This window comes from Marmota flaviventris, chromosome 4 (genome assembly GCF_047511675.1).
Source record: "Marmota flaviventris isolate mMarFla1 chromosome 4, mMarFla1.hap1, whole genome shotgun sequence".
In the NCBI taxonomy this organism is placed as follows: domain Eukaryota; kingdom Metazoa; phylum Chordata; class Mammalia; order Rodentia; family Sciuridae; genus Marmota; species Marmota flaviventris.
Genome location: NC_092501.1, coordinates 76,637,937 through 76,782,115, shown reverse-complemented (window position 1 = coordinate 76,782,115; position 144,179 = coordinate 76,637,937). Strand labels below are relative to the sequence as shown.

The window sequence follows — 144,179 nt, the reverse complement described above, 5'->3', positions numbered from 1 at the left end:
TTGGATCTATTTGAGTTGATTTTTGTGCAGGATGACAGACAAGATTCTAGTTTCATTCTTCTACATCTGGACAACCAGTTGTCCCAGCACCATTTGTTTAAAAGCTGTCTTTTCTCCAAAGTATGTTTTTGGGACCTTTGTCAAGGATCAGATGACTGTGTATGTGTGGGTTTGTCTCAGTGTCTTCAGTATGGTTGGTCAATGTGTCTGTTTTTATGCCAGTAGCATGCACGTAGTTTTTGTTACTCTAGCTCTGTTAAATAATTTGAAGATAAGTACTTTGATGCCTCTAGCATTGCTTTTTTTGGCTTAATATTGCTTTAGTATTCTGTGCTTTTATTCTTACAAATGAATTTTAGGTCAGTTTTTTTCCTACTTCTCTGAAGAATGTTATTTATATTTTTTACAAGGATTGCATTTAATCCAAAATTTGCTTTTAGTAGTATGACCATTTAAAAATATTAATTTTGCCTATTTATGAACATCATGAACATGGGTGGTCTTTTCATTGTCTGAAGTTTTTTTTCAGTGATCTTTAGTTTGCATTGTATAGACCTTTCATCTCCTTAGTTAAATTTATTCTCAAGTATTTTATTCATTTTCTTTTTGAAGTTATTGTGAATGGAAGTGTTTTTCTGATTTTTTTTTTTCTCAGATTTGTTGTTGGTATATAGGAGAGCTATTGATTTTGGTGTATTGATTTTGTAACATGATACTTGACCAAATTTGTTTATTAACTTTATCAGTCTTTTGAATTTTCTAAGTATAGGAACAATAATAGTTTGACTTCTTACTTTCCAATTTTTATCCCTTTTATTTCCTTCTCTTGCCTAATTTCTTGCACTAGAATTTCTAGCACTATATTAAGCAGCAGTGGTGAGAGTGGTTTCTCGTGTCTTGTCTCAAAAACTATTTCAATCTATTTGTTCTTATGTTAATTTTGTAAGTTGTATATTTGAAGGCAATAGTCCAATAGTCCAATTTTAAAAGTTTTGTTGAGGTCTCCTTGGTAAATAATGATCTCTACTTATCTGTTATATTTTGAAATCTTTGAGGCCCAATTTTCTAGGAGACTAGATTTAAACCCCTGTGAAATTACCACCATAATAAATGTAATGAAAATATATGTCAACCCCCAAATTCATTAGTGTATCATTGAGATGATTCAATTTTTTTGGTGGTTCTCTGTCTATAACAAACCACATTTGTCACTCAAATTTGCTTCTTCTACAGAGACAGAGTTTTTCTAAATTGCATTACTAGGCACCAGATATTGTCCTTCATCTTTAAGTCTTCAAGTACTGAAAGCAGTTTTGTAAAAACAACAAAGTCAATGGGAACTTTCAATTCTACTTAGAGATATTTATATGCTTTCATCACTTGGGAAATGGAACTGTGATAATTTCTATGTATATACAGAATAGTCAGTATTATTAAAAACAATTGTGTGAATATTTTATGTAATTTATTGCTAGCACTCCAGCTATGTAGATGTAAATTTCCTTCAAAATCCATGTTACATCTGTCCTTGAATCATTTCGATAACTTAATACTAATGAATTTCCTTCTGTCCACTTATTCTTACCATAATTACATACTTGAAACCACATCTTTCCACTTTTAAGATTTCTCATGCAACAAATATTCATGTATAAGTGGTTGTCCATTAAAACTCTTTAGGTTCTATTGATTTAAAACTAATAAAAAGGTCCAGGAAGATACTGTCATTTCAATGTAAGGACTATTAGAGCTTTCAGACTGGATTTTTGGATAAATTAGCCCTTATTTTTAAAATAAAAAATTAGAACCTAAAAAACTTACATAATTGCAGATTTGTATAGAAGATATAAATTAGACTTTATATCAGAATTATAATCTCCTCCTCTGAGATTGTGGTTCTATTTCTGCAATTTCACCCTGGACAGAGTATCTCTCAGAGCTTGGTGGACCTGCTTGTTGCGCAGGGTATAAATCACAGGGTTCAGTAATGGGGTCACCACTGTGTTCACAAGAGCAGCCTCCCTGTTGGAGTCCAGCGTACTTTCTTGGTTCTGTTTCACATATATGAAGACTCAACTGCTGTATGTCAGTGAAAGGACCAAGAGGTGAGAAGAGCAGGTGGAGAAAGCTCTTTGTCGCTCCTTGGCTGATGGAAGACGCATGATTGTGACTACTATGTTGCTGTATGCAATGATGGTTATAACCAGGGATGAGCCAAGGACGAAAAAAGCAAGGTTGAAGAACAATATTTCAATAGATCTGGTGTCAGAACAGGAGAGATTTGTCAGAGGTCCAAAATCACAGAAAAAGTGAGGGATGACATTGGGGCCACAGAAGGTTAACTGGGAAAGCATTCCAACTGGGACCACCATGAAGAAGAACCCCAAAGCTAAGCAGGAAGCGACCAGAAGGTAACACATCCTTGGGTTCATGATAGTGGGATAATGCAAAGGTTTGCAAATGGCCAGGTATCGGTCCAGGGATAACACAGACAGAAGGAAGAATACAGTTGCTCCCAGGAAAAGAAAGATGAAGTCTTGTGTGAAGCAGGCAGCAAAGGAAATTGTTTGTCTCCCTGACAGAAAGATGGTCAGCAATTTTGGAATAACTGTGGTTATAAAGCAGCACTCTATAAAGGAGAAATTGCTGAGGAAGAAGTACATAGGTGTCTGGAGACGATGGTCTGCCCAGATTATTGTGATTATGAGCATGTTTCCCATGATGGAGGTCAGATACGCAAGCAAGTGCACCATGTAGAAGATGTGACCCAGGTGCTGCACTGCAGGAAACCCCTCCAGAATGAACTCATGCACTGTTGTCCTGTTCCTTAGTTCCCCCTCCACCAGATTTTCCATTTCTTCACTCACCTGTTGTTGAGCTATTTTGCAGTGTCATGACTGAAGAATGAAGAACAAGTAAAATAACCAGGCATGGCAACTGGGCTTATTAATTCTTTTAAAACATTGATTTTAATATGGTGATGTTTGCCCTCTGTTAAGTAAAAATAAGTTATTTTAATCTCTTACTATCTTTATATACATGCATCCTTCCTGGACAAGTTAGAACCTTTCATGTAGCTCCCCATTTTCATAAAGAATAGTGTGCTTCTAATAGTATTTGTATTTTTCTACATAGTTTATAGCTGAGTGGGAAAAAGTACATCTCTTTAGTTATATACGTAATCATGCAAAATATTTCTGGTAAGATAGCACATCATGTAGCCACAAAAATCAACATTGTAAAAGGAAAATTATAATTTAAAATGAACTGAGGCAAGAGTGTAGTTTTATGGTAGATGGTTTTTCTAGCATGTGTGAAGCCCTGGGTTTGATGTCCAGCACCACAGCAAGCAAACATTATGCACTCATGGTCATGGAAGTCTGCCATCACCCTAAAATATAGCTTTATCCTATCTTACTGTTTATTTTCGTATTAGGGCCCATGATATTGTTAGTAGGACAACTTTCTGAGATTCCAACTGTAGTCCTCTGGAGTAATTTAGTTTAAAGGAGTCATATACCTTCTTTAATAAGATTGTTGAGGATTCAACCCAGGTCATTTTGATTTAGATCCTTCAGTCTAAATCAAATTAAATCCTTGTCAGTCTACAGGAGAATTTCTATCTTCTGATTTTTCCAGTTCATATATTTATGGAATACCTACCCCCCAAATAATTAAATAAATAAATAAGCCACAAAGAAGGCATGACTCGACTTCAGCAATTATTTTCTGACTCATTCTTCCTCCTGGTATTTACAAAGTACAATAAATATCCCCCTCTCTTAAAAAAGTATATATATTTTAGTTGTAGTTGGAAACAATAGCTTTATATAATTTATAGGTAGTGCTAGTGCTGAGGATCAAACTGAGGGAATCATGTTAAGCGTGCTGTCTGTCGCTGAGCCACAATCCCAGCCCCTATTTTTTCCCCTTTAAAATTCATAAAATTCTCTTTTGTGAGCCTTTGTCATTCTGGTCAACTAGTATTGTCAAACAACAGAACTAGCTGTCTGATTTAACTAAATGAAATACTTCCACATCTTTAGTGAAAGAACCTACTTCAGTTAACAAGGAATGAATGTCAAGATTCTCCAATCACACCAAATCTACATACTCACCCACAGGAAGCTCACGGTAAACAAACCTATATTCTGCTCTTTTATTCTTCCAAAGAAACTAAAATGCTGATCTCAGCAGATGAAATGTAAGTGAATAAACACTTGAATTTTACATGTCCTTAATTTGCCTCAGTGAAAATTCAACATGTGGATCACCTCTGCTGATCAACTTTCAATGACTTCACTTTCCAAGACTGGGATCAACCAAAGTGATAGCTCAGGAGAAATCTTGCCTGATGAGATCCTGAAGAGGAAAGAAAAACACATATTTCCTAAATGCTCTGCTGGAACTTGGGAGCGAGTTCGTTTGGAAATCCAAAAGCTTTCATACCCTCCTTGCATCCTCAGTTCCCCAGCCTTCCATCCTGTTCCTGCTCTTGCATCAGTTTCCCAGGCAGGACATCCTACTTTGGGGGCATATGAATACTCAAGGACAGGATGGCCACACAGATTCCTCATATAGTGTTTCTCTAACATGCATTCCAGGGCACTAGGTTTACCAATCCTCCACTTCTCCAGACTGGGGAGGATACCTGCACACACTGGGAGCAGAATGAAAGGGGTAGGAATTCACCCCAACATATGTGTAGCCTTGTACTGTCTCTTGACACCAGTCAGGATCCACTAGGAACAGTGGGCAGTGCCAAGACACAACAGACATCATTAGGAGAAGATGGAACAAACACACCTAGAGACCAATGTCCCTGGAAGATCCCTGGTGGGTGGGAGAGATCCCTAACAGGCATGTTGTGAATAGTCCATTATTACTACTACTCTCTCATCATTTCGCATGAAATTAATATGGACCAAATATTTGTCTGAGTTGATCTTTATGAAAATCTTTAAAAGTGGGATACATCTAATCTCCCCAGGGTTTATACTGCACCATGTTGCTAAGGTGAGGATGAAAGTTCAAGTGTGGAAACTGGACCCCTGCACAGCACTAATGAAGTGGAGTTCCCCCTACTCTGACAAAGCAATGTCAAAGAAAACATGAGGTTTAAATGGGTGTCAGAGTGTCAGAATACCCCAAATGCCCATTATCAGTTGAAAATCATTTGCAATACCAAGAACCTGGAGGATCTCATATTTAATTTTAAAAGACAATCAATAGACATCAACATGGCTATGACAGAGGAATTAGAATTATATTGAAGTATTTGAAGCAGCCATCGTAAAAATGCCTCATTGAATTACAAACATAATGAAACACTTTTTAAAATAGAAAGTCTCAGGAAAAAATAGTTTCAATCAAGGAATAGAAGAAATAAAGAAGGATCAAATAAAAATTCTAAAACTGAAAAATATAATAAATGAGAGTTTAATACTCAATTGATAGGCTCAATAATGGAATGGTGGAAATGGGAAAATAAATGATCTAGAAGGCAGAACAATAGAAACTGCACTCTGCAAATGGAAGATAGGACACTAAAAAAAGTAAATAATCTCATGGATCTAGGGACAATATGTTTAACATTCATGTTGCTGGAATTTGGTGTTCAGAACATAGGAGAAATAGGTCAGAGGTGTTCTCAAATTTTGCATATGACATAACCCATTCAAGGAAGTAGATGAACCCCAAATAGAATAAGACCAAAGTATCCAAACTAAGACAAAATGCAAACATTTGATAATCAAAGACAAAAACATTTTAATGCTACAAAAGGGAAACAGCGTACTTCCTAAGTGGAAAAGAAATTCAAAGGATTTCTCATCAACAATCACGGAGTTCAAAAAGAAATATCATAATATTGCTCAACTGCTGAAGAAAGAACTGTCAGTATATAGAATTCTGTGTCTAGAATCCTATACTACATAAAAACATTCTCCAGGAATGAAGTATACATTCCGACATTCCCAGATAAAGGAAAAATAAGAATCTGTCATCAGTATGCTTAACCAAAATGAATGGCCTAGGAAGTTCTCTAAACAAAAATAAATATTTTTTTAAAAATCACTAAACTCGCTATACAATGTGATACACTCAAAAGTGATATAGAGAAATAAAATTGGAAACCTAGGAAAAAACAAAGAAAACAGGGAAATTCCCAGGCATGGTGGCACACATCTGTAATCCCAGTGGTTGGGGAGGCTTAGGCATGAGGTTCATGTGTTCAAAGTCAATATCAGGAAAAGCAAAATAGGGCTGGGGATGTGGCTCAGTGGTCAAGTGTCCCTGAGTTCAATCCCTAGTACCCTCCCCTTAAAACAAGAAAACAGGGAAATTAATAACTGAAAAATAGAAAAGAAGAAAAAAATGGCAAACTAAGCCCTAAGTCATCAAAAATTATATGATAATACTAAAGGTGAATGGTCTTGATATACGTATTATAAAGATTGGTAGAATAGATTAAAAATCTCTGTGATGTCAAAACACAATGTGTATTAAAATATAGGGAATTTGATAGTAAGAGTATGAAAAAATATGTAAAGAAAAATGAGTGTGGTTATAAAATGGCAACATGAAGCATCCTCAATGGTAATGGAAATGTTCTGTACTGGACTCATATTAATGTGATAAGGTACTGTAGGTTTGCAAGATGTTACTCTTTGAGGAAACTAGATACAGCGTACATGAGATCACTCTATTGTTTTTTACAATTGCATGTGAATCTACAAATACAAATTTCATCTCAAATTTTTAATGAGAAAATTGTAATTATAATTAGATGATATATTTGTAACGTGTTTATCTGCATTTTCTCCTACTCTTTCTTTTATACTGAAATAAAAGTAAATTTATTCCTCCAGCCCATTATCCAAATAGTCCTGAAATTATACTTCTACAAGGTATCAATTAGCATCTGTGCTTCCTGAAAAACTGACTCAAACTTAAATGGTATAAAACATTTTTTTTATGATTTTTATTTCTTATGTTTCTGAGAGTTGACTGGGCTCAATCACGTGGTTGCCACTTACGGTTTCTTGTGCAGTTGCAAATAATGGCCAAGGTTAGAGTTACTCCAAAGCTTCCTCATTTACATATTTGGTGTCTAGGCTAGAATGATTCAAAGAATTGGGGTTCTGCTAGCATATTAATGATTTTTGCACCAAATTCATCAAGGCTATGGTCTATAGTTTTATTTCCTTGGATAATATACTTTTGGAGGATAAATGGGTCATCAAAAAAAATCAGGGTGGGCATTTAAAAAATTTTTAGAATCAAGCAAAAACGGAAACACAACACACCAAAATCTGTGGGATACAATGAAGGCAGTTATAATAGGGAAGTTATAGCTATATAAACTTGATGGATGCCTACATGAAAAAAAGCAGATAGACTAAATTATGTTATGTGCACATATGAACATAATATATGGACCTCACTATTAGGAACAGTTTTTATAATGCACAAATAAAAATTTTTAAAAAGTGAGATATCAAACAACCAAATAATGAACCTCAAGAAAAATAAGAACAAATAAATTCTAGAGTTTATAAAAAGAAATAATAAAGATTAGAGCAGTAATTAATGAAATAGAAAGTAAAAGAACAATGCAAAAGATCAATCCAACCAAGAGTTGATTCTTTGAAATATAAAAAAGACTATTAACCCTTAAGCAACCTAACTAAAAGGAGAGAAAAGATGCAGATTAAAATAATTAGAGATGAAAATGTAATATTAAAATAGACACAACTGAAATCAGGAATGATAGGGACTATTTTGAAAACTTACACTCGAGTAAATTTAAAAATTAAAAAGAAATTATTGAACTTCAAGACAAACAAAACCAACTCTGAAGATATCAATACCAACAGGATATTAAAAATCTAAACAGATCAATAACAAGTAATGAGAATGAAGCAGTAACAAAAAGCTTCTGACAAAGAAAGCTCAGGACTAGTCAGATTCAAAGCTGAATCTTACCAGATATTTAAGCAAGAACTAATGGCAATGACCCTTGAAATTTTCCATGAAAAGGAAAGGGAGGGAATGCTTCTGAATACATTCTACAAAGATAGTATCACCCAGATACCAAAACCAGGTAAGAACATGGTCAAAGAAAGAAAACTACAGAGCAATATTCTTGATGAACATAGATGCAAAAATCTTTAATAAAATGTTAGCAAATAGAATTTACACTACAATCAAGTTGGTTTCATTTCAGGAATTCAAGTATGGTTCAACTTATGCAAATTAATAGACATATCACATAGAATAAAGAACAAAAATTATGTAATCTGAATGGATGCAGAAAAAGCCTTTGACAAAATTCAACACCTCTCCAGGGTAAAGAACTCCAAAGCAACTATGGATAAAAAGAATTTACTTCAACATAGAAAAGATTATATATGATAATTCCAAAGCACGTCATACTGAATGGGGAAGAAATGAAAGCATTTCCTCTAAAATCAGAAACACAACAAGGCTTTCCACTTTCACTACTCCTATTCAATGTAGTACTTGATACTGTAGCCAGAACAATTAGGCAAGAGAAGGGAATAAAAGAAATAGGGATAGGAAAGGAAGAAGTCAAATTATTTGCAGATGACATGAGCCTATACTTTTGATCAAAGATTTCATCAGAATACTTCTAGAGTGGATAAACAAATTTAGCCAAGTAGCAGGATATATTTTCAATATACAAATATCAATCACTTTCTATGCACCAATAATAAATAACTGAGAAGGAAATCAGTAATATAATGCAATTTACAAAACCTTAAAAAAAAACTCTAGGAATAAATCTAACGAAGCAGGTCAAAGATTTCTACAAGGAAAAATGGAGAATGTTGAAAAAAAATTTGAAGAGGATGAAAAGATCTCCCACGCTCATACATAAGCATAATTACTATTTTTAAGTGGACTCATTACCAAAAGTGATGTACACATTCAATGCATTCCTCACCAAAATCCCAATGGATACTCCTCACAGCATTAAAAAATAACCCTAAAATTCCATATGAAGAACAAAAGGCCCAGAATAACCAAAGAAATCCTGAGCAAAGAAAATAAAGTAGGCATCGCAATACCTGATTTCAAATTATGCTACAGAGAAATAGTAACAAAAATAGCATGGTCCTAGAATAGAAACAGACGTTTAGACCACAGAAAAACTCACAAAGCTACAGTCATCTAATTTTTGACAAAGGTGCAAAAATGATACATTGGAGGAAAAAATACCACTTTCTTTAACAAAGAGTGCTGGGGAAATCAGATATTCATTTAGGGAAGAATAAAAATTAGACTCCTACTTCTTGAAGTCTACAAAAGTCAACTCAAAATGGATTAAAATTTTAGTCATAAGACTAAACTTTACAAGTTCTAGAAGAAAATATAGAGGAATCACTTCCACATACAGGCACAAAAATTGACTTCCTGAATAGGATTCCTATAGCTCGAGAAATAATAATAAAAATCAATAAATGGGATATTTTTAAATTAAAAATCTTCTGCATAGCAAAGGAAATGATCAACAATGTGAAGAGCCTTCAGAATGAGACATAAAAAAGTTCTGGTGAGAAGGTGAGTTAGCATCAAGTACAGCTAAAGTGGATGGTGTATTGCAATTTGAGCTCTGAGTTTTTCTACTATCTAATAGAGTATATATAGGTGAAAGCTCCATTTTGGAAGGCAAACTTTTATAGTACCACCTCATCACATATGTTGATTATAAATCAGAAAAAAAATAAGCTTTCTGATTTGTCTCATTCTTTTGATTCATCTCTCATAGTCTAAGTGTTAAAGGGGGAAAAGACAGAATATGGGAACACACAACTCAGTACCAAGAAGTTTAGACTCAGATATACATGGTAAATCCTGGTCTGCCAAAGACATGGGGCTGGCTCACTCCCAAACAGGACAAATCAAGACCTAGTCACACTTTAAGAGTGCTGATATTTTTATTTTTTCAAATAATAACAATTAGAATACAAGATGCCATGATATACTGTTATGACTTTGTATAAGAGTTCACTCTAAATATAAGATTTTTATAGGCTGCAAATGAGGTTTCATTTGTTGTTGTTAGTTTGTTTGTTTTTGTGGTTCTGGGGATCCAATCCATAGCCTTACGCAGGTGATATATATACACAATGGAATATTAGTCAGCCATAAAGAAGACTGAAGTTATACATTTGCTGGTAAATAATTGGAACTGGAGAATTATCAGGCTAAGTGAAATAAGCCAATCCCCCAAAACCAAAGGCTGAATGTTCTCTCTGATATATGGATGATGCTAACATACAATAATGGAGGTGGGGTGGGAAGAATAGAAGCTCATTGGATTAGACAAAGGAGAATGAATGAAGGGCAGGGGAAGAGTAATAGGAAAGACAGTGAATGAATTGGACAGAACTTTCCTATGTTCATATATAAATACAAAACCAGTAAACTCCACAGCATGTCAACCACAAGAATGGGAAGTTATAGACCATGTATGTATAAAATGTCAAATTACAATGTACTGTCATATATATCTAAAAATAACAACAAAAAAGAAAGGGTTGGGGCATGTAGCTCAGTGGTAAGGTGCTTGCCTAGTCACACTTTGATTCTTGAATGTGTCATGGAGTCAGCATAAGGACATATTGCCTTCAAGAGTCCAGACCCTTTTCTCATTCCATGCTTAGAGACAGGGAGCTGGGTACACTGCAGACCATATCCTGTCTGCATCAGCCAGGCCCATCACTGTGTGGTTGCTGGTTCTGGAAAACCAATCTTATTTCCACCACTTGGAGACGTCTGCTGGTGAGGAAGACCAAAACAAGGTTTGTGGTTGGGGATTCTTTCCAAGAAAGGATGTGCTTTCCTTGACTGATATGTATTTATCAAAGACAAAAAGTATAGATATGGGTGAAATGGAAGTTCTGTCACCTCCTTTATGTGCCTTTTGAAGACTTGATAATATGAAGTCACTGACAACCAGTCACGAGAAGTGCTGCCTTTGGGTCATGAGTTTGTCTGCGTTGTCACAGGACAAGTTTTAAGAAGTAATATTATAGAAAAGGAAGAGCTCATTTCTGTCTCAGTTAAAGGAAGTTTGTATCTCGGGTGGGTTATTGGAGCCAGTTCCTAGAAAAGGATGTGTAAAAAAAATTGGTCTTAGTTGTTACATCCATTGGAGGAAAAGGACACACATATTTCTAAGAAGCAGACATTGAGCAAAACAGCAATCCAGTGGTGAGGGATATACCTGTACAAAGATAGCTTACAGAGACTGCCTGCTGTTCATATAGGGCTCGAAAGAACAAGAGAAGCAGAGCAAAGCGGGGGTAATCTAAAGACTCAAATGAACCTATTTGGAGAGGTGAGGGAAAAAAAAGTGTTGGGTCTGAAAGAAGGTGGGCTTTGGGGAACCAGTAGAGCACTCAGGATGAAAGGTTGACGATCCATCTCTGCAGGGGAACTCTGAGTAGAGATGGTGTCATTTGGACTCTGAGTAGAGATGGTGTCATTCATCAGCCCAACGATTCCTAAGATAAATAAGATCTACTTTTTACAGTTACTAGAATGTGTTTTCTCCTTTACCCACCCTAATGTCTTCTCACCAATGGATCATTTTTCGAGAGCCAAGTCTATAGCTGTCAACATCCTCTATCTGTAAGGTCCCTTACCCTTCCCAGCCAGCCACTGTAGACACTCTGAGTCAGAAGGGCACAGAGCTTGTGACACTGAGGCTTCCTTAGCCACTCCCACCTTCAGTGATCATTCACCAACAGTAATGTCTTAATAACACTTTAAATCTTTTTCTTCAGGTAGCATTAGTTGGTTTTTGTCATCAAACTTATAAGGAAACTAGGGCTCAAAAGGGCTGAGTCTGGACTCCAACACAGATCTTCCTCCTTCCATATCAGGACTCTTTCCACACTCATACTTCCTCTCTGAGCATCTAGAACACCATTGCTCCATGACTGAAATGCAGTACTCTCTCTGTGTTTTCTTTGTATACTTGATAATGTGGGTGCTGGTATCTATTTAACTGGGCAAACCGCTTTCTAAGAATATAGATCAAATCTCATATTTCTGTTTTGTCATATTTTTATTTATCTCTCTTAAACTCTCAGTATTTATCCAAGTACTTCTTACTTTTAAAAATCAATAGTTCAATGTAGAAACCATAAAAATTGTAAGAAACTTAGAGGAATAAAACAACAAATATTCCTTGTGGCATGTTGAAAATCTATTAGTAATGTATTAGTAAGTGAATCCTTGCTGATATTTTTCAAAGCTATGGTAATTGGAAATTCTTTAAGACAACTGAGGGCTTCATCATGTAATTGGGGAAATCCCACAATGAGGTTGAATGAACTATTCATCAGTCACAGTTCATTAAATTCTTGAATTTCATTCCCGCTATCAATATGCTTCTAATAAAAGATAATGAGAATACTGGTTGAAGGATCAAAGACAACTTATCCTTTCCAAATCAAATAAGTAACTTTTCTCTCAGCTTCAACCTAAAACAGCCAACAGTATGTTTTTGTTCAATCCCAGAGATACAGCTTAACATTCACATCTTGCTTCTGTCATCATAATAAAAAGGATAGATTTTTAGGAAAGTTTTTTTTTTTTTAAATAGCACAGAGCACAGAGAATTTGTCCACTCAGTTTTATTGAGAAATGATTTGAGGAAAACAGTGCCTTCTTACAATGTTCCTATTACAGCTGAATCATATCTGCTGTCTGTACTCAAGGTCAATGAAGTAGATCAGATCCTCAAGGTCTGAGAACAAAGTCAAGGGGTGAGAAATCTTGGGCAATTTTCCAGTTATATAAACCACACATCAGTTATTAAAATTGGAATTTTTACATTGAAGGCAAAGTTCTGATCTTACAAATCAGTTTTACCTTGAGTCTCAGTGAGAAAAAAAGAGAAAAGAGAAATAAAAGTTCATGTTACAGTAAGAAACTAATTCTTTTTTTTTTTTAAGTTGAAGGGTCTCCAAAGGAAGCAGTTGATGTAAGATAGTAGAAGTTTTCTTAGAGATTGGTGGTCACTCTAAAGCAATTCTTCTGTCTGACAGTTTTGCTGTGGACTTTTTATTTCCTGCTTAACTCTGCTTAGGCACATACACCTAAATCCTAGGTGTGATTTCAGAATTTATACTTTGAACATAGTACATTTGAAAGAAAAGAAAAAAAGAAGATTTTCATACTCTATAAACCTAAAACACTAGGAGCATTTTTCCTCTCCCAGGAAGCTTTGTTTCCCTGCAAACTAAGCACCTTGGAGTCAGACTATGAGACCCCAAGTCTCACAAATTTTGGGTCACAAACCCAGCCAGTCTTCCATCAGCCAATCCAGGGACAAAGAATTCTGAGCCCATCTATGCAGACATTCTGCAGGGGTGAAAGAGACAGGCTTACTTACCTTCAGTCCAGAAACTTGCTCATCAGACACCCCCCCCCCCCCACATACACACACAGGAAGGTCAATTCTCACTAAAACTATAGCCTCCATGAAAAAGAACTTCTGAAAACACAAATTAACATCTGAAGAAGGGGAAGAACTTCGCAAGAGCTGCTTTGACCTCCTTGTTTCTCAAAGTATAGATGAGGGGGTTGAGGGTAGGACTCAACATGGTGTATAGCACCCCAGCCACCTTGCTTTTCTCTGCACTGTAGCTGGAGACAGGGCTTATGTAGGCATAAAAGACAGCAGTGTAGTACATGCACACCACAATGAGGTGGGATGAACAGGTGGAGAAGGCTTTCTGCTTCCCTTCTGAAGTCCTCATCTTCAGGATGCTAGAAATGATGAACCCATATGACACAATGGTCATCAGGAAGTTTACTATGCCATAAAAGGCATCAGCCAGGACAATCATGACACTGTTCGCATAGGTGGAGCTGCAGGAGAGAAGCAGCAGTGGAGGAACCTCACAGAAGAAATGGGTAATGATATTAGGGCCACAGAAACTCAAACGCATCATCAGCCCTGTGTGGATGGCAGTGTTGAAGGCACAGAGCACCCACACTCCAGTGGCCAGCATGCTGCAGAATGCCTTGCTCATCATGGTGCTGTAATGCAGTGGGTGGCAGATGGCTGCATACCGGTCATAGGCCATGACTGTGAGGAGCAGCAGCTCTGAGGATGCAGACCATGTGAGGAAATAAAGCTGTGCCATGCAGCCTCCAAAGGATATGAAGTTCTTCTCTGACACCAGACCCTTCAGTGCCTTGGGCATGATGGAGGAGGTACAGATAATGTCCATAGTAGCCAAGTTGAACAGGAAAAAGTACATGGGGGTGTGGAGCCCAGGGTTGAAGGTGATGGCCAAGATGATGAGGACATTCCCTGTGAGGGCCACTGAGTAGAGGGAGAGGAAACAACTGAATAAGAGTACGTGGTATTGTGGGTGCTCCGAAAAGCCCTGCAGGATAAACTCTGTTACCATTGTCTTGTTGCTCATGGTCCCCTGGGTTGAGAGGGTTTTCCGGGACTTTCAGGAGAATCTTCATCCACAGTTTCATGTGATTTCAGGACTAGAGAAAGACAGAGAGATGCGAGAGATCTTAATGAAGTTTACTCATAAAGCATCATTCTACCTGAAAGAGATGCATATTAAAGCAATGATCCAACTCTTATCATCTATGAATTCACAAAGTTAGAAAAGGAAGACACTGACTAGCATGTAAGGGTGCAAGACAAAGGCCTTTAAAATGAAATTATAGCATTCGCAAGAAAATGGATGGAACTAGAAACCATCATGTTAAGTGAAATAAACTCAGAAGGTTAAGGGCTGTATGTTTTCTATCATATGCAGAAGCTAGAGAGCAAAAAGAAAACAACAGTGGGGGTAGATCTCCTAAAAATCAAAGGGAGATCAGTAGAGGAAAGGGATCAAGGGGTGGGAGGCGGGGAGAGAAAGAGGAAATGCTTGGGAGTGATATTGGCCAAATTATATTGTTATATTGTGTGCATGTATGAATGTGTATCAACAAATCCCATGAATATGTACAACTATAATGCACCAATAAAAATGAGGAAATAAAAAAATAATTCCAATGACACAATTCAGAATAAAAAAGACTGTATTTCATTAGTAACATACAAAAATACAAGTTCCATTTGAATCAAAATTTTTCTTTCTGAAAATTTATCCTAGGGAAGTAATTTAAAACACCTTCAAGCTGTGAGAGCAGCACTGTTTATGATCGAAAATTTGAAAGCAATCTATACTCTTAAAGGCAAGTTTATTATGATATATTGATACAATATAATGCTCTGCAGTTATAAAATGGCACTTAAGAAGTGTTTTACTGATACTTTTAAAAACAGAGTGAAAAAATTTGCACAATGGGATTGCATTTGGGGTTTAAGAATAATATATATGTAAAATATATATCATATATAACTTTCTTGCATGTATATTATTAAAATGATTACACACACAAAACACACACACACACACACACACATACACAAATCAATTGAGTGATAGACCAGAGCTTGATTCATAGGAATGGACTATGATTGACCTTCCTTGCTTTTGTCGATTTGTTTTCTTATTTTTCTATTAATGACCGTTCTAAAAAGCAGGTGTATCATTTAAGTCTTCACAATTCTTCTGAGACTACTCAGTGCTGACAGAGTAAATGCTCCCATCAGGTCCTTTTGGAGATACCTCCCTCTCAGCCTCTCTTCCCACCTGTCTTTAACCCCGCAAAACCACAGCTGACAGCACTTAGCCACAGTAGGCTTTCTTGGATCTGTTCTTGTAGTCTCTTAATCAGAAATGTCCTCCTTCTCATTAACCAGGTGGATCATAGGTCCCTTCCTTTAAAAGCATTCCTTCCTGGGGAGAAAGGACTTTTCCCTCCTTTGTGTCCTCTCAGAATTCTAGACTGACTTGTCTCCTAGGATGCATTAAACTGCACTGCTTGGTCAAGTTACCCAGCTCTTTCTCTCAGGTTGTTGGGTGTGTCCATCTGTCTCTTAGCAGTCTTCATGGTCCCCAAAACTGTGCCTGGCATTCAAATATGTTTGCTGAAATAATGCTAAAGAACAGTGTATTTCTATTCTATGAGTTCTATTCTCAAGACAGTGCACACTTTGTGTTAAGATAAAATCAGCATGGTACCACATCTGCTTTCCCCTTTTCAACTCTACTCATTAAGAGTCAAGAACATTTTCATTTTAAATTCAGAATTCCGATTTTGGTCAAACTTCAAAAAATGCTTTTACTGCTAAAACATTAAGAGGCTTATAGAAACATCACCTACAATTTGGGTCACATCACTTTTTATAAGATATAAATTGTTCTTTCAATAGAAAAGCATAGAATTATTATGACCTAGAACAACTGTTGGAAACACCAGGGTTCCATCTGTGTGTCTTCCCAGGAGCACGGTGTCAGGACAGCTCAAAAATTTTGTTGAATAAAAATAAACACAAAATGCTTTAGCTGATTTCATTTTTGTTTGGCAAAACAGACACACACACACACACACACACAAACCTGAATAATTACTTTTGCTCAGTTTGAGTTTTGGATCTAGAGAAATAACTTTTTTTTTGCTCTTTACCAAAGACCCAGGGTGTGATTCCTGTTTATCACCAGGGACCACCGTGAGGCCAAACAGCTGAGTTCAGCTAGAAAGGAAGACTTGGCTTGACTCCATTGATGTTTCTCCACTTCCCACTAATATCCTCTGTAGGATGTTAAGCATCTGACTCCCCCAGTTACCATGGTGCACTCCCACAACACATATCACGGACAAACCAGAGTTGTAGTGCGAAAGTTGTTCCTGTAGAAGACAAATGCCTCCAACCTAAACCTAAAGAGCATTCATGGGCCAAGTCTGCCACATGCCATCACTGGGCACAGAAGACCTATTATATACAGAAAACTTTAAACCAAGTGTTTTCTTTTAACTCAGTTCTAGAGTGAGCTTAGAAAAAAAAAAACTAAATGAATCTGCTACATAAATGAAGGCTTTTAACAGGTGTTGGGCACAAGGAAATTTCAAACACCCATTCACATTCAGGAAACAAACTAGCCCTCAGATAATTACCCACTCACTGTGATTTCTAGGATAGGTAGACGGTCTCCTCCTCCAGTTGGTCAATAGGGAGGTCAAAGAATCAGGAGACCGAGACTCCTTCCATGAGAATGACCATGAAGTCTCTGCTGACCTCAGACAGTCATTCCTTCTTCTGAAAATAACAAAGACTTTCTCCCTTGAGGTTCCATTCACATTGGCTTTAATTCTCATCAAGTATCACTAAGTTATTACCAAGAATCTGAAGGGAAAGAAAAATAATTTAGAAAACAATCAACAAGTATATGTTCAAATCAAAAAAACACAATGACTCCCCAGAGTCAAGGCAACAGAATATTTAAACAGTGGTTATTTTCTATACTTATCAAACATTTTGGGGTCGAGCTTCCTAGAAAATAAAAATATATTATAGATGATTTTCTATCACGTCAGAAAAATAATAGGTGCCCTCAAAATCCCTGAATTTAAAATGTTTACTTAATTGAGTTTTTCCTAAAAATAGATTGAATTTTACATGGAATAAAATTTATTTTCATGGAATTTTATCTTAGTTCCAATTTATTTTCCATGGTTCCACAACTAGAGACTTATTACTGTTACAATGTACTTAATTAATGAAGAAAAATTGATTACTTCATTATTTTTATCTCTAAAAGGATTCAAAGATTTCCACAAACACCATGTAAAATCCAGTGCCTTTTTATTATATAATGAAGATAGATATTTCCATTGTAAACATATTCCAGAAGCAGAAAATTGAAATTCAGAATATGCAAAACTTTCAAATGTGCATCTTGAGATCTAAAAGATATTTTGAAGCTGAACTTATGCAACCTATTTACTAGAAAGTCAAAGCAAATCAAAGTGACTTAACCCTGGTCACACAGAGTATTTGTGATGAAGCTAGTATCTAATCCCAAGCCTTTGGGATTCCAGGCCAAAAATTATTTGTTGTATAATTTGTCCATTGCCCCTCTAAAACCAACTCTATCAAAATAAATAATAATAATAATAAAAGCTAAGAAAAAGAAATAGCAAACAAAATATGATAATTATTATAGTGGATTATTCTTATATGGATTGAAAACCCTAAATTCTCAGCCAGTTTTAGCATCTCATTGGCTCTTGTTACTTCCTTAATCAAACAGTAATGATAACCATAGAAAAGTATTCAAATATTCCTGGCTCTAGGTTAGCAAAATAAAACCAGCAGTTCTTTTATACAGTTAAGAGCCTATACTAAGCAGACACAGTTACTAGTAGAACTTTTTCTATTTTTTGAAACACCAAATAAAATGAGCCATCTTCAGAACATTCATAACTATCTTGAAAAAAATAATTTCACCTTTGTGGAGCTAAATAAGATTTTGTATATGGCTTTCCTCTCTCTGTCATCCACAATGGGGTTTTCAGTGTGTACGATCTGGGACACAGTCTAGACAGATATAGCTTTCCTTCTCATATTTAAGCTGATCTTGCCATGAAATTTTGACTTATCTTTAGCAACATCTTTCCCTGTCTGTGGGTGACACTTGGGAGAGATATTCACAGCTATTACTCTAAGTGGACCCTGAAGGGGTAATTAAAAACTTAGTCCCTTTTTCCTGGGGAGTTGGCTGTCTTTGATGTTCACCCAAAGGCCAGTTCAAACTTTGATCCAACGTGGGGGGAAAGGGTATAAGCTGCAGTGGGGAGACACAGGATACACACTTGTCCCAACTCAGCGTAACCAGAGCAGGGCTGGTGCTCAGAGGAATGTGTTCACACTAAGGGCCTGGGGAGAGAGTGGTGGATCAGAAGCTAGGATTCCTGGCTGCCTTCCATGGAAGATGAGGGGCAAGGTGCAAACAACCCTGAGCTCCTCAGCAAAACCCACCCCTGATCATAGAGCTGCCCTCTCGCTGGACCTCACTCACACCTTGGCTTCCTTACCTCCTGACTTCTTCTTTTTCCCTATCTTAGTATCTTTTCCTCCTGTGCAGATTCCACCCAGACCTAACACCATCTCCTCAGCCACACCACCCCTGATTCTCTGAGGAAAATGGGTACTCTGCCTGCTGAGCCTCTGTCACATTCAGGAGTCCCCACCAAGCTTTGGAGGCAACGTGAGCTTCAGAGTCTTTACAAACCCAGAGTCAAATCTCAACTTTAAAGCTAATGGCTCTTGTGATTTCCTTAATCAAACAGTAATGATAGCCATAGAAAAGTATTCAAATATTCCTGGCTCTAGATTAGCAAAATAAAACCAGCAGTTCTTTTATACAGTTAAGAGCCTATACTAGAGTTTAAGAGCCTATACTGGATGAGTCTCTCAACCTCTACAGAACTAAATAATAAGAATTATTAGTTTCTTATTGTAACATGAACTTTTGTTTCTGTTTTCCCTTTTTTCCTGAGACTCAAGGTAAAACTGCTTTTAAAGATCAGAACAACTTTGCCTTCAATGTAAACATTCCAACTATAATAATAATAATAATAGTAATATCACGATGTCTAATACATGAAAAGAGCTGGTCAATGTTCTAACACACACATGCATGTGCATAAAACATACACACGTATGTAATATATAAGTGAGTGAATATATATGTGCATAAAACATACACACATATGTAATATATAAGTGAGTGAATATATATATTAGCCAGCAGAGAAAAGGCTAAATATCTATTACCTATCATCCTAGGAAAGAGGCTAAACATAACTAGAACTTAACACATAATTTTAACATATAATTGTGGATTCACTAGCTGATTTGTTTGGCTGGAGCATTAAGTGGATTTGATATTAATATGCATTTCAAGCTGTTTAATTTTACTGAGATGATATCCTCAGAACAAGAGTTAAACTAAATACTTCACTAATGGCTTTGACTCTTGTTATGTAATAACTGTATAAATTTGTACAAGTCTCATAATCTCTTCCTATACCAATTGTTGTTTTCACTTGGTAGAATTAGAATAATAATACCTATCTTTATGATTTTTATTTTGAGTAGGATAATGTATATGAATCCATTTTAGAAACTGTGCTAGTTGTCATTGTAGGCAGGTCATTAGAAGAAAGAATTACACAGAAAAATTCTACTTGTAGTTGTGAAACCCAAACAAAATACCTCTTTTTTCAACAAAATAAAATATATGTAAACAAGGAATTTCCTTCCTGAAATGTTGACAATATGTTGCCATTCAAGAATAAATGTGGGGCTGGAGATGTGGCTCAAGTGGTAGCGCGCTCGCCTAGCATGCACGAGGCGCTGGGTTCAATCTTCAGCACCACATAAAAATAAAATAAAAGATTAGGTTAAAGGCCAGACTGTTATAACAAAGAGACCCAGATATATAGTTTCTTATTTTTTTTCTCTCACCCAGCAATCTAAAGTGCTCATGAATGAAGGGAATATTTCCAGACCCATGGGGTAGCCTTGATCCTTTAAGTCATTAAGGGTCCTGGGTTCCTTCCAAGATGATGATTCTTGATTTCCTAAGTTGTTGTTATGTTTGTCATAATAAAGTTGCCACAAGCTGTACATTTCAGCTTGTAAAAGAAGTGAAGATACAGAAAGCTCAAGAAAAGCAATTTATTTTATGCAAGTGAGACGGATATTATACACAGAACTCTGTCTACATTTGATTGGCAAAAATGTAGTTATGTTGCCTTACTTAGCAACATAACTGGGAGGCTGGTAGATGTAGCCAATCTGGGAAGATACATATACAGAAAAAAAGGGGAAATTAATTTTTGGAAAAAATTAATAATTGCTACAAACATGGAAGAGGAAATTAGAGATATTGGATTAGGAAAAAAAAGCATGGGTGTAAAAGTGAACTTTTAATGCTGTTCTTAAGCATTGAACTTCAAAAGAGAAAAAAAGGAGCAATGATTATAATGTAAGGAAGGGGAAAATGAAGAAAAAAGTGAAAGAAGTAGAAAGTTGATAAATGATCAACACCTCAAGTTAAGAATGAAAATCAAGGAAATGAATGTAAGAGTTCTAATCTCCTTAAGCAATATTCAGAAAGAGTTCCAAAGCAAAAGGACTCTGAGAAGTTACATAGAACCTCAATTGGTGCCATCCGATGAAGAGTGCTAAGCAAAAGTGTGGCTTGACTGAACAAGAGAGGAGGATCTGAGCTGCCAGACTCAGGTGACAGGGAGACTTCTGGCCAAAGACATGATTGGAAACTTGGGGAAATAAGGATATAGAGAATGATGATAAGAAATCCTGACTAGACAGTTTCAATGCCCACTTTTCCTAGGCCTCATGGAGGCCAGCTCTTAAACATGACCTTCAAAACTTTTAAGCTGATTTCTCATTACCCAGCCATAGCCCTGAGTACCTTTCAAATTCTTCAAGTCTCCTTTTTCCTCCCCCACACCCACATAACTATTGGCTTTGCCTCCTACTTTCTTGAGAAGAGAAATACCATCCTATCAGATTCTCAACTTGATTGTTCCCACCTCAGTCTTCGTACATCTTTTTTCTATGATTTTGTGAAACCCTGAGAAATCATCAGGAGATCTAGGAGAGACTCATTTTTCCCCCAAAATAAAAGTGGTGAGCATTGTTACTTTCTTTACATTTCCACGTCACCTCAGAATCTTATCATCATTTCCAACCCTGGCATAATTTGCCCCAAATAAGAAAAATGAATCAAAATCAACCGAGAATGACAAAAATAATGAGATGAGTGGACAAGGATGTTGAAATAGTTATAACTATATTCTATATGTTAGATTGACCACATTAAAGAGAGGCAAAGAAGATACAAAAAGATATTGAATCTCAGGGCTGGTGTTGTAACTTAGTGGCTGAGAGCTTGACTTGAATGGGTGAGGCACTGGGTTCGATCCCAGCACCACATAAAACAAATAAATAAATAAAACAAAAATATTGTGTTCACCTACAACTAAAAAGAAATTTTTTAAAAAAAGATATTGAATCTCTCAAGATGTGATCTACAAAGTATGACATTAATAATAATATGCTGGATGAGACTAATAACATATTAGACATTGCAGAAAAAAGATAAGTAAATTTGAATTTAAAAACAACAAAACTGCCCAAACAAAACACAGGTTGGAAAAAAAAACCAAAAACCCAAGAACAGTGCATTAATGAGCTGTAAGGCACCTTCAAATAGCCTGATTTATATGTAATTAGACTTTACTCAGAGTAAAAAATAAAAACAATATTTGAGTGAATAATGGCTAACACTTTTCATTAAAAGAACAATATATATCTATAAGATTAATAAGTTCTACAAACACTGAACACTATAAGCGTAAAGAAATAAGACTAAGACACATCCTTTAAAATCATCAATAAAAAAAAATCTTGGAAATAAAATGAAAAAGAAAACACTAAAAATAAAGAGACCAAGAAAGGCCTTACAGAATTCTATAAAATCAATGCAGACAAGAACAGTGGGAAAACATCCTTAAACAACTGAAAGAAAAATGTCAATGTAAAATTTTATACCCAGTAAAAGTAATTATCAAAAATAAAGATAAAAATATTTTGGAAACATAAACTAAAGAAATCCATCACCAGAATACATACAAAACAAGAAATATTACCCTTTAGCAAGAAGGAAAGTTGTATCATAGAAATCTGGATTTTCTAAAAGAATTGAAAAAATGGATAAAAACTTGTAACTCTGGGCCCATTTTAGTCAGTTTTTTTTTTTTTTTTTTTTTTTTTTTGCTGTTGTGACCAAAAGACCTGGCAAGAACAATTTTAAAAAAGAAAAAGTTTATTTTGGGACTCAGAGTTTCAGAGGTCTCAGTTCATAGTGGTCTGACTCCATTCCTCAGGGCCTAAGGAGAGGCAGAACATCATGGTGGAAGTATGTGGTAGAAGAAAGAAGCTGGGGACATGGCAACAGAAATCAGGGTGAGAACAAATGGGGGGGCAGGTGCTGCACTCTCCAGGGACATAATCTACACCCCCAAACACACCCCCAATGACCCACCTCCTCCAGCCACACCCTAACTGCCTATAATTACCACCTGATAGTTAATTCCTGACTGGGGATTGATGCACTGATTAAGTTAAGGCTCTCATAACCCAGTGATTTTACCTCCAGACTTTCTTACATTATTTCACACATGAGCTTTTGGGGGATGCCTCATATCTAAACTATAACAGGAGTTAAATGTATTGTTTTATTTTTTATTATTTAAATATCCTGAAAAAATTCCAACTACTTATAGAAAAATAGTAACAAGCTATATCCCCAGCCCCATAGATAATCAATTTTGATTTAGGAAGAGAGCTTGTAAAATCTAGAGGAAAAAATGGTTAGCACATTCCTTTGAACCATCATATCAATCAGGATTTGGGCAAGGGTTTGTCATCAGCCAATTAATTAAAAAACAACTTCTGGTGAATATCTGGATTGTAGGAATTCTGTGATGTTGATTGACAGCAGACCCTTATATGCTTTAAAACACAAAAGGTGGCAATGCCTATGACATCTCTACATGGAATGGAACAACATAATGAAGGCAGGACTAAAGCTATCTTTAAAAATTAATCTTAGCGGGGCATGGCGGCACACGCCTGCATTTGGAGGTAAATGGATGGCATTGGAGAAGATAATGCTAAGTGAAGTTAGCCAATCCCCCCAAAAATAAATGCCGAATGTTTTCTCTCATATAAGGAGGCTGACTCATAGAGGGGTAGGGAGGGGGAGCATGGGAGGAATAGATGAACTCTAGCAGGGTGGGAGGGGAAGGAAAGGGGCAGGGGATTAGCAAGGGCAGTGGAATGTGATGGACATCATTTTCCAAAGTACATGTATAAAGACTCAAATTGGATGTCAACATACTTTATATATATATATATATATATATATATATATATATATATATATATATATATATATATATATTCAGAGATATGAAAAATTGTGATATATATGTGTAATAAGAATTGTAATGCAAAAAAACAAAGTACATGTATAAAGGCATGAATTGGTTTGAATATACTCTATATACAAAGATATGAAAAATTGTGCTCTATATGTGTAATAAGAATCATAATGCATTCTGCTGTCGTGTATTTAAAAAAATAAAATCAATAAAACTAAAAAAAAAAGAAAAATAGTAACAAAGTATGGTAGGGTTTAATACCATATGAAAAAGTAAAATGAATGATAATGACCTCTGAAGAAGTGAAATTATTCTGTTGTAATGTTCTTATTCTATATATTAAATGTTATGGTACCACCTGAGTTAATCTATGACAAATTAAAGATGAATACTATAAACCCTAAAGTAATCACTAAGATACCTTAAACATACAGTTATAATTAAGAAGCCCAAATTGGAAATCATATGTGTTATGGTTTGTATATAAGGTCCAAAAGATCCCCGCAAAGATCCTTGTTAATGCAGAAATATCAGAAGTAAAATGATTGGATTGTGAGACCTGTAACCTACTAAGTCTATCCCTTAAATGGACCTTGTGCTAAGCAGAGGGGCATGGCTAGAGGATGTGGGTCACTGGGGTTGTGCCCTAGAAGGGGATTAACTTCCCTCTGGCCCCCTCCCCCCGTTTCCTGACCCCACCATGTGCTGAGCAGCTTTACTACACTGGGCCCTTCTCCCATGTTATGCTGCTTCACCTTCAGTCCAGTGGAATGGAGTCTGCCATACGTGGATTAAGACCTCTGAAACCATCAGCCCCAGGTAAAATTTTGCTCCTTTAAGTTGTTTTTGTCAGGTATTTTGGTTACAGCAACAACAATGCTGACGGAAACAAAATGAAATCACAAAAATACACTAGTAGTGGAAAAGAAAGCAGAAAATAAAAATAATAAAGAATAGATGAGACAAAGAGAATGTAAATAACAAGATGGTGTATTTGAGTATGATCATTTTGAATATGATTATTCAATAATAGGGATATGTCTGAGAAATATATCATTAGGTGATTTTCTTGTTGTGTGAACATTATAACATACTGAAATTAAGATATCTACCATGTCACTAGGCTGTAAAGTCTTATAGGATGACTGTTGTGGTCACTGTCACTAACTGAAATATTGTTATGCATCATGTGATCAAATTTAAGGCTTCAAACACTACCAGGAATACTAGATGTGGTGGCAAAAGACAATTGGAAAAAGATTCATTTTATACCAGCTAGTTCTAAGGAAACACATAGGCTGAAGAAGGAAGAATATAAAAATATATCTTATGCAAATGGCAAAGACAAGGGAGCCGTGGTGGCTATACTAACATCAGACAAATAAACTGTGAAACTGTGAGCCCCAAATAAACTTTTCAGTCACAAGAGACAAGGATATCATGTATAAAAATGTCAGTTCAACAGAAAATTAGAAAATTTTAAATATATATGAAGCCAATATCAGAGAACCTAAATATCTGAAGCAAACATTGACAGATCTGAAAGGAAAAACAGCAACACAATCATGATAGTGACTTCTGTATCTCTCCTTGAATAACAGATGAACAAGGCAGAAGATCAATAAGGAAACAGAAGATGTGAACAACATTATAGACCAGTTGGACCTAGGAGACAATACATTCTAGTCAACACAATCAGATTAGAATATGCATTCTTCTTAAGTATACATGGAACATTCTCAAGAACATATCACATGTAAGGTCACAAAACAAGTCTTAAAAATTTCAAAAGTTTGAAATCATCCAAAAGTATCTTTTGTGATTGCAATGAAATAGAACTAGACACCAACAGCAGCAGGAACACACACACACACACACACACACACACACACACCACAACCAACCAATGAAGTAAAAAAGTAAATGACATGGAAAATAGAAACTATCTTGAGGTGAATGAAAATGAAAATGCAACATACCCCAAAGCACAAGATGCACAAAAGCAGTGCTAAGAGGGAAGTTTGTAGCTATAGTATATATATTTTAAAAGAAAAAGGTCTCATATAAAATCTAAATTTGTACTTCAGGAAATTAGGAAAAGAAGAACCATACTCAAGATTAGCAGAAAGAAGAAAATGCTAATGATTAAAGATAAATAAAATATGAAGAGAAAAACATCAGAAAAAATCAGCAGAAATAAGAGTTAAATTTTTTAAAGTAACACCAAAATTGACAAAAACTTAAAGGAACTGGCTAACTTAAATCAGAAATTAAAAGGAGTATATTATAACCTATACCACAAAAATTAAAAGGAAATATCTGAAGCAAACATTGACAGATCTGAAAGGAAAAACAGCAACAGTCATGATAGTGATTTCTGTATCTCCCCTTGAATAACAGATGAACAAGACAGAAGATCAATAAGAAAACAGAAGATCTCAAAAACATTATAGACCAGTTGGACCTGTGAGAAGATACTGAACAACTGTATGCCAACCAATTTGATGACCTAGAAGAAGTGGACAGATTCCTAAAATCAACAAACCTGCTAAGACTGAATCATAAAGAAATACAAAATGTGAACAGACTGATAACTGCAAAGGAAATTTAATTGGCATCAAGAACTTCCTAACAAAGATCAGCCCAGAACCAGAAAACTTACATAGGAGAATTCTAACAAACATTTAAAGAATTAAACCCAATGTCTGCAAATTCGTCACCCCAAAATGAAGATAAGGCAATGCTTTAAAACTCATTTTAGCTGCAGATATAGCTCAGTGGTAAGGCACTTGACTGCATGTGCAGAACCTGGGTTGGACCCCTGCCATTGAAAAAAATATTGTCTAACATTCATTCTATGAGGTCAACTTACTCTTATACTGAAGACAGATAATATATGCAAAGAACACTACAAATCACTATCCCTAATGACCAAGTGGGATTTATTCCTGGAATACAAGAATGGTTCAACCTACAAAAAACAATCAGTGTAACACACCACATTCATAGAATGAAAGGACAAAAATCACATGATCATTTCTATTGGTGCAGAAAAAGCCCTTGACACATTTTCATCATAAAATCTTTACTCAACTAACTGGGGGTAGAATTCACACATAAACATAAGGGTCATACATGAAAAACTCACAGCTAGTATCGTAAAAAATAGTGAAAGAACCAGGCTAGGATGTTTATTTCTACCACTGCCACTCAACATTTTACTAGAAGTTCCAGCCAAACCACATAGGCAAGAAAAAGACCTTAGAAGACATATATGTTTGAAAGGAAGAAGTTAAATTATCTCTATTTGTAGAATATATGATTCCATATAGAGGAAATCCCCCCAAAAAATCCACCAAAAAAAACCAACTAGATTTAATAAAAGAATTCAGTAAAACTACAAGTAAAATATCAGCACATGAAAAACAGTTGTGTTCTTAACACTAGCAGTGATGGGTATGGAAATTTGCTTCACTTACTATGTAAGTGTGTATCAAGATAAGCATATTAGACATCATGTTAAACATCATGTTAAAATGCCTTAAATATGCACAATAAAAAATTTTAGCCCTACATGACAGCAAATGGTAGCTATTTAAGATAGAACCAAAATGAAGAACTCAGAAGAAAGCAGCTGTGGTTAACAAAAATATTGCTAATAAGCACTAAATCCATCTGAATCTAGAGCTATCATTAAGAAACTGTAAAATTTGTGGTTTCAGGACAGAAAAAACATAGTAGTGTAAAATAATGTCTAGGACTGAAATTACTGTGGCAAGGGATCCTGTTAGATATTGCATAACTGCAAACCAAGAAAATGTTTTCTATGATGACATCCATCTATATTGGTATTTCATTTCTAGGTACGAAATACTATGATCTTGTTTCATATATTTATTCAATTAATGAGAGGTTGGACAATTTGTCACACATTAAATTTGCATGGTTGTTGTTTTTCACACGTTCTTGCATGGGCTCTTGCTATATTAAGAAATTATTTGTTCACCTACCACACATTACAAATAGCTTTAGCTTGGTTTGTGTATATATGTGTGTGAGCCTATGTGAAAACTTTCTGTTTTTTATGTAGTCTAATTCATAGCTCTTTCCTCTCATGGATTTTCATTTTTCTTTCTTGGTGAAAAATGCCAAGATATTAAAAATATTAATTTTTACTTGGTTTTTTAAAAGGTCTAGTAATTTATAACTAAAACTATGAGGCATCAGTTCCTCAAAAAGTTGACACATAATTGCTACATAATTCATGGATCCCTCTTCTGGGAACATACCTGCTGTACTTTGGGTGTGTGATCTTGAAAGGCCCATATATTAAAGGCTTGCTTGATTCCCAGGCTGGTTCAATTGAGAATAAAAATAATTGAAAACAGGAACTCAAACAGATATTTGCACATCCATGTTCAGAGCAGCACTATTCACAACAGCTAAAATATTAAAGCAACCCAAGTGTTGATCAATGAATGGATAGATAAAAAGTAAAATATGGTATACAGTAGATCTCAACCTTAAAATAGAGAAATTCTGACACACCCTACAGTATGGATAAACCCGAAAGACATTATGCTTGCTAAAATAAGTCACCTTGAAAGGATAAATATAATGTGACAGAACTGGCCAAGGGTCTAAGTTCATTTAGACATGGATTTATGTTTAAATGACAGTTAAAATTCAAAATGAAATTGTGATAATTCTTGATGAGACTATTTCATAATTAAAGTGGTATAATAAACTGACTCAAAAATGCAAGAATATATCCAGAGAAATAAAGCCATGGGTTATGGAATGTGTGAGGTTTGTTAGATAATGTTGCTAATTTCTTCATCTTTATGAGGTGTAATCAATAGATAAAGCTCTTGACGTTGATATAATGAAAATTATAGGAAGAAATATTCAGACAGGAGCCTAAAGATCTGAGTAGTGTTAACTGGGTAGAATGATAATATAGAAAAGACTGTTGTAGGCATAGAGAATGCTCTGAGTCAGAAAACAAACAATAATTTGAGAAACTGAAAAATATGTGGCTAGAATATAGGTCATTAGAAAGAGTGACATGAAACAACACTAGATACACAGACAGAGAACAGATCATTGTCTAGTAAAATCATTCTAAATATTTTGAACTTTATCCTAAATGAATGATGGAAGCATCTAGAATTTTAAGTAGGCAAACTTTAATAAAAGCATTCATTATACCAAAAGAATGATGGAAATTTGAAGTCTTTCAAGTGGTAATAATGGGAAAATATCATGATTATCTTCTTTTCTAGAAAGCCAATCTAGCTGCAGTTGGAATAATGAATTAGAAGGGGTCAAGAGATATCCAGGTAAAAATAACAAAAATTTCATATTGGACATATTCACTTACACACTAACAGATATGAATGCAAAAAAAAAACAATAAAAATTAACAAAAAGAGTTTCATTACAAGATTACAAGAAAACTTAAAATAAGACTATTAATAAGATTAATAATTTAAAAATTCATATTTATCAGCTAAAGAAAAATGTAATCTTATTACATTTTCAAAATATATTTAGTAATAGTTAATATTCAGTCCTGACATAAATATTTCTAAACTGAAAGTGTGTGTGTGTGTGTTATGTATACTATATGCCAATGATATATTATAAAATTATATAACTTCTATAATATTTGGTGATACCATGTGTGTCTGCCATAACTTTTTTCACAGGCACATTTGTGGTCCTGATAAAGGCTGCCCCTACAGTCTATTTCCAAAGCAAAAAGAATGTAGAGTCCAAAAGTAGCCAATATGTTGTCAATGTGTAAAATGAGTGAGAAATAGTACTTTACTACATGCCATTGAGATTTTAGGCTTGTCTGTTACTGCAGCATAACAAACCAAAGCTGACTAGTATTGAAATTCTTACCTGGAAAGAGAATTCTGATTTAACAACAATAAGAAGTCATTGACCTATAAGAGGTCATCTCTGGGGAGGATAGTGAGGAAACTGGAGTGATAACATCCTCTGATATGTAATAGTAAAGCACTAGTAAAAATGTCACCTGTGATAATTGGAAGGCAAATAATGTACTTAAGGGCTTTGTGTTTTCAAGTGAAGAATTGGTAAAATAGAATATTAAGAATGTGCTTTGATAGCTAAGATGAGTTTTGCCATGAAACAAAGGCACTCAGGAAGTAATTGACTGGAAGCAGTCGAGGGAATCTAGAAATTGCAGGACTTATAGTATGTAAAGTTGCAACAATTTCTCTTCTGCAACCACCAAAAGTTGAAATTCAGAAGAACTGCAAACAGCAAAGTCTTGTTAAAACCCAGTATCATGTGAAGTGCCAAATCAAGCAGTGGCTGTAACCGATTAATGAAGCTCTACATTAAGGCATCACACAATAAATCCTTTCAGCTGGACAAAATAACTCAGAGAAAAGAAACCAAGGAGAGAAATTTGATTATCTCAAGACACTATTAAGTTTAAATTGGAGGTCCAGAAAAGTGTAATAGCTATAAGCATGAATATGGCATTTCAAATAAATTAAAAATTGACAAAAGTTTTGAGAGATTCATATTGTGTGTACGTGTTTATAGTCATATATAGTCATGAGTTGCATAATATTATTGCACAATAATATTTTGGTCAATGATGCACCACATATAAGATGGTTGTCCCATATGATGATATTGTCTAGTGATGTTTGAGCCATCTTGGTTTGTGTATGCACATTCTATGATATTTGTGCAACAAAATCACCTAATGATGCATTTCTCAGAACATATTCTCATCACTAATGCACTAATGACTCTGTGTGTGTATGTGTGTGTGTGTATGCATATATGTGTGTGCATGCATGTGTGTTTATGCTCAGGATTTTTTTCAGCCATTGAAAATAAAGGTCTTATGAACATTTGTGTATTATCTTTGTATGAATTAATGTTTTCATTTCTCTTGACTAAATAAATACTTAGAATGGGTGGAGTAGATGGGTTCAGTTAAGAAACTGGTGAACTGCCTTCCAAAGTGATTGTCTAATTTTATCTTCCTGACAGCAGCATAGATGTTCCAGTTGTTTCACGGGCTTGCCAATACTTGGTATGGTTTATCTTTTTCTTTACGCCATTCCAGTAATTCTGAGGTGGTATCTCATTATGGTTTTAAAATGCCCTTCTATAGTTACTTATGGTACTGAGAATCTTTGCATGATCTTATCCACATACCATGTTGGTGAGGTGTCTGTTCAAGTTGTATCTTTTTTAAAAAAATTGTGATTGTTTATTTTCTTATTAAGGTTTACATATTTATAAAAGTTCTGTTTTCACATATGATTTGCAAATAATGTTATATTTCAGTCCATGGCTTGTCTTTTCATTCTTTTAATAATTTCCTGTGCACAACCAATATTTTTGATTTGACAATGTCCAATTTTGTTTCTCTATGTATTATGCTTTTGGTGTCATACATAAAAAAACTTGGCCTAATCTTTGTGTCACCTAGGTTGCTGTTGCCTCCTTTTCTTTATCCTTTTCCTTTTTCTTCTTTCTCCTTCTTTGGAAAAAGAGACTATATAACTATATATATTACAGATTTGGCATGACCTATCAACGAGAAAAGGAAGACTCTATTGCACATATTATAATGAAATAGCTGACATCCATATGGATGGAAATTAAATTGGATCCTTATTCACACCATATAAAAATCAATTTCAATTTAAAATTTTGAAATAATCAAAACTATTATGTTTTTAAGACAATGTAGGATAGTATCTTTATGTGGTAGCAGAGGATATCTGAAACAAAATAAAAATAGTCAAAATCATAGAAAAAAAGATTGATGAAACTAATGACAATAAAACTGAGAAATTATCTTACCGAAGAAACAAAATACCACATACAGAGTAAAAATATAAAGTCTCAAACAGGAAGAATCTCTTTAAAGTACATATTGCCATCAGAGCATTTGTATCTGGAATGAATTTATAAACCCTAAAAATTATTTTTTAAAGAAAAGAAAGCAGAAATATCAGTAAAAAGAATTGATTAGGTACAACTTCAAGGAGGAAATTAAAATTACCACCAAATGTACAGTTTCTCAGTTTCATTAGTATTAATGAAATGAAAATTCACACCAAAGTGTGATATCATTTTATACTCACTAGATTGAGGGGAGGATTAAATCTGACAATCTAATATTATTGAAAATGTGGAACAATCAGACTCACACACTACTGTTGTGTCACAATTATCAACATCCCATGAAGTTAAAGGCACACATAATCTTTGACCCTGCAAGTCACTTCCAGATGTATGCCTTCAGGATTTCTTGCATGCATGTACCAGGAGACTTGGACAAAAATATTCACAGCAGTACTAATCAAAATAGCAATAATAAAAACAATCAAATGGGGAAGGAACACTATCTTGGTGTGTAGTCATTCAAAGCAATATTATGAAAGCAATATTATCATAAATGATTGATTTTTCTCATAACCTGGGAGATAAATATCCGCTAGCACACATTTTAAACATGTTCAATAAATCCAGAACAGCTTGCCTCAGTGAACACACTATTGCAATTAATCAGGGTCAGCCTCTCACTTCTGAAAGTCAGTCAATCAGGAACTAATGAGTTAGTAATACACATGAGTGCCAAGCAATCAGCAGCAGTCTCACGATCTGTGAATGACATCAACCTGTAAATACCTCTAAAAGTCCACCAATCCCTGGTTTATTGGACAAGATTAAGAAAGAGGGAATAGAATGAAAAATAATCAAAGTACAGAGTGATTTTTCATGATTACAAAAATCAAAATTCAAGCAAGAAGCAAACTCATTGGTTCTACATTTATTAAGCATCTACCAAGTACGAATCCCTATGCTAAGCACTGAGGAGTTGGTGATGAAGTCAGCCTCTTCTCAAAACCAGGAAGCCTCAAAGACCTTTGTGACACCTCACAAAAAGACCTGGGTTAGTGAGGAGATCTCGTGGATCATAACAAAGACAGCCACACCTACCTTCGTCTTCCATGTTCGGCCCCTTTTGTTACCATCATTTGAGAGACTACTGTTGAGATAAAAACAAGAAAGACTGGTAATCTCCCCTTGCCCTATTTCCTTGAGAGCATCTCTTGATTGCTATCAGTCCAGCACCTTAGTGCCCCACTCATACCAACCTTCCAAGTCCAAAGACGTAAAGTACTGGTTCCCACAGCTATGTCAATTCTTAATCTACTTCAGGCATGCCTCTTTACCCTTCCTAAGCAGGACTTCAGGTTCTAAACATGGGCCCTGGGAGCTGTCAGCTTATGGAAAAATCCTATCAGTCTACAATCCTGAATAGGTGAACCTCAGGAATAGACTGCTGTGTGAATATTGGCCGAGTTGTGTTGCCCTTCTGAGTTTCTCTTTCCCAAATGTCAACTGAGAATAAAAACTAATACTCATCTCCTATCTCAAAATCATTGTGATGCTTTGCAATGTACAAGGTGCTATGCAAATGTTAGTGGATACTATTATCATTAGTCTCATGGATCAAAAATTCTTCATATCTAAATATAACTCCTGTAAGAAGATTGTTCTTTTTCATTCATTTTACAAATGTCACCTCCCTTCTTGCCCACAGTTTTGGGTAAGAAGTAGACCCTGAAGTTAGACTACCAGTATTCAAATCCCTGTTCCATCACTTAACTGCCTATGTAAACTTGGGAAAGTTACTTTATATATAACAAGGGATTCCTTGTTATATATAAAGTGCTATACTTTAGATCCTGAATGTCCCACAAAGGCATGTATAAAAGACTTAGCCCCCATGGTGGTGCTATCAGAAGATGGTGGAACTTTTAAGAGGTGGTAGGTCCTAGGTGATTTTGGGCATGCCTTTGAAGGGAATGCTGGACCCCAGTCCTCATCTTATTCTCTTTTGCTTCCTGGATGTGAGATGAGCAGTTTTGCTCTACCATACATTCTAGCCATAATGTGCTAACTCACTACAGACCCAAGGCTGCTAATCTGTGGCTTATTGTCCTGTGGTCTCTTCGCTTTTTTTCTCTTTTTTTTTAACCGGCTATCTTAATTCTCTACTTCTGAATATGATTAGTTTTCTGTGCTTAATGCTGTGTTTTAGGGGGTTACTTTCCCACTGAACCACGTTCTCAGAACCTACACTTGAGTTTTGTGGGGTTTTTAAGAACAATATTATTCCATTTGGGCTTTTCCCACCATTTTTATTGAGATACCCTAAAAAAAGGTTATCTGTATTCTAAAACTTTGAGTAAAAATAAACTTTTTCTATTTATAACTTGATTTTCTCAGGTATTTCACCATAGTGATGTGAAAGCTGACTACCACATACAGTATTCCTATTTATAAGATGGAAATACTTAATAGAATGATACCTAACCCAATAGAATGCCCAATATGGTGTTTGGCAGCATGAAGTCCAGTAAAGGTTGGTTAACCCCACATCCATCTTCATAGAGATAATCCATTGTGATATTTAATCTTGGAATGAACATAGTCTTGGTATGAGAAGTGTTCTACCTTCTGAAAAAAAATAAATAGGAATCACAGTCACATTAAACTCAGATATATCCATTTAAGTATAGGGTTGAAAGATATCTTTAGTCAAAAAGTTCCAAAGAGGAACATTTATTAATTTTGTAACACTAAATAAAACAGAGTGGCTGAGTTGAGTCATTGATGGTAATCTTACTTGGGTCTTAGGAGAGCAGAAGCTGAGGTAAGGTAGTGGCGGGGGTGGGGGGGGGTGGGGGGGGTGGCCCACCCACTCCTATGACACAGCCTTGAGGAAAGGAAAGGGACCAATGGATGAAAAAATGGTCTTGTTAATGAAAGTCACAAAGGTGAAGAAGACTGGGGCATGCTCACCTAAAAATGATTGAGCTCTGACCTCAAAATAAAGAATCTGCAACAGGCCTTTTGTTATTGTCCTCCCAACATTGTCTTTATAAAGCTACAGATACATCTTAGAATTTATCCCTCTCTCTGATCCTTCCTGGGATAGAATAAATAAGCAATGGTCTGTGAGAAGCTGCTAACCACCATCTTAAAAGAAAGTCTTCCAGGATAGTGAGTAACCTTCATTCTAGGGCAGGGGTGGGAGATGGGGTCTGGGTTATTTAAAGGTCTTAAGAATAGACCTGAGGTTTCTCTGAGGATCAAGAAATTCATCCTGTGCATAGTAGCATGAGCTCCTGCCTAAGAATTTCCAGGTTGCCCTTCTGGGCGGTTTTCCTTACAGATTTCAGACTTGCCTAGCCCCAGAATCACATAAGCTAAGTCCCTACAATAAATTGCTTACTGGGTGCATATATCTTTGGGGTTCTGCTCCTCTGATGGAATTCTGACTGATCCTCATGGGATTGGGATCAGGGAGTTGATGATTTTCTTTCTGTAAATCTCAAATGAGTTTGCTTTCTTTATAATGCTCAGTATTAAACAGATCTTAACTATGTCAATGGGCCATGAGAAATTAAAATAGGCTATAAATGTTTAGAGTGGACCCAAAGAAGGTGTGTTCTATAACATAACTTCCAGAGAAGAGTGACTACTTATACAGGCAGGTTCCTGATCACTTCTCTGACCAGGGCAGAGAAGAGAGAAAGGGCCATTTTGTCCTGCTGGAGGGTCACTTGTTCTGTTGCAATTACAGATGCAGTGGCTTCCTGTGGCAATGCCACAATTTCCACTCCATGAGTCAGGGGATCACAAGACCAGCTAGGGGGAAGTTAGAGCCTTAGGCTGCCCGTCTCTTTTGCCAATCACAAAATCCATGGCTCTCCAAAAATTCAACCTACTAGGATTTACTTAGAGATTTTTTTGCACCTGGCATCTTGCTGGAGATCAAGAAATGAATAAAACTCAGACCCAGTCCTTGGGCACCTCAGAGGATAATGGGAGAGCTGGAGACAGAAGCAAATGCTGGTGGAGAAGAGTAAAAATGTGCTAAAATATGAGTTTGAGCAAAGTCTGCAGGAGCTCAGTGGAGAAGCAACTTTTTTTTCCTGGGAGGGTTGCCCTGGAGAAGCAATGTTTATGCAAGTATGGGAGAAGTTCAGGAGACAGAGAAAGAAGATTGTAGGAGTACTCCAGCCTGAAGGAAGGAAATGTGTAAAGACTGCATGGAAACGAGAAGATGCAAACTGCTCAGGAGAAAGCACAGTCGAAACATGGTCTGTTTTAGAGGTCAACATGGCCACCCTAGAGTACATAATTATTTAATCAAACACCGATTTAGATGTTGCCATGAAGGTACTTTTTAGATGCTATTAATTACACACCATCTCAGAATATCTAGGTGGGCCTGACCCCATAAATGAAAGGTGGTAAAATTAGAACTGAGGTCTCTCTGGGGAGGGAGATATTCATCCTGTGCACTGCAGCACTGACTCCTGCCTGAGAAGTTCCAGTTTGTCCTTCTGGATGGTTTGGCTCACAGATTTCAAACTTGACTAGCCAGCTCCCACAATCACATACGACAGTTCCTCAGGATACGTGTATCTTTACATTTATCCTGTGTACACACATCCATTTCCAACGGAACCCGGACTGATACACATGGGAAGGTTGGAGCAGCAAGTGGATAAGAACATGCAGGGCGAGAGTGTGAAGAGCCAGCAATGGATTGGGTGCTTCATCCTAAGGGCAAATGATTCTCCCAGAGAGTCTCCACCTACATCAAGGGCATGGAGAATGGGGAGGAAGGGGTGCCGCATGGAAAAAGAAAAGAGCCAACCAATCAGAACTTCCAACCCTTTTATTAGTTCACTTTATTTTTAACCAGAGCTTCTCCATTTTCATTTACTTCGTTGTAGGATTTCATTTCGATTAGCTTGGTATTGTGGTAACAAAGACCTGAGATAATCAATTTATTTTAAAAAAGTGTTTGTTTTGACTGAGTTTGAAAGTTTTCATTCCATGATCTGTTGGCCTGTTTTATTTTAAGATTGTGGTGAGAAAGCACATCATGGCAGAACCAGTCATCTAAAGCCCAGGGAGTGAAAAAGAGCAAGGAGGGGGCCAGGGTCCTATTCTCCCCTTCAAGAGCATACCCCCAATGATTTAAATGACTGCATCTAGACCCCAAATTTTAAAGGTTACACCATCTCTCTATATTGCTGACATGGGGAGTAAGCCTCTAGTATGTGGACATTCAAGGAACACTTGATATCCAAACTGCAGCATTAGTTCACTTTATGTTCAACCAGAACATCTCCATTTTTATCTGATTCCTTATAGGATGTCATTGAAGGGGGATTTTTTTTCTTCAGGAGTTAGAGATCAATGATAGGAGAAGCACTTCCAGAATGACATGGAAGGAGGAGTTCTACAGACATAATCCAAATGATACAACTACAATTGGTGAAAATTAAAAACAAACAAATCAAAAAATGTTAAATATTTGGAAATCATACTAATGACATACTTCAAGTGAAGAAACACTCAACCCAAAGAATCTACCACCCTCAGAGAGAACAGTGAGAATCTGCAAGTGTGTAAACCATGATCCATTCCCTGTCTCCATTGCAGTCAGCTCAGTTAGACGAGACACTATAGAGATGTGCAAACAAAGAGAATATCCTTTTCCTCCACCTCCCAGTGTAGAAGCAGATCACCAGCACTTCTTATTCCCTCCCTGACTTCATGCTACAGAAGGTTTAGGAAAGCTGGATCAGGAGACCCAAAGCTTTCTTTATCTATTCAAGTTCTATTCTTATGACACAAGATCTATCCAAAATATATCAGGCCAAGAATACTGGACTCTGAATGAGCTCACCCATGTTACTCATAGGGCAGAGATTCCTTGATAGAAAAGGAGGTTTCTGGAAAGGCAGAAATAGGGAACACTTCCTCTCCCAGTACTAAACCCTGCAGAAAGGAAGATGTCTGATAAAACAAGACACCCAGCTGTGCAAAGCAGTGGCACAGAGAATCTTCCTAGGGGAAAAGACAGGTCATAAAAATGAGTCTATAGGTGACCTTACGGAAGAAAGAGAGAATTACCAATATGACCATATGATCCAACAATTACACTTGTGGGTTTATGCCCCAAATCAGAGTCTCAAAGAGATATTTATATACTCATTTTCTTAATGTCATCACTCACACCAGCCAAGAGACAGAAAAAACCCAAGTGTTTATCAATAGATGGATGACCTTAAAATGGGTGGAAATTCTGCCACATGCTACAAGGGCGAACTTAGAGGGCATTATGCTAGGTGAAATAGGCCAAGAACAAAAGAACAAACATTGTATGGTTCATTTGTAGGAGATGCCTGGAGGAGTCAAATAAGAGACAGTATATAATATTCAGGGAGATAGTTTTAATGGGTACATAATTTCAGTTTGGAAAAATAAGATCGTTCTGGAGACGAATAATGATGTTGGTAACACAACACTACAAATGTACTTAATGCCACTGAGCTATACATATAAACCTGCTGAAATGGTAAATTTCATATAATGTATATTTTACACATTATAAAAAGTGATAAAATAGAATTACTAGAAACATGAAAGAAATAAGAAATAAAGGGAAATATAAAGTTACAGGTATTTTATCACAATAAAAAAGGAATCTATTTTCATTGGTTCTTTTTAGTTGTGCATAACATTAGTATTCATTTTGACATAATTTTATAAAAGTATGGCATGTAATTTGCTCTATTTCAGACCCCAGAACTTCCTCTTTCCTTCCTGTCCTTCCTCTCCTGTTCCCTTCCTCCTACTGTGCTGGTCTTTCTGCTATTTATTTATAGTTTTTAAAAATTAGTGTCTTATAGATGTATATTATGGTGAGATTCATGTGGCTTACTCATATATGTACATAGGAAAGTTAGATCAAATTTATTCCACAGTTCTTCCCTTATCCTGTCCCTCCTTACCTTTCAATGCCCTTTCTCTACTCCACTGATCTTTCTCCTATTTTGATGAAATATACATCCTCTTGCTTTTCTTAAAAAAGAAACCTTATGTCTAGCAAACCCAGATTTTAAACATGATGATAACAATCCCAGATAACAAACAAAATCGAGATAATTCATTGCTAGTAGACTCGTCTTAAAAGAAATACTAAAGGAACTTCTTTAGACTGAAAACAAGTAATACGAGACAATAATTTTGAACCTTCTCTAATAAACAAAAATAGTTGTAGAGGTAATTATGCATATAATTACAAAAGGCATTATACTTCAATATTTTTCTTCCTTCTCTTAAATAATCAAAAAAAATTGTATAAAACAATATGTATATAATTGTATCACTGAATCTATCACATACAGAAATATAACATACTTTAAGGGCACAAAGGAGCTAAGAGAGAGCAAAGTACTATTGGATTAAGGAAATGTCATAAAATGGAGAAAGAAATGAAAATAACAAGAAATAACAAGTGAAAGATCAAGATAACAAATTTTATAAATATACATTTTTTTTCTCTCAGTTTCTTTAAAAGGCAAAATTAAATTAAGCAATAATTATGTTACTCTATTTTTGTGTTTATATATGTATACTGTAACAATAATAGTATAGAATAAAGAGAACAGGGATAGACCTATGTCAGGGTAACATTTTTATACCTCACTGGAATTAAGTTTAGTATAAATCCAAGGTAGATTGTGATATTATAGGTCCTAGGGCATCCACTAAGAAAATAATTAAAATTCTACCCAAAAAGCATTAAAAAAAATTAAATCATACTTTAAAAATTCATTTAATGAAAAAAAAAGTAAAGAAGCAACAGAGGAACATGTAACTTACAGAAAACAAATATCAAAAATGGCAGAAATAAATCCAACCACATCAGTGATGACATTGAAGATTAATGAATTAGGTGGCTATGGTGGTACACACATGCAATAGCAGCTAGTTGGGAGGGTGAAGCAAGAAGATCACAAATTTGAGACCATCCTGGGCATTGGACAAAACCCTGTCTCAGAATAAAAATAAAAAGGGCTGGCTGAGGATGTAGCTCAAAGCACAAGTTCCTGTTTTACTTCTAGTATAAAAAAAATAGTGATTGAAACTTCAAAGTGAAGAAATTATCAGACTGGATAAAATAAGATCAAATTTGTAGAAATAAGCTTTCCATAAAATACAAAATTTACATTAAAAATACAAATAGATTGAAAGTAAAAAGATGGAAGTAGCAACCATATGGCAGATAAAATAATGATGCTATCAAACAAAATAGACTCTGGAAGAGAAATATGTTATTAAAGATAAACATGGATATTTTATGATACGTTCAATCCATTAGGAAGATATAACAATTATAAGCATGTATACATCCAGCCACAGAATCCCCAAATATATGAAGCAAGATCTGAAATCATTAAAGAGAGAAATCAGTAATTAACAGCAAAATTTGGAAATTACACCACTTTCAATAATGAATAGAACACCTAGGGAATAGACCAACAAATACATAAAAACTGGAAAATGGTACAAAACAACTAAACCTAACAACACAGCATACAAATTATTCTAAGAGCACGTGAAATAGTCTCCAAGATAGACCATATTCTAGGCCTTAAACTTTACCTTACTTAATTTAAGTGGATGAGACCATACAAAGTATGTTCTCCAGGTTTGGAACGTAACTCAGTGGTAGAGTACTTGCCTGGCATGTGCCAGGTCATGGATTCAACCCTCAGAACTGTGAGGGAGGGAGGGAGGGAGAGTATGATCTCCAATCAAAATGGAATGAATTAGGAATTAATAATAATTAGAAAATTGGATAATTCACAACTATGTGAAAATAAAAAAATATACTCCCAAATAATCAATGAGTTAAAGATGAAATCACAAGAGAAATTAGAAGCTACTCTGAGCTTAATTAAAATGATACAACATACAAAAACTTAGAAGATATAGCTAAATTAGCACTTACCATTTTTATTTTATGAATTATTAGTGCATTATATTTATAAATAATATTGGAATTCACTTTGACATAATCATACATGCATGGAATATAATTTGTTCCACTTCAGTCACCAGTACTTGCCCTTTCCCTCCAGACCTCCCTCCCCCTGTTATCCTTCCTCTGGCCTTCTATGTATGTATATATATATTTTTAAATTAGTGCTTTATGTATATACATTAGGTGGTATTTACTAAGGTACATTCATATATGTACACAGCATAATTTGTTCAATTTCATTCTACAATTTCTCCCTTTCCCCCTTTCCTCCTCCCTCCTCTTCCTGTGTGTCTTTGATCTCTCTACAATTTTCATGAGATTCCTCCAACCTCCTGGTTACTCCTTGGTCTAGCTTCTGCTTATGAGAGAAAGCATTTAACCTTTGACTTTCTGATTTTGGCTTATTTTGCTTAGCATGATGTTCTCCAGTCCCATCCATTTGCCAGCAAATGCCATCATTCTATTCTTCTTTATGGCTGAGTACAACTCCATTGTATATATACCACATTTTCTTGATCCGTTCATCTGCTGACAGGCACCTGGACTAGTTCTATATCTCGGCTATTGTGAATGGCACTAAAAACAGCACTAATTTTATAAATAAATTTATATCTGCAAATGACTCCACTAAAAAAAAGAAGAGCTCAAATAAATTATTTATCCTAGAGAGAACTAAGCCTAAACAACAGAAAGAAGGACATAAGGGTCAAAGTGGAAATGAACAGAGGACAAAATTGATAAAATCTATGAAACCCAAAGTTGATCTTTGAAATATGTTATCACATTTAACATTACTGGGTTTGTGATTACTGAATCATGCCCAGACAGACCCAGGGCTGAAGACTAGGCTGGAGGATAAGGGGACTGATGGAGGGAGTGGGGTGGGGATACATTTCAGGTAGGGCTATAGACCTGGAAAACTTCCTTTCAGTGTACAAAGCCTTCTACTACACCTCTTGTGGGGCTCTGCGCAGCACAATTTAGGACCCATTACCCCCACAAGGCAGCGCTTCCCCCTAACTCCTGGAACATTCTTGATGTAGAATTTACTTTCTCTAGACTGTCCTTCCAGTCATTTGTCCACTCCACTCCCTGAACTACCTTAAATAAAGACTATCTCCTTTCCCACCACAAGCCCCTGCCTCCCCAAAGCGAGTCGACCTCCTCCAGACAGCCCCTAGAGTAACAGATTAGGGCTTTCCTGTCCTGGCTGCCCCTATCCTCCCGCTATTCACTGACAGTGGTGGTCGGCTTCCCTGCATGCCTGTGGGTGCCAGGTACAGCGAAACGCTCATTCCACAATACGAAGAAGTCACGGCTGACAGAAATCTCTATGACATAAATTCTACCCTCAGTATCAGCTCAGGGAGCCTTCCTAACTCATCAGGTGGGTTCCTCTTTCCCCTGGGGACTTGCAGAGCGCCTCTGATCTAAGTCACCACTGCATGAGTAACAGCCTCTGTCGGGACGCCCCCGACTCACACTGGGAACTTGATAAGGGGAGGGACTATGGCTCGTTCTCTAGGGATCCTGGGAGCCCAACTCCATTGATTTAAGGGACCGTGGCACGAAGGGAAGCAGAGGCAGGGAAGGAAGGGTGAAGCGTGGAAACGATAAGAAACTGAATGAATGAGCTGGTGGCACCTAATAGTCTCCCTTCCTTAGCTGTTAGAACATGCGTCTACCTTGCGGAGGCGAGTAGTAGGAATGGATGACCCCTCTCCAGTTAGAAACTAGCAATCAGACACCACCAGAACCACAGGACCGCACAGTGGGGTAATAAGTGGGGGAACGCGGGGGCTATTGTTAGAGGCGGGGCTGGGACCAGGGGGCGGGACCCGGCGACTGCTGCTCTCTGCGAACGGAAGCCACAGACGTGGCACTGCCAGGTACAGACGGGCACCGACAGCCGTGCGGAAGTTACCCGGGTCCCCTGAGCCCACTGCCAGCGGTGCTCACAGTCTGCAACCATGCCCTCCTACACGGTCACCGTGGCCACTGGTAGCCAATGGTTCGCCGGTACCGACGACTACATATACCTCAGCCTCGTGGGCTCCACGGGCTGCAGCGAGAAACACCTGCTGGACAAGGCTTTCTACAACGACTTCGAGCGGGGCGCGGTGAGGACTCGCGCGGCAGGGCAGGGGAGCGCCGGGCTGCCTCTGTGCCCCAGAGACCTGGACGCGGGAGGAGGGGCGGGCCTGAGGGCCAGTCCGGGCAAACAGGGCAGGGCAGGGAGGGCTGGCCTGGACTGGGATGTAGTAGACTGGAGGTGGGACTAGGAGCTTCCAAGGACCGTCAGGGCAGTTGGGATATGACTGGGGGCGCGTTCAGGATTCAGCAGTGGCGGCAGCCAGGTCTAGGCTTGGGGGCACCTGAGTCCCTCTCAGTGTGAGCTGGACTATGGTGAGGGAATGTCCTGAATTTCCTGGCCATAGGGATCTGGTAGGGGACCTTGAGTTACCTGTGTGCCCTCTGCAGGGTGCCATTGCTTCTTCCCTGGGAAAAGGAACAATGTTTCCTCTTCATTTACGAAATGGAGCTCTGAGCCCCTTCTTTGGGCAAGTGTTGTAGGTCGTACTTCTTTTGCCCTTGCTTCTTAGAGGTGCTAGCAAAGGGGATGAGAGAGGTCCTTTTCTTTAAGTCCTTTGGCTTGCTGTGAAGCACTGACACCATCTCAGACAGACATGAGCTGTGGGAAGAAGGTGCAAATCAGGGAGTTCAGAGGCCCTAGTCCAACCTTGGCTTGACCACTAGTTTGATCCTCTGACCTCCCTGTGGACCTCACTTAGGCCAACTGTAAAATAGGTTGGCTTCTGTCTGGTCTATGAGTCATGATCCCACCTGGTGGCTGAGAGTGGCTTTCACAAGTGTCTTTTACATCAAGACAGCTTCAGAGTTTACAGGTAAGGATAAAGCAAACCCAGGTGAGGGGAGACCTTTGAGAGACATAGGGGTACTTGCCACTTCTGGCAAAAGTATACCAGAGAACCCTTTAGATACGTAGAAGAGGAAAAGGGCTTCCCTTCATTTCTTCCTCTTTGGTAGAGGTTCCCTGGAACCTGGGAATTTGAGGAGCAAAAGCAGCCCACATTTATTGAACCTCTAGTCTATTATGCCAGACACTGTGAGAAGCCATGCACAGGTGACCTCATTTAGCAGCAAACTCCTGATGCTGACTGGGTTGTGGATTTCATTCCATGGCTTTCTCTGGTGAGCATGGGTAAGTCACAGTTTTCAGTGCCTCATCTAGCACCTGGTGCATAGGAAGTGCTCAGCAAATAACTGATAATAGTTCCAGACATACTGCAAATGCATAGGAAAACCACATTTCCTTCCACTATCCCACAACCAAAAAGATTGAGACTTTATCAAGTTGCTTTCTCACCATATAGTTTATTAGGTCAACCCACATGAAACTTGTCAGAACTATTTACAACAGACACAACTTGTAATTTTCATGTTTCAATTGAATGCTTTTTGGATAAATGTCACACTGTTCTGGCTTGCAGAACATAAGTAAGAAAATAAGTCTATTCTTTTTCTGGACTCCAAAACCTAAGTGGGCTGAATTCCTAACCTGCAGCCTCAGAAACATGCTGTAACCTGACTTGGCACTTAGCTAAGTTTAGCACACTTTTAACCTGGCTTGAGCTCCCTTCACAGAAATTTAGATGTTGAGAGTGAGAAATTCTGTTGCTTGGTTCCCAGTCAAGGAACTGGCCCTGAGGATCATGATGCAGTGGAGTTAATGTGTCATCCATTTGGGTTGTTGGCATCTTTTGCCATCTCTGAAGCACCTTCATTTGTCTCCATTATATCATGGATCCGCCCACCCCAGTACTTGGGGCAGGAAAACAGAGAACAGATTACTTCCCCTTTATAAGTGAAATACAGTGGACCCCATTCTCTACATGCTGCAAGATTCTAGAAGCACAAGGCCTTCAGAGCATAGGCTCTGCAGCATAGTTTATACAACCCATGTGTGTTTCCTCTCAGGAGAGGACACAGTGACGGAGCCATCATGTAGTCCTTGGACAAAAGGTGAGAGTGCAGTTCTGTTCATTATTTCCCTCTGTTTTGACTTTCTATCCTGAGAAGTCATTCAAATGGCATTGTGATTGAGCACCTCAGTGAAAATTCCAGAGGCAAATTTCAGGAGATATTTGCATGCCACATTTCCATTGGATTGAGAGCAGCTGTCAAGAGGGGCAGGTGCACTATCAGGAACCAGCTGGGTGAGAAAGGTCCTTTGAAAAAAATCAGATTTTGAGAAAGTTCCTGTTGATGCAAAATTACTTCATACTTTATCTTGCACAGCCCAGAACTGCTTCCTCATTCTCTAGGCAGTATATCTTTAAAGACAGCTGTCCCTTTTGTGTAAAGGTAGAAAAGAAATCTTAGCAGAAGTACTTACTAAAAAGATAAGGCTATTCCATTTTACTTGGAAAAATGTTGCAGTGGTTACCATTAATAATAATAATAATAATAATAATAATAATAATAATATTTCAACACAACCAATTCAATAATTTCCAATTTGACAATTTCCAGATTGTAGCAGGTCAACAATCTCCTCCCCTAAGGCACATTCAGTCCAGTAATAGGATTGATTATTTTTTCAATAAACTGAGTTACAAATTTCTGATTATTGTCATCAGATGGTGATTCATCTCAAGACCAGGAATGGAGTCTTTCTCAGGTAGAATTCTCCTGTAAGCATCATATCTTCATTTATTCCCCACTGTCTGCTGGACAAAGCTGGGGTGACACCAAATGACCTTGTTCCTAGGGGCTAGCCAGCCTCTTGGCAAAAGTGAAAAATTGATTGTGTCTTTAACTCTGTAAACTTAAAGTAATTTAACTCAAATGGGATGACCTTAACATTCTGAAGATTACTAGAGAAATTTAGTTGGCCCATTTCACTCTACTGTAGTACTTTCAATGACATCAGAGGGTAGGGAGTGTAGCTCTGTGGGAGAGTGCTGGCCTAGCATGCTAAAGGCACTGGGTTTAGTTCCCAGCAAACACACACACACACACACACACACACACACACACACTTAGCTAACGGCTATAGGATGAGGTTCAATGTATGATTTTTTAATATATTCAGGAAGTTTAAATTATTAATGATATATTCTTAAATAAATTCAGTGAATATTCTTATATTCATTAAGAATAAATTCTAGAGTACCTCCTTCTCAAGAAGAATATATTAGTGAGAAAAAAATATTTCTTTCATGTAATTCTCTTTCTTCATGTCCCAATACTTCCTGCCTGCCCCCATTTCTTCCCTACATTCTGCCTCTTCTTCTTGGGCTACCTGTTCCCTCAAAGGCCCCATTTCCTCCCTCCATCCTACAACTCTCCCTTCTTTTCTGCTCCAATATCTCCTTTCCTCCTTGTATTCAGCTTCCCCTAGAGGGCCCCTCTCTGCTCCTTCAATTCCCAGCTCTGTGCCCCACATTTTCTCTCCTTCAGCTCTAAGTCTTCTCACCCATTGTCCCTTCCACCCCCTCTCAGTCCTTTGGTCTCCTGATCTCTTTCTTCTGGTCTCCCTTTCTCTTTGTCCTAGTCTCTCTTTTGTCTTCTCCCAGTATCCTTTCCTCTCTGTTCCACAGAGTCTCCCCCCACCAGCCTCTCATCAGTCCCCCTCCAAGATGTGCAGCCCTGGTGAGCCACGTCCTTTCTCCAGCAGAGAGATCCTTTTCCCCATCCCACCTAGAAACAGCTGAGATCTGAAGTAGAGACAAATGAATTAATGAATGAGCTTTCTTAAAATGCTAAAAGATAGCTCAAATGGAAACTGATTAACTAACACTTCACTGAAATACAGTCGTGCACCACATAATGATGTTTTGGTCAACAACGGCTGCATATTTTATAGTGGTCCCATAAGATTATACAATGGAGCTGAAAATTTGCGATTGCCTGACATTTTTCTATGTTTAGATGTTTAGATGCACGAATACTTACCATTGTGTTACAGGACCTCCGTTATTGAATACAATTATGTGCCGTATAGGTTTCTAATCTAGGAGCAACAGGCTATGACATATAGCCTAGGCATGTAGTAAGCTATACTATATAGGTTTATGTACATACATACACACTATAAGTGCTGCACAATGACAAAATTGCCTCATAATGATTTCTCAGAACATATCCCTGTCATTAAGCAAAGTATGATTGTATTCAAAAGCCTTAAAATCATATACCAAATACAGAGTTGAAAACAACTACTAATATCAGCCAATTGGACTTCCTGACCTGAGGCTAGTGAATTATATAGGTTTCTTGTGTCTCTTTAGCATCTCAACCACTGTACCATCTACCTCCCTCTGCAGAAACTCTGTGTCTCAGTCTTCCTCCCTCTGCATGCAAATTCCCCACCTTAGGGATATTTCTCTCCCAGTTTCCTGTATCTGAAATGCCTTTCCCACTCCTCCTCTCCACTTAACTCACCTCTGAATCTGACCAGCTCCAAATAGCTGCTAAACACTTTCTTAGGAAAGTCTCTGTGTCCTCCCACCTTTGGTCTTCCTTTATACTGTGGAATGGATGAACCAGGGCTCAATGCTGAGTCTTTGATTTCCAAGTCAGGCCTTCTTTAAAGACATGTCTGTGAGGACCAGTGGGAGGAACTCATTCTAGGCTACCACTCATTGTACGTGTGCATCATGAGCCACAGGGGCTCACTAGCAGTGTAGTGGCCTCACCTCTCTGACATCTGTGTCCGTCTAAAAAATAAAATGATACTCACTTAGCTATTCACATGTACAACATTCATTGAGTACCCATTGTGTGCTACTTGGTGCTTATAGTGTCCACCATGCAGAATTCTGTGTGTTACAGCACATGGACAACAAATAGAGCATTATCATAGCATTTCTGGCCCTCAGAGAGGAGGGAGGAAGTTCAGCACATCTGGTGGTTCTACATAACTTCCTAAGGCCTTATTTTGCTATGTGACCTTGGTATTTTTCTAGAGGGATGATTTTCTCTGTTGTCTGTGACACTTCTAGTAACTGCCCCCTGGGATACTAGAGCTACAGCCATCTGGCTTTGACCCCTAAGATTTCCAGAGCTGGTCTTGGCTGAATCTCTGAGACCCTGTTCATCTCCTGGTATGTCCAAGACCAGGCCAAAAAAGCCTCTGGGCTGGCCAGAGACAAGTCACAGTGTGGGCCTGACCTGCTTTTCCTATGGATGACCCAGTCAGATGGCAGATTGAATCCTTGTAAGACCTTTCAATGATATCATCCCAGGTGCAACTACTTCAGGGTTCTCTGCTAGATAACTGCAGGCATGGATGGGGCAGGATTCCAGAAGAGTCCCATTGTACAGTGACTGTACCAAAGTGTGTTGAAGGGTCATCCTGCCATTCCCACCCTCAGAGAAGCTGCTCAGTTTCTTCTGTGGGTTACCACTCCCAGCAAAAAGAAATTGTCTCTCTATTTTATTCCAAGGTCCTGGACATTTTCTTCCCATGATTGTGTCCCCCTTAGGTCCTCTTGATACCTGTTACTTTAGAACGGTTGTCCTCTACACATTGGGATATCCACCACCCCCTCCTGCCCCTGAGAGCCACAGGAAAGCCACTTCCCCTGCAGCAGTTGCCCTGGGACAGGGTCCAGACCTCTTGGCAGCCGCTGTTTAGTCCTGACCACACTCTGACTTCCCTCTGCTCTGCTTGCAGAGCAAAATGCCTCTGGTTCTCCTGTGTCCTCACAGCCACTTCTCGACCCTCACAGGATTCTCTCCAGGTTTTGAGGCAGGAGTTTAAGCACATGGGGGGTTCCTCCAATACGTACTCCTGGCTGCTCTGCTGGGCCCATGTGGACCCAGATAGACCACAGTTCAGGGCCTGTTTTATGTTGTTATTACTCACAGGTATTGTTATAACCTCCTGGAGTCAGGGAGCGAAGCCAGGTGGTTCTGATGCACACAGCCAGAGGCCTGTGCCCTTGTAGAAAGGTAATACAGGCATCTTATCATTTAGAATTCTCAATGGTCCTGCTAACAAGGTGTAATCTCCACATGAAAATGAAGAAGCAGTCTCAGAAAGTGTAGCAGTTTGCCCAGGCCACGTGGCCAGTCACTTTGGAACTGGAATGTGAACTCAGAGCTCCAGACACCAGAGCTCACTTGGTTCTCTAGACATGTGCTCCTCATTGCCCTTCCTATTAGTAGGACCAGGACTCCATCTTGGCCCATAGGAGGGTTGAGGCCTCTGCAGATCCTTGGGGTGTGTGGGTTCTGGAATGGGTGGATAGATGATCTGCAGGCAGCCAGTTCTGGGCCATCCCATCCCATGTTCTTCTAGATGCCCCCAAGGCCCTGGAAATTGGACCTCTCATTCCATTAGAGGCTACCCTTACCTGCTGATGCGTGTGAAGAAGTTTTCTGCTCTCCCACCACTAGAAACCCCCTTCAAGAGATGCATCCTTTCTCATCTTATTCCAGTTCATTCATCCTCACCCCTCTTTTGGGTTTTTGTCCCTAACTTGACATTATCATGGTGCCTTCTGACTTCTCCCAGCAGGTCACCACCCTGCAGTAGGACAGAGCCCCTGCCTGAGATTCTGCAGGCTCTTAGGTCAATGCTGTATCTATATAGCCTTGCCAGAACCCCCTGGTTTCACATAGAACAAACTGTGGGGTGAAGTGGTCTTTCTTAGAGTTGACCAGGCAAGACCTGTACCCTCTCCTCAGAAAGGCATTCTGGTGGGACAGAGGATCACATACAAGTGGAATACCTTAGGCTTGTGATCCCCAAACAGGAGCCTGCATAGGACTTGTCATCCCAGCACATGGGCCTGGCTCACTAAACTGTTCCTAACTGAGGATCCTGGCCTAGACCACAGGGCCTGAGGAGGAAGCTTCTGCTTTCTGACCACAGCGTCTGGCCTTGTCCCACATGCAAAACTGTTCATTGTGTTCAGAGCCAAGAGGTTTGCTTCAAACACCCAACTTCCCTTCCTCTTAGAAAGTTCTTTAGAGGCTATCCTGGCAGCTTGGAGAGAGGGGAATGGAGATAGGAATGAATAAAATCACATGTAAGGTGAACATTCCTAGTCCTTTTGATTGCTTCACTATCACTCCAAGAACTCTAGTTTCTACTGCCAAGGGAAAAATTCAAAGAAATCTGGCTTAGAAATTATCTCTGAGAGCATTGAGTCTGGGCCTTCTCAAATCTGCTGGTCACTGGAACATAGATGCAATGTTTGAATTCGCATCTTTCTTCCTCATCTACTGATTGTTGCAGACACAAGCTTTGCAGAAGCTGTGGTCACTGCTGCTGCGCCCATCCATGCCCAGGATAAAGGAGTTAGGCATGCTGAGGTCACCCAGCATCTAGGTCCCAGGGACCTGGGTGGCAGTGTTACTCACAGCCTAGAGAGTGACACATTCTAGTGGCAAGGAGGTCCCCATCTAGCACCAGTGCCACAGATGCTTGGAGAATGTTGTCTGATTGTTCTTGGCATCACTATATGGCTATTCAAGAGGATTCAAAATGAATCTTTATGATCTCATTTGTCTCTGAGCCTTTCCATTTTATCCATTTATTATTCAATAAGTTGAAAACTAATAAAGATGAAGTGACTGTGGCAGGAAAGCCTGGAATGGAATTCCAGCTCCATTAATGGCTGAATTTGGTCATATTGGGCCTCAGCATCCTCCTCTGAGAAAAAAAGTCATGATATCTCCCTGCCTCCCAAAAGTATTATGTCTATGTCACAGGCATTGTTATCAAGCCTTTTGAGCATTGCAGAGTGACCCTGAGTGAGGGCCAGCTTTTCTTCTCTGGCCCACAGGAGCAGCTAAAGAGGACCCTTATGGAGTTTGGCCTGGTAGGTGCCAGCCTTTGCCTTGGCATATACCCTTACTCCAATATGAGCCATGTGTAGACCAAAGAGGTTCCTGGGCCACTGGAGTTCATTTGTATGAAGGCAGAGCACGGGACTTGACTATCTCTGCCACTCCAGGTACAGCACAGAGATTTGTCTAAGGAAGCATTTGGTATATGTCTTGACTAAATGAATTAAAGGGTTCATTTAAGGAGATCATTAAGAATCTTGGCTAAAGATATATAATCAACTAAGGAGTCTCTCAACAGAAAAATTAATAAAGAAAATGTGGCATTTCATATATATGGATATGATGAATATATATATATATATATATATATATATATATATATATATATATATATATATATAATAAATAGAGAATGAAATTTTGTCTTTTGTAGCAATATTAATGAGTCTAAAGGACATCATGGTAAGTGAAATAGGCCAAGTGCAAAAAAGCAAACTCTGTATTCTGTTTCTCTCCATGTCACACTCATATGGGGGAGCTAAAAATGTTGATAAATAGAAGTAAACAGAAAAATAGCGGTCACTACGATGTTGGGAATAGTAATGGGGATAGAAAGAAGTTGGATACTGGATATCAAAATGCAGATAGGTGTTCTAGTTTTCTACAACACAGCAGTGTGATCATAGTTAAAATAATAATAATAATAATAATAATAATAATAATAATAATAATAATAATAATTTATTTCATATTTTAAAATGCTAGAAGAGGGAATTTTTAATGTTTCTAAGAAACAGAAATAAATATTTGAGGTAATGAAAATGCTCATTACCCTAGTTTGATCATTAAATTTGTATACATGTATCAAAATATCTTTCATACTCCATAATTATGTACAATTATTATGTCAATTTCAACTTTTTAAAAATAAAAATCTTGGCTAAATAAACTAAGAGGGAGCAAAACTTACCTCTTCCAATTTTTGTCTGGGTCTGAGAGTTAAAGTGACCTGAGAAAAATTGAAAGGAGAAAAGTATACAAATTTATTTAATTCAAGTTTTCCATGACACTGTAGCCCTCAAAAAGAAATGAAGACCCTACAAAAGCAAAGTCAATAATTTATATATTGAATTATACAAAGAATAGTAAGTTGTTGAATATAATAAGGGGTTTGGTCAAGGGTAGTTAAGTTAAAAAAGTAACTAGAAAGTTAGTGATGCCAGAGAAGGGAGCTTTAAACTTTGTGATAGTAGAAATGTAATCAAGTCAAGTGTGCCCAATGCAAAGCTTTAATTGGGACTTCAACTGAATGAAAAAAGCACTGATTGAGAGACCAGGCTGCTTCCCAGACAAAAATGGGGTGCCAGCTTTTATTTGCTGGGATGAGGTGGATCTAGTAATTTTTTACTGGAGAAGGGTACAGTTATAAAAGATGTTTCTTCTTGCCTAGGACTCAGATCACTGAACAGTTATGGTCAACTTGTCCCAGCAACTGCTGAGTTCCTCTTGCAGCTGGTGCCATCATCATGTGGACACAAACGGATCTTGTGGCTGGATCTGGGCCTTATGATAGGGCTGAAGGACTCTAGGTGTTTGGGTAGCTATTGCTGCTAAGAGAACACACAGACCAGTTCTAACGGGTAATCATCATTGCATGCAGGGCTGAACAGAATCTGATCCAAAAGTTAAGGTGGTAAAAGGCACAAATAAAATATGAAAACAGAAATGCCAAACCTTTCCATCCCATTTCACTCACCTATCAGACATCTGCAGGACCAAGGAAAGGGTCTTTGTTTTCAGTAAAAGCAGGCTTCAGGTTGCTGAAAAGTAACCTAGGCAACCATTATCATCAACCACACATTAGAGGTGCTACCTACAGCAAAGCTAGTGGGAAACTACTAATATATTGCCTAGCTGTGTGACCTTCAGAATGAGTGATTTCTAAGTTCACTATGAACTAGTGAAGCTGGAGAGTTTATTTAGGTTTCGTCTTGGTAACAATTTCATCTTGTGCAAACATGCTGTTTCTGTGGTTTTATCAGGGTCTTGTAAGAGGTCTGTTGAAAACAGCACAAAGGTAGAGAAGCCTGCAAAGGGTAGTAGTTTATTGCATGGTTCCAGCCTTTTGTCACAGTCCCTGTCTCAATATGGGTTAGGTTAATAAGGTCTATTTGTACAGATTTTATTCTGTTTCAATATCCTATTCTTGATTAAAAGAATTCTACTTTCCTTTTAATATAGGAGGAATGTCTATCACCCGAAACTTTCTTTTTTTAATTTTTTTTAGCATTATTGTTAGTTATTTTTAGTTATGCATGACAGTAGAATCTATTTGATATATTTTTCCAAACATGGGATATATCTTATTCTAATTAGGATCCCAGTCTTGTGGATGTACATGATGTTGAGATTCACTGTGGTGTATTCATGCATGGACATAGGAAAGTTATGTCAGATTCATTCCACTGTCTTTCCTATTCCTATCTCTCCTCCCTTTCCTTTATTACCTTTTGTCTAATCCACTGAATTTCTAGTCACTGCCCTTGCCCCCTGTTGTGGGTTAGCATCCACATCTCAGAGAGAACATTTGACCTTTGCTTTTGGGGATTGGCTTATTTCACTTAGCATGATAGTCTCCAGATAAATCCATTCACCAGCAAATGTCTCAAAGTCATTCTTCTTTAGTGGATGAATAATATTGCAATATGTAATGTATATACCACAATTTCTTTATCCATTCATCCCTTGATGGGCATCTAGGTTGATTTCAGAGCTTAAATATTGTGAATTGTGCTGCTAAAAACATTGATGTTGCTGTATCACTGTAGTGTGCTGGTTTTAATTCCTTTGGACATATACCAAGGAGTGGGAAAACTGGGTTAAATGGTGGTTCCATTGCTAGATTTGAGGAATCTCAAAACTCTGATTTCCAGAGTGGTTGCACTAATTTGAAGTCCCATAAACAATGTATGAGCCTATCCTCTTCCCCACATCCTTGCCAACATTTATTGTCATTTATGTTCCTGATAATTGCCATTCTGGTTAGAGTGAAGTAGAATCTCAGTATAATTTAAACTTGCATTTCTCTAATTGCTAGAGATGTTAACCATTTTTTCCATATATTTGTTGACCATTCTTTCTTTTTTTTAATAAGTGTCTGTTTAGTTCCTTCATCCATTCATTGATTGGGTTATTTGTTTGTTAGTTCGTTTTGTGTTAAGCTTTTTGAACTCTTTGTGTATCCTGGAAATTAACATCTTATTTGAGGTGTGAATAGCAAAATTTTTTTCACCACTTTCTAGGCTCTCTCTTCACACTCTTGATTGTTTCCTTTGCTGTGAAGAAGCTTTTAAGTTTGATTTTATTCCTTTTATTGATTTTTAAATTTTAATTATTTTTTATTTATATATGAATGAATTACAATTCTTATTACACATATAGAGCACAATTTTTCATATCTCTGGTTGTATACAAAGTATATTCACACCAATTCATGTCCTCATACATGTACTTTGGGTAATAATGTCTATCACATTCTATCATCATTTCTAACCCCGTGTCCCCTCTCTTCCCTTCCCACCCCTCTGCCCTATCTAGAGTTCATCTATTCCTCCCATGCTCCTCCTCCCTACCCCACTATGAATCAGCCTCCATATATCAGAGACAACATTGGCATTTGGTTTTTTGGGATGGGCTAACTTTATTATCTAACTCCATCCATTTACCTGCAAATGCCATGATTTTATTCTATTTTATTGCTGAGTAATATTCCATTGTGAATATATGCCACATTTTTTAAATTTATTCATCCACTGAAGGGCATCTAGGTTGGCTCCACAGTTTAGCTACTGTGAATTGTGCTGCTATGAACATTGATGTGGCTGTGTCCCTGTAGTATGCTGTTTTTTAAGTCCTTTGAGTGTAGATTGAGGAGAAGGATAGCTGGGTCAAATGGTGGTTCCATTCCCAATTTTTCAAGAAATCTCCATACTGCTTTCCATATTGGCTGCACCAATTTTCAGTCCTACCAGCAATGTATGAGTGTACATTTTCCCCACATTCTCGCCAACACTTACTGTTGTTAGTTCTCATAATAGCTGCCATTCAGACTGGAATGAGATGAAATCTTAGAGTAGTTTTGATTTGCATGTCTCTAATTGCTAGCGATGATTAACATTTTTTCATATATTTGTTGATTGATTGTATATCATCTTCTGAGAGGTGTCTGTTCAGGTCCTTGGCTGATTTATTGATTGAATAAATTTTTTGGTGCTTCCTTTTATTTATTTTTTTATTTCATTTATTTTGCTTTACAAAGAACTAACACCATCCTCCTCAAATTATTCCATGAAATAGCAAAAGAGGAAACAATTTCAAACTAATTCTTTGAAGCTAGAATTACCCTGATACCAAAACCAGGAAGACACATTAAGGAAAGAAAACTTCATATCAATATCCTTGATGAACATACATGTAAAAATTCTTAATAAATTTCTGGCAAATTGCATAAAAATCATATTAAAAAGATAGGCACCATGATCAAGTGGGGTTAATTCCAGGGATGCAGGCTGGTTTAACATACAGAAATCAATAAATGTAATTCATCACATCAATAGACTTAAAGAAGAGAATCACATGATTATCTCAAGAGATGTATAAAAAACATTTGGAAAAATTTAGTATACATTCATGCTCAAATAGTAGGGATAGTAGGAACATACCTCAATATTATAAAAAGCTATATGTGCTAAACCCAAGGCCAACATCATTTTAAATGGGGAAAAATTGAAAACATTCCCTCTAAACACTGCAACAAGACAAGGATGCACTCTTTTACCACTTCTATTCAACACAGTCCTCGAAACTCTAGATAGAGCCATTAAACAAAAGAAAAAAATTAAAGGGTTACAAATAGAAAAAGAACGCAAACTATCCCTATTTGCCTATGACATGATTCTATATTAAGAAGACCCCAAAAATTCTACTGAAAAGTATCTAGAACTCATAAATGAACTCAGCAAAGTAGCAGGATATAAAACTAACATCCATAAATTAGTTGCGTGATTCATCAGTCATGAATCTGCTGAAAGAGAAATTAGGAAAACTATCCCATTTACAATAGCCTCAAAAAGAAAAAAAAAAACACCTTGAGAACTTGAGAATCAATCTAACAAGAGGTGAAAGACCTCTACAATGGAAACTACAGAACACTAAAGAAAAAAATTGAAGACCTTAGAAATGGAAAGATCTCCCATTTCTTGGATGGGCAGAATTAGTATTGTTAAAATGGCCATACTAGCAAAAGCACTGAACAGATTTAGTGCAATACCTAAATTCCAATGACATTCTTCATAGACATAGAAAAAGCAGTCATGAAATTCATTTGGAAAAATAAGAGGAACAGAGTGACTAAAACAATTTAAAAAGTGAAAAGTGAAGCAGGTAGCATCATAATACCAGACCTTAAATTATACTACAGAGCTATAGTAACAAAAGCAGCATGATATGGAACTAAAAAAAAAAACCCATTAAAGATTAATGGAATAGAATAGAAGGCACAGAGACAAACCCACATAAATACAGTTATCTCATACTAGACAAAGGTGCCAAAAACATAAATTGGAGAAACAATAGCCTCAACAAATGGTTCTGGGAAACTGGAAATCCATATGTAATAGAATGAAATTTAACCCCTATCTCTCACTGCATAAAATTCAACTCAAAGTGGATCAAAGACCCTGCATCTAGCAGAAGAAAAGTTAGACCTAATCCTCCAACATGTGAACTTAGGAACAAACTTCCTCTACAAGACTTCTAAAGTGCAAAAAGTAAAATCACCTCAGACTTTTATCTTTTGCTTTTAGGAAACAAAGGGGGTCAGAGTCATCTTCCTATATGTGCCATTTTTTAAGCACCTTTAACCCAAAATATTTAATATGCCAAAACAAAATGTTTGCGGTGACATATACTTAACTTCTTCAGATCTCAGGCTCAAATGGGCTAATTCTTTCTTTTGCTTAGGTTGATTCTTATGATGTGACTGTGGATGAAGAATTGGGGGATATCCAACTTATCAGAATTGAGAAGCGCAAGTACTGGATTCATGATGACTGGTACTTAAAGTACATCACACTGAAGACACCCCACGGGGATTACATTGAGTTCCCCTGCTACCGCTGGATCACTGGTGATGGTGAGATCATTCTGAGAGATGGACGAGGTGAGCAGCACTGGCTCCTGCCACCCCTGGGCTTTCTGAGAATTGAAAGGTCTTCTTCTCAAAAAACTGTATTCTTGGAGAGATCGTCTGCTGTACTGGGTGGAGCTCCTGCTCTGTGCCCTGATATACCTGCAGCAGATATTATCTTCTTCAGGTACTAAAAGCTTCAGGGTGAATTGAGTGGCCCCAGGACACCTGGCCAACTGTGACTTCCCTCTGCATTATAGCCCTGTGGGGGACGGGTAACTAGGGCCCCTAGTAACAAGTATCTTTGGGACTTACCTCTGGGCAGGTCTCCAAGTGTCAAGGTTGGTGAGATCACAGTAGAACTTGGGGTTCAGTACTCTAAGCAAGCCTAGGGAGGGAAGGGCTGGAGCACCCAGAATACCAACTGTGAGAGGCTATGGGCAAGCCTGGGGTTCAACGTCATCAGATCTTATACCCACAGTCTTACTTTTTACTCAGAGAGAACCTAAAATCTGCACTCATCTGCAGCAAGACCTCTAGGTGTCCATACCCCAATCTAGGGCTAAGATCATATTTTTTTTTAGGGATATACAGGTGGCCTGGTACAAAGGATCAAAAAGAGAAGCAGATGTCAGAGGTCATCTAAGGTCACTCTCTCCCTAGATGACTGTCCCGTGAAAACCAGCCTCTTAGCGTGTATGAGTTAAATCCATGTGTAGGCAAGCTTCTACCTCACTTCCTGTCATAGTTCTTTGGTTTGTTAAATCATCACAATCTAAAAGTTGAAATGATAAACCTGCAAATGCCAGATAGGCACTGTAAGAAAGGGAAGAGGACAATTGCTTCTACCTGTGACCACATGTAACAATTCTCATTGACATTCCCTATCAGTGGTTCATTTTTTCTTCATGCAAGTTTGGTTTGGAAGGTGAGATAGGGAAGATTATTACCCACCTTGTTGATATGTAAATGGAGGCAAAAAAAGAAATGTTCTCTACTTGATGCATTTTTATTATCAGACCATATCCTGTTGCTTCTCATGTGGAATTTGATGTACCAAGAAAATGTCTTGGAGGTTTGGGAATGGGAGGATTTTTGTCCTCTATGTCCCAAAATTATTTTTTTTGTGTGTGGCCTGAATGTGGAAAGTTGTAGACAGGGTGCTTCTTTTTGGTTGTGAAGTCTTTCTTCCCTCAGATCCTGTACCTATTCCCAAGAAGAAACAGAGGTAACTGTCAGATTAAGGAGGGTTTAAGAAAGGGACTTTAGAAAAGTGTGGGACAGTGTGCAGAGGGGCCACATCTGTGTGTGTGTGTGTGTGACCATCAGCATAACAATCCCAAGAGGGTGGGGGAGGGAAAGAATCACAGAATAATGCAGAAGAGGAGTATCCAGGAGACAGCTCCCATGGAGAAGCTGTGGCCCACAGCAGAAAGGCAGACACCCTGGGAGATACCACAGAGGAAAGCAGGGAGGACACAGCCATTCCCTATTCCCTCCAAGTCCTCCACTCTGCTCACGGTCTCAGTGGCTGAGCCCAATGGGAAGCCCATTGATACAATCTATTTCCTTCATCTTCAAGGAAAGGACAGGGTGGAGGGTGGGTCTCAAGTGGCAAAGAGAAGCTGTCTCTGGAGTTCTACTTTATTTCTAGGTAACAAGCCATATTAGCAGCTTTAAACAGCCAATAAATTTTGCTCATAATCTTGTGGGTCTGGCATTTGGGAAAAGCTTCATGAGGCAATTCTCCTGTGGCCTCTGTGGCATCAGCTGACAGTGCGGGAGCTGGAAGATTCACTTCTCAGAAGGTTCTTTTCTTATATTGTCTAGCACTTCAGGGCTCCATGGCCTCTGTCTCAACATGGCAAATTTATTCTTTGAGTCTTCTCAGAGTAGCTGTACTTCTTACATGCTAGCTTCCAAGGGCAAGTATTACAAGGGACAGGAAGTAAAAGCTGTCAATCTCTTCTGTCCCAGACCTCGAAGTGGCATGGTGTTTTGGGTAGTCACAAAGCCCACCTAGACTCAAAAGGAAGAGTTGTCAACACCCAATGGAAGGAATGTCAAAGAATTGGTGGGTTTTATTAATATACCGTGTGACACAACAGCCAAACCTTTGAACAACCTGGGAAGAATGGGGCACAGCCCACAAGTACTTCTGTCACTTGCCACATGATAGCCTCTTTAACATTTCACCTCTGCAACAAAAAAAGTCAGAGTACTGTCTCGGTTATCTCAAGCACCCAGACATCAGTGTGAAGAGGCAGCTTCCTTCAGGCACTCATATCAGTGCTTGGGTACTTCCCCTGAACCCTGCTACAGTCATCCAGGGTGCATCATACTGCCATACCCCCAGAAGTCCCAGCAGTCATGGAGTTTCCAAGACTCTCAGGGCCTGGAGAAACAGCCATTCTCTTTGTGACACTTACCACGTTGCAGCTGCAAATGTTCTGATTTATTCATATCATGAAGTTGAAGAAGTGCAACTCTTCAGAGCTGAGGCAACCAAGAGATAGGCTGGTTCTTTGAAGTAGATTAGCAAAGAGGAACCCCAGCAGTGCTTCCTGCAGCCTGTGAGAGCAGTCATTGTTACAATTCATGCCATCTCCCCTTCAGTGGTCTTGAGCTTCCCATGCTGGCTGCCTCTACCTTCCCAGGGAGAATTCTGGGGTGTCCCCATAATCTTCCTCTCTGAACCCTGGTTTCAGGCTTCAGAATGGAGTGTCCTCAGCCTGAAATGAGATGGAATGAGCCAGAGAGTTCTTGGAGTGATCTCAGAACTGTTGGATACAAGTTTGCAATATGGTAAGGATAGAGACTGAGAGTAGGCATTTTGGATTTTTTTTTGGGGGGGGGGTACTGGGGATTGAACCCAGTGGCATGTAATCACTGAGCCACATCCCCAGTCCTTTTTATTTTGCATTTTGAGGCAGGGTCTTGCTAAATTTCTCAGGGCCTTGCTAAGTTGCTGAGGCTGGTTTTGAACTTGTCCTCTTGAGCTGCTGGGATTACAGGCAGGTGCCACTGCACCCAGTTATGTTTTGGAAACTTTTATAGCAACTTGACAGAGTAGTTTTATGACTGTCACATCTAATAATAGAAAACAGGACTTGAATTTTGAATGTCTTTGGTTTATTTTTTTTTTAATTTTACTGCTACACAAAAATAAAAAGTTGTACATATTGATGGGATATCATGTAATGTTTGATGTATATGTATCATGAATATGTCCTTTAAATATTATGTCATCATGTAAACATTGTTTAAACATGTAAACGTTGTGTAATGGTTAAGTCAGGTTGAACATATTTACCTCCTCAAATATTTATCACTTTTTGTGTGTGTGTGTGTGTGTGGTGAAGACTTCCAAATCCCTTCATTTAACTTTTTGAAATATACAATATAGTCAACATACTGTGCAATAGCACTCCAGAGCTTCTTTCTTCTATTTAACTGTACCTTGACTCCCATTGTTCAATCTTTCCCTATTCTTCCCTCACCTTTGGTTTGTTTTTTAATTTTATTTTTCTAGTAATTAGTTTTTATATATATATATATATATATATATATATATATATATATATATATATATATATATATATATATATTTAATTGTAGGTGAACACAATACCTTTATTTATTTTTATATGGTGCTGAGGATGGAACCCAGTGCCTCACACATGGTAGGCAAGCACTCTACCACCGAGCCACAACCCCAGCCCCTAGTTTTTAGTGAATATTACAAAAATATCAGTGTTTGGTCGAATGGAAATTGATAAAACTGGATCCTTCACCACAGAGTGTGTTGTATTTTAGTGTGCTAATTATATTATACATGATCATATCCTTTTCAAGAAATCTGGGCTCCTCATTCTTAGGGTTCTAATGACTCTGTTCACCATCTTTACCTTAAATAATGGTATCAAACACAATCATGATATGATCTAATGTGCTCTAAAGGACCTGGGAAGTGAATTGCCTTTAGCCAACTGCCAAACTCCTGAAATGAGATGACAGCAGGACCGGCCAAGAGATGAGCCACCTTTGATGCCTAGGCTTAGAGGCAGGAAGGAAAACCTCAGACCCACTTTGGTTATTAGCATGGTGAAAAAAAACCATAATTCCCATTTATTGGGCATTTATCAGGTGCCAACACTGTAGAGTGCTTTACTGTATTCTCTCACTAAATCCCCACCAGCATCCTGAGAAGTGAGCATTTTTATGTCCATTTTACATGTGAGGAAACCAAGACAACTTGCTCTGGGTCACACAGCTTTAAGTATAAAGAACTAAGTCCAAGTCTGGGAGAGTTTCCTTTAATGCCCACAGCCTAAGACCCAACAGTGTTTTAGGAGAAAGCTTCCTTCTCAGTCTCCTGTGTTTAGGCAACACAGGGAATGAGACAGGGTCCTCATCTGTATGTTGGGTTTTAAGTTGTACATTTCTTAATGAAGCAAATAAATGGATTTAAGAACTGTGGGTCCTGCTGTTCTCTAGGGCAATAATAAATCTCTATATAAGCTGCCATTTTGGTTCAGCATAAGAATTTCAGGGATATTCTGTGTTTTTAAAATATCCACCAAAGACCAGAAAATGTCTTCCCTGATGTGAGCAAGGAGCTCTGTACCAGGAGCCCCAGGATTCCTGCAGAGGCAATGAGGGGCCCAGTGGAAGGTGAGCATCCCCAGGTAGAAATACACAGCAAGCCAGAAATGGGACACACTGCACCTGCCACAGAGAGGCAGAGAATCATTGACCCAGCCCTATAGAGACCAATGAGAACCAAGTCTGACTCATGCATTAGGTTGATTCTATGATCATCCAAAGTTTTGCTGAGTGTTTGGGCAGGAGGATGAAGAAATGGAATTGCCTTTTGTAAAGGGAATGACTTAGAGCACGAGATTTGAGTCTTGCGTTGCAAATTCATTAATGAAGTGCGTGATCTTGGGTAGAAAGCTATTCAACCTCCCCAAGGCTCCATTTCTTAACCATAAAATGAGGGTGTGTTATGAGGCATAAATTAGATGGCACAAGTAAAACACGCAGTGTGGGATGGAGTCTGAAGAAAACATGAACAATGGACATTGTTACCCTTTTTTCTACGACTTCTTTTATACTTATTCTTCTTTCACAGCAAAATTGGCCCGAGATGACCAAATTCACATTCTCAAGCAGCACAGACGTAAAGAATTGGAAACGCGGCAAAAACAGTACCGGTGAGTTATGAAGTTAGATCAAGTTGGCCATGCGCCATGGTTTCTTCCCTCTCAGGTGCACAGTGTTAGATAAACCCTGATCATAGCTTATGACCTCATCTGCAGGTAAGTCACGAAGGCACCAGCTCTCAGTGGTGGTGAATCACCAAGCTTCACATTACCTACCATTTTAGGCAGAAATGGTGAAGAGGAAGAGACTTGTGGAAAAATCGTGAGACCAACCATGTTGTCTGTAGCAGGAAGATGGTAGCAAAAACTCCAGTTTATCTGAAGTTCTCCCACCTGCTGTGATAGGGGTTGCCCTCAGCTTTTGTGTCTTCTAATAATACTTCATACATGTAAGTGATACATGATCTATAATGAAACTGACAAACCTTATTTCCCTGACCAAGAAAAAGAGAGGGCTCAAATTAATAAGATTCAAAATGAGAAGGAAAAAGTCAATAACAATCACAGAGATTAGATTTAATAATAATAATAAAAAAAGAATACTGCCAGGCATGGTGGTACATGCCTGTAATTTCAGCTACTTGGAAAACTGAGTCAGAAGGTTGACAAGTTCAAGGCCAGCCTCAGAAAATTAGCAAGACCCTGTTTTAAAATAAAAATAAAAAATGATGAAGGCCTGGGGGTGTAGCTCGGTGGTACACCCCTGAATTTAATCCCTAGTACTGCAAGAATAAAGGAGGGGGGAACAGCATGAATATCTGTATGCCAACAAATTAGTCAACTTAGTTGAAATCCTAGATAAATATCAAACTATCAAACTGACTTAGAAAGAACTAGATAATTTGAATAAATAACTCATAAGGAAAGAGATTAATAATTTTATAAATTTCTACAAATAACAACCCAGATTCAGAAGGCTCCACTGGTTGAATTCTGTCGCATATTTAAGAAATTAATACCAATCTTGCATAAACTCATCATGGTTTTTACAATAAGTAAAAACCGTTCATAGGTATCATATCAAATCAGACAAAGAAAGCATAAGAAATGATCAATAATATATTAAAATCTCATATGAATATCGGTGTAGATATTTTCAACAAAATACTGCCAAACCAAATTTATCCATATATAAAAGGAACTATTCAATATGAATAGATAGTCCTTTGCCCAGGTAAAAAGTTTGGTTTAACACCCCAAAATCAATTGTTCTAATAATATATTGTATCAATAAAGAAAAACAAAACAAAAGAACAACAACAACAAAAACCACTCTACAACCCCATTTTATAGATAGACAAAAAGAATTTTAAAATTTTTTTAAAAAAAGTTTTCATGATAAAAATACTAAGTAGTAATTAAAAAGAATTCCCTTAACATGACAAATGACATCTACATAAAACTCATAGTTAACATCAGTGTCTTGGGTAACACTGAATGTTTTCACCTAAGATTCAGGAACAAGATAATGATGTGCCATTTGCCACTTCTGTTCAATCTTGCACTAGGTGGTGGGTCTATCCAGGTTAGTAACTGAAGAAAAATAAGAAATAAAGATACCTATACTGGAGTACAATAAGTACAATAAGTAAAAACCATTCATAGATGACACAATTGTTCATATAGAAAACCCTAAGAGAATCACCAAAAGAGAAAGAAAGAAAAAGCGGTTAGAAGAAATTAACACTGCAAAGTTAAAAGCTGAAAGATAAATGTAGAAAAATCAATTATTTTTTTCTATATTCTAGCAACCAACAATCTGGAAATAAAAATAAATAAAAGATTTCCATGTCAAAATGAGTAAACTATTTATGAATAAATTTAACAAAAGTAGTCCAAGACTTATACAATGAAACTCTAAAACAATGTTGAAAATACTTGAAAAAGACCTTAATAAGGTGAAATATATCTCGTGTTCATCAAAGGACTTAATTTTAGTTAAAATGGCACTATTACCCCAAATGATATACATATACAGTGCAATTTCTATCAAATGCCAGCTAGAATTCAGATGGAAATGCAAAAGACTCCAGATACCCTAAGCAATTAAAAGCTAAAAGAAAACAAAGTTGTAGGACTTACACTTCCCAATACCAAAATTACTATACAGCCATGGTACTCAAGAAAATGTGATATTGGCCTGGTGTGGTGGCACATGCTTGTAATCCCAGCTACTTGGAAGCTGAGGCAGGAGGCACAAGTTCCAGGTCAACCTGGACAACTTAGCAATAGTCTGTCTCAAAATTTAAAAATAGAAATAAAGAACTTCAGATGTAGTTCAATAGTAGAATGCCCCTGAGTTCAATCCCCAGTCCTGGAAAAAAGAAAGAAGAAAAGAAACAGAAGAACAGAAGAAGAAAAAGGAAAAGAAGAATGTGTTGCAGACATAGGATAGATATATTGATCAATGGAATAGAACTGAAAGTTCAATGAACTAGAATTTAAAGTTCAGAAATAATCCCTTATACATCTTACTGTAAATTGATTTTTTTTTTTTTTTACAAAAGCAGCAAGAAAATTCAATGGAATAGTCTTTTCAACAAATGGTGCTGGGAAAACTGGACAGCCAATATGCAAAAAAAAAAAAAAGAAAAAGAAAAAGAAAGAAAGATGTTGAACCCTTACCTAACACCACATACACATTTACATAAATCAACTCAAAATGCATCAATACTAACTGTAAGAGCTAAAACTATAAAACTCTGTGAAGAAACCATTTGTGAATTTAAATTTGCCAAAGGGTTCTTAGAAATAACATCCAAAGCATAAGCAATAAAAGAAAATTGATAATGTCACATTTATAAATATTTATTTTTCAAAGGACACTTAAGAAAGTAGACAGTGCAGAATGAGAAAGAATATTTATAAATCATATATTTGATAATAGACTTAAACTTGATATAAGACATGTGGCCCAGTTAAAAAGTAGGCAAGGATCTGCATACCTATTTCTCTAAGGAAAATATACAAATGGACTATGAACACATGAAAAGATGCTTGACAGGTTAGTAATCTGGGAAATCAGCACCACATTGAGAAAATACTTCAGACCCACTAGGATGGGGAAAAATCAAAAATTCCGATAACAATGGTTGATGAGGATGCGAAAAATCAGAACCCTCACATGTTGCTTGTGGGAATGTAATATGGTACAGCTGCTTCAGAAAACAATCTGATAGTTCCTCAAACTGTTTTAACAGAGAGTTTCCATATGACCCAGCAATTCCACTGCTAGGCATATACCCAGTGAATCTCACCGTCATATATGTCCATAAGAACGAGGTTCTAATTAGAATAAGATATGTTCCATGCTTGCATAATTACATCAAAATGGATTCTACTGTTGTGTTTAACTAAAAAGAACCAATAAAAAAATGAACATCATAAAAATAGGGGTAAAAAAGAAATGAAAGCTTATGTCCACATAAAAACTTGTATGTGCATGCTTATTACAGTATTATCCATAATAGCCAAAAGGTATACACAAACCAAATGCCCATTAACTGACATATCTATATCATTTGATCATAAAAAAGAATAAAGTACCAACAGATGATACAACATGGTTTACATTACAGCATAATATAAACCTTGAAAACATTTTGTTAAGTGAAAAAAACCAGCTACAAAAATATCATCTGTTATATTATTCCTTTTATATGAAATATCCAGAACAAGGAAATCTTTAAAGACAGAAAGCAGACCAGTGATTGTCAGTTAGCTTTCCATCACTGCAACCAAATACCTGAGATAATCAACCTAAGAAAGGTTTGCTTTGGCTCACTGTTTGGAAGTTTCAGCCTACAGTCAGGAGACCCCACTGTCTCTGGTCCTATGGCAAAGCAGCACATCATGGAACAGAGGGGATGGTGGAGCAAAGGTTCTCACCTCAGAGCAGTTGGGAAGCAAAAAGGGTCCTGGGTCCCAATATGCCCTTCAAAGGCACACATCCAATGACCAGACTTTCTTCCACTAGATCCCACTCCTTACAGTTTCCACTAATTCCAAATAACGCCACAGCTGGGGACCAAGCCTTAACCCATAGATCTTTGGGGAACGCTTACCTAAAATATAGCAGTAACTGAGGAGGAGCAGGAGTGGTGATAAAAGATATAGCTGCTAAAAGATACAGGGTTTTTTTATGGGTAATGGAAATGTTCTAAAATTGACTATTGTGATGGTTTCACACATCTGTAAATATACTAAAAAGCCTTGTACACTTGAAATAGGTGAATTTTATGGTATTGGAATAATATTTCAATAATGCTGGAAAAATTAAAAATCAACTCAAAATAGCTCATCAAACTAAATGGAAAAGCTAAAACTATAAAAGTCTTAGAAAACATAGGAGTAAGTCTTTTTACTCTTGGGTTCAGCAAAACCTCTTAGATAGGACACCAAGAGCACAGATAGAAAAAAAAATAGCCCAGTTGGAGCTATTTGAGGGATGAATTTTACAGTAGAAAATTGTATTTCACCAAAAGCACAGATAGAAAAAAAATAGCCCAGTTTATCAAAATTTAAAACTTCTATATTTTAAAGAAACATCAAGAAAGTGAAAAAGACAACTCACAGAATGGAAAAATATCTGCAAATCATTTATTTAACAAGGGACTTGGATTCAGAATATATCAAGAACTCTAACAACTCAATTTTTAAAAATAGAAATAATTCAATCTGAAAATCAGCAAAGACTCTAAGTAGTCATTTCTCCAGACAAAATTTGTTAATGGTAAATAAAAACATGAAAAATGTTCAACATTGTTAGTCATCAGGAAAATGAAAATCAAATGCACAAGATAGCAAGTCACATCCTCTATGATGGGTAAAATAATAACTACGAAAATAACAAGTGTGGATGGAGATGTGGGGAAATGGGAGCTCTGATACACCACTGGTAGAATGGAAAGCAATGTAGCCACTTGGGGGAAACAGTTGGGAAGTTCCTCGGTATCTTAAGCTGAGCTCTGCTCCAGTGATTTTATTCCTAGATGTCTACCCAAGAATAATGAATCAGGGATTGGGGTGTAGCTCAGTGGTAGAACACTTAACCTAGCATGCATGGGTCTGTGTTCCATCCACAGGACAAAATATCTGCAAATCATATATTTAACAAGGGACTTGAATTAAGTGAGGGCAACTTGAATTCCATTAACTGACCAAAGATATTATATACATAAAGTAGGACATAATCTAGCATTAAAAATGAATGAATCTCAAAAATCAATATACTGAATGAAAGGGTTATTCCAAGAAACACATATTGTGATTGTATTTTTGTTTTTGGTGGTGATTCTGGGGTTGAACCCTGAAGTATTTTACTACTGAGTTTGCTGAGTTACATCCCAGCCATTTTTATTTCTTATTTTGAAATAGGGTCTTGCTTAATCACATAAGGTGGACTGGAACTTGTGATCTTTCTGCCTTAGCCTTCCAGTTGGTGGAATTACAGGCATATGTCACCATACCATGTTCAGTGTTGGTTTGATTTTATATTTATGAAATGCCCAGAATAAGCAATCCTATACAACAGAGTAGTTGTTACTGATTGCCTAAAGCTGATTTGAGGATGGGGAATGAGGAGTTACTATTAATGGTGACAAGACTTCTTTATGGAGTAAGAATATTCCAAAATTAGATTATAATGATGGTTGCACAGTCTGTAAATACACTAAAAACCCCACCTAATTGTGTAAATTTGAGGGATGAATTTTGCAGTATAAAAATTGTATCTCAGTAAAACTATTTAAGCAATAAAAGCACATGATCAATATTGCTCCTCTGGAAGCAGGTCACTGTGGGCTGTCTCCAGTCTCTGTGTTGGGTGGGCTGTTATGGAGGTTTGAGTCAGCTGGGCTTCTGTGCTCCAACCTTCCCTAGGCTACACCTTTCTGTTTTTTGTACCAAGGCTTCTCCCATTTTGCTTCCTGCTTTGGTTCCTGGAAATATTTCAATGTATGACTCCTTCCAAGAGAATGAAGTGGAAGGAATCATTCTGAACATTCTAGTGAGAGCATGGTCGCCTGGACTCTTACAGCCTTGAGTGTTATACCTTTTTACAAATTCCTCAATACTTCCTTCAAGGAATGTATAGTATATCAGAGGTTTGTTTTCAATTCAATAAAGCAAAAGAAGAGGAATAATATAGAAACAGAAAAATACCTATAATTCACTGTCAGGTGTTTTCACCTTTTCTTATTCATTTATTTTTGGGGGTGAGGGGAGTTGGGATTGTGCTGTACAGATGACATTACATCCTTCTCTTTATTTTAGCAGTACAGCAGAATCACTTCCCCACATTTTAAAAATCCTTCTAGTGTTCATGTTAGTATATTCCATTGCATGAATGCAGCACAATTAACTTAATCACCAGCCTGGCTGGTGTTCCCGTTTCAACATATACTTTTAATCTCTGAATACCATCCCCCGCATCTTTCTTTCACCTTTTCCAATTTGTAAAAGCATCTCATCTCCTAGCTCTTCCTCCTTTATCCTTTGCTTGAGCAGCCACTCCACTGAGAATGTGATTGCCCCAACCTCAAAACCTTTAGCTGAACCCCCTTTATGTCAGGAACATTTCCACAATACAGAATAAAGAAATGAGAAACAGAGCCATACATCCATGGATGCTTGATATGGTAAAGAGGACACTGTTGATAAATGTTCCTGGGTGCTGCATGTCCATCTGGAAGAAGGAGAGAGGCCAATGTGGAGGAAAGAGAGAGGAGGAAATGCAGAGGAAGAACTTGGTTTGTACCTCTTGTCATTCAGAAAATTCATCTTGGGGATTGGTTAGACTTAAAAGGTTAAAGGCAAAACTATAAAACTTTTAGACTGTTAGATTCTTCTTCATTGTCTCCAGGTTAAATTTATTTTTTTTTCAAATAAGACTCAAAAACATATTAAACTGTAAAGGAAAGAATTGACAAGTTCACCTATCTCAAAATGAAGAACTTCTAGTTATTGACAGACGCCACGCCAGGCATAGTGGTGCAAAACTGTAGTCTCAGATATTTTCAAGGTTGAAGTGGGAAAATTCCTTGGGCCCAGGAGTTCAAAACTAGTCCATGAGATTAATTTAATTTGTAATCAGCCTTAGTACCTGAGTCGTAGTTAGTGGGAACCTGAATAGATTTGCTCTCCACTCATCCACCAACATTCTTTGGAAGCTGTTTAACATCATCACAATCTAGGATTTGTGGAGAGGACTAGAGGATTTTTTTTTTTTTTGGTGAGATATTTTGCTCCTTTCTTAGGCCTAATTGTCATTCTTTTCTTTCTCCTTCCACTCTTCAACCTTTCTCAGACTCCTTCCTCTGCTTCCCTTCAGGAAATACTGAACTTTGTGTGATCTGCACAATCCTGGAGTTCCTCTTTCACATAAATTCTCAGGCTTCCATATAAGAGTTTGGAAGAATGATGAAGAATAGTCCCCAATAAATCAGAAAGCCACATGTCCAGCTGGCCTGCTTCCCTGGCTCAATAATGCACGGAGAGAGAGCAGCTGAGCCAATTTGTATCCCTGCGGCCCGCGACTGTGAATGTGATGCCCAAGCACACTCCCAGCAGCAGTTTGTGTTTTCTGCCATACACATCATTTAACCTAATCTATCTGTTGCCTCTCATTTTCACTCACCTCTATGTTTGAAGAGCATCCAGCAGACACAGATAGATGTCGTTCCTTAATTTTGACTTCTGTATAGCCAACCATTGTATGATTTTTGCCTGGCAGTGCTAGGAAGTGAACCCAGGCTCTCTCTCAGGCTAGGCAGGGGCTTTCCTACCAAGATGCATTCCCAGCCTCGTACCATTGTATGCATAATCCTCTATGCTCATTGGCTCTTCAGTTGGTGAGAATGTGGGCTGTCTTTATCTTTCCTGCTATTTCTTTCATATATTTCTGTGTTCTCCTGGGAGAGTTACTCTAGGGAATTTTACTAGAAGTAAACATGCAGGGTTGCAAACCTCACATGTTTTAAGTGTTCTAGATATTGAAGACTGTTTTTTCCAAGAGGTTTTGCCAAATTATACCTTTGGAAGATGTCCCTGATGGTTGCTGTTTACCTACATCATCAGCACACTTCCCATCTTGAGACATTTTAATTCTTGTTCATCTTACGCAGGTGTGAAATACTATCTCATTGTTTTCCTCTTTGTAAATTGCCACATATTTCTTGCTTCATGTGGATGTACTGTAAACTCAACCAACCATTCCCCTAATGATGGACATTCAGCGGGTTTCCCTTTTGTGTGTATGTTGGTTTTGGACATTGCAAACAGTGCTGCAAAGAGGCAACCTGTACAAACATTTTTATGTACTGGTGCTTCACTAGCAGGTCCATTTCCAAAACTTCCATTGATGGGTCAAGTCAGCACTTTTTATTGTAAGAAATACTGACAAAAATTCTTTTTACGAAATATTATAATGTTTTCAGTCCTATTGATTGTGTAAAAAAAGAAAACTTTTTCTGATAACTTTGCCAATAACTTATGACATCTATCCTTTCAATATTTGACAATTGAAAAATCCCTGAGACCTTAGTGTTGTTTTTAATCTGCATTCCCCTGTCCATTGCCTGTTATTTAAATTGCCTGTTTGTATGTTTTATTTCTCTGTGAGTTCTTGTCTTAATATCTATAGGAGCTCTTACTTATATGTAAGTGTAGTTTCTCTTTGCTATATGTATAGCATTTTTTATTTGTTTGTTTGCTTTTGTCACAAAATATTTCAGTTTTTTAAAATTTTCTTTTTTAATTGATTTTTTAAATAATAAATGACAGCAGAATGCATTATAATTCTTATTACACATATACAGCATAATTTTTCAGATCTCTGGTTTATATAAAGTATGTTGACACCAATTTGTATCTTCATATATGTACTTTGGATAATGGTGTCTATCACATTCCACCATCCTTGATAATCCCCTGCCCCCCTTCCCCTCCCACCCCTCTGCCCTATCTAGTTAAACTAATATGTATTGTTTATCCTTTATAACCTTGGAGCTTCCTACTTTGCTTAATAAAATCTTCCACATGCCAATATTACCCAAATACTTCTATGTATTTGCCTGATACTCTTATAGTTTTGTTTTTAGTTTAGGCTCTTAATTCATCTACCCTGTTTCTTTGTACATGATGTAAAGTAGGAGCCAAACTTTCCCAGCATCGTTTATTACATAATACATTCTTTGCTGCTCACTGGGAATGGCACCCGAAGCACACAGCTGGCACAGGATGGCAGTTGGGTGCATGGGCCTGGAGCAGAGTGCGGGGCTCAGCTCCCACAATTGGGTACTGTGGGCCTCAATTCCCTCATCTTTAAGATGGAGGAAATAATACAGTTACCTATATTAGTTCATTTTATGTTTTTATGATAAGCTATCTGAGGCCAGTTAACTTATAAAGAGGTTTATTTGGCTCATAATTTTGGTAGCTGGTGTGCCTAAACCACATAGCACCAGCATCCTGGTGAGGAACCTTTGTATGGCAACATGGCAGAGAATCAGAAAGGAAAACAACATGAGCAGAAGGGACCAAAGTGTGAATGGCCTCACTTTACAACAAAACCAGCTCTCTTTAGAACTAATCTGATCCCATGAGACCTGACCCACTCCCTGGAAACAGCATTAATCCAGTTATGAGAGCAGAGTCCCCACTGACCTAAGGACTTTCCCCTGGGCCCCACTTCTTAAAGCACACTGGGGTAAGCTTCCAACATGTGAACCTTTGGGGAATGAGACACGTCACAGCACGACCTTGTAAGTTTTTTGTTTTCTTGTAATTTTAACTACACATAATAATGGGATTCATTGTGATATATCCATACATGCACAGAGCATAATTTGGTCTATTTCATTCCCCCATGCCCTCCTTTCCTCCCTTTTCTTCCCTCCTCTGACCCCCTTCCTCTCGTCTACGGTCTCTCTTCTATTTTCATGAGGTTCCTCTTCTTTATTTTTCTCTCTCTTGCTTTTATATATGAGAGAAAACTTAAGACCCTTCACTTTTGGAGTCTGACTAATTTCACTTAGCACAACTTTCTCCAGTTGTATCCATGTTCTCAAAAATGACATAGCTTCGTTTATCTTTTTCGCTGAATAAAACCATATATATATATATATCTCACATTTTCTTTATCCTTATATTCATCGGTGGACACCTACATGGTTCCATAATTTAACTATTATGAATTGTGCTGCTATAAATACCTCAGAAGTTTTTGAAATAACTAAATAGGTTGAATGATATTTACCTTGTGCTGACACTTTACTGAATTCTTTTGTTGGTTCTAATCTCGTTTACTTTTAGTGAGTCTTTGTAGTTACTTAGTTATTTGGCCACATTATTAGAACGATGATTTTGTCTTTTATTTTTCATTATTTACACCACTGTTATTCTTCATATTGAACAGATGGAATCTCCAAAAACGTAATAGTACACCATTTTTATTTATTTAAGATTACATTTGTTGTTTTTTTTCCAGATTTTATTGTTATGAAATGAATATGTATATCAGATAACATGTGTAATTTTTCACCATACCTCTTCTAATGTTGGAAAACTATAGTGTTTTGGATAGGGAAAGATACACGGTGTGTTCTATGTGTACCAATTTTTTCCCTAGATGATGCATGAATATATATCAGGAAGAATACATAATGTATTTCCTGTGAATTTAAAAAGGAAAATTTAAATGATGTTTTAAATATTCATGGCATTGTATATTCATGTATAGGCATGGATTCCAAATAGCTCTAAGTATTGTGGTAATATTAGGTTTAGTATTGCATAATGAGTGTGTTTGGGTATTGCTAGGAGATCCTATATATTTATCAAAAATTATGTATGATTAAAAGAATGTTTACTTCTTAATGAGTAGGACAACAGGTGTGAATATATGTGTTCTGAAACAGGAATGGGTGTCAAGACAACCAAATGATTACAGATTTTTGAACATGGGGTTCAATGGATATATCTCATATTGAATATAAAATTATTTATAGGCCAATGTACAAATGATAAGAAAAGTATCTTTAATATAATATTCAGGAGTTTTGTGCTTCATATGAATTTAACTTTTATGTAGTTGTACTTGTTCAGTTAATTTCCTCAGAAGGGCACACGGTAGTATATCTGAGTCTGTGCCTCACCTGTCCCTACCAATCACTTGACTTGTTAGAAGATGATTTAAAAGCATTGTTGGTAAACTTTTGGCTTTTAATGTTAATTAGAGCTCATAAGCTACCCAGTGACAAGGAGGAAGTCATTAGTAATTTAAATTGGCATGACTAATGATAATTATCTAATAGGTAGTTACTACCAGTGGGATTCCCAAATGACATGGCCTTCCTAACTTCAGTGTGATACATGAGAAATATAGTAACAAGTATAATTTTTCCTGGAACTGAGAATATTTAAATCATTTTTTTTTCAATTTAAGGATGTTTTCTTCTATTTCCTTGATTTTTTAAAAAAGTTCTCCATGTGTTCCTCTCTCATTCTGGACTTCTTATTGTTTGCATTTAAAATTTTCTGTGTTTGGGCTTCATTTCTCTCATAGTTTCACTCTTGATTTCAATTTCTTTGTAATTCTGCTCTGCATTTGTTACATTTCCTTTTATTTGTGCATGTAACACTTCCTGCCCTAAGAGGTGCTCAATAATTCTAGAATGAATTGATTTTGTCTTCTAGGAGACTGTATTTTTCCATATTAAATTCTTAACTTAGAAACCATATTTGTGTCTGGGAAAGTCTTCTTTTTACATTGAATTGTATTATTTGCATCTCCTTAAGTTATTCTCTCTGTCTCTCTCTCTCTCTCTCTCTCTCTCTCTCTCCACACACACACACACACAAATGTCTTTCCTGGTTCTTCCAGGAGTATAATTTTTTTTTTCTTTGCCTATTTTTGTCTGAGTGTGAGGCCTTTGGTTCCTGTGGGTCAGCCTGTCAGGATGTCTCAGGCCATAGCAGAAGGAGCATAGGAGTTTGGTTTCAGGGGGACAGTAGCAAACTTGCTGGCAAACTGTCCCATCTCTATACGCTGGGCCCCATCATCTCTTAACCTTTCAGAGTTGGGTATTTCTGCCCATTGGTGCTGCATCCCAAGGAGAATGAGGAAGGACAGGCAGAGAGAAAATTTTGTCTGTTGAGTAAATGTTCCCAACTTCTCTTCTAAGTAAACTCTCAACTTAACATGTAAATGCTGTCTGCTGCATGGTTATTTTGGGGATCACTGAAAAATATAGGTCCAATAAGTTCTTAATGTTGATTAGAGCTCAAAAGCTACCCAGTGACAAGGAGGAAGTCATTAGTAATTTAAATTGGCATGACTAATGATAATTATCTAATAGGTAGTTACTACTAGTAGGACTCCCAAATGACTGGCTCAATTTTAAACCTATATTGGAGATACCTTGAGTCATTTTCCAAAATGAAAGAAAATTATTTGCCTACTTGTCCACATTTTTCTCTTATTAGCATCAGCATACAAATAATAAAAAAATTAAGGAAGTAGAATGTTATTAAATCTAAGAAACTAGAACGATGCGATATAAGTTAGAAATGCAAGGTGCCATGTAACAGAAAGCACTTTCCACAACTCCTTTGTTGTTGGAGGGACTCTGTCTGGTTCCTGGTTACTTCTTATGATCCTAGAGACACCCTCTGGGCTCAGAATACCATGAAAAACATGAGGAGTTTCATAACAGTAAAAAGAAGATCTTACTAAAAGTACTTTAGACTTTTTTGGGGATGGGGTATTCTGAGGATTGAACTCAGGGGCACTTAACAACTGAGCACCATCCCTAAGCCCTATTTTGTATTTGATTTAGATACAGGGTCTCACTGAGTTGCTTAGCACCTCACTTTTACTGAAGCTGGCTTTGAACTCAGGATCCTCCTGCCTCAGCCTAGACTTTTTAATGCTCTCAAGTTTTCCCCTCAGGAGATTAAAAAGGAGAGTCAGGAGTTCAAGTGAAAAATCTGAAACCTCAGAATGTAAATTTTGACTGGATATGGTGGCACATGCCTGTTGCAAATTCAAAGCCAGCCTCAGCAATGTAGTGAAGCCCTAAACAACTTAGGGAGAACCTGTCCCAAATAAAAAATAAAAAAGCCTAGAGTTGTAGCTTAGTAGTTAAGTGCCCCTTAGTTCAATCCCTGGTATCAAAAAAAAAAAAAAAAAAAAGAGTAAATTTTGTTTTTTAAACAAATACTACTTTATTATTCTTACTCCCCCCAAATGAACACCATTTTTTTTATCTTGTTTTCACAGTTAAGGTTGGTGAATAAATAAACAAAAGAAAAGTAGAGTAGGAAAATAAAACACAAGTGTCCAATGCTACAAGATATTTTCAAGGGCACCAGGATCTTAAAATTCTTATTGGATTTAGTGCATGGTTCACTTTGGGAGGGAACAATTTTAATTATACTAATTTCTAAACCTGCTGTTGGCTCATAGATTGGAAAGAGCAGCCCCTCCACAGTCTGTGCCTGGGGTCCTCACCACTTCTCTCACTGCCTTGCAGTCCTGTTGTGAAGGCAACAGAACTGTCCCATTTTCCTTGGCCACCACATGAAGAACATGCACACAGTACAAGGGTGCACACTGACCAAGCTATGAGGACACTGAACATCCAAGTTGGTTGTGGCTTGGTAGCCTTAACCACTTCTGCCTCCTGTGACCAGCAAGGCAGGTGTCTGCTATATGGGAAATATTGTTGTTTGAAGTTGCCTCTAAACCATGAGTTCTCCTGAGGCTTCCTTTGTTGTTTTTGATGTACTAGTGCACATCTACTCCATTCACTATTCCTTGGCTGTAAGCCAGTCTCAGATCTCCCCCTGTTATGGTCAGAGCCACAGGACTTTGGAAAGGAGTCCCAGTATCTTGCTGGATGCAGGTTCAGTCTATGCAGAGTCAGTAGAGTGGGCATGTCAGGCACCACCTTTCACATAGCAGACAACACAGGCAGCCTCCAGCCGATGGGACCAAACCAAAGGTTAGCATTTAACCCGGTTTTCTCCCTTCTCATGCTAGATGGATGGAGTGGAACCCTGGCTTCCCCTTGAGTATCGACGCCAGATGCCATAAGGATCTGCCCCGGGATATCCAATTTGATAGTGAGAAAGGAGTGGACTTTGTCCTGAACTACTCCAAAGCGTGAGTTTCTGAGAACTTAAGGATGCTGGGTGGCCCCTCGGAAGCCAGGGCTGGGCATGGGACTCTTACTCCTTTCCTCATGGGGGCTTTGGGTTGGATGAGCAGCACCCAAAGCATTTGATTATATCCTGGCCATAGAGTGAATTCTCAGTGTACTACCACAGATAACCTCTAACCCAGGTCAGCGTGTGTACTAACACAGTCGTAACCCGAGGACTGTAGGCACCAGGCATTGCTGTGTTTTCACCTTGGGTGGGCATTATTGTTTGGAACATGCAGTTGCCAGCCACATCTTATCTTATCGAAGCCCAAATCAAGGTGGACAGTGTCTAGGCACTGGGTGGAGGATGGAAGAAAGGAAGGGAAGCAAGGAGGGAGGTGGCGTGAAGGCCAGACAGTGCCTTTCTTATGTCTACTCAGTGATTCTTAAGGTCGTTGTTATCTTTGTATCCAGGGAGCCTGGCACAGCAGCTGCCACAGAATAGGTGCTCAGACAACTCTGTCAAATGAATTGAATGTGACCCATCTGGCCACTAGGGGCCAGTATTGCTACCTCCCAGGACTTCCCTTCACTATGGAGAAAGGACACACACACAAGATACAAGTACCTTCTCCTCATGCATCTCCTTCATGGCTCACGGCAGCCAAGACCAGAGGTTCTCAATCCCGACTACATTGAATATTATAGATTCCATGCTGTTCCACCCCTCCCCATATAGTCCACTGAACTGTGGTCTTTGCATTGCTGCTGGGGCATCTTTTAAATTTTCCTGGGTGACTCAAGTGTGCAACCAGACTTGAAAACACTGGCCTAAAGGCCTCTCTGGGCCTCACCTACCCTCACATACCAGTTGTATGTAAGATCAAGTCCGTGTGCTGGGGTCTCAGGGAACTTGTCCTGCTCTCGAAGCTTCATCATCTCTCCCTGGTATCAGTGTTCTTGGAAATATCCTTCCACCTGCTCCCCTGAGCTTCCACAGCATTTGGTTGGCTCATGAGTTGTTGGGAGGCTGCTTATAAAAAAGCAAATATAATTCTTTCACTCTCCTCCCTGAAATCCTTTAGTGATTGTCCCAATTTCAGGTGAGATCCCAGGTATGTCTACCTAGATTTTAAGATCCATTCAAGTGGACCTGCCATCCCCAGGCTTTTCTCCTCCGCACCTGCCCAGGCTGCTCCAGCCACGTGAATCCAGTTATCTATAGGGCATCTTCGTGGCCCCCTAACTTTTCCCATGTTGTTTTCTCTGCCACAAACACCCTTCTCCGCTTCTTTGCCAGTATGTGGGTAACAGACCCTTCTCCAAGAAGCTCCTGTCAGTCCCTGGGCCTAGTGAAGTCTCGTCCCCTGTGCTCTTACACCCCCGGGCCACCATCCCTTCAGTACTGCTGCAGCCCATCTGGCTCCACATCATCTTGGTCACTTAGCCTCTTGAATGAGGGGCTGCTTGGCAGGAATAAAAGCAAAGAAATCCTGGGATAGGCCCTTCAGCTTCTCCTAACACAGCACAGCTGGGGCAGTCAGCTGAGCACTGACTCTGTGTTGGCACATTGGACCCAGACACATGAGATCCAAGAGACAAGAGGACCTTCCTCTGAGCCATGTGGGCTGAATCTTAGGGAGGCAAAGGCAACTCAGAGGAACCCACTCTACGAGCGCACATGGGGAGGGGCTCTGGCTGGTGCGGGCAATCCTAGGATGTTGTCTAGTTTCTCTGAGACTAGATGTTGTCCTCTGGAAAAGAAGACCCAGCTCCTACTCAGGATTATGAAACTGATTTGGGGCCATGTAAGCCATCTGAGCTGATTCATTGAAGGGTACCCCTAAAGACAGTGCTAGTCTTCACCCATTCTTAATAATGGGGTGAGACCCACTGGGTGCTCCTCCAGCACCACCTGGCCATTGAGCAGGTGCACCCTCAGACAGAAGTACATAAAGAGACTCTCCACCTGGGCATTCTCTTAATGATAGGACCCAGGAATGCTTCAAAGCCAAGGGACATTTGGTCTGGCTTTGTTGCAAGCCAAGAAGACACACGTGGGGGTCTGACAACAGGACAGGATGTTGTGATGGGGACAGCACCGTTCACAAAGGTGTGTCATGGCCAGGTCAGGCCTGCTGGGGAGCCCAGTGGGTTGTGAAACTTCCTGGTGGCTTTAAGGGAAGAACAGCCTGTGTGTTTATCATCTATGCACTCACTGTTTGAAGTATGGAACTCAATTGCAGGACTGGTGAGACTGATAAGGGAATGGCCTCTTTAAAGGAAATTGAGAAAGAGAGCTTCCTTCTTGATAGAGCAGACAGTACAGAATGTGCATGAGTCTGGAGTATGGTGACTGAGAAGCTCAACCATATACCCTCTGTGCAATTTGCAACAGACGTGACTGGTGGAGGACAGTTCCTTAAAGGGCCTTGTGTGAAGCATCCTTGTTCAGGGGCCATAAGGCACCCAACCCACACCACAGCTATCTTCCCAGGAAGGCAGCATCCAATGCACTACCACAAGCTGCAGTTGTAATATTTGCCATCAATAGAATGAATCTTCTGCATCCAGGGAAATTGGGAGATGTGTGAGTGTTTGAAACAAGCAGTGATGGAGTTAGAGCTGCATTTTAGAAGCTTGACCTTGACAGCCTTTATGGGCCAGAAAAGCCCAGGTGGGGAAGAGGCCCCATGAACACAGGGGCCAGGGAACAGGGCAGATGCAGGATGTGGTGTAGGGTCTAGTCAGAGTTTGGCTCACAATGGGAAGATTCTGAGGGGAGAATTGAAGACATTAAAAAAGATAAGTTTGGTCATTAAAAAAGATAAGCTGAGAGGGTGCAGCCAGCTTTAAGGCCATAGCAGTAGATGGCAGCCCTGTGAGGGACAGGGGAGTGAGGCCAAGACCAGGCAGAGGTTTGGAAGGGAGGAGAGGAATGTGGTCTGAAAGCAACAATCCCACTGCTCCTGCCCACAGTCCCTAGACAGCCATCTGCTGCTTGTTCAAGGAGGACAGTTATATACAACTGATCCTCCTATTCCTAACCACATGCAAATTGAAATTTTTCCCAAAAAATAAACCATAAAACTAAACTTTTTCTTCTGGTCATTATTCCCTTAACAATGCAGAACAATGCCTGCTTCAATAGCATTGGCAGTATATCAGTTATTGTAAATAATTTGGGGATGATTTAAAGTATTAGTATTGCAAACACCTTGCTTGGCATTTGGTGTGGCCATTCAGACAGGCTTCTCAACAAAACCTGCAACCACCAGGCAATTGTTAGGGTATCTCAACTCAAGGAGCATTGAAGACCAGGATCCATCCTGCCTGAGCCACCATTTCCTCGCCTTTTTGCTTGTGGGGCTGTGCTCTTGGGTGTGCATAGGTTATTTGCAAATTACCAAGTCATTTTATATAATGCACTTAAGCATCTACAGACCATCAGGTCCTGGATCCTGGAACCAATTCCCACAGATATTGAGGGACAACTATGTGGCAGCTGCTCAAAAGGGGAGAATGGAGCAGTCCTTTGAGAAGAGGGAGGCTTCAGAAGGGCAAGAGCCTGGGGAATAGAGACAGAGCACCATAGAGGGAGAAGATTTTTAGTGGAGAAGTAAAATTCAGAGCCAATATGGGGCAGAGGGATAGCACAGAGGCTGGGGCAAGAGAAGTGACCACAAAGGGATGGAAAGGAGGGTGGCTGAGGAAACTCATTCACATAACTCTGGAAAGCAGAGCTATGAGTTTTGCATGAGAAGAAGACCCCCTACCCTGTTATTGCCACTCCACCTCATAAACCAGATGACCCCATGCCAGTGAAGTATTCTTAGAGTGTTAGTTCCTTAACTTCACTAATGCTACCCCTAAACATTGAAAATTCTTCAGCAGTGCCTCTCATGCCGTGGTGGCCCATTATCGGTGGAGGATATGTTCCAAGAGCTCCAGTAGAAACCTGAAACTGTGGACAGTACTGAACCATATACACACTGTGTTTTCTCCTGAGCATACACAGCTATGATGAACTTTTACCTTGTCACTTAAATGGGACACATTGCAGCTTCTCTTTGATATATTAAAATTATCTGCATCATTCCTTTGGCATTTGGGGCCCTTATTAACTAAAATAAGGGTTACTTGACCACAATCACTGTGATACCACTACAGTCAATCTGATAACTGATCAGTTATCTGAGATGAGATGGCTACAAAACGACCAATGGGTGGATACACTGGACAAAAGAATGATTCATATCCTGGGTGGGTGGAGCAGGCCAACAAAGAAGACTAAGTTCTTGATCCTGTATTCCTGTTGGATATGTAGACTAGAGTGAGGGAATCAGACAAAATAAATAAATAAATAGATAGATAAATAAATAAATAAATAAATAAATAAAATAAAGGCTTCTGGAAGAGAAGATGCCCAAGCTGAGTGTTGAAGGGCATATAGGCATTAGCCATGCTGATTGGACAGAAGGAGTGTGAAGAGATGGCCACTTTGTGAAAGTAAGAGTCACAGCAACCTAGGAGGAGCAGAGTGGATGCTTGTACAGGGAAGTGGGGCTAAGCCTGCCAAGGCAGGAGATGGACAAGGAGTATCTCCTGTACCTGGGCAGGCATGGTCATGAGGGTTGGAAGCAGGGGCAAGGTCCAAGGGACAGACACTGAGGGCAGACATTTAGAATCAAGAAAGGACAGATCACTTGTCAGATCAGAGGAGATCAGAGATGATTAGGGTCCTTTGGCTGTGGCCACTTTGAAGTATTAGCACCAGGGACAGAGAACAGAAGGGTAAAGGTTACTTTTCTATGAAAAGTTTATTGCGGGGGAAGGGAAGAAAAGGGTCAAAGAAATTAGAAAGAGGGACAAGGGGAAGGGAAAGAACCACTTGCTAGCTGTAGACCAACTTTGTAAACAGGTCCCCTAGAACACAAGGACCTGGGCTGTAGACTTTAATATGAACAACAAGAGATAACCATGGTAATAGTCACTAATATCTGTTAAACTCTTTACCTAGCAATGCTTTTGTACATCATGGCAGCCCTGTGAGACAGTGGCTATCTTTATGTCCTTTTCAGAGATGAGATAACTAAGGCACTATGAAAGTAAGGGACTTATCAAGCCTGTGTGGCTGGGAAGTGCTTGGGCTGGAATTTTAGACCAGACCCTTATGTTCTGTGCTGATCTGTACCCCTCAGCTGCCCTCTCTCCTGGGCCTGGAGAAACTGCGAGCCCCATGCAGGATTCTTGTGTTCAGACCCTCAGCACATGGTGGGGGTGTTGTAGAGTCTGAGACCCTCTGATGCAGCCCCTGGTGGACTGAAAGGAAGATCCTCTCAGCATTCGTGGATCCCGAGGATAATGTGCTGGAAAGCATATATCCAGGGCCCTTGTCCCCCGTGGATCAGGCTTTGGAAGTACTTCTCTGTCCACGATTAACTAGTCCCCATGGTAGAAGGCTGAAACTTGTGGCTGAGGTCACCCAGGAGGCCTTCCCCATTGAGCCCCTGGCTCTGCACAGCTTGGTTTCCTCCCTACTTCTGGGTAGCTGAACTATTTCCTCTAAGCCACCTGCTGTGCCTGGAAGGAGGCCAGCTCCTCCTCTGTAAGCTTTGTCCCCTACCCCAAACAGCAAAACTGAAATGGAAAATGGAGAAGCTGTTAGGAGCAAAGGAGCAGGGAGAAGCAGAAGAGGCAAGAGTTCCTGCCTCTCTTGGCACCAACAGCTGGTGTCCAGCCCAGGCCAGCAGCTCAGCATAGAAGAAAGCCATGGAGTCAGTCTGGGTTCCCATCTGGCTTTATCTGTATGAATCCACATCTTCCCCTGGCTGTTTCACTACCTTGTGGTGTCATTTCCTGCCCCTGTTATTATCTGGCTATGCCTTTACCTGCTATGTCCTTACCTAGCTATGTGACCTTGAACAAGCCAGAAGCCACATCTGGGATGCAGGTTTTCTTTTCTACAAAAACAGATCTTTAAAGTCCCCAAAATTCCAGGTGTCTATAACCATATAGAAATATTTTGCCTCTAGGGTATATGTAAATATTTTTCCTCTCAACCCCACTTCTTCTGAATATGTGGCTTCCTCTGATTACTGCCACACCCCTCCCTGTTTCAGTGCTGACCTTCTGTTTTGAGGTCAAAAAGACCCAGCTGGGGAGACATGACTCACCGCCAGTTCCCCACACACTCCCACCAGGCATAGGACCTTATTCCTGGGAACCATCTAGTGCTGAGTCATCCTTGAGCCCCTACAGGATCTTAGGAGCCCCCAAAAGCCTCTCCCTTCCAGAAATAAGTCACTTTCCATATCCAAACTGATTCCAGATGCCACAGTGGGGTATACTCCTCTAGCTTCACAAGGGTTTCTGCCCAAGGCACTGACTGACTAATCGTGGATGAGGAAGGAGATAGTGAGGTTGAGAGGAGCTGAGCTGGGGCATTCTTTGATCTTGACTGTATCACCATAGTTCTGATGGGGCTGCAGGAGCCTGCCCTTCAGCATGGATGGAAAAGATCTGCTTTCCACAATGGAAGGGCAAGGAAAAGACAAGGAGAGCATCTTTCTACAGCTCCAAGGTGTGTAGTCACCACAAAGCCAGCCACACTACCCAGGCTGTGCTCCAGCAACGTGCACCAACACATCCCCTAAATAACCTGACTCTCACAAAGGTCTCCAGCCTTCATGGTCCCGTGAACCTCTCCTGAGCAGCCCAAGGATCCCCTCCTAGAGGACAGAATGACCAGTACAAAGGAGCAGAGCATTTGCTGAACTGCAGAAGGATTCAAAAGGCCCTCAGATGGCTTTCCTCGGTCTGGTAAGGCCAGGAGAGTCCCTAACATCCCCTGCTGGTCCATAGGGTTCTTTCCTTCTGTGGTTCTGAAACTGACTGCTTCATGCATGTCCATAGGTTATCTCCCCTGGGAAAGCAGAGCTTGACATCCCCGAATCTTCTATCCCATCAATCAGGTTCACTCTGGACAGAATACTCCAACCTCAGTTCTTGGGTTTTGCTGGGTCAGGAGGCTCAAGGAGGCTGCTAGACTCCTAAAATTGCCCCTGACAAGACGCCTTATATGTTGGTAGCTCAGCCCTAGACAAATTACTACCTAAGGGCTGAGTCCAAGCATGGTGCTGCGCTCTTGGTGCTCAGAGCTGCTGCTCTGGATGGCCTTGGCTCTACCCATCACCCACAGAGGGTGGTAGGTAGGAAAACCCACTAGGAGAGCTCCACTGCACGGCTCCCTCCACCAGGCATCTAGGGCACCTTTCAGTTTATGAAGCAATGTTCCCTGAGCCCCTCTGCATGCGGAAGGCATGGGATCTGTGCTGAGCAATGCAGACATGTCCTTGCCCTTTGCCCTTGGCAAATATTCATCATCTTGAGTTTTCACCTAAACTGTGAGGAGTGCTGCTTAGCACAGGGGAGAGAGCATGGCACTAGCCTGGGGAAGGGGAGACTTCTCTGAGAAAGGGGCATCTTTCTTGAAATTGAAGGAAAGTGGGGTGAACACCAGTTGAGCACTCTAAATACTCTAACCCACATGATAAATAAGAGGATGTTTTAGTCTTGAAGTGCTGCTATAACAAAATACCACAGAACTACAGGAATTTCTTTCTCACAATTCTAGAGGCTGGAAGTCTAAGATGAAGGTGCCAACAGATATGGGTTCTGTCAAAGGCTCGCTTTCTGACTTATAGATAATAACTTTCACACGGTATGGATGAGAGAGAGAGAAAGCCAGCAAAGTCTCTGGTGTGTCCTTTTATAAGGGCACTAATCTCCTATGAGGACCCCATCCAAAATGTAATTACCCCCCCCCTAAGGTGTCACCCATCTCTTTTTAAAATTATTTTATCATTTATTTTAGTTATACATGACAGTAGAGACCATTTTGATATAATTATACAAGCATGGAATATTTTTTATTCTAATTAAGACCCCAGTCTTGTGAATGTATACTGATCTCTTAATACTATCAAACTGAAAGTTAGGGGCTCAACAAAGGAATAGGAAAGGCACAGTTCAATCCATAATACAGAAGAAAGAGAAGTGCAGACCATTTCAGGCAGGGGGAACCCTTCAAGCAAAGGACAAAGCAGATAGAGAGACCTGACCCCTGAGAGGCAGCCAGAGTCATGCTGAAGAAAGCCCTCATTACTCTCAGCTATGTGTGCCAGAGTGATAAACTGAGGCAGAGTGTGTCACAATGAGAAGCATACAAAACTCCCAGGCTTGGTCCTGGACACTGCTTAGGTCATACAGGGAAGATTTTTTCTTCTTCTTCACCTTTCTGGATGCATTCCACACACTGCCTCCTCACTAATGCCTCTGGAATTGCTCCGGCCACTCACATCTCCCTTCTTTTACCTAAAATTTGCATTTTGAGTGTAGTAAGCTCTTGTCTTGGGTTTTTATTTTATTGTCTTGTGTATTGAGCATTTGAACTTGTATCCTTCTCAGTACCATGCATAGAGCCAGTGTTAGGCAGAAGGTAAATAAGGATCATCTCAATTGAACTCATCCCTCCAAATCCAGACTGTTAGATTGAATAGCTGCACAGAAGGTAGAACATTTTGTCCCTGAAAACTTGCTCAGGAACTGACTCACTGAGTTGGGAGCAACAAATGCCTGATGAATGAATGCATGAACACATTCATGGATGAGATGTAAGGCACTAGGCTGTTCTGGAGGGAACTGGCCTGGTCTCTTCTATAGGTGAGGTACAGTAGGAAGAGCATCAGGTCTAGGGGCCAGTTTCTGTTCTGGTTCCACAAAACCATAACCGGCTGCTGGGAGCTGCTTGGGGGTATCATAAGGATCCTGAAAGGTATGTGCAGTGGCATGTGTGAGGGTGACCTGTCTCCTGGTCTGCAGAATGGAGAATTTGTTCATCAACCGTTTCATGCACATGTTCCAGTCATCCTGGAGTGACTTTGCTGACTTCGAGAAAATCTTTGTCAAGATCAGCAACACTATTTCTGGTGAGTGTGCCTTTGGGGATTTTGCAGTACTGGGGAGGGGGATGCTGTTTTTCTGTTCAAGATGTACCAGGAAGTTAGCAAGGGTCATAGCTCAGCAGGTCAAGGGGACTTGCCACAAGTCATCCAGGCTAGCCACCTGCTGTGTCCCACACCACTTGCCTAACTTGTGGTTGGTTACCCATACTCCTGCTTAAACATTCAAGCTTCTATACCCTCAACCTCATTTTGTCATCAAAAGTCTCAAAAAAATGATATTTTTCTTTATCTGATATATAACTTTTTCTTTACAAAAATCAATAATTCACGGTGCTTCTGGACTCAATGAAGTCAAGACTTAGCTTTTTTTTTTTAAGTTGGAAGGAGAAAAAAAAAAGAGTGAAGTTAGGTCCTTTGAACCAAGATGCGTTTTTGTTGGAACACTGGTCTTGGTAATTGGCAATAATGACATGGGAAGGAAACAGTCACAGAAAGTTAAGGAGACAAGAGTGGTTGGATAAAGAACAGTTGAAAGCAGCACTTTGGTTAACATCACCCCAGGACTACCCTCTACTTCCCTCATCTCCCTCCATGATGGGCTGAAGGACCTGAGTTCTTTAGAGAGGGGTGGGTATTCTGGGAGGTGTGTGAGCCACACTAAGAGCCAGCTCAGGGAAGACGGGGTGGCATCATAGTCTGACCCAGTGGCTGGCAGAGGCATACAGTTGGGTGTGGCTAGTGATGCCTGTGGCCAACAGGCTGTTCAGTCGTACCCAGGAGAGGGGACCTAGCAGATACTCTGCTCTAGGACAGGGTCATGAGGACCACAGCCCTAGCTGCCTTCGGCACAAGGCTCATGTTGGGCCTCATTTCTCTTCCCAGAACGGGTCATGAAACACTGGCAAGAAGACCTCATGTTTGGCTACCAGTTTCTAAATGGATGCAACCCTGTGCTCATCAGGCGCTGCTCGGAGCTGCCTGTGAAGCTCCCAGTGACCACAGAGATGGTGGAGTGCAGCTTAGAGCGGCAGCTCAGCTTGGAGCAGGAGGTGCAGGTAGGGACAAGCTTTCAAGGCCACACTTTGTCAGGCAGAAGTCACTTCCTGCTGACCAGTGCTCACTGGTACCCAGATCATAATCTCCAGACCTGTCTGGTCAGCCAATGGCTCCTTCCTTTTCCTGGCAGCAGCGTTAATGAGAGCCCTGGCCATTGTGCTAACTGTTTTGTGTAAGATCAAAAGAGGAATCGAAGGTGATGTTTCTCCATGATACTCACATTTGGGAGTATATTGTCAACTTTGATACCAATAATTACAAAACCTACCACTGACTAGGGGCCTGTGCTAGGCCAAGCATTGTGACAGATGTTTTTACTCAAATGATCACCCACCTTGCAAAGTGAAAAAAACTGGAGAAAGAAGCATGCTGTGTTTAAGAACAAGGTGGGGGCTGAAATAATTCTTTACATTCTAATTAGAAATGTGAACTGAGAACTTTGAAATGATGATGATAAAAACAAAATTGAGTCACACAAATACAAATAGGCAAAGCCTTTACAGGGCTTCTGCTTGAGAAGGGAGACACAACTTTAATAAGAAAGTGTCAGGCTGTTCCCTGGAACAAAAGAAGGGAGCTGATTTTAATGTCTGCTTGCAGGAGTGGGCTGAGGGATAGGACATTAATGGGCTTTAGGTGTGACCTGTGATGGTGCTTCAACTCAACCATCTCTGCCTTGTGATAAAAATGAGTTTGGTGAAAGCACCTGGCTCTAACGATGTACCTGGTACTGTTTGAGGGTGGATAAATGAGGCTTGCTTGGAAACTGATAAACGGTAGGGTTAAGTTTGGATCTTTTCTTGGTTGTCATAAGCCAAAGTCTAGGAGTGCATTTTTCCTTTGTTCCTATGGTGGTGCTGACTGTCTGACTTACCTGGTCATATAAACAACAATAACAACACACAACCCACCACATACACACAGCACATTACTTCTCTGTAGATTTAATTGCCAGATGTGGTAATGTTGACTCAGGCTATAGTTCTCACACCTTAAATCAGAAAGTCATACATCTCTAAAAGTCAGAAAATCCTAAAATTGAAACGGATTGAGCAGCCATTGTGGCCCCTGGCCACTCAAGAAGAGACACTTTGTGACCTGCCAAATAAAGTCACAGCCTCCCACTGCTGCCTCCAGGTCAGGTGGTTACATGACATCTTTCCTTTGAGCTGGTCACTCAGCTGTGTTTTAAATTATGAGACAATAATCTAATAGCCACCAGCGACTAGACTCTTATGTATACTCACTCCTCTGTTTTTCACCCTGTCCTCATCTTCCACAAAGCAACACAATTGTTAATTCCCACATTCATGCCACCTTTCTTTGACAGACTCTTAATGATCTATGGTAAGCTTGTGAACTATGAAAACTCCTGAATACTTTCTTTTTAAGAATCTTCCGTGAAATTTATTTTTGGAACATAAATAGAAATACTATCCTGTTGTTGGGTTTTTTTGTTGGTTGGTTTTCTGATAATAATGTGTGTATGTGTTTGTGTGTATTCCTGCTGTTGGTTTCAATTCATTATTCTTCAAGATTGCATTAATTTTTGTACTTCATATCAGTCACAAAAATTAACTCAATCTGTTTTTTTTACAAGAATTGTACTGGATCAAAGCTGAGCTAATGGGCTCAGGCATAGCTGGACCAGGCTTAGATGATGTACGTTTTTCAACTCTGCCTCTGGTGGAGTTTTTTCTTAGAATGGTCTCCTTCGCTGGATTAAAAATGATCACAGCTTCAGACTTGGCTTCTTCCAATTTAGTACATACACCCCTCCCAGCCTCACCCACAAAGACCCCTTTTCCCAATAGTCCCAATGTCCAAGCTTGAATCCTGAGTCAATCACCACTGCCAGCAAAATGGAATTTGCTGACCAAAAGAGGACTCAGAACTTAGGGAGGCCAGAATATGTCTCTGGAAAAATCCTGGTGTTTCAGAACTGAGATGGGCCTTGTTTTCCAAAAAGATGTCTTGGGTTAACAGAAATGTCCCAGATTCCAGGAACTGCTGGTTCCCAGACCTGAGTTCCTGGGACCTCCCTTTGGGTATCATATTGGGTTATCTGTCTCAAGGTTTTATTTGCAACTATTCCTTCTGGGCAGTCGTCATTAAAGTGTCCAGCCCGTCCTGGTAACCCAGTCAGCCCTGCTCCCCACAGTTCCTTGGGCCCAACTCCTTGAAGAGATGTCCGGATGGTCCTGGAAGATGACCTCCAAAACCAGCCCTCCCCATTTTGCGAATACTAGGCTGGGATGCTCAAAGCGCATTCCTAATGTCAGACAAGAAAAGGAGGGCAGCGGCAATGGAAGTGGCGGGCTCTGGGGCGCCTTCTGGTGCCTAATTAAGGTACCACAGCCTGGGTGTTGGGTGCATGCGCAGTCGGCGCAGCTTCTTCTGCGCCTGAGCTGTGGATCCGCCGAGCCACCAGAGCAGGCGGTGGCCTTTTGTTGATGTCTCCAGAAATCTCAGGCCCTGAACCGTTTCCCACTTGCAACGCCCTTGCCGCCAGCTGAACTCCGCCTTGCAACCGGAGCAGACAACAAACCGTTGCACCTGGCCTCCGCGCTGTCGTCTGGCTCCCTGTAGAGGACTCCTGGTGCAGAACGGCTGTCCACCACCCAGATCACAGGCGCGCTAGTTTTGTACTGGGGTGTGTTCAGAACTGCCGAAAAGGGTACGCATCTGGAGTCAGGGAGTCCTATGAATTTCCACCAAGTGACTCACCATGTCGCCAGCCTCAGACCAGGATGTCACAAAACATGTCAACCCTGCAGACCCTCCCACCGCATCAACCCCTTTTTTTCCATTCCCTATCTACTTCTCCCTCTCCAGGGGGACCCTTGCGGGGCAGGGAGGCGGGAGGGAGATGGGTGGCAAGGTGGGGGGGCACCCACAATGGCTACTTTGCCCAGTTTTAAATTTTATGTGTCACTTTTTGGTATATGACTTCTCTCATCTATTTTATCTAAACTTTACCTTCTTTCTATTAAACTGCCATTCTGGGTGCTCTCTGACCAACTTTCATGAGGATCAAGCTGGTTTCAGGTAGAACAAGTGTATAATTAGCTGCTGCCAGTCCTTTACCTTACCTGGGAATATACTTCGTGTGCATCAACCTTTGAATTAGAGGTCAAAAGAAATATAAATTGTGAACTCCACTGAGTTTCTGGGAAGAGAAAGGGCTCCCAAAGACCATCATTTCCTACCCCTAATCCAATCTGACTCTTGGGTTCAACTCTGCTGATAGTGATTTGGACTCCTCTGCCTCCTGCAGCAAGGGAACATTTTCATTGTGGACTATGAGCTGCTGGATGGAATTGATGCCAACAAAACTGACCCCTGCACACACCAGTTCCTGGCTGCGCCCATCTGCCTGCTGTATAAGAACCTGGCCAACAAGATTGTCCCCATTGCCATCCAGGTAGGCTGCTTATCTCTAGCTTTTCTGGACCTCTCTGCCCTCAGGTGGATGTGGGGATGCAAGACCTGGGGGAGGAATTTCCTAAGCAGCTTCATGTGCATCTCCAGGAGGGGAAGACAGCTCTGCCTCGTGGTCTAAGGAAGGTGCTGAAGCTGAAGGAAAAATAAGACATTAGAACTTTTTGCCTCCTGCAGGGAGGAAGAGAGGGCTCCATTCTCCCAGATATTCTTGAGAAATCTCTGGCAGGGTAAGACATGCTTTTGAGGATCTGCTCTGGAATGATAGCCCTAGCCAGGGCCCCCAAATCAAGATGCCCATAGGTAGGTGAAGTTGTGAATTGATCTGGAGATTGAGGCCACCAATAGGCACCATGGGCACGAATGTTAGGAAATGGGACAGCCCTGGGACACTTTCCTTGATGCCTATGGGTTCTTGCATTCTCAAAGATAGTGAAGGATGGGGGAAACAGTCTGGGGAAGAGGCAGTTCTGCACACAGTTTCACCTGCCCTGCACAACGGGAGCAAGTACATAGACAGCAGGGATCAGGCCCAGAACATGCAGGACAGGACTAAATAAATGATGACCACTGGGAGCTGGGAGAGGGACTGTACAGGACCCTATATGGGGATGGGAAGATGCACATTCAGCGAACAATGCCTGAGCACTGGATACTGGATGCTGAGAGCATTATGGAAGTTGGATTTGTCATGCCCTAACCACACTCCAAGATTATCTAGGGGTTACCTACCCAGTCCTCAAAACCTTACCCTCAATTTAGAAATCTAAAAAATACTGAAACTGCATGTATTTCAAAACCTTATAGCAAATTCATAGGCTGCAAATAAACCTTCTATGAACCAAAAAGAAAAGCTATTTAGAGTTTCTCCCATTCAATGTGATATGCAAATGGCCACTACAAAAATTGTATTGTAATATAAAATATTATGTTTCCCCAGACCCAGAAAAGTGGGGCAAGTCACCTAATGAAATATACACACTGCTAAAATCCTAAAATCTTTTGAATTCTAAAGCACTTTGGCCACTGGGGTTTCAGATAGGGAATTGTCTTCATTCATGTAGATCATTTTCCTCAGATAAGGAAATTGAGGCACAGGTGCACAGTGTTAATCAGAGTGCTGGGATTCAAGCCATGCTCCTCCAGTCTCCCAGGGGCACAACCTCCACCCCAAGGAACCCCCAGTGCGTTATCAGAGAGAAGCCCTATGCCTGAGAAAGAGAGGCAGAAGGAACAGGTGACATAGGAAAGAAATCATCATTGGGAGATGCCAGAAGAGGGGCTGGTTGCCACTGACATATACTTCCAGAGGAGCCTGTCCAGTCAGAGGAGTGGCTTAAATCCCAGCTCTGCCACTTGACAGCAGACCCTGCGACTTGAGCAAGCCAAAGGAGCTTCTGAGTTTCTCTCCTCTCCTGAAAATTGCAAACTTTGCAAACTATAAAGACCCAAGTGATACAGAAAAGTACCAAAGGGAATTTCACCTTTATGTAAATGTAGAAGAAAGAAAGTTTCATGGATTAGAGGAGAGAAAACATGGGGAGACAGGAGGGAACAAAAAGGAGGGTGGGAAATGGGATTGGAATCAAATTCTTTGTACGTATGTATGATTTTGTCAAAATGAACCCAAATACTATGTATACTTATAATGCTCTAAAACAAAACATGTAAATGAATGCCAGAGAACGATAAATATGAAATCTGTTTCTCTGAGAGTTTTTTTTTTTTTTTTTCTTTTTAAAGACCTGATCATTAGACTGATGGGAAAAAAGTGGAGAGGGGCTAGCTCAGTAGTAGAGCTCCTGGCTTCTATCCCACCCCAAAAACAAAAAGAAAAGAGAGAAAGTAAAATATACAAGAGTAGAAATAAGAAAGGAGATTTTTAGATTATAGATTTTTTAGAAAGAGTAATTGTATGACAACAAATTTGGAAAAAATCAAAAGAAAATTCATAAAAAGCTTGGGAAATATAAATTAGAAGAAACTAGAAAACAACCCAGTTTCCATATAACAATAGGAAGTAAATTAAATGTCTAGACTGGTGCAAGGTCAGTATGCTGAGCACCTAGGTTTTAGCAAACCTTTAAACAACAAATGTTTCCAAAGCTCTTTGAGGTATTGGTATGTCCTCAAATTCATTCTTCAAGCTGGCGTAGCCTTAGTTCTGAGACTGGATACAAGTAAGCTACAAAAGAAAATTTAATCCAAGTTAGCAATCAAGATTGAAAAAGAAACTTTTAAAAATGATACTAGCAAAGTGATTGCTGTAGTGTAATAATATGTTACTAATATGTTACAACCATGTAGGGTTTATTTAAGATATTTCAGTATCAATAGAGCACAGTGTGGTATAAGCACAATGCATTATACCAATAAGGAGAAAGCTTATATTATGTCAATTGATCAAAAAAAAGGAATTTAATAACATGTTGTAGCCATAACTAGTAAAAGTTAAAATAGGCCAGGTTTGGTGGTACACATATGTAATCCCAATGGCTCAGAGGATAGAGAATTCAAAGCCAGCCTCAGCAACAGGGAGGTGCTAAGCAAGTCAGAGAATCCTGTTTCTAAATAAAATACAAAATAGGGCTGGGGATGTGGCTCACTGGTTAAATGCCCCTGAGTTCAATCCCCAGTAACAACAGCAACAAAAAAAATTAAAATAATAATAGAATGAACTTATTTATGTAGAACCTAGACAACAAGTATCATTCAAAAAGATACAAATCTAAAGGTATTACCATTAAAATCATAAACAGGAGTGTCGATATGGGGCAGGGATGTAGTTAAATCAGAGTGCTTACCTAGCACACTTGAAGCCCTGAATTCATCCTCAGCATTTCAAAACCAAACCAAACCAACAAACAAAAATACTGATATCACCATTGTTATTCAACATTATTTTAGAAGTTCTATCATGCGCAGTAAAGCATAATGAATAAATTGTAAGAGAATTGGGAATATTATCTTTTCAAATAATGGTATGACAGTAGACCTAGAAAACACAAGAGATGTTCAGTTTTTAAAAATCTATTTGAGTAAATAAGTTTGTTTAGCTCAGTGTCCAGACAGATATATTCCCAATAAATTAAATAGCCTTTCTTCATGCTAACAACAAAATGGAATGCTAATATCAAGAAAAACTGCAATCATTTTAAAGGATATATAAATAAATATTAACAATGATTTGATATTGAATTTCTATTCAACTTGTATGATACAAAGATGCTACTATTATGTATAATTATAATGCAGTAATACAAACATTTAAGAAAAGGCCAATTCTATCAAATATTATTATATAAAGGCCAATTCTATCAAATATTATTATATAAACTTAATGTGCTTCCAATTAAAACCTTAATCAAATTCTTTATTGGGGATAGTGTGAGGAGACTAAAAAAGCACACAAGACAACTAAATAAAATAACTTAAATATTCATATAGGAGAAGAAATCTTCAAAGACAGGCACAAATTTTTGAAAAAACAAAAACAGAAAGAGACCTTTCCCTGATGGATATGAAGAAATATTTTAAGGTCACTGGTTAAAGCAGATGCTATGCATGAGGACAGATTGGGGGTGGGAGGATGGTGCAGAGTCTAGAAATAGGCCCCCCATATAGAGGAATTTAAGATGGGTTTTCAACTCAGGGGAAGGGAATGGTATTTTTATGGTGTTATCATACTGCCATTGCATAGGGAGAAAACAAACTGGACCCCTCCTTTGTGCTATTTACAAAAATAAAACTCAAATAAAATAAAAACTAAGATAAAAAAAGTAAAAGAGAATGTGGAAAAACAATGGATAATGTGAGGATTGAGTCTTTTAAAGTGAAAACAAGAAACCAAGAAGTTATAAGGGAAAAGATAGACATATTTGATTATGTAATATTTAAACATTGAATAGTAAAATACACCATAAACAAAGTCAAAAGGCAAATAAAGTAGGTGAGTTAGCTGCCACACCAGTCGCAGATAAAGGATGAAAATCTATAATATACAAAGAGCTCCTTCAAACAGATAAGGAAAAAGACAAATCCCTCAATTAAAAAAATGGCCAGAGAATATGAATAGTCTATTCACAGAAAAGGAGATGTAAGGGGACAAACATCATATGGAAAAATTCTCAGCTTCACCAGCAGTTAGGGATGCTAATAAAAGTTAACGATGCGTATTAGATATGTCCCAGATGTCCTGGGGGTGAGGGGTGGGGTTCTGAAATACATTAGCAAAATGGAAAAGCAAAACAAAACTGTATAGATACTATGAATTCATTTATGTAAAATGAATACAAAGACACAAGACACCATATACTTGAGCAGCTACCTGGTCACCCACTTGGGAACATTGGGGTTACGTGTGTTAGGAGTCAGTTGAGCAAAAGAAGAAGGGACAGATATTTCTTCTAATAAAATTCTGTTTATGGAAAATTCAACAGATAAATATGAATATATGCAAAGACCTAATGAATAAGGCTTACCAGAAGGTAGTGGTCAGCTCTTAGATATGGATCATAAAATGTTCTCTTTCTTGAGCTCTTCTTCAATAACCAATTTATTTTTTACAATAAGAAAATACGATTTTGTAATCAAAAACAAACAGCTACTTCCTTATCACCCCCCACTTCCCTCCCCCCTAAAATTTGAAAAACACAAGCAAATTGCCCAGGGGACATTCTGGAGTACCACTGTAGGCTAAGGCCCTGGACAGGAGTGGGATGCTGTGAAGGATATGTGAGAGGGCAAAGTGCAAAGTGAGCCTAAGAGCTCATTGAGGAAATGCAAATGCAGTGCTGATTTGCAGAGAAAGGAGAGAAGGGAGAAAGTGGTGTGGTAGATCTGAAATGGGCAGAGAGTGGAACTGTCCCAGATCAGCTCTTTACCTCCTATGTGACTTGGGAGAGCTACTGTTTCCACTCAGAGCCTCAGTTTCTCCCTATGTAAAATGGAAATGATAAGGAATACCTGCTTTGCAGAGTCATCGTGAAGATTAAGTGAGATAGTACAGGTAAAACCCCTACCACACAGCAGAGAGTCTCCAGGTCCCAAAGCCTATAAGGGAGCATATTAGGAATGTTTTAGAGAATGTCAGGACTTTATCAGAGGACACCTAGGAGGCGGGGCACAGTGGCAGGTGCCTGTTGCCAGGGCAGCTAATGCAAATGAGTAAATCATCGGAGAGGTGGAGATCCTGAGGACTTTGAGCCCTGGGGTTATTTCAGAGGGGCAAGAATTTGATCTGCACAAGTTTCTCCCAACCTCTTAATTTTCCGGAAAACTTGATCATTCAAATTTTAGCTGAAATTATCTAATTAAAGATGGACAATGGATCCGATTAATAAAAGACCAAACAAGAATACTATTGGAGGCCAACCTCTGCTCTCCTCTCTTTCCACCCGTCTCTCTCCACCAGAGGCAGCTGTTAGAACAGCTCTGTCCCTTAGCCTGTACAGAAGCCACTGGCTTCGCATGGCTCTGGAGCACCTTGAAACTCAACTAGTCCAAACCAAGAACTGCTATAGGTGCAAAGTACATGCCAGATTTCAAAGACTTAGAATGGGGCAGGGGATGAAATATTTAATAGTTGTAGATTGGTTTCATGTTTTGAATATACTGGGTAAACTAAAATTATGTCATAAACCTAAATTTCACCTGTTTCCTTTTATATTTTAAAACATGGTTTCCTGAAAATTTGAAACTCCTCATTTGGTTCACATTATAATTCTACAGGATACTCCTGTTTTAGAGGAAGAAACAGACAAGGAAGTCACTTTCCAAAATAGTGGGACATAGCTGAGTGCCTCCCTCAGCTGGGTCAGTTCTCTGTCTCTGCTGGAACCACACTGGTCTCTCCAACTGCACAAAGCCCAGCCAAGTCTCTTCCCAGCCTGCTCTCAGCCTTGGCAGCTACTGCTGGCACATTGTTCCCCCAAGTCACTTTAAATGCCAGCCCCTCCATGATTCCCTGTCCTCATTTAAGAGATGGGGGTAGCCCTAACATCTGCCATCCAGACTCCCCAGAGATCTCACTGTTGGGTACTGAAATGATGCTGGTATTTCATGAGTGATGTGTGGGGTTAGGGTGTGGCTCAGTGTTACAGTACTTGCCTAGCATGCATTAGGCCCTGAGTTTGAACCCCAGCACCAACTGCCCCCTCTCTTTTTCTCTCTCTCTTTCGCTCTCCCTACCTCCCTACCCTGCCCCACTCAAAAAGCCAAAAAACCACAAAAAACAGGGATGATTAAGGATGAATGCTGTCACAGGTGAAGCTAGGGATCAATGGTGGGCCAGGCAGAGAGGGTGGAAAGACCAGAATGTAGAGACATTGGAGGCCAGATCACCAAGGAGTTTGGGGATTTCATTTTCTGGCATTAAGAGATGACTGAATATTTTTCAAGAGGAGATTAATATAACATGACTTGTACTTTAGAGAAAAATCACCTTGGCCCCAGTGTGGGGTTCAAACTGGAAAGAAGAAGGTGAGCTGGGCCTGTACTACAGGCTACATCCAGCTATAGGTCTAGAGCCCAGGGCAGGGCTCAAATTGCTCAATCTAAGATTGGGCAGCAAGAGGGCCCCAGAGCCCTGGTCCCAGAGGTGCTAATTGAGGGCAAGAAGGGATGACCTGGGCAAACCCTGGGGAGCCCTAGACTTCAAGGGAAGGATACTTTAATCTCTACTTCCCAGAGACAAGGGTCTGGAAGTTCAAGAAACAGCAGTGGGAGACTAGTAGGAAGCCAGGAGGGAAAAGGTCAAGAGCAGAGATCACATCCATCTTCACCTCCCTCTTCTTGTGATGTCTCCATGTGGCCTAATAACAACTCCATGAGGAATTACTGTCCCTGGGGTGCAGAAAGACTTGGTCAGTCATCTAGGGTTGTCCAGGTTATAAGTGTCATAGCTAGGACATGAACCCTGGGCCCCTGGAGGCCCTCCATGCTTGTGTTGTGATTTGAAAGTCACTATTGAAGACATTTAGATTCTTTTGTAGTCTAGAGCAAAATATACAATGTAATGTCTTTCTTCAACATATCAGCTCAACCAAACCCCAGGAGAGGAGAATCCTATTTTTCTCCCTTCGGATGCCAAATATGACTGGCTTTTAGCCAAAATCTGGGTGCGTTCCAGTGACTTCCATGTCCACCAGACCATCACTCACCTTCTGCGCACACACCTGATATCTGAGGTTTTTGGTATCGCCATGTATCGCCAGCTGCCTGCTGTGCACCCCATTTTCAAGGTATGCCAGTTCTAGCCCCACCTGAAGAAGGAGAGCACTGGGGAGGGTAGCTGACATCCCCTCAGGGGGTCTGTGGCTGGGGGTGAGTAGCAGAGAGGAACGCAGGGAGACATGCTCAGGGAGGCAGTAATGCCTCACATGGAAGAAAGCAGCTGGGATCCTGAGGGGTCCCTCAGATGTAAGGTTAGGACAGGGCCCAGGGCCTAGACCTGACACGGAGCCTGGCTGGCTGGGAAGTAGAGGTTGAAAATCTTCCTTCCATCTTCCTGAAACCTGCCAGCACGATTGCTAGAGTAACTGAAGGCTAAAGAGTACCTCTATGCCTCAGTTTCCTCATCTATAAAGAAAGTTAAAGTAACATCCCTGCCTCTTAGGATGATGGTCAGGATTAAAATAATTAATAAATTCAGAGAGCTTAAGCAATGCCTAGCACATAGTTTAGCACTAGAAAAGTGTTGACTATTGGGGCTGGGGTTGTGGCTCAGAGGAAGAGCACTTGCCTAGCATGCATGAGGCACTATACCACATAAAAATAAAATAAAGGCATTGTGTCCACCTATAACTAAAAAAATAAATGTTTTTAAAAAAGAGAAAAGTGTTGACTATTATCCTTTTTATCATTATTGTCATTGCCGTTGCCATTAAGCATTAAGCTGTGTCCTCCAGGCCTCTAGCAATTACTTAGCAAGAAGATGGGCACCCAGACCTTCACTTCCTCACTGTATTCAGCATCATCCTTTGGATTATGAGCTGGGGTGGGGATGCTCAGCACCCAGGAGGCCCTTTCTGAGGTCTTTGCTCTTTCCCTGCCCAGCTGTTGGTGGCACATGTGAGGTTCACCATCGCCATCAACACCAAGGCCCGCGAACAGCTCATCTGCGAGTATGGCCTTTTTGACAAGGTAGATGCTCTCCGACATGCTTGGTACTTGTGATATCCCTGCTCGGTTGTCTCTACAACCCATCTGAAGTTAGATGCCCTTTAATGAGGCTGGGCCGCTGGGTGGAGGCTTGGAAAAGGCAGAAGACTGGAGGCTGTACTTGAAGCTAACTCCCAGCTTCTATGACTAACCTCCAGGCCTTTCCACCAGTCAAGGCACCCTCTCTTCTTCTCAGGACATCACCAGGTCTTCCTCCTTGTGATGTCTCTTTGTCACCTGTTACCACCCCTCCCCTCTCCAGGCCCCAGAGCCTCATTCCTCATAGACAACTGACCTCATACACACCAAATATCTGCGTCCCCTTCCCACATTGCACACCCCTACCATTCTGCCTGGGACCTGCCTAACATTCTGAGCACAGCCTCCCACCCTCTTTCCTTCCATGCCCTTAATGTACCTGACCCATAACCCAGTCTCCCCCAAGCAAGGCATCAGGAAACCCGGTCACCCACCGGTGGGTGCCTACACATCTGCCAGCTGTCTGGCTGCCTTCCTGCAGGTGGCAGCCTATCCCTCCCTCCTCTCCTGCAGCACTGCAATACATGGTATTCAGTCCCTTTCAATGGGTGGGGAGGGGTTTCTCCCTGTTACCTCATCATGGGGGTTGGAAGGCTAGGCCTTCTACAAATTAAACATCACGCATTCCCCACCTCGCAGGCAAAAGGTTTGCCCTTCTTGCTCTGCCACCCCATTGCCCTCCCACCTTCTCGTGGATGCAGGGATGAACTCCTGGGCTGGACAGCTGGGCAGGAGGAAAGCCACCCTCAATCAGGGGCTCTCTCCTCCTATCCAGGCCAATGCCACCGGAGGTGGCGGGCACGTGCAGATGGTACAGAAGGCCTTGAAGGACCTGACCTATGCTTCCCTGTGCTTTCCTGCGGCCATCAAAGCCCGGGGCATGGAGAGCACTGAAGACATTCCCTACTACTTCTACCGAGATGATGGGCTGCTGGTGTGGGATGCCATTCAGACGTGAGTAATGGCAGGTGTCTTTGCGAAGGAGGCCCCAGGACAAGTCAATGGGGAGTGATCTGGCTCAGTGGTTAGGCACTGATGGAGGGAGGGGCTGAGGGGATCCCGAGTCCTGGCATTAAGGAGTGACACTAAGGTCAAAGATGGGTCATTTATTCCTGCCGGCCCCCTTCTGAGCCAGGTTCACATCCGAAGTGGTGAACATCTACTATGAGAGTGACCAGGTTGTAGAAGAGGACCAGGAGCTTCAGGACTTCGTGAAGGATGTTTACATGTATGGCATGCGGGGCAAGAAGGCTTCAGGTGGGCCACAGCAGCTCTTCTGTGTCTCTGACTGCCCTGGGGGACTTGGTGGGATCCCTCTCAGTGGTGTGCTTGGAAAGGTTGTCCCCTGCTGGATTATTTGGCACAACAATTTCTCCAGCACTTGCAGAGATGCTGAGAGCAGTGGGCTGTGGGGCAGGGGGCAGGGTGAGAGGCAGTGTCAGGGGTCCCTCCCCCCGGTGGGGTGGGGGGAGAGCTCAGCCATGGTTTCCCCTCAGGCTTCCCCAAGTCAATCAAGACCCGGGAGAAGCTGTCTGAGTACCTGACTGTAGTGATCTTTACGGCCTCAGCCCAGCACGCAGCGGTGAACTTTGGCCAGGTAAGCTGGACAAGGGGAACCCTCAGGGCGGGAACTCGCTCAGAATCCCTTCATCCACTGCTGGCTGGTGAAGCTGGGCCCACCTTTGCCTCCTCCTCTGCTCTGGGCACTGTCTTTTCCTCCTGGCCTTAACAGCCTTTCCCTTGACAGACTCTGGACCTGGAATCAGTGTTTACAGGCACCTATTCCACCAGTTCAGCGAAGGAGGATCCGGCTGTGGGCTGCTAGAGGGAGAGTAGGGTGGGGACCAGAAAGGAGGGAATGGAACCTTGGAGAGGAGGTGCAGTACCCTAGGAGGGATGGTGACACCCAAGAAGAGGGGCAAAGGCGAACGGGCAGTGCCCTGTGGGTCAGGCAGTTGCAGATATGGTGGGTTGCAGGTGGGCAGGTGGCCGGACTTCCGGGTTGCCCACTTCTGTGGGTACTGTCTCTGCAGTACGACTGGTGTTCCTGGATCCCCAATGCTCCCCCAACCATGCGTGCCCCACCGCCCACAGCCAAGGGAGTGGTGAGCATAGAACAGATTGTGGATACTCTGCCGGACCGTGGCCGCTCTTGCTGGCATCTGGGTGCAGTGTGGGCGCTGAGCCAGTTTCAGGAGAATGAGGTGAGAAGACAGGATAGGAAGCTGGAAGATCACCCAAGGTTTAACCCATTTCTCAAGTTCAAGGTTTTATTTGTTACAAAGGGTGGCAGGGGTGGGGACCATGAAGGAGGGAATGGAACCTACAGCAAGGAATCCTGACCTCCAAGGCTGGAGGGCCCAGAATCAGCTGCAGGTGCTACCAAATCTTCAAGTGAGGCCTAGAGAGATCTCAGAGTGGTGGGGCTAGTGAGGGCGCAGGCTATGACTTGTTCTTCCTAACTGTAGCTTTGTACCCACTGACCATCCTCTCCTCCTTTCTCCTTCTCCCCTTCCCTCCCCTCTGTTAACCACCATTCCACTGTCAACTTCTATGAGATCAACTGTTTAAGGCTTCACACATTAGTGAGATCATACACTATTAGAATTTCTGTGCCTGGTTTATTTTATTTAACATAGTGTCCTCCAGCTTCATCCATGTTATTGTAAGTGACAAAATCTTATTCTTCATTATGACTGAATAGTATTTTACTGATTACATATGCTACATCTGCATCAGAGCAGGTGGCAGAAGGTAGAGGAAAAGGGGAGGTGAGCAGATGTTCCTTCCCTGTCCTCTCAAGTGATGGTCCACAGGGGTGGCACAAGGCCTGTCACTTTGTGTGGTCCTATCTTAGATTAAGCTTTCTGCCCATGTCTGTGCCCTCAGCTGTTCCTAGGCATGTACCCAGAAGAGCACTTCATTGAGAAGCCTGTGAAGGAGGCTATGGCCCGATTCCGCAAGAACCTGGAGGCCATTGTCAGCGTCATTGCTGAGCGCAACAAGAACAAAAAGCTGCCCTATTACTACTTGTCCCCAGACCGGATACCAAACAGTGTGGCCATCTGAACCTTGCCTGTGGCAGTCTCACGAGCTGCTCTGGAAAGCCAGACTCCAGCTCATGTGGCAGGCTCTGGCCTCCTGGCAGCTCACCTCTCTTCCATGGAGCCCAGCAAGTGTGTTCTGGTTTCCTGATGGGCTGGCTACAAACCAAAGTCTCCTCCAGGATGGATCAGGTTGTACCAAAGCTTCAGTGCATTTTTGTGTTTATCCCTTCATCTTTAGAGAATCCCATCCGTTATTCCAGGGACCCTCCTGTATAGAGGACTGCAGAGCCTCCTGCCCATGCTCAGCTGAGTCCTTCCACGCTAAGAGTGACAGCAAATCAGAATAACCTATGCCTGTTCATTTTGGAGATGGGGAATTTCTGTGCTACTTAGTTTAATTTCTTGCACCTAACTACTAGGTGCCCAAATAACTTCTTGTTGAATGAATTAAGAATTGGTTGCCATAAAAATAAAGTTCTTATTTTAAACAGGTTTTGTTCCACATGGTATATTCCAGTCACTCCGAACAGTTCACTACCCCACCTCTGGCACCACCTCCGCCTCATGCATACATGTGTGCCTGCACTATGTTCTCTGTGATTCCATCTGGGCAAAAGCCTTCCCCCCGAGGTCTATATGAAAGGGAGGTGATTTCTTCTTCTTCTTTTCCCAGACTGCTCTCACTCTTTCTTCAGAACACATCCCAAATGCCATCACCTCTGGGAAGGCATCCTCCATTGCTCAGATAGAGCTTGTCTCTCCCCAGGGCTTTGTGTGACTGTGTTGTTGCCCTCCTGTGTGTTCACACCCTAAGAAGCAGAGCTACTGGGAGGAGAGGGAACCTGCCTTATCTATACTTGTGCCCTGGGGCTGACATAAGAGAGCCACACTAAATTACTCCCTTGTTTTCCTGGTAGGACTGACAGATTCCAGGCATTGACTTTAGAGTTGGGTGCTGATTTTCTTCCGCAGCAGGGTTTGCAGCATGACTTGCAGAAAACTGGGAACTGGAAAACTTAATTTGGTCACTGGCTATTTAGATCAAACTTAATTCATTATGTGTAAAATTTACCAAAAATTAATGAGATAACTTTTAACAGTAAAAATGCTTCCTCACACAAAAATTTTACCCCCCCATACCTTAAATAGGGAGCCCTTACAGTGAAAATAAGTTTTCTTTTCTAAATATCAATATCCAGAGAAAAGGCATGATTTAAATCATGAAAAGCCAAAATCAAATCATGTCAATCAGAAATAAAAAGAAAAATTCTAAAAGTTTTATTGAAATATATATTGTGATAATAATATGCATCTGTATACGCTATCTATATTAAATCAGTTCTAATGTATTCTAATGTCCAGTAAAATTAGTAGATAAAAATGTTTAATGATATTTATTGATCTCCTATATTGAAAGGTAATAAGTTGGAAAATTATTGTTGTACCCAAACATGAAAGGTCCCATTTTGAAAGGTATCATTCCCCTAATAGGCAGGTGGGTTTTATTATGACCTTATAATCTATCTCGACATAAACACTGAAGCCAAGGCAGAATGAAATCTCTAACTATGGCATTAATGGCATGTAATCTGAGGCTAAAACTTTTGAGCCACTGGAATGACCATATGAATTCAATTTAGTGGCAACAGCTGTCATAATTTCAACTGCTTATTTATAAGACTCAAATCTGACCTTACTGTATTTATCAATTAAAGAGTTTATGCAAATGAAAGTACAAATAGTAGGCTAGTTAAAAAATTTATTTTATTTTATTTTTTAACTAGGGATTGAGATTTAGCTCTGTGGCAGAGGGCCTGCCTAGCACATGCAGTCCTTGGCCCTGAAAAAAAAAATTAAATATTTCAGGATGTTTTGTTGATTCTAAAAGCCTATACTGAAAGGTGATTAGATCTGGCTTAATCTACATTACTAACGCAAGGTAAACAATATAAAACCAGGAATTTAAATGTACATGTTTACATAACTGTGGCTGGTTACTTTCTGTGCCATAAAGCCTTCTTTTGTCTATCTTCTGATTTCACTTCTAAATGGAGTTCTGTTGACAAATGCTAATATTTACTAAAACTTCTTATAATAGCTAGAGAAAGGAATAGCCTAACAAAACAGAAATAAAAAAGCAATAATAATAATAATAATTTTTGTTTTCCAATTAAGAATTTAAATTAAGCTTAGTCTTTAGGTGAATATTTGCTTCTTTTTATTTTATCTGATTTTATTTTATTTGTGTGTGTGTGCTACTGGGGATTGAACTGGGCCTTGTGCATACTTGGTAAGCACTCTACCCACTAATTTCATCTCCAGACATTTTTATTTTATTTTAAAACAAGGTCTCTCTAAAGTTCCCAGGCTGGCCTCAAACTTGCCATCCCCCTGCCTCAACCTCCAAAGTAGCTAGGATTACAGGTGTGCTCCATTGCACCCAGCTATTGATCTCTAGGAAATACTTCTACTTACACCAAAGTGTGCAACAAACCACTTGGAGAAACACTAAATGTCACCAGGTTCAGTGCATGCAAGCATCTCAAAGGTCCATCCACAAATTCATCACTCAATATAAATGAACAAGTCCTCAGGAAAGAAATGTAAAAGAATTAAAAATTTACATTGTACATTATTTCATACCTCACAATTGTAACTGATCATCAGTGGTTTCCAAAACCACTAATATGTTCTACACTTTTATCAATGAACACTCTGTTCTTTACATTCGAAATGGTTTTGTCCACACTTCTGGCAAACTCCTTTTCTATATTTTAGACTCAGTCTGCTATGTGAAGTGTTCCTTGATTATGGGTATTGTTCTGTTCCCAAGATAAACAGGTGTTTCATTCTTTGGGGCTACCTTAGAACTTTATCAATTTTGATACTATATCTTTACCACTTGAAAAGTAAATCATTTCTTTACGTGTCATTCCCTTATACTCCTGGATTGAAAGGGAAAAAAAAATTTAAATCACCTTTGTGTGAACGGTTTCTGTTTATTTGATTCACATAAGTACTTACTGAGTTCTGATGTGCTAGTGTGACTAAAAAGTTGTCAGGGATGATTTCTCTAGTGGTAATGCGTGAGCTGAGACTTCAAGGGTGAAGGTAAGCCAGCCAGCATGCAGGAAAGGGTGAGAGCATAGCGGGTTGTAGCAAGAGAGGTGGATGAGTGTTACTTGGGATACTTGTCCAAACATATAGGTATTGATGAGGATTAATGCCAGAGGAAAAGGCAGACAGGGAAAAAGACTGAAAATAGAGGGTAGGCAGAAGTCATATTGTGAAAGCCTTAAAAGTATATTTAAAATGCTTAAATATTAATGTTTTAAAGAGTGGTTCTTGGTCACAATTGCAGTCTCAATGCTGTGGGTAGGATGAATATGAGAGACACATAGATAAGCTGAAGGAGATGAATACATAGAAGGCAACAGTGCAAAATAAGATTATGTAGGCCTAAATATTCCAGAAATATTCAGGGTATTTTCTGTGCACAATGTAAAATGCATTTTTATTAAATGAATAGATGTACAAATCCGTGTCCCTGGAAAACTATGCTGCTCATAACTACAAAAGGTATCAAATAAGATGTCAGATGATCTACATAGATAGTGTAAGTTTTTTGTGTTTACTTAGTTGGTTTTCTCTTTCACATCCTTCTAGGTTGAGGGCACTCATTTTTTTTAATTGATTTTATTTTTTAACTTTATGACAGCGGAATGCATTACAATTCTTATTACACATATAGAGCACAATTTTTTATATATCTGTTTGTATATAAAATACGTTCACACCAATTCATGTCTTTAGGTGTTTTGTTAACAGTATATTGATTCTTGGATCTACAATGCTCAACAATGAATAAGAGGCTTAGTGGTAGAATGTATGGCTAGCATGCAAAAGGCTCTGGTTTCAACCCCCTTCCCCCAAAAGAAAAAGAACAAATAAAAAAAAAAAACATTAAATAAAAACAAACAATTCAATGATTCAGGTAAATAACTTTAGTCTTACAGTTCCTAGTCACTACCCTAGGATAAAATTGCTTTGCTTCTATCAAGCATAATATTAAGTCTATAGGTAAGGGGGGAATGTATATATTATATTTTGTAATTCTTCCTACAGATTTGATAACATGAGTGATTAAGGACATTGAATTAACTGCCACATAAAGTAGAATTCTGTTTGGTGTAATTAATCACATATACTGTTATAGTAGAATTAATACTGAGAATTTTAGAATTGGGTTTTCTCTGTTTCCCAAATGGGTCTTACCTCCTGGGCTCAAGCTAAACTTCTGACTCTGTTTCCTGAGAAGCTTGGACTACAGGCAAGCACCACTGCACAGCTCTCCAATAAGCATTTTTTTAAAATCAGAAAAACATTTGTATCATATAATCTGTATCTGTGAATTCCTAATATGTATAGGGATTCCAATGAGGTAACTTTAAAAATAGAAACACCTGAAATAAAGGTTATATTTTAAAAATAATTTTTTATGTTTGTAAATACCTTAAAAAAAGGATACCAACATTGACATTTGCCTCATTTATACCAAACCTCCGATCAAATTTGGAGTAGAAAAGATTAGAAATGGGAAGACTGCTTGTATGTCAATGTTTTATATATTTCTTTCAAAAAACATTTTTATTGTAAAATTTGCCTTATTTGAATATCCTAACATCTGTCATCCCTATGGCTTTATTTAGAACATAATCTGTCATTTCAAAGGTAGGCTGGATGGGTTTAGAAACAAGATATTAAATAAATATTGTATATGACACATAATAGTAGTTCGTAATTCAAGATGCAGTTATTTTTTTTTTCACCTTCAAGTGAGGATATTTTTCAGGAACTACTGAAAAGCAAAGAGTCATATAATCATTTATATGTTAATGATAACACCAACCATACAGTTATGAAGAAGTTTGTGTGAAGCTAAATCTTCATGCTTAGCTTTGATTACTTTAACTTTGTGATTTTTTTTCCTGGTTAGGACAGAAATGTGACAGAAATATACTGAAGAAAAATGAGGAATATGGGTTTACTAAAGCATAAAGTTAGTATTCCAAAAGGGAGGTTGTGTTTCCAATGACCATAAATAAAATAGGAAAATGTGCATATACCAATGTAAACAAAATGTGCATATACCAATTGATGGAGAGAAAAGTGATCTCCAATTAGAGGAGCAAATCATGACCCACAGAGGATAAATGTGAAGGCTGAAGATAGAATATAACAACATTTATCTTCAATGGAACACATCAGAATCACCTACACCATTTTATTACATGTATCCTATTGCTCACATTGTTCTGCAAATACAAAGTTGTGATAACAGTTCAATGGAATGTATAATTCATTTTTTATGAAAGAAAGTTTTCTGAAATGTTCAGCTTTGATATATACTTTGAAAATAATATTTTATAAAAGTATTCTATTTGTTTCATATCCATGTAGGACACTGCTAGCCTTCATTTCTTTTATCCTCTGGTTTAGCCATGTTCAAATTTCTTGATCCACTCATGTGAGAAGATATAGGAACATCACCTAAGAAATAATGTATAGAATGCTTAAAATGTTGTCATGTGGCAATCAAAAATGAAAAAGTAAGCATGGCACCAAATTAATAGATATCACAATTATTTATATTTCAAAATCAGTGTAATTGACACTAAAAATAACAGTTTTGGTATTCAAGTAAAAATCTCCACGATGTGTTTTATTTCCAACATTACTGAGGTATATCTTGTTAGTTTTTAAAGTATTTACATGAAATGAGTATTGTTATAAAAAATTAGTTATGGAGGGCTGAGGATGTAGCTCAGTGATAGAGTGCATTGCTAGCATGACCTAGACCATGGAATTTATCACCAGCAACAACATCAGAAGGAAAAAACAAAACAAAACAAAGAGACAAATAAGGGAGCAAATAAGCTCTCTTTTAAAAAATAGCCAATGCTTTTATATGAAATCTATCTCATACGAATAATTAACATCAGTACAATTTACTTTGTTGTAACTTGAGTGTTATGGAGAGGAGAAATGAGTAGAGGAGAAATGGCCTACCCCAATTCCAGCACTCCCTCCTGCATCCAATAATCACTGGATCAGTAATATTGAAATATTTGATGTGAATTCAAGTGTATTCTTTCAAGTTTTTTCATTATTAATTCCAAAATCATCTAGGTAATTTGTTTTCCTTCCTACTTCGTTTCTTCTACACTCCTTCTTTTAAAACATACCCTCTGGATCAGTGATCTTCATTCTTTCCATTTTACGTTTTTTTGGTATGGATTATTCCAAGTACTACTTTCGTCACTGTTGAGCAATAATATCTCAGAATTGTCATTTCTATAACTTCGTCATTTATTGGCCTTCCCCCTTTTCAAAAACTGCTCAGAAATAAACACAAAATTTATGCTTTGCATTGATTTTGTTGTATCTTAAATTATTATCAAATAGCTCTTTATTCACAGTTTTCTAATGAAAAGTCTACACTCTTTTTTCAAAAACTAGTTTATTTAGTCGTAGATGGACACAATACCTTTATTATATTTATTTTTTATATGGTGCTGAGGATTGAACCCAGTGCCTCACATGTACCAAGCAAGTGTTCTACCCCTGAGTCACAACCCCAGATCAAGGAAATCTACACTCTTGCTAATTATAATGTGTTCTGAAAGTCAGGAAAATTGGAATAACCTTAAAATGTATTAGGAATGTAGAATCCCAGACCTGCTTGCTGAATCAGAATGTGCATTTTCAATTAAAGAATTAAGAAGCTCTTGTCTTTGAGTCTGCTTCTGCTTCCTCTACCTTAACTTACTTTTTGGAATCTAGACTCATGTTCCTCTCTATCATGTCTCCCAAATTGAAACTCTACAAGAAGTCGTAAACTTTCTAGTGAACTTTATCAGACTATGACTTTCCTGATCCCTCCATAACTAATCCTACTCTTTTGTTTTTCCTCTGTTTTCTTATTCTGTTCTATATATTAATGTCCTAGGAAGAAACAGCTTTTTATTTAACATCAAATTATAAACATACATAACTGACAATATAAGTTTATATTTATTTATTATAAATGAAACATACCTCTTCATAGTCCAACACTTCAATCTTAATGTCTTTCCCAATGTAAGGAAGACAGGAAGAGTGTACAATTTTAGTCTACCTCTTAGACAAGTTTAGCATTTAAATATCACAAATTCTTCCCACATTTCTAAAATTCTACTCTTCCTCTTTCTAAAGTGTTAAATTTCACTCCCTCCATTGTATACACCTTCACTTACTCCCTGCACTCTGCCTTTCTTATTATTCATTCCCTCTTTTCACCTCTTCCTTATTAGCCAACATTTTTCTGGTCTAAGCACGTCTTGAAATGGAGGTAAGTCAGCAGCTCCACCATAGTGCCAATTTAATCTGTTGATGAAACTTGACAAAATATACCACTTATTAATCTTTCACTTCTCTTTTTCCTTACTTTCTATTTAATAGGTATTATTCTTCAGCTCAAATATTCTGACCAATGGATTTTTCATAATATATAGTTCTTAACTTCCTAATGTCTTTTTACTCTATGGTTTGCTCTTTGAGGTCTGCAGCCACAAATAAATGACCAGCACACTTCTGTGGAAGACTCTGAGATACTCTGGTAAAATTAATATTACTACAAGTTGCATAAAGATTTCCTAATCAGTTTCTGAGAAGACATCTAAATTTCAAGTTTTGAGATCAATGAGATTATAAAACAAGACAAATATATATTAAAAACTAAAATATTTCAAAAGAACAAAATACTCACCAATGTTCTATTTCAACAAGGAACTAACTTCAATATATCTAACTTTACTTTGTGCTACCCAGAAAAATTAAAAGGATACTTAAGAAATATACATTTAAACAAATTCTTATGAATAAACTTTCTATAACAAGGCATTAAACAATTAAAATGTTCTAATGACCTACATTATTTTACTATTAAAAGCTTGAAATGAGGAGAGACTTTAGAGGATATAATTTTGAGTATAAATGGATAATTGTAGCAGCTGCTTCATTTAGGTAAATATGGACTTAGAAAAATATATTTTTTGTTAAAATTTTTGATAAGAAAATAGTAAGAAAAATGTTTCTTCAGAATGAGACAGAATCTTTGCCAGTTACTTTTATGAAAGAGGATTAATATCTTGAATATGTAATCAACTAAAAACTCAACAGCAGAAAAAAAATAAAGAAAAACCTTTTCAACCAATGGGCAAATAAAATGAATAGTTAGCTTTTAAAAGAGAGGTACAATGGCCAACTCTTAAATGAAAAAATATCAACTATCTTTAGCCTTTAGGGAAATTCAAATCAAAACTACATAGAGATTCCATCTTAACCCACTCAGAATGGCAATCATCAAGACACAAATAATAAATTCTGGGGAGGTGGTAAGGGAAAGACATTTTTACACATTGCTGGTGGGACTGTAAATTATTGTAGCCACTACAGAAATAAGTATGGAGGATACTCAAAAAATGAAATAGAGCTACCATATAATATACATATGCCACTCCTCAGTATTTCTTGAAGACAATATAATTTAGAAATACATAAATATCCATGTTTATCATGGCATTAGTCACAATGACCAAGTTATGTAATCAGCCTAGATTTATGTAAATAGATAAATGGATAAAGAAAATGTGATATACACACACACAACACACACACACACAAAGGAATATTATTCTGCCATAAAAATAACAAAACTATATAATTCACAGGAAAATAGATGGAACTAGAGAGCATAATGTTAAGCAAAATAAGTCAGACTCAGAAACAAAAGTATCATATGTTTTCTCCATATGTGGAAGCCAGTAGGGTGAAAAATGTTCATCATAAAAACTGACGGAAGACCATTGGTGTGCAGGAAGATGATTGAGAAAAGGGAGGAGGCAATAGTAAAGGTAAAATTTTGGGAGTTGAATTCATCAAACTAAGTTATATACATGTACAAATATGCCACAATGAAACCCTCTGTTCTGTATAATTAATGTATACCCCAACAATACTTTTACATCTTAACCATTTTAAGTCTATCCTATATTAATGCTAAGTTTAAAAAGTTCTTACAAGTCTCAATAAGAAAGGAAGGAAGAAAATATTACCAATTATGTGTCTGACTCTTTCCCTTTAGTTGTCAGCTCACACTGTACTGACTCCAGAATTCCACTTCTACTCCTATCCCCATTTGAACTATAAAGTTCTTAAATACAAAAGAGGTAAGGATTACATTTTCTTTCAGTTCATTAAAAATAACTCTTAAGTGTTTCAGAACAATCTAGTTGATACTTTAGTTCCTACTCTCCTTAACTTCATTGCTTCCATTGTATTTTTATAACATCTTTCATCTTGACACTTTTATTCAATCTTGATGTTTGTATTGTCATTCTAAAAAAAATTGTTCCCAATTCATGCCCATTCTCAGCTTACTATACATCTAGCTGTTCTTTTGATTTGCTTTCTAATTCTTTTCCTCCATAGGGCACACCAAAGAATTGGTCACTCACTAATTTCTATAAATCTCAATCCTGAATATATACCTCTCTCCTGTTATATACCTGATTTTTAAATTATGACCTTGTGGTCTTGGATGATGATGATGATGATGATGATGACAATGATGATGATGATGATTTTTTGGTAGGATCTTTGTCATCATAATGTAGATCTGGAAGATGATATATGAAAAAATATAGGAAAATAATTGTAAAAAAAAAAAAAACCTTACCTTTAGGGTCACCCTCCTTTAGGGAGGATCATAAATATTCTTTACTTTGACTGATCTTACAAGAGTGGTCTCAATCACTTTGGACTATTAGCACCCCTGTTGTCAGGCAGGGTTTGATTTTCTGGTTTCCCATTGTCATATTTTGCTTCTATGACAATAAAAACAAAATGAACATGAAAAGCTCTTGTCCTTTCAAGTCAATGAGCAGCACAAGAATAAGCAGTCTTTAAATAGCTTATCATCTTTCCTGAATTGCTGAGAAGATTCACATAGTTCTTATTTTCTTCTGAGACATTTTGGGAAGAAAAATAACAATAATCATCAAGTTTGATAAAATAATTATAATATTCAACATACTATATGGCTTAAAAGAAAAACAGATTTCTGAGCTATTCAGATATAGAATCAAACTTCCACTTGCCATTCACTGACCTACATCTGCTTATGGGTGAGGATTATGAGAGATGATAGACCTCCAAATATTACTTCCTTCATCTCTAATTAATTATTATACAAAGACTAAGATATATATGAGATTAATTTCATAACTTAAATAACCTTGGCTGAACATTTCATCCACCTGTAGTTTGAGCCACATTGGGAAAAAAACACCATTTTAAGAAATTTGAAATAATATCTTGTGGTATTTGAAAGTGTTTTCATGATTTATATTTGTATGAATGACCTCTTGAAAGGAAAAATACAAGTACAGAGATTTTAGGAATGTCTTATAACTAAGATGGGTTGGAATCACCATAGATAAAGAAAATAGATTAATAAATTCAGCTCCATCCAGGAGAAAGTGAAGAAAGGAAAGAATCATTCTGGGCAATGATTGGTGAATGAAAGACACACACAGTAATGAGAAAGGAAACTAAATAAGTCAATGAAGACAGATTGCTTAAATAAAAGGCACTGAAAAACAGTTTTTGCAAGGAAATACTGACTCTAGGGGTAAATAAATTTTAAAAAGGTAAGGCCAGAGGAAGAAACAAAAGGAGAGAGGTGAGAGTATAACTTTAAGCAAAAGAACAAAAGGAAAGGAATTAGGAGTAAGGTATGGAAAGAAACAACACACATTTTATTCATGCTAATAACACTGATAAAACTGATTTCTGTTACAGAACAATTGCTTTTTTCTAATTATTTATATAATAAAGCATTTAATTTATTACTCTAAGATGAGTAACTCATTTCACTTAACATGATTATAAACCACTATCTGCAATTTATAAAATTTTCCACAGGAAAAAGAAAAAGTATAAAAGAAACGCTTCATCAATTTTCCTCTGAAGGAAAGAGTTGGTAATCAGAATTCTAGAGGATGTGCAGTTTGAAAAGATGCATTTAAAAACATGTGGGGAGGGGCTCAAAAGAAGTTTAAGAGATTTTAATGGAAAATTCTAATTTAAGCTCATAATTGGACGATGTTAAGGATATTCTGGTACCTATATTCATGTTTATGACATTTCTGTCATTGGTTTGCCTCTTATTTATGACATCATTTCAAGATAGCTCACTTGAATTTCTACTCCCTAAACCTTAAAAGAGAATATAAAATTAAGACATGTTTTTAGAAATTCAATAGTCTTAATTTTAGCTGTCTCATATATATTATATTGCTTAGAACACTTCATTATATAGAAATATTTCCCTCAATTTATTGATGTTCAAAAAAATTAAGAATTTTTTTTACATCTAATACCTTATTCTAGGTGCTCTATGATACACACAAATAGTTTCCTAACCTCCAATAGCTTAGAGTGATAGAAGAGTTTTAAAATCATTTTTATATAACTATGCATAGAATCTTCTAAAACGTGGGATCTTAGAATGTAACGAGAACTTCAAGTGGCTATTTTAAAAACCACAATGCAAAAAATCCCTCAATTAAAATCTTACTATATGATTATTGAAAGTCTCTGATCTAGAACTGGTTATCATTTTGCACAAAACATCTATTCTTCAATTACATGAAGATATTTAAATGTACTCTAAATGGAAAGACTCAGAAAACATGGGGCAAGCCCTTTGCAATCTAAATGTTGAGAAACAGATGTAAATTTATAAATTTCCACAATTTCTAATAGTATTTTAGTGTAAATACCGAACCAAAGATAGAGAAAAAGCTCTAGAAAAAACTTGCAATGTGCTGTATAGCTTTCAAACAAGTTTAACCTTAAAATTCCATGATTACTATAAAAGCTAATTCAATTCATTTAAGATATATCTAGGTGTGGAAATTGCAAGTCATGAGAGCATGATTTAAAAGTCACAAGAAAATAAATTCATCCAAATAATCCTTGATCAAATTTCATATTTCCTCCTCCATTGGATTGCTTTCCCTAATGTATTTTTTTGTTGTTGCTGCTGCCCATTCTTTTTTCTAGACCACACTAATCTAATGTATTTGAAGATTACAAATACATTAGATTAGTGTGGTCTAGAAAAAAATACAAAATACTATTTTTGGTATTTACAAAAGTAAAACTTTAAAAATTTAACATAATTCTATAGAATTGTTTCTTCAAAATGACAGGGAGACCACTGTTAAATTTTAACAGTAAACACTTCACAAAACAAAATTCAGAGCAAGATAATTAATTTCATGAAAGAGCACTTGACCTTGGTATCAGATTTATTGTCATCCTTATCTGATACAGGCCAGGAATCACCAGGGCCAAGTTTGATGGAAAATTTTCAGAGCAAAACCATATAACAGGGGCTGGGGTTCTGGCTCAGTGGTAGAGTGCTTGCCCAGCATGTGATAGGCACTGGGTTTGATTTTCAGCACCACATATAAACAAATAAAATAAAGGTTCATTGACAGCTTAAAAAAAAAAGGTAAGCCTCAGTGTTTTGAAAAAATAAATATGAAAAAGATAAAAATAGAGAAAAAGCTCTCTATACTACTATATTAAATGATGCTTTGTTTAATTTTTTTTAAATTTTGTCTTTTTAGTTATACATTGTATTAGAATATATTTTGACATATCAAACATATATGGAGTAGAACTTCCCATTTTTGTGGCTGTACATGATTTGGAGTTACACTGGTCATGTATTCATATAAGAACACAGGAAAGTTGTATCTAATTTATTCTACTGTCTGTCCTATTCCATCCCCCTTGCTGTCCCCCTTATTGTGAGTTAGTATATCTGAGAGAACATTCGGCCTTTGGTTTTTTGGGACTGGTTTATTTCACTTAGCATGATAGTCTCCAGTTGCATTCATTAAATGGCATTTCTTGATTGATTGATATAATGTTAACTCTTTTTTAAGGAAGTTTTTTCTTTAACCAAATTTCTGTCCCACTTTTCCCTTTCTGTGAAATACTCAGTGAAGGCACACTTCTTGCTATTTAAGAGCAATGATAAATATACTGGTAGAGTCTAAGAATAATTTATCTTTATAAATTGCCTGTCCTGAGGATGAACTGAAAATCCAACTAATAGCTGACATAATTTTTTACCTGAACTAATAGAAACCTGATAACCCAAGTCAAGATAAAAGTTACACTCTTCCCTTTCCAGTCTCTATTCACCAATCAAAGACTAAGCTGGGAGCTAGGTGTGGTGGAACACACCTGTAATCCCAGAGTCAGGAGGCTAAGGCAGGAGGATGGCAAGTTCAAAGCCAGCCTCAGCAATTTAGAAAGACCCTAAGCACCTTAGTGATACAGAGTTTCAAAAAAAAAAAAAAAAAGGCAAAGGATGTGGCTCAGGGGTTAAGTGTCCCAGCAGGGTTCCACATCTAGACCAAAAATGGCAGTCTTGGTGATTCAGCATGGTGGAAAACACCTACTAAAAAGGCCATATTGCTTTCTTTTACCTCCAAATAGCATAGATATTTCCCCGAAACATTTGAAATGTTTGAATGTATGAAAGTCAAAGAACAAATGTATGTGTTGTTATTGGTAGTACTTTTCTCAGAGACAAAAATTATAAATTTCAAAATCCAGTTATTCACATAAGCTAACAATCCCCTCAGAGTTTCTCACTCAATGGGAATTACTGCCTATGTACTAGAAGTGTTACTTCTATTTCCCTAAGTACTATCTAAATATCTTCCTTCCTATTGCTTGCACTCCCGCATCCCTCTTCTTCAGAATCAGGTGGCAGTCTCCACCCTTTTAATGTTCATCCTATAAAGATTCAGTTTCCTGAAACAAGGTTGGCTTCCAGGACCAAGAGTGGGAACTCTCTCTCCCTGTTCCTGGAAAACAAACTAAATGGAGTGTCAGTCACTGGTCCCAGCACAAGCATGTTACCAACAACTCAACTGAAACTCCATGATGGCTTTTCCAACCAAACACACCCCTGTCCTACCCTACGTTACATAAGAAGGATATGAGTGAGTTGGCAAAAGTCATGGAGGTGGTTCACCACTTCTAGATCCTTGGAGTTCGAGGTTCTATAAGCCATTCTCATATTTCTATGTTCTCTGGAGATTCTTCCCAGTAGCTGAAATTATTTTAATATCTTTCCACATAAATCTTGAGATTGGTCAATTCCTCCAAGAAAGCAAAAACCTGTTCAAGACACCCTGAACTCCCTATCTTAATATGCCTTTCTAGATAGCTCCCTATATCCTATGTCTTTAATCCCTGTCTTGAATTTATCAAACTGGTTGTAAACCCTAATATTCTGATCTCTTTTCTAAACTCCCCATTACTACAAAACCTGGCATTGTTCCTCTTCAAACCTGTCCTTCTTCTGTTAGTTCCATTCTATTCTCTGTCACAGGGTTTATGCACTAATTTTATTTTGATCCTCTGCATTAAGGTTCACTGGATTTGATCTCTGACTCTATTAAAACACTCACCTACAAAATAGTAATATTGTATAGTCTTGGGCCTTCAATTCATATCTTACTGTGGCCACTTACTTTATTCAGAAAATCACTTTAATATCTGTAGGTCATAGGTTGTTGATCATAACAACCATTTGGACAGGACTTTAAACACATTTTAAAGTACTAAAGGATACTTTGAATGGTTGCTAAGATTCCTTAAAATCCTGCAATTCTCTGTGCTTTTTAATTTGTTAAAAAAAGAAAAGAAAAGAAAGAAAGAAAGAAGAACACTATCTAGAGAAAAATCAAAAGCATAAAAAAGGATAATTTTATTCAATAAAAGACTACAAGGCTGGAGTTGTAGTGCAGTGGTAGAGCATTTGCTTAGCGTATGTGAGGCACTGGGTTTGATCCTCAACACCACATATAAATAAATGAATAAAATAAACATCCATCAACATCTAAAAATTAAAAAAAAAAAGATTATAGGGAATAAGGAGAGGGTAAGGGAAGGTATTAGTAGTGAAATTGATCAAATTATTTTATATGCATGTACAAATATGTCACAATAAAATACACTATAATGCATGAAAAAATGAGAAAAATACTTATTTAATCTCAAAACAGTCAGAAATAAGACCCAAGAATCTAACCTAAAATCATTTGATTATAAAAACTCTCCATATACAACATTACCTCCTGGCCCTTGGGATATAAAGAAAATCTTTATACAACCAGACAGGGGTAATAGCCTGAAGGGAAATCCAAACTCAAAATCAGAAAGTAGAGAAATCAATTAAAATATCTTCTAAAAATATGCTACATATAATTAATATAACATGATAGAAAATAACATACAAGAAGTCTAGACTTAAATCCATGTTTTGAAATTTCTGAACACCAAGCAGAGAGAAAATCCTAAAAGTCTAAATTGAAGGAAAGTTGTACACAACAGCAACAATAGCAACAAAAGCAGATTAAACTGACAGATTTCTCATTTGGCAAAACCGATTCAAAAGACAACGGAACAGTATCTTTGAAATCTTTTTAAAAAATATTTATTTTTTAGTTTTAGATGGACACAATATCTTTATTTTTTATTTTTTTGTGATGCTGAGAATCGAACCCAGTGCCTCACACATGCTAGGCAAGCGCACTACCACGTAAGCCACATCCCCAGCCCAATATCTTTGAAATCTTGGCATGAAACTAATTTCACTATAGTTTGAGTCTGGATATCAAGGGTACATATGTTGGAAGCTTGGTCCCTGCTGGGGTGGTGCTGAGAGGCAGAGAGACTTTTAAGAGTTGGAGCCTTATAGGAGAAACTTAATTCACTGGAAACTGCCCTCAGAAGGAATTGAGGTAGCTCTTGTGGAAACTCTGAGCTCTAGCAACAGTGAGTTGTTATAAAAGGGAGCATCATCCCTCACTTCCTCTCTGAATTCCTGTTTAGTGACATGATCTCTTGCTCTCACATACACTCCAGCATGGTGCCCTTAATCCCTCTTCAGAGATTAAATCAATGGAGCAGACTAACATTAAATTTAAGCCTCCTAACCTGTGAGCTAAATAAACCTCTTGTCTTTATAAAATCAGCCTTCCCTGGGAATTTTGTTTTAGTAACAAATGGACTATTGCAAATTTCTAATTCTATACTCAATCTATAAGTGCATATGTGAGGAAAAATATGAAACATCATAAGGCAAAAAGTTCTATTTACAACTAACATAGTTACTTATTTGAAAGAATTATTAGAGGATGTACTTCATCAAAATAAAATATGAATCCAAGAAAAGATGACATAAAAGAAAAGATATGAAGAGTGAACCAGTAAAATCTAATAGTTCTAATTGATTATTGACAATATTGTCAGTATAATGTATTGATTATATAATATGTAACTGTCACAACCTGGAACTAATGTTATCAAAAGCTCAGTCCTTGTCCCAGGTCCTGATTCAAATGATGAGGATGAGATTTTGAATAAAAGAAAACTAAGTTTTATTTACTCGTTAGCAAATAAAAAAAAGTAGCAGACTAGTGACCCATTACAAGGGTGGAAAATGGGGTTTAAGAGGGAAATCCAGGGACTGGTGTACCTGTCAGAAGACATGATTCAAGACTAGATGCTGACCTGGATGGAGGTGGCCATTGGTTATAGGTGTGGGCTCCACTTTCCAGGTCTGCACATCTTGCTGTCACTGGTTTCTTAATTCTTGTGATCAGTGAAATGAAGGGCATGATAAACTGACCAGTAGTAGGTAGAAAGTTAATTCTGCTTCTCCCAAAGTTACAGAAGTGGAGAAGGAGAAGAGAAAAAAGAGGAGAGAGACAGAGAGTGGGTGGGTGAGGGAAAGATACATCAGTTTTAGAGAGAAAAAACACGTCAGTTTTAAAGTTTAAAAAAAAAAACACTGATGGCCAGCCTTACATGCTTTCATGCTTTGGCCTAGGGGAAGGTTGGGTGCAGCACCTTGCCTGCTGACCCTGTTCTCGGCCTTGCAGCTTGCTTTGGCCAATGGATATTAGCAGATATGACTCAAGTAGGTCTGGAAATGACCTTTCATGCCTAGGCTTATTCTCTTGCTCTTGACATCTCCAAGGGTAAAACTTCTTTTAAATTTTATCTCTAGCCTGGGCTCCAGAGTGAACATGGGTAGAGAAAGCTGAATCTCAGTGAGAAGCCAAGTTCAGTTGGATTCACAGTTGGAAGTAGAGCTGCCCCATTGTGCCAGCCCTGGTGAGCTAACCTCTGGCTGACAAGCAGCGATGTTTCTATGTCACTGAGATTTTCTTGTTGTTTGCTGCTTCACAATAGCTGAGCAATATATCACTGTAGCAGACAAATTTGGTAGGATAACACAACTAAGCACAAGGTGACAAGGGAATGGAATAGACTGAAATTTGGTGTATATTTGGCTTACAATCCAGTCTGTATCCATTATATTTAGTCTTAGGGATCTAAAGCCTGTATCCAGTGTCTAACACAGGGAAGTTTTCATTGAATGAAGTGTTTGAATGAATCTCTGTGGTTCTAAAGGGCAGGGACAAGGATTAGGAAAGTCCCTATAAAGAATACTGGCTGGGCTCCTTTGGTATTTCTCCTCTGATGTCTTCCACAAAGGGGCAAATGATTCACCCTGGGATGAGTGGGTAAAAGAAGGCAGAGGGTAGAGGCCTCCAGGGGAGAAAGTGTGCACTTGTCCTTGTCTTTCTCTTTCTCCTTTAAGAAGAAAAAGATCCTCTGCCTATACTGCTCAGATTCAAGGTCATGGATTAGTCCATGGGGATGGAGCTAAAGTGGAAGACCACGACTCCCTTGAAATGGAGTGGAGAAAAAGAAGGCATTAGTGAGGATGTTTCAGGGAAAAGGTTCCAGGAGGCCCAGATTTACTCTGGAGAGATGAAGAGGTGGTGGTGTGTGTTAGGGGTGGGGCAAGGCTGGCTGCTTGAGGTCAGAAGCCTTAATATATTTACTTTGCTCAGTTGATCCCCCTGAGGGTACCAAATCTCCCGTAACAGGACCTCCTGACCCCATTTCAGCACCTTCCTCCTTGGGCTCTGGCTTTCACAACTGGTTGTTCCCTCTGTCATGTGGACCATATCTTCAGAGTACTTGGGTTTGAATAGCTTGTGCTGGGCTACCAAATCCCTGCTTTCCTGAATGGACATTCTCTTTCACCCATTCTGGCTCTGACACCCATGTCAGGGGTACCATCCTCATGGTCTTATCTCAGACAGGTCTGGGCTCATGCGGTTACTGACTACCCCTGTGAATGTCTCCTCTTCTAGTTCCATCTGCTATTTCAGGCATCCACTGGGGGGCTTGGAATGTAATCCCCATGGATTAAGGGAGACCACCATGCTTAGTTCACATTCTACCTAGATCTATCCTCCACCTTTGTTCTGTGCACTTTCTGTTCCCAGGGGGATTTCATGGCTCCCTTGCTGGTGGGAGAAAAGGAAGGTGTTGGCTCTCCAAGTGGCATGTCTTATCTTTCCTGTGGCCAGAGTAGGTTTATTTTACTGCTCAGCCTCTATAACTTCAGCAGAGAGCAAGGGTAAACAAAGAGCTAGTGATCCCTCCGAGCCTGGGGACCCCTCCCACAGCAGGTGTGCCTTTGGTAGTCCTGCTGGCCAGAATCTCTACAGAGAAGGCCTCCAGGAAGGCCAGTTCCTCATCCTTATTCTGACCTTACAGTGGGATTCCACTTGAGTTTGGTCAATGGAGGACACCCACAGGAGACTGAAAGTGGAAGGAGAGGGCTGTTGGTGTATTTCTTTCCTATGTGTCCTTGTTTCCAAGCTGAGTCTCATGATAGTGGGATGCTACAAGATAGTGGGATACCACAGCTCCCCTGGTCACCCCATCTGTTGTAGTCCTCTGGTAACTTGGTTTTCTCCTCTTATTCCTTAATCATAGGGAGGTAACTACTTCTTGCTTTTGCTAGCTTCAAGGTGCCTCACCATATCTTTTTCTATTCCTTTACCTCTGTAAGCTACCTTTCCATTGAAGTCTCTTCTTTGGACTATATCATGGTGAATTCTGTTATCTATGTGGACTATGACTAATAATAACTAATAACTATCTCTCATTGCCTCTCTCTCCCTTCCTGGACATTTTTATTAATTTGATAACAAATCATTTGTGTTAATCATCTGTGTCTTTTATTTTTGCTCTGAGATCTTCCAGATTTTTGTGATTTTGCTTTAGATTATGGGACATTTCCTAATATTTTTTTTTTTTTTTTTTTTTTAGGATAGCAAACGTTTACTGTAAAACACCAGGGAGTATTTTATTTTTTGAAGACTATACAATGCCCACTGCAACACTTGTTGTGGTGTAAAAACAGCCAGAGACAATAAGTAAATAAATTTAAGTATTGATGTTCTTATAAACCTTTATTCACAAAATGGCCATGGGTTATAGTTGGTCCATGGGTAACAGACAACAGGCACTGGTCTACAACATCTCCTCATGTGTTTCTCAAATATATCATACTTAAGAGAACTAGATTTTCTCTATTTTTTTATTTTTCTGTTCAGTCTTTCTGAACCCAATGAATGGTATAAACCGGAGTTCATTTGACCATGCACGCATGCACACACATACACACACAAAATCAATTAATAAGAAGGAAAGAAATAAAGAAAGAGAAAAAAAAAACAGGGGCTGATAATTTTGGTATCTTTCTTTGTCTCTCATCAATACCCAGTTTCTGAACAAGGCATTAATTCTGTCTCCAAAATGTACTTCCCAACCTTCCTTTCTTCACATTATTTCTCCTTGGGCTGCTGCAAGGCATGTTCTATTTTACTGAATGCATTCTATCTTTCCATCCCTATGCATTTTTCAGACAATAGCTAGAATAATCTTTTAAAAATTAAAGTCATGCTATTCATTTACTGAAACCATTCAGTTTAGCCCCATTGCTCTTTGAATTAATTTCAAATGTGTGTGAGGCAACCCCACTGGAATCTTTTCAGTTTTCTGACTACATCGAGTTCTTTCCTGTCTGGTGGAGTTTGCATCCACTACTTGCACACCTGGAATATTCCCCTGAATTCTTTGCATGACTGGCTCCTACATCCCTGTTAAAGTGTTGCCAACTTTTGTAATCTACGCCAGTTTCTGTCACATCAGATCGTTTTGTTTCTCTCTTTGCCAACACACCACGATACAACTATTTGTTGATTAATTTACTATCTTTCTTTTTTTTTCTGGCTTGCAAGAGTCTTGATTTCAGGGTCTAGATTAACCACAGAATGCCCAACATTGTCCAACACAATGCCCCAATGTCAATAAATATCTAATAACTAAGAGAATAAATGAATCTATCTTTATGAAAGAATTGCATAAGACAATGATATCCTAACAAAGTTTCTGTTTATTCATGCTCTCAAATCTTGTGCTTCTCCATAATAAAAAATGATTTATTTATTAGTTATCTAACTTATTGATCCAATAGATATTAACATGTAAAGCCTTCTCATCTTCAGAACTATTGATATTTTGGGTGGGATTAGTCTTTTTTTTTTTTTTTGTGGGGCTCTCCAGTGAAAAGTACTTAGGATGCACAGCAACATCCCTGGTCTTTCTCACTACTTATCAGTAGCATCTTCCTCTTCCCCACTCTCTGCCCAGGTATGAGACTCTTGCCCTCAACAAAACAAAACACAACAAAATAAAAAAAAAAATGCTATGTATTAGAGGCCACAATTTAAGCTAACACATTTCCTAATCTTATTCTCCCATCCCTCCAAAGAAATGTTTTTGAACTTTAGCACTAGTATGTTTAACTTTCAAGGGTTTTTGTCTTGCTTTCTTATTCTCTCTTGCTTCATGGCAGTTTGATTTTATTGTATGGATGTGGTAACTTCTTTAATCTAGGGATTATAACAGTAGGTTTGATTCTCTTAAAGTTCTTTTCTATATCCTGAGTTATTTTAATTCTGTTTTGAGATTGGTTATTTTGTTTATTCCTCTTGATCTATCTCCTTTGTGCTATGGATTTTCTCAATGGGAAGGGAATTTGATTCTTTCTAGCTGGTTTCTTCTGTTATATCTTTCAGGAAAAAACAGAACAGTTACTGTGTGTAGTGGAGCTTTATGCACATGGGCCAGACTTTGCTTTAGAATGAGGGAGGAGGGGGAGTGGAGCAGGGTAAGCAGAAATGCTCAACCCTCCCCTCCCCACAGCACAGAAAGGAGGCTGTGAAGAAACAGCTGACTGGAGAGATGGGGAACCGAATAAGTGCTCTAAGACCCAATATTACACAGTCTGAGACCAGGAGAGACTTGAAGTTCAAGTACCAGAGCAGAAAATAAGGACAGAGTTCCTCAACCTGAAACCTGGTCAGGGTAATGGGAGGTGGGAGGATCTGAGAAAGAAAGAGGGAGAGAAAAAGCACATAGGCTTATTCCCTTAACCAGAGCTGGAAAGAAGAGTAGACCAAGAGAAGCAGTGAGGTCACTGAAAGAGATCAAGACATTTAACCAAAATTGTAGACAGAAAGCCATGCCAGACATGGCAACCAACCCAACCTACCGTTGGCCAGCCACCCTAGAAGAAATTGAATCAACACAGCATCTCCCCATCTTCAGGTAGCAACAAATATAACCAGAGGTAGTACCGTGTGTGGGATGTCTCAATAATCCCTATAACAGGAATTTGTAGAGGGACTGTAAATAGCCAAAAGTTGTTGAAACCCCTTCACCTTGTTGTGAATGAGGGTAGTTGAGTGGAGCAGACCCATCCTTCGAAGTGCCAGCTGATCCAGCACTCTCCAAAGTCTTTGTGGGAGCCTGGGTAGAGAAGGAGTGAACCTTCACAATTCAGTAAGAAGTGAGAGCTCAGAACCACACAGGAAAGCAGTCTCTGTTCCAGGGAAGAGAAACGGACAGCCCCCAGGATACGTGGCTGCAGCCAGTAGGAGTTTTCACATGGGTAGGACAGTTTTTCTTATGCCCTACTGGTGGAGGGGAGCAGTGCCCATCATTCACAACCATGGACAGTAAGGGCTAGAATCCAGGTGAATCAACTGAGTCTCTTTTACAGCAATAGGGACAGTGACCTAGTGATAAGTGTTGGTCAGGGAGGATGCTTCTGCACCACAGACTACCTACAGAGAACCCAGAGCCACAGATGCTGTGCTTGCAGACAGCAACCAGGCTTTCTGCTACTTTGTAGAGGACCCTGTGAAAGGAAGCAGTTACGTAGTGCTTGCAGTGGTCAGAGTGACAACATCTAACATCCTGAGCTCCTGCACACAATAGAAAAAGCCAACAGACACAGCACTGGGCTGACAACTAAGAACCAGCTGATGGGAGGTCCATAGCAACTGGGGGAGTGGCTTCTATGCCCCAACACTTCTAAGGGATCTGAAGTAGAAAAGTGATGGTCACCTTCTAAAGGTCCCAAATCCTGATGAAACCCAAATCGACTGTTTTAGTCAGCTTTTTCACTGCTTGACTAAAAGACCTGACAAACACAATTTTAGAGGAGGAAAAGTTTATCTGGGGCTCATGGTTTCAGAGGTCTCTGTCTATAGATAGCTGGCTCCACTCTTTGGGGCTCAATGTGGTGCAGAACATGATGGCAGAAGAGTATGGCAGAGGGAAACATCTCATATGATGATCAGAAAGCAGTAAGAGAGAGAGACTCCTTTTTACAGATACAAAATATATACCCCAAAGACATGCTCCAATGCCCACCCCCTCCAACTAAACCTACCTGCCTTCAGTTACCATTCAGTTGATCCCATTGGGGTTAATTCACTGATTAGGTTAACACTTTTATAACCCAATCATTTCTCCTCTGAACCTTCTTGTTTGGCTCACACAGGAGCTTTCACACATCCAAACCATAATAAAGACTCTAGAATATTCTTCATATTGGCATGGTTTACTATAAATAGCCATAATGTAGACTTCATTTTGATTGGATAGTTGCTAGCCTACTATTTTATATTGTACCCTCAACCCATTTGATTGTATTTCTTCTTTAAAAAAGCATGAATTAGAATCATTCAGTTTTCTTAGCTTAGGCTTACATTTGCTCCTCTTGGCTCCTCTTTTCCTTCTTATGTTACCTGATAGAGCCTCAAACCCCCCTCCAATCTATCTTTATCTTCTTTCTACCTTGGTAAGTGTTATCACTTTATATTTTTTCTTTTTTCTCTCTTTTTTGGTCCAATTTTCTCTTCTCTCTTTTTAACTACTTTATAGTGTAATAACAATTTTATTATTCTTAATAACTAATTTTTCAACCTATTTCAGAATTTTACTACATTTTTACATCTGGATTAGAATAATTGTGAAGAACAATATCAGAAAGGTTTGGGGTTTTCCTAAGGTTAAATATATGTGACTTTGCTCTGAAGTGATTATAGTAAACAGAATTCTGTGTCTGCTCTTCAAATAGTGCTAAGAACGAGAACAGCAGAAGACACACATTGAGTGAATGTAGCAGTAACCTGGATATTTGTACAGCCCAATGCTCTTAAGAGAAAGAAGCTTACTAAATAATACTTTATATAAAATAAAGTGAAAAAAATGAAAATCATCCGTATAAATGAGAGGACATAAAAGCAGTATGAAAAAGCAAGGGAATAAATCAACCCAAAGAGCCCACAACATATCAATAATTGATCCCATGGACACCACAGTGGAGGAATTGTAGGAGAAAGAATTTTAAAAGTTCATACTGATATGTTCAATGAGCTACAAGAAGATGTTAAAAATGAACTTAAAGGTAAGATACAGGAAGTTTCACTTTATTTCAATAAAGAGAGATTCTGCAAAAGAACCAAATGGAAAATATGGAAATAAAAAAAACTCAATAAAAGGAACTAAGAATTCAATAGAGAGTATCACCAATAGATCTGACCACTTTGAAGATAGATTTTCAGGCCTTGAAGATAAATTATACTATCTTGAAAATAAAGTCAGTAATAAAGAAAAAATGTTGATCAACGTCCAGATATTCAAGAAATCTGGGATAACATTAAGAGATCAAATTTAAGAATAACTGTGATTTAAGAAGGCCCCAAAATCCAAAGTATAGGAATGCACAATCTCATCAATGAAATAATGTTTAAAACTTTCCAAATCTTAGGAATGAGACAGAAATCCAAATACCTGATGCATATAAAACTCCAAATAGGCACTACCACTCCAAGACACTTTATAATAAAGATCATTTAAGTCTGCATTACAAAACATGCACAATGAAATGTTTCATGCAGAAGAAATGAAAAATAAAAATGAAAACCAGCAGAGGGATGAATTGCACTAGAAGAATATTCAATTAAATGAGAGTCAAGTTGATTTAAACATTAGAAATAAATCAAAATGACAGGAAGTAAAAATCATTTGTAGCAATATTGAATTAAATGGCCTAAACTCTTCAATCAAAAAACACAGATTGGCAGATTGATTAAAAATAGTACTCAACTATATGTTGTTTATCAGAGACTCATTTTGTAGACAAAGACATTCACAGACTTAGGGTGAAAGGATGGGAAAAGATATACTATGCAAATATAAACAAAGCAAGCAGGGTAGTTACTCTCATGTTTGAGAAAGTACACTTCAAACCAAAATTAATCAAATGAGACAAAGATCATTTCATACTGGTTAAGGGAATAATCCAACAGCAAGATAAGAAGATTATAAATACTTATGCTCCAAACAATGGTGCTTCTATGTACACAAACCCTTTTCAATATAAAGAATACAATAGACCACAGTATGATAATATTAGGTAATTTCAACACACAGCTCTTATGGTTAGATAGATCATCCAGACATAACTAAGAAATGACTTTTCAGAAATAAAAAGTACTAATGATCAAATTGACCTAACAGACATCTATAGAATATTTCATCAACTGACAACTGAATTTACTCTCTTCTTAGCAGCATATGGAACATTCTCTATAATAGATCATATATTAGGACACAAAGAAAATTTTAACAAATACAAAAATGTATATAATTCCTTGTATCTTATCAGATCACAGTGGAATAAAATTAGAAATCAATGACAAGTTTAAAAAAATCCCAATAACTTCAGAGTACATAATTCACTTTTAAGTGGACATAGTCACAGAAGAAATCAGGAGAGAAATAAAAAAAAATCTTAGAAATAAATGAGGATAGAGATACAATATATCAAAATCTCTGGGACATATGGATTCAGTTCTAACATTGAGTTCCTACATTAAAAAAAATAAATACCAAATAAATAACCTAAGGAAAAGAAGAATAAACTAATACCAAAAATCAATAGAAGACAGGAAGTAATTAAAATCATAGCCAAAATTAATGAAAGTGAGAATAAAAAAAGTACAAAGTAAGGAGCAATGAAACCAAGTGCTCATTCCTTGAAAAGATAAACATTATTGATAAACCCTTAGCCAAAATAACCAAAAGAGAAAATCAAACTCATGTATTAAAGAGCTCCTTGGAAATTATATCATTATATAAAGGTACATTTTAACATATCAATCAAGTTAACAAAACTAGAGATGAAAAAGGAGATATCACTTCAGACAAAAACAAAATCCAGAGAATCATTAGACACTAGTTTGAAATTTATACTCCAATAAGCTAGAAAAATCTCAAAAATGTTGACAGATTCCTAGAAACTTACGATCTTACCTAATTGAATTATGAGTGAAAAGAAAACATAAGCAGACCACTATTAAACAGTGGAATTGAAGAAGGTTTTAAAAGGCTTCTAAAAAAGGATGCATCAGATGGCTTCTAAGCCAAGTTCTACTAGACCTTTGAAAAAAACTAATGTCAATACTCCTCAAAGTGTTCCACAAAATAAAAAAGGAGGGAATATTGCCAAATTCATTCTATGAAACTAGTATCACTCTGATTCTAAAATCAGGCAAAGATACATCAAGGAAAAAAAACTTGAGATTAGTAACACTGATGAACATAGATGAAAAAATTCTTAATAAAATATTTGCAAAGAACATTCAATAATACATTAAGAAAATAGTATTCCATGGTCAAGGGGTGAAGGTTGGCTCAACATATACAAATAAATAAATGTAATTCACCATGTAAATAGAGTTAAGGACAAGAATCACACAATTATCTCAATAGATGCAGAAGAAGCACTTGACACTTTCTCTATTTCTGTGAGAAACTAGAGAAATTTGTGGTAGAGGAACTTACCTCAACATTATAAAGACTATATATGACAAATTCAAGGTGAACAGCATACTTAACACAGGAAAACTGAAATTATTTCCTCTAAAAACAGGAAGGATGCTCACTCTTACTAATCCCATTCAACATAGTCCTTTAAATTCTATCCAGAGAAATAAGGAAAGAGAAGGAAATTAAAGAGATACAAGTAGTAAAAGAAGAAGTAAAATTATTTTTGTTTGCTAACATGATCCTCTGTCTAGAAGACCCAAAATGCTCCTCCAGAAGACTTCTAGAGCTGATAAACAAATTTAGCAAAGTACCAGGATACAAGATCAACACAATCAGCTGCTTTCCTGTACTCTGCAATGATTCCTCTGAGAAAGAAATGAGGAAAACTAACCCATTCATAATAAACAAACAAACAAACAAACAAAAACAAGACAAAAAAACCTTAGGAATAAATCTAAGGATGTGAAAGCCCTTTACAACGAAAATAATTAAACATTGAAGGCAGGTAATGATAGATATGGGCTGTATATGGGCTGAGATTGTCTGGATGGACAGGAGAGGATTGATTGAAGGACTGGGATCATGGAAATTGAATGGAGAATGTAAATCCTGATATGCTGTGGCCCTGGGTAACTCATAAGCAAAGAGCATGTTACAAGGTGATGCCAGGTGTCCCAAGTCAAACTTCGCCTAGTTCACCACTAGGCTTACCATTGTCTTCTAGGGGGAAAATGCGCACATGCATCTATCCATCCATCCTTTCATTTATTTATTATCTGAAAAAATGTTTATTTACCTCTTTCCCTATGTCAGGCATTTTTCCAGCAGTGTGGACGCAATTAAAGACTTTACAGAGGAGTGGAGAAAGAGGACAAGAAAACAGACCATTACAAGTCATTGTGATGAATAGGAACATGGTGATAAGACCCATGCTAGAATGCCCTGGGGTGTTGGTCCTGCACTTGCCATTCACTGGCCATGGTATCATGGGGAAGAAGAGAATCTCCCCCACAGGGGGTACTATACCCCCCATGTCCTCCTCTTCACTTGTTTGAGGATCAATCAAACTCATGTATTAAAGAGATCCTTGGAAATGATATCATTATATAAAAGTACATTTTAATTTATCAATCATCAATGAATCCATCATACTTATATTATGCCAGCAGACCTCTTTTAAAATTTTCCTGTAATAAATAGTATCTGAGACATACACACAAAAAAAGAAAGAAAAGGAAAGAAAGAACGGAATGAAGAAGACCATAGAAGATGGAAAGATTTCCCATGCTCCTAGATGGGCAGAATTAATATTATCAAAATGTCCATACTACCCAAAGCATTATACAGATTCAATGCAATCCCATCATGATATCAATAATATTCTTCATAGAAATAAAAAAAAAACATCTAAAATTCATTTGGAATAAGAGACCCAGACAAATCAAAGCAATACTGAGCAAGAATAGTCTGGGAACATCACAATACTGGACTTTAAATTGTATTACAGCACTATAGTATAGTATATACAACCTGGTATTGGCACCAAAATATACATGAAGACTAACGGAACAGAAGTCACAGAAACAAATACACATATATAGAGTCATCTGATATTAAAGAAGGTTCCAAAACAATACACTGGAGAAAAGACAGTCTTTTTAACATTTGGAATTCGCCAACCATGATATCCATATGTAGAAGAATGAAACTTGATCCCTATCTTTCACTCTGCACAAAAGTCAATTCAGAGTAGATCAAAGACCTGGGAATTAGACCCTGCAACTGCTAGAAGACAATGTAGGCACAACATTCCAACATAGAGGGCACACACATTGACTTCCTTAACAGGACCCCAAAGAACAATAAATAAAACCAAAATCAACAGGTGGGATGATATCAAATTAAGAATTTCTTTACAGAAGAGAAAACACTTGAGAATGTAAAGAAAATGTCTACAGAATTGTAGAAGATCTTTGCCAACTGTTCCTCCAGCTGGGAATTAATATTCAGAATGTAAAAAGAATTTAAAAAAACAATGCCAACCCTCCCTCCAAATAACTCAAATGGGCCAAATATATAGAGAGACACTTCTGAAAAGAAGAAATACAAATGGCTAATAAATATATGAAAAAAATGTTCAACATCTGCAGCAATTAAGGAAATGCAAATCAAAATCGCATTGAGATTTCATCTCACTCCAGTCAGAATTGTGTATACCAGTAATACAAATAATAATAAATGTTGTTGAGGTGGGGGAAAAGGTAAACTCATACATTGCTAGAGATATTGCAAATGAGTACAGTCACTCTGGAAAGTAGCATAGAGATTCCTCAAAAAACTAGGAATATAAACATCATATGGCCCGAGCTATTCCACTCACCTGTATATATCTAAAAGATCTAAAATCAGCATACTATAGTGATACAGCAATTTCAGTGTGCATAGCAGCACAATCACAGTAGCCAAGGTATATAATCAGCTCAGGTGTCCATCAACAGAATGGATAAAGAAAATTTGGTATATATATGCACATACATACATATATACACACAATGGAGCTTGACTCAGCCATAAAGAAGAATGGAATAGCATTTTCTGGTAAATGTATGGAACTGGAGAACATCATGTAAAATGAAATAAGCCAGACTCTGAAAGTCTGGGGTCATTTTTTTCTCTCATAGGAGGAAATTAGTCCAAAATAAGAAAGAAAGAAGGAGAGAAAGGAAGGAAGGGAGGAAGGAAAGAAGGAAGGAAAAATGGTGGTGGGTGGGAATCCTTTGAAGAAGAGAGATCAGTAGAATAGAGGAAAGGGATTGAGGGGAAAGGAAGAGGGACTGGAAGAGGGAGGAGTGGTGGAATGAATCTGACCTAAATGTTCCTATGTACATATGTGAATATACATATATGTTGACTTTCTTCAGTACATATAAGTTGAATTTCATCTTTATGTACATTGGTAATGCACTAATGAAAAAAATCATAAATAAATAGAAGAAAGATCAGCAGAGTAGAGGAAAGGGAACTGGGGATGAGAAGGGAAAGTGGAAGTACTGGGGACTGAATTAGAGCAAATTATAATCCAGGCACATATGATTATGTCAAAGTGAATGCCAACATTATGTATGTCTATAATGAGCTAATTAAAAAAAAAAGAATGAGCAGGGAGTTGGGGTGAAGAGACACTTCACAGAGGGCTAAGTCTCCAAGAATAAACAGGAGTTTTCCATGTGGAAAATGAACTCAGTGAAGCAACATCTACAATCCTGGGCACTTGGCACTCAATGATATTTAAGTACAGAACACCTCTGGGGAGGCAGCAGCAGAACAGCTTAAGAAAAAAACTAGGCTCATACTGATTTTAGTTCACCATGGCTGAGCTTACAGGAGGACCTTGTTGAACTAATCCAGGTGAGAAGCATGGGTTATAACATGGGCTGGAGAAAGTTCAAACTAGAAATGAAGGAGATTGCTCATTAGCACGAATGGGGAAGGGAGTGGAAGCCAAGGAGGGGACTCACACACAAATCTGACAATGACCATACTAAGAAATATTCTCATCTCTTCTCTACTAACAACCATGCCCACAGTGGATTTAAGTATTAGCTCCAGATTATAAATGGAAATCTGAGGTTCAGGGATACAGTGTGGAGGCCAAGCTTGTGAGGACTCCCCACATTAGCTGTCCGAGTGAATAGGCCTGATTCCAAATCCTAGGAAACTGGGAGCAAGGAGAGTGCTCATGGCCTAGTCTCTAGTCTTCTGATCCTCAGCTTCCTCATTGGATCAAGGAGAACACAGAACTTGCTGAAGATGGAGAGGTCAAAGAGAGGTCACGGATCATGAAAATTCTTCACTAGCAGGAGAAGGTGGCACACAGCTGAGATATTAGTGCTCCAAGATGATTTTTCTGAAACAGTAATGAGGGATGGGAAGTGAGGTCCATTATCAAGCTATTAAAGAGGGTCAATCTCAATTTCTAGAAGGTCAGAGAAGCCAATCATTTTTTATGGCAGAAGGAAAAATCCTACCCAGCCCCTTTCCCAGTGATTGTGGAATGCATTCTGGCCCACAGAGCTCCATATGCTTCATTTCTAGCCCTGAAACCCAGAAAGTAATGAAAGATGGCTCCCTGTGTCTCATCCTTGACTACTTTCTTGGGGAGCTTCAGGGGCTTTAGCATACCTGAGTGCCGGGCTCTGATGCCACTAGAGGGTGCTGTTTCCTTCCCCAACTGAGACAGAGTCTAGCAGGCAGTGTGAGGCATGCTGGTTTCACCAAAAATGTCTGTTATGAGGAGATGAGGAGATGCCTACCCCTCTCAAGGGCAATATTATCTTGGAGAAGGAGCTTCAAATTGGACTTCAGATGCCAGCCCTGCCAAATATGAGCCTGGCAACTGGAAAAATAACTTCACTTCTATGAGGCTCAATTTTCTAATCTGTAAAATGGGATGATCACACCTACCAGGTAGGCATGAGAATGAATGCACCTCTTCCGAGTGCTGGAGCCCTTTGCTGATTTCTCCAACCTCTCAGCTCCCTGTTCTCCGACCGCATGAATCTCAGGCAGTTATTCTCAGAAGTATTCCTGTGGCAGTCTGCCTGGAAGGGCTCCCCAGCAAAACGTCAAGAGGCAACAGTCATTTCAGGTCCTTCACAGCCACTTTACAAGGAGGAGATGACAGAGTCAGTTATCACCTGCACAGCTCCTCACCTTGCCTCCAGTTTGGCCACAGCCCGCGCCGGATGAGGACACTAAGGTTGAGAGGGAGAAGGAGCACGTGTCGGCAAGCCCTGTAGTTCCAGTCTGCTGGCGTGAAGGGCTGGGTGGGCCCCGCAAAGCAGCGGTTGGCGCGCCTTACTTCAGCCCTGGAACTTGAGGTTCGCGGTGGGTGCGGCTCCAGAAGACAGCGGAGAGGGCGGGCGCTGGCTGCGGTGGTGGCAGCGCTGGCGGGCCGCGACTCTGCGGGCGGGCTGTGGCCAAGCTGGAGGCAAGGTGGTTAAGTTCCGCACTGGGACAGCGCTTCTGCCCTTGGAGAAGGTGTGGTATGCGCCCCCCGCCATGTATCCTGCGGGGAAAAGGGAGAGGGACGCTACAGAGGCGGGGCGGACGAGGCGTTGAGCCTCTTGGAAGCAGAGTTTGCTGCTCGCCCGCGCCCCTGCCCCCTTACCTGGGGCTGGGCTTCAGGTGGGCTGCCTAGATCCTGGGGGTTGGAGCTGTGCAGCCCCGGTAGGAGGAGCCATCCTGCCCTCTGTGGACCTGGGTGGCGCGGGGTGGCGGGTGGTGGGGGTGCTTCAGTCTCCTTGCCTGAGAATTGGGAGGAGGGGTGAGGGGTGGGGGTGTGGGGGGTGTGGGGTGTGTGTGGGGGGGTGTACCTGGACCCGTAACTGCCATCAGAGAAGGTAAGGCATTAGGAGATAGTAGCTGTTTGCTGAGATTGCAGGAAACAAGACACACCGCCTTCTTCATCTTTACCTCACTGGGAGACTGACGTTGTTTTGTTCATTAGTTTTCCTCCTCTGTTTGGGAAAACAGGCTGCACTGCATTTCTCAGGGTAGGTGAGGTTGCAGCCTTTCCCTCTGTGTCTTCAGAGCTGACAGGCCACCCAATTCACAGCAATTGCAAAATAATATGCCTCATCTTTCAGAATTGTCACCCCTTGAGGTGTGCCAGGAGTTCCTGAGGCCCTTTGGTCCACACTGGTCAGGGGCACCCCAGCCCAGCTGTCCTGGGGAGTAGTGCATGTGATCACCTAGAGGAGATTCAAGAGTTGAGTGTCCAGGCTGGAGGCTGCAAAAGGAAGGAAGGAAGGACAGGTGGGGACCTTTGAAGAAACAAACAGAGGTGCTCTCATATCACTTCATTCCTGTGTCCCTCCCCCTGGCAGCTGCACTCTTTGGCTTTGCCATGTGCAGGAGCCCTCCGAGGGCCCAAACTGCTAGGAGGGAGATATCTCTTTCTAAGGTTGTCATTACATTGGGGACTCTAACCTTGGGTCTGCCCTGGGAAAAGACCAGGGAATGGAGAAGGCTGTGCTGTCCTAGGCACCTGGTAGAGGACTGCCCCCTAGTGGACAGGGGCTCTAAGCCAGTGTGTGGGGACTACAGGCCAATGGACTCTGGGCAGGCTGCCATTCCACCTGGCCAACAGAGATCCTGGGCTTTGGGAATATTTTCGTTCTGGGTAAAGACACATGGCAGTACCTTCAGACACTCAGCTGGGCCCTGAGCTCCATGAGGATGAGATGTCAATCTCCAGTTGTGCCCTGTCACTTTTGTGCAACAGTTTGTCTCTTGCTTTGGTACAAACTCCCCTTTCCCCCTTCACAATCTCTCTATATTTAAAAAGGGAGCAAAAGAACCTAAGATTTCAGAGCCAAACTGCCCAGGATTCCGGCTTCAGCTCTGTTCCTTATAAATTGTGGGACTTCTGCCAGGACCCTTCATTTCACTGGGCCTCAATGTTCTGCTTTTTAACATGAGGCTGATTGAACCAGTTGAATTTGTCAACTTTATGTGTGATCAAACACGGTTGGATACTGGCAATTTTATCAGGATAAGCATAAAAAGTCCTTCATAATAGGACTATAGTGGGAACTAGCATGCAGTGGGACGGCAAGTAAAAGCTGCTGTCTCCTCTGCCCTTGGTCTCCTGGGAAAGCTTGAGCCCTCCATGGTGAGGAGAGCCCCTCCCTCCTTGTGGTCTCTTTTCCAAGAGGGGGAATGGACTTGTGTGGTTGACTATCCAGATTTTCTTAGGGGTGCTGAGGTCTCTTAGGTGGGGTTGGTGGAATGAGTAGAAAGGGAAATAACATTTGATCTGTACCTACTATGTGCCAGGTTGCTCTGGTTACAAAATAGGGAAGCATACTTCTTGTCAGGTGGCTAATAAAGCTCCTTAACAGAAGCTGGCCCATCCAATTACACCCATTTGCTCAAAGAACCAAGATGGAGACTAAACCAAAAAGAGTTCCAGAAGTGGGGGCCCCAAATCATTTATATCTATCTATCTATCTATATAATTTCCATCTGTCTCTTCATCCTTGACCTGGGAGGGAGCCAGACAACTCTGCAACATGGGTATTACTCACATCGCCTGCTGTACAGCTGAAGGAACTGAGGCTCAGACAGTTTAAGCAATCCTTGCATATGTACCCTCTCATAGATTGCAGAGCTGGGATTTGAACTCAGGGCAATTATATACTTTGCTGGCACGTGGAGGATCATTGGGCAATACTCTTCCCTTTTTTCACATAGCAGGATGGCTGTATCTATGTTACAGGGGAACTTGTTCTTGATTCAAGAGACCCTGAGGTGATCTGAGAGCCAGGCCCATAGTCCCTTCTTTGGTGTAAAGGCTCCAGGTGCCAGGTGACCCACTCCCTTTATAGCCACATGGTCTCACTCTGGTCATTTCTAACCTTGGATTCTTTAGTTCCAATTGCTGAAGTCAGGGCTGTGCCATGATAGCCTCCCAAGTCCCTGGGGTCACCTGGATCCTTTTTCCCCTCCTTATCTGGTTCTGTGTAGGAGTCTCCCTCACTTCCCAGCACTCGCTGTGAAAAAAAGTCAGCTTTCTTGCTGACCAGGAGCTCAAGGATTTGAATTGCTGTTGCCTTGCCCCTGGAGTGTGTTTCTGGAAATCTGCAGTCCCTGTGAACATAGGGCCCCTCCAGGCATAAATTTGTGGAGTCTGCTCCAGGATGGCTCTTCCTAGCCTCTACAGCTCTGGGGAAAGATGCAAGGGCCAATGGATAGTTTCACTTCTTTCCTGGCCCCTAGTCATGTGCATCCTACTTTATTGCTCTCTCAAACCCTCTGTCCTGTTTCCAGAAGCAGCTAAAAGGGCTTAACAGCTGATTTGGGCTCAGGCATCCATGCAGTCTAGTCAGTGGTGTTGGAATGGTGTGTTAACATCTGCAAGTTAACTCTTCATCAGTTCTCTGAGAAAGGAGCTGCAAGCCAGGCTGACTCCCAATTCTGCCTTCTTCAGAGCCCTTATTCTCCTGTTATAGCCCTCTCCGTCAATCTGTTCTGTGTATCCAAATGATCTTTCTGGAATGCATTTAGCTTGCTGGCACCTTTTTAGTGGCTTATCTAGCATCCCTCTCTTACCTAGCATTCTGTCTCTCCAGCCTCTTCATTTTCCACTCCCTTCCACACACCCTGGCTCCAGTTATTCTGAACTCCTCCCCTGGAGGCTCTCCTTTTTTCTGCCTCTGCTCCTTGAATTCCCTCCTCTTCTTTGTCTATTTGTATGGGTGACTTGTCTGCAGTCTTGGAGCCTAAGATCAATGCCACTTCTCTCATCTCTTTGCTCCTTCTCTCATCTCCCAATTCACAGGCACCCCATTCACACTGGTTTTGGCAATAGCAATGTGTCCTTGAGGTCCACCTGCATTCCTAGAGGTCAGTTTTCCTGGTCTGGGATGGCCATGGCTATATGAGTCATCTTTTCAGCCCTTGCCTTCAGACTAGGGCTTCACACATGTTAATTGAGTAGATGAATAAATGAAGCAGTGACTATTTTCTGGATCCCTCTCTTCCCAGTAGCTCCCCTCTGATCATGCTAGAGCAGCTGGCAATTTTGATTTGCTGGTGTTGCCCCTCACTGATGATCTAGCTCTGCTCTGGCTAATGGTCATACAGATCCTTGGATGTCTATCCCATTTGCTGCATCTAAGGCTAGTACATCAGTGGCAGCTGTGGATTGCTTCATGTGTTTGGTCCTGTGAACTTTATTTTGTCACGTTTAACTTCAAATGGCCCTTATGGTAGAAAAAAAATCATGGTGCTGACAAAACCATCATGTATCTTGAGATCTGGGTCCCAAATAACCAGACTGTAAGCTGTCAGGAAAGTTCCTGACTTGACCTTATAAAATGACTCATTTCTGTAAGTAAACAAGACTTACTCTATAAGTCAAATGTATATTGAATAACATTATGACAGCTGAGAAATAATTACTGATCTCTGGTTAATTTGGCCTTACTCTGTAAGAATTATGTTTAACTTGGAACTTGATCATGAAGAAGATCGCTATGTTAAAAACTAAACACGATTAATATATGGGAATTATTGAACATCTTAAATAGGAATTTATGCTATGAACAGTGTTTCTCAAAATAGGGCCTGGCAATCATGTGCATCAGAATCTTTTAATGCACTTGTTAAACTACAGATTCCTGGGCCCCATTTCAGACCCACTGCATTCCAGAATGAGGGGCCCTGGAGTCTGTACTTTTAGTATGTCCCCAGGGTAATTTTCATATTTAATGAAGATTAAGAACTGTGAGCCTGTGTCAACTAGAGAACCTGTGAACTTGTGTGGTAAGTTGTAATGATATATGTTGTAATAGGGTGGGTAACTCTACATGTCAAAGTGTCCATCATTGGCATTACTTCCGGGAGGCTCTGGAGTACAAGTTCAGGGGTCCCTTGTGCTGAGGAGGCCCCAGGAAGAATGAATAGCCTGTGGCAGGGCTTGGAAGTGTGGAACAATTTAGTGTATTTAGGAACTACAAATTGCATCAGGTGACTTGAGCATACACATGGTGTGAGCTCCAGGGAGAATGATAGGCAGCCCATGTCCTCGGCCAGGACTGTGTGCACACATGGTGGCAGCAGGAAGAATCTGGTGTGCTGGTGAGCTAGTCTTTGCATACCAGAAAGTCATCACCTTTGCCAAGTGTCACCTGAGCAATGAGACTGCCGGAGAAGGTAGGGACTGAGACTGGGAGGGTGCATTTTGTGTTGAGCTCCAAGGAGTGGTTCTGCCCTAAAGGGCATGAGGTGTGAGGGGAGGCTCGCAAAGTCACTGTGAACAGCAACATTTATTGCTATCTCTACTTGGCTAAAATGCAACAAAGAGTTTTCTGGGTAGAATTCACTCCCTGAACAATTCTGCCTCTGAAAACTCTGCACACGATTCTCTAACTTGTTTATCATCAAAACAGATTGGAATGCTGAGGTCAGAGGGAATGTGTGGAATAAATTCTGGCATCAAACAGATCTCATTTTGTACCTGGGACCCATTACCTATTAGTTGTATGGCTGGGGGCAAGTTGCCTCACATCTTTGAAATGGGTTGATGCCTACATTTCAGAATAAACTAGCTAACATATGCAAAACACCATGAGATCCCCAACATGCAAAAGTGCTTCCTATAGCGTAATGTTTATTAGATGCCAGTCTCTTCCCTTGAGCCTTAGATGACAGCTCCTGTTGTCCCAAGGTGATAGCCATGGGAGAGAGAAGCAGCCAGAACCTTCTCCCTGGATTCCATACTGGAGGCATGATCCCTGAGTCCTATTTGTTTGCCTTGCAGGCATCACATATGAAGTGGGCCCCTTAGTTCAAGAGCTCCTGGAATCTTCTCGAATCCACCATGAACACCTCTCACTTCCTGGCCTTGCTCTTCCCAGGATCCTCACAGAGTGAAAACAGGAGCAAACTCAATGGAGTTCTATATAACTTCTCTGACCACTGCCAGGATTCTGTGAACCCAATGGCTTTCATCATCACCTTCTACAGCATTGAGACCATTGTGGGGGTCCTAGGAAATCTTTGCCTGATATGTGTGACCCTGAAGCAAAAGGAGAAGAACAATGTTACCAACCTTCTTATTGCCAATCTGGCCTTCTCTGACTTCCTCATGTGCCTCATCTGCCAGCCACTCACAGTCATCTACACCATCATGGACTACTGGATCTTTGGCAAGGTCCTTTGCAAGATGTCAGCCTTTATCCAGTGTATGTCAGTGACAGTCTCCATCCTCTCACTTGTCCTTGTGGCCCTGGAGAGGCATCAGCTCATTATCAACCCAACAGGCTGGAAGCCCAGCATCTCCCAGGCCTACATGGGAATTGTGGCCATCTGGCTCATTGCCTGCTTTCTTTCCCTGCCCTTTCTGACTAACAGTATCCTGGAGAACGTCTTCCACAACAACCACTCCAAGGCTCTGGATTTTCTGGTGGACAAGGTGGTCTGTACTGAGTCCTGGCCCCTGTACCACCATCGCATTATCTATACCACCTTCTTGCTTCTCTTCCAGTACTGCATCCCTCTGGGCTTTATTCTGATCTGCTATGTGCGCATCTACCAGCGCCTGCGGAGGCAGGGGCGTGTGTTCCGCAAGGGCACCTACAGCTGGCAAGCTGGGCAGATGAAAAGGATCAACTTGATGCTTATGGCAATGGTGGCTGCCTTTGCAGTATTCTGGCTGCCCTTCCATGTATTCAATACCCTGGAGGACTGGCATCATGAAGTCATCCCTGTCTGCCACAGCAACCTCATCTTCTTGGTGTGCCACCTGATTGCTATGGCCTCTACCTGTGTCAACCCATTCATTTATGGCTTTCTTAATACCAACTTCAAGAAGGAGGTCAAGGCCCTGGTGCTGACCTGCCAACAGAATTCCCCTTTAGAGGAGTCTGAGAATCTGCCCCTGTCCACAGTACACACAGAAGTCTCCAAAGGGTCTCTGAGGCTAAGTGGCAGGTCCATCCCCATTTAACCAGGTTATGGGCTTCTCTTTGCCAAGTTTCTTGCCAGGACTTTCCATTTAACTAAGTGCACATGCTGCAAGCTGTGGGTGGCATCCCATCATTCCTGGATTTCAGGTCCCAATAGTCTGCCAAGAACCTGTTTTTGCATCCTTTTCATTGTGAAGTATGACATTCAGATGGTTCGACTATTTGTTTTTGGAAGAATTCTGAATCTAAACTCTACAGATCACAGTGAACCTTGTGACTTGAGCTGCAGGATGCCAGAGCCGGAGATGTCTGGCTATAACAGGAAGGGTTCACTATAGTAACTCAGTAACAGATGCCTGTCCTGGGAAACCAGGGATTTTTTCCAACCATAAACCTTGAGGCCACTGTGGAGTGAGGAAAGTAGCACTTGGAGATAGAGCTCTGAACTTTGGTCAACCTTTGCTCCCTGGGAGAGATGTGTGTGTATGTGCTTTGCAAGTAGTAAGAATTCCATAGAGTCAAGGCAGTGGAATTGTCATACAATTAGCACAGCCTGAATCCAGCTGAAAAAGATGGATCTTGTCTTAAGTCCTCAATGTCCTCTGCAGAAAGAGTTCCACAGTTCGCATCTACTCTATTCTTTTGCTCTTTCACTGCATCTGCTACCTTATATGGACAATAGCTTGAAAGAATCTCTTTTTGATGAAATTGTCAGCACATTGTGAATGACAATTTTTGTGTGTGTGTGGTGCTGGGGATCTAACCACAGCCTTGTGCATGTGAAGCAAGCACTCTACCAACTGAGCTATATCCCCAGCCTGTGAATGACATCTTTATTTCCTTAGAACTCATATCCCCCATGCCTAGGATGGGCTCTGGCATAGGGAGGCAGCTCCAGAAAAGTTTTCCATTGCAAATCAATGGTACAGTGCCACTTGCTGCTGAGGGTTAGACCATAGCTCAGGTCACTTGCCTATGGTCCAGCATAGAAAGGGGTCAGGGGTCAGGCTGCTGTACCCATAGTTTTTCCTGCCTTCCAGGACCTCTCTTGTCAAGGAAAGTGGACATAAACTCTGTGGCTCTCCCTTGTGCTGACCCACTTTGCTTCACATAGTCCTTAAGGCTATGTCTATAGCCTCTTTCATCCATGCCCTGACTACTGAGATGACTTGCCCTGAGTGATAAACCATGGTTCTTTCAAAGTGTTCCCAGGACATTAGCATCCCAGTGGCCTTTGACAGAAGTAGGGGCAGGGATTCCTGATTCTCACTTAATAAGGCCCTGACTGACAGGAGCAGGGAGAAAGCACTTGCTATTATCTCCCCTATGGAGGTCAAGGCCCAGTTCCCTTCATCTTGAACCAGATCCAAGGCTTGTATGTGGACCTATATCCTGTTCTTAGAAAGACATATCAGAATTGCCCCTGGGTTACCTTGGAAGTGATGCCCCAGCCTGGCTCTTCCTACTTAGACCTCCAATGGAATGGACATGGCTGGATACACTGTGGTCCTGGGAGGTAGGGTATTCAGTGCCAGGGTCCTCAAGGATCCTCATTGTGAGAAGACCAGCATTGACACTACACGGATAATCTTAAAAAAGGGTCAGGCAGTAGCAGACTGAGCAGTCACATGGTATCTTTTGTCCTGACCAAAGAACCTGTGCAACTGACTCCTGAGACAAGGGCTGTTTGAGTCATCTGTTCCCTTCCTGGAACTTTTTGTCTTGTCTCAACTTTGGTCACATCTCCCATCTCCCATTCAATTTTCTTTTTCACATTATCATGCTGCAAGCTGTGGGGGGCATCCCATCATTCCTGGATTTCAGGTCTGGAGCCACTCTTGGACACAGCTTGTGCTTGTCCTCTGGTGCAATCTGTTGCTGATTGTTTCATGTGATCATCTGTCAGAAAAGCCCAGACTCTGGTATCCATCCTGGGAAGATATCATTGTCCAAAGAATTGAGGCCTCAGTCCTCTCCAGATACCATGCAAGTGCCTGAAGTTTGCTTCTCTTTATAAATCCCAATGGTGCGAGATGCTTGAGAAAAAATATACTTTAGGGTGATGGCATACTTCGGAATAGGGGCCCCAGATTGAGTATCTGAAGGTGCTTGGTATTTGGAATTGGGCGGTGGGTGGAAGCCTCACTGAGAATCTTCTGTGCTCCTCTTCCCTTGTTTAATGTGGAACAACCCACCTGGATGGCTATATCCTGTTCCTGGTTCCTAATGATCCCAGTTGCTTATGTACCAGACCATAGACATTTGCTATCCAAAGTATGGTCAGAAGACTAGCAGCCTCTGCCTTTCTCAGAACCTGTCAGATATGTCAATTTCTTGTTGTCACTCCAGACCTACTAAATAAGAATCCACATTTCATCAAGATCTGTAGCTTAATTTCATGCACATTAAATTTAGGAGTCTTGTCTCTAGAAACAGATTGACCTGAAGCCTAGAGTTACTGGGTGAGCACCTGAAAACACCTACTATTGGATTTGTTATTACCTGTTATTACTTAAAAAATGACTCAATTTTGGTTGTTCGTCTTATTTCTGGTTGCATGTGGATGTGTTGCTTGTGATGCCTTTTCATTCTTTGCCAAATGCATGTTTGCATAGTTCCAAGCAGAGAAAATGTGCCCATTTGCATTCTGCTTTGTTTCACTTAAAAATATATCAACAGTTTTCTACCTTGCTGGGTATAATTTTTGAAGTTTAGAAATTGCTTGCGTGAAGGTTGATACCTTTCAGCATCTCTCTCTAAATCCAGAAGGGCCAGATAATTGACCCTTGCCAACTGCAGTGGGAGTTAACCTTCCTACAGAGAAGCATCATGGTTGGGATTGGGGACTCACACCCACAAGACTGCCTGGAAACCCTCAGAGTGCATCCTGGTTGTGAAAGTGTAAATCTGCCTAAATCCAGCCCTTCCTTTTTTAAGAAATGATATTGACTTGTTCTCTCCAGTATAAAAGTAATCATATTCATTCTTGAAAATATGAGTATATACAGAAATAAAGTTTTTTAAAAAGGAAATTATCAGTAGTTCCACCATCCCCAAATAATCACTATTTACATTTTGAGGATTCATTTTTTAAAAGTTTGTATATGTATAATTACATATGCGTCTCTTTCTAAAAATATGGTTGAGCTCATGTGTGTATGTTGGCATTTATATATAATTTTAAAAAATTATTTTATGCTTTTTTTGTTTCAAGTTCTAAGACATTTTATTTGTTTATTCATTTACTAAACAAATATGTCGGATGCCATTCCATCTACTGGAGATACAGTAGTAAATAAAATAGGCATTATAGCTCATTGACTAGATAGATCTTATGTTCTTGATCATCAACCGTTATGCCAGATTGAGTGTTTTCTAGACCTACTGCATGTAGTTCTGTGATGAATATCTACATAGAAAACATTTTCTGCATTTGGAATGATTTACTTAGGAGTGATTTACAAAAGTGGAATAGGCCAAGAGACATAGACATTTTCAAGGCTTTTAATTTCTGAAGAGGCTGGAACAATCTGCATTCCCTAATGTCAATTTCATTGTATCCTGGCCACTCTTAAGGATTTACTATTAGCTAAAAGTCTCTGTCCTGAATTACTTGGACTGGGGATGTCACATTTCCTGCCCCCCAAGTTCCACAAAGCCCTGTGGGGCACTGAGCTTCCCAAGCTAAGCTTGTGGTCTAAACATCATCTAAACAAGGATACTTGAGTAAGAAAGGCACACTATTAATAGTCACCCTAGAACAACAGGCAAAACCACCCCTGAAACTGAAACTTGAGGCCATCCTATGTAGATAAACCTAATCTCTTTACATAGATTAAATTCAGCGCCTATCATTGTCTGGCCTCACCTACCTTTACAGTTTCTTTGCATCCTGACCCTATCACAGGGTCTAATCACAGTGAACCTGCAGTTCATCCACATAGGGCTTTATTCTCTCTGCATATTTGCTCCTGCCATTTCTATCTCCTCACTCCACTCCACCCTCAATCTACCACCAAGTCTATAATGCCCCCTCACCTGTCTATGTTACCATGAATCCTACCCTTCCTTCAAAACACAACTCCACTGGCACAATTTATTACCATGTTCATCCAAAAAATAGTGACAGCTTCTTATGTATCAGGCACATGATAGACAAGACTGAAAAAAATCTACTATTCATGGAACTTTAACTCATGTAATGTAATTGTAATAACTGGTCCTGGGGATGGGCACAGAGCGATGGGCTGGAGCGTTACTCTGTTATATGTTTGGGGGGACACATCCACCATACCATAGATCTCTAAGCTCCTTGAAGGCAAAACCAAAGAGGCTCATAAAACATCCCTTTATCCAAGGGCCTATCATATGCCCTTGGATAAAGCAGGCACTCAACTAACATGCGCTAAGTGAATAATTAATTTTAAAGAAGCTTATTTGTTTAGTCTGAAGATTCTCCATGAACTGTGTAGGATCAATCAGTGGGGAACCTGAATATCCATCCATCTTAGAGAACTCTCACCCAGGTAATTTGCCCCTCACCTGTCTTCTGGAGCTTGAGGAGAGTGCTTGGGAGTGTGGCTGTGTAATCATGGCCTGGAAGTTCCTCCTGGTTTAAATGTCACCACTTACTTAAAACTCATTCCCTCCAACTCTGAAAAGGTTTATCAGGGCAATTGTGTGCTAGGCCAAAGCTCTTAAAATACATATGCTTTCATTCATAAAGCTCTGAATGAGGTATTTGATTAGTTATTCTTCTGACTGCCAAGGAAACCAGGCTGAAAATAGGGCACGTTTTCAGAACAAATAACTCCAGCTCACTGATGAAAACCCCGAGATACCATATCTCCCTTAACAGGTAGTCTGCTTTGTGATGGCCAGCTGCCTGGGCCACCTTGTAAATGTCATGTGTAGCCCCTTCTTGGTTTTGTGTGGGAGGTTTATCTACTTGGGCTTTCCTAAAGAGAAGGCCTTTTTTAAAAAATGTTTTTTTAAAATATTTATTTTTTAGTTGTAGTTGGACACCACACCTTTATTTCACTTGTTTATTTTTGTATGTGGTGCTGAGGATGGACCCCAGGGTCTTGTATGTGCGAGGCCAGCGCTCTACCACTTAGCCACAACCCCAGCCCCAAGAGAAGGCCTTTTTAAAGTATCTTCTGTTTTATGGACTGATCATCTCTTCAACCCTCATCCCTTCAGCAGGTGGGAGTTTGTCTCTTAAATCTTTATAACAGGTGACATCTGTGAGCATTGATCTCTTCTCCCAGGTTCCGGAGTGTGCTGCCACGTGTCAGTGGGGCCTCAGCCACTAGGTTTTTCCCCATTGCTATGTTTAACTATTGATAGGGAATGGCCTATTCTACCTTTTGTCCAGTATATAGCTTTAAAATAAATTTAAAATGAAAGAAGGAAAGAGACAGTTTCTAGAGCAAGATATAAATAACCTGAATATGGAGCTAGAGACACTAATCCTTCATTATTCTTCCTGTATCCCAGCATCCTCCTTGTCTGGAAATTGCTCCATTCCACCATTTTGA

The 144,179-nt window shown here is 39.3% G+C and overlaps 3 protein-coding genes and 1 pseudogene across 4 annotated transcripts; 2 read left to right on the top strand and 2 right to left on the bottom strand.

The window, feature by feature from the left end:
• Positions 1-1,898: 1,898 nt before the first annotated feature.
• On the bottom strand, positions 1,899-2,861 carry LOC114083909 (olfactory receptor 6C4-like; annotated as a pseudogene).
• Positions 2,862-13,547: 10,686 nt separating this feature from the next.
• Or13a1 (olfactory receptor family 13 subfamily A member 1) lies at positions 13,548-14,535 on the bottom strand. Its single transcript, XM_027947933.3, is given in 2 exon segments — positions 13,548-14,480; positions 14,482-14,535. Coding segments are annotated over 2 exon segments (987 nt in total).
• A 28,225-nt stretch (positions 14,536-42,760) lies between these two features.
• Positions 42,761-101,401, top strand: Alox5 (arachidonate 5-lipoxygenase). Of its 2 annotated transcripts, XM_027947935.3 has the most exons (14): positions 42,761-42,999; positions 56,726-56,924; positions 62,026-62,107; positions 76,098-76,220; positions 85,084-85,190; positions 86,049-86,221; positions 89,500-89,646; positions 96,701-96,904; positions 97,719-97,805; positions 98,638-98,816; positions 98,998-99,119; positions 99,359-99,459; positions 99,896-100,066; positions 100,752-101,401. In XM_027947935.3, exons 1-14 carry the CDS (start codon positions 42,850-42,852, stop codon positions 100,929-100,931), a joined length of 2,025 nt encoding a protein of 674 aa, XP_027803736.2. In that variant the 5' UTR covers positions 42,761-42,849; the 3' UTR covers positions 100,932-101,401. The 2 variants fall into 2 exon arrangements, with proteins under 2 accessions (XP_027803736.2, XP_027803737.3); XM_027947936.3 differs by lacking the exons at positions 42,761-42,999; positions 56,726-56,924 and adding an exon at positions 59,549-59,696.
• Positions 101,402-137,552: 36,151 nt separating this feature from the next.
• LOC114102401 (neuropeptide Y receptor type 4-2) lies at positions 137,553-138,680 on the top strand. The gene has a single exon (XM_027947860.3). It carries the CDS (start codon positions 137,553-137,555, stop codon positions 138,678-138,680), a length of 1,128 nt encoding a protein of 375 aa, XP_027803661.3.
• Positions 138,681-144,179: the final 5,499 nt, after the last annotated feature.

Excerpts from the sequence above, each read along its gene's own strand:
- Alox5 (XM_027947935.3), top strand. The coding sequence starts at position 42,850 with ATGCCCTCCTACACGGTCACCGTGGCCACTGGTAGCCAATGGTTCGCC. Across the intron at positions 43,000-56,725 it reads ACGACTTCGAGCGGGGCGCG|GTTGATTCTTATGATGTGAC; the intron begins GTGAGGACTCGC and ends TCTTTTGCTTAG. Across the intron at positions 97,806-98,637 it reads AGTATGGCCTTTTTGACAAG|GCCAATGCCACCGGAGGTGG; the intron begins GTAGATGCTCTC and ends CCTCCTATCCAG.
- LOC114102401 (XM_027947860.3), top strand. The coding sequence starts at position 137,553 with ATGAACACCTCTCACTTCCTGGCCTTGCTCTTCCCAGGATCCTCACAG.